The sequence below is a fragment of the Dasypus novemcinctus genome, chromosome 2, assembly GCF_030445035.2.
Source record: "Dasypus novemcinctus isolate mDasNov1 chromosome 2, mDasNov1.1.hap2, whole genome shotgun sequence".
Taxonomy (NCBI): Eukaryota; Metazoa; Chordata; class Mammalia; order Cingulata; family Dasypodidae; genus Dasypus; species Dasypus novemcinctus.
In genome coordinates, this window is record NC_080674.1 from 160915886 (window position 1) to 161052948 (window position 137063).

General features: G+C 42.0%; 2 protein-coding genes across 5 annotated transcripts; both read right to left on the reverse strand.

Annotated features, from left to right (window-relative positions):
• Positions 1 to 14580: 14580 nt before the first annotated feature.
• On the reverse strand, positions 14581 to 58003 carry LOC101445268 (proton-coupled amino acid transporter 3). 2 transcript variants are annotated; one of them, XM_004453465.3, is made up of 10 exons: positions 57526 to 58003; positions 43140 to 43230; positions 42341 to 42429; positions 39732 to 39827; positions 34601 to 34685; positions 33414 to 33632; positions 31457 to 31555; positions 27737 to 27903; positions 25136 to 25305; positions 14581 to 14868 (listed from the first exon to the last, which is right to left on the reverse strand). In XM_004453465.3, exons 1-10 carry the CDS (start codon positions 57720 to 57722, stop codon positions 14600 to 14602), a joined length of 1482 nt encoding a protein of 493 aa, XP_004453522.2. In that variant the 5' UTR covers positions 57723 to 58003; the 3' UTR covers positions 14581 to 14599. The 2 variants fall into 2 exon arrangements, with proteins under 2 accessions (XP_004453522.2, XP_058137043.1); XM_058281060.2 differs by having other exon boundaries at positions 14739 to 14868; positions 25200 to 25305.
• A 10358-nt stretch (positions 58004 to 68361) lies between these two features.
• Positions 68362 to 105765, reverse strand: LOC101443597 (proton-coupled amino acid transporter 2). 3 transcript variants are annotated; one of them, XM_004453460.5, is made up of 11 exons: positions 105685 to 105765; positions 99024 to 99232; positions 96111 to 96201; positions 95439 to 95527; positions 94843 to 94938; positions 91529 to 91613; positions 88444 to 88662; positions 85474 to 85572; positions 76037 to 76203; positions 73911 to 74080; positions 68362 to 69796 (listed from the first exon to the last, which is right to left on the reverse strand). In XM_004453460.5, the coding sequence occupies exons 2-11, from the start codon at positions 99185 to 99187 to the stop codon at positions 69519 to 69521; spliced, it is 1458 nt and encodes a 485-aa protein (XP_004453517.1). In that variant the 5' UTR covers positions 99188 to 99232; positions 105685 to 105765; the 3' UTR covers positions 68362 to 69518. The 3 variants fall into 3 exon arrangements, with proteins under 3 accessions (XP_004453517.1, XP_004453518.1, XP_004453519.1); XM_004453461.5 differs by having other exon boundaries at positions 105692 to 105750; XM_004453462.5 differs by lacking the exon at positions 105685 to 105765 and adding an exon at positions 104983 to 105054.
• Between the last annotated feature and the right edge of the window lie 31298 nt (positions 105766 to 137063).

Consider the following 137063-nt stretch of genomic DNA (forward strand, 5'->3'; position numbering starts at 1 on the left):
AAATAACACTGCCTCTTAAAGCCTCTGTAGGAATAGGCGGAAGAAAAGAAGTTTCAAGTTTCTTTTTCTAGGAAAATTCTTGTGTTCTGGGGGTTTTGGTTGGGGGGTAACTGCTCCCAAAGTCTCCCCCAAATCTGGCTTGGGTGATTTTGTATGAACTCTGGGTTCGGGCTTCTCCCAAGACCTAGTTCAGCCCCAGGATCACCCAGCGGCAAGGGCTCTGTGATTCCTCTTATGGGGGGAACCTGCACAGCCAAATGGCCCCCAAGACTTAAGCCCCTGGGTGTTTCAGTTTGGGTAATAGCGTAGTCAGTCTCCGACCCTGGAATGCCAAGGGTGCCGGGAACCAGAGCAGTCAAGCACCCCCCAAGACTTTAAGTGGCTTGAGTGCTTTGGTTTGGAAGGTAAAATTTTAGTTAGACTTGAACTCTGGGACGCCAGGTCAGCTGACTAATAAAATTGGTTTAGTTGCTTGGTTAATAAAAGTGCTTTTCTCTTAGAAAAATGGGTGTGGCCTCCAGCAGACCAGCTGACTCCACGCAGGGTGTCTTCTTGACACCTGGACATCCCCGCCCTCAGTGGATGAAGGAGACACTGATCTTTAACAACACATGGCGGCAGTAGAGCTTTGAAAACCGCCAAAAATGGCCTGTTAATGGCACTCTAAATTAAGACTTCATTTTGCAGTCAGACTTCCTGTGTAAAAGGGAAAGGAAGCAGTCAGAGAATCCATATGTCCATCCCTTTATGGCTCTATATCAGGACACGAGTTTAAATGGACCTTGCAGGTTGGGTTATGCTCGGGAAGCGAAACCACCCTTGCTTCATACACCCGTAGCTACTTCAGCAGGAGCTGCCAGGAGTGGGGCATCTTTCCACCCTACCAGGGGACCCAAGATCGGCCTCCACCCAGTGTTAGAGGTTTCTCCCTTACGAGGTTTGTAATGATCAACTGATCACAAGGTTTACATGGGTTAACAAACAGCGACTTGCATCCCTGTGACATACAGCAGCTCCCCGTCCACAGCCTACGTGTCCAGATACAGTTCATTTCCTCACAAGAATAGACGAAGAAGCCACATGAAACCACCAGCCCCTCCTATATCCCTAGCCCTCATGTCTTACCCGAGCCTACCCCACTCCCACTGACTAAGCACGTTCCCGCTTATAGGTGTACTGTATAAATTCATGACTGCCTCAGCTAGAGGCGAGCTGAAGTCTCTCTTCAGACCCCACCATGCTGGCAGGGCTGCTGAAGTCTGTTCTTCAGACCCCTCCGTTGGGAGAGCTTCCTAATAAACTTCCTACCTGCAATCATGTCAGTCTGTTTGTCCCAGGACTTGGAGTTGTCTTGAGTTACATTGCAGGGACAAATATGGGTCATTACATATATGGCCATAACCTACAGAATAGAGTGGGAGAGAGTGTAAACTTCTATGTAAATTATAATCCATGATTAGTGGCAGTGCTCCAAAACGTGTTCAATTGCAATGAATGTACTACACTAATGAAAGAAGTTGTTAATGTGGAGAAGGATGGGAGGTGTAGGGAGTGGGGCATATGGGAATACCTTATATTTTTTTATGTAACATTTTATGTAATCTAAGTATCTTTTAAAAATAAAAACTATATTTAAAAAACAGGATACCAGATCACAAGAATAGGAACGTCCAGGTGCCTGCAAAGGCTGTATTTCCCAGAAATTGTTGGGCTTTATCTTCAATGTTTTGAATGCAGTCAAGGACTATTTCAGAGTAATTTACATATAGACAGCATTCCTCTTTAAGGAATAGACATGTTCCTTCCTGTGCTGCTGTGAGCATGTTAAGTGCCCCGTGATTTTGCAGCACCATAGCAGCGAGAAGGTCCATTTGCTGTCCTTGAGCTTCTAAGCTATGGCTAGTTTCTTCTATGCTGTTAGTTAGCTCTAGGGAAAGATTGTGGTAGACAACAGGGTTTAGTATAAATTACCATTCCCAGTTTTCCATGGTGGTGTTATGCCTAAGACAGCTAAGAGAGGGATGAGAAGAGGTATTGTGCTTTTAGTTATTGTATAGGGGGAAACACAGGAAATGAAAAGATTTCTTAAGGATGTCTGGCTTGCCCTCCCCTTAGCAGTAGGCATTTGGGCTAGAGTTAGAGGGGACAGCTGGCTTTGACACAGACACTACTTAGCTTTGTCTCTTGAAGAGGTGTTTCAGGCCAATGACTGGCACTCATGTGTTCCATCAGGTGCTTCTTCTGGTGAGTTGGTACTTCCTTGGGTAGCTGGCTTCACTTGAGGTAAGTACACCCTGTTGGCAATTCATTTAACAGCTGTGGGAGTGATCAGAACCACAGAGTAAGGGCCTTTCTATTTTGGCTCTAGTTGAGAGTGAGACCTGTATTCCTGCCACATTTTGATCAGAACCTGGTTTCCAGGTCCTGGTGAGGGAAGGTTGTCCATTCACCATCTTGAAGGAGCTAAGCGGAAGTGGGTCCTAGCTACCTCATTTGCTGTTTCCCTTCTGGTGGGAAATGCTTAGCCCTGGCAGGATGGCATGTGGGTCTGCCAGTCCACCCCAGAGTATGAGTGGGACGGGTTCTGGAATAAGGGCTAAGAGGGAGATCTGGTGTGGGGTGAAGACTGTGAGGGGTTGCCCCAAGTTAATTTGGTGGCTTGTTCAAATAAAAGGGCTGTTGTCCCCACTTCTCTCAGGCAAGGTAGCACTGTTATCCCGAGGTTGGGAGAAATAAGTTACTGGTTCAGAAATCTCATCCAGTGTCTGGACTAACACTCTTAGATTGGCAGGGGATTAGTATGCTATTCTCCAAGAAGAAATTTTTAACCATGGGCAGGAGGCCTTTAACAGCTTAACAGCTTCCTCTTTGAGGGTGTACTGCTATGAGGGTAGGGCTGGTTGGTATTATAGCAATGGAAACTGGCGGAACCCTTAGAGCCCTTCTGGGAATCCTAGTTTCCCAGACAATAGGATTTACTTTACTGTTGATTTCCTGGAGAATAGCTGTTGGCAAGACACCTAATTCCTTATATAGAGTCATGGTTAGACACAGAGTTCCACATTCTTCCCTTGAGCACTGGGCTACAGGCACCTTAGAGGTTTTATTCATCCCTACAGTTGAATGCTTGCCCCCAGAGTACGAAGTAAATCCTGTCCCACTATGGAGGCGGAATTACGGTTAGGTTTCCTATTTGGCAGAGGAGAGGGTCAGTAAAGGATCTAATTTTAGATTTACCCACAACACCCACTACCTGATGGTTCAGGGTGAGGGAGATTTGGAGTGACAGGTGAGAGCTGAATAGGTGGCTCCCATATCAATTAAAAAATCAATCTCTTTACTTGCCACTTCAAAGGTCACCTGAGGCTCCTCTAGTTTGATGTTCCATGGAGACCTCCAAGAAGCCACTTTTTGCCCCAGGGCCCCTCAGTCCTCCTAGAGGCTGTTGCTATTAGGGCCATGAGCCAAGCTCCACCCCTCTTCAGGATTTGGCACACTCCAGAGACTGATGGCCTGTTTTCCCACATGGGGGCATGGACCAGGCCTCCTTAGGGGCTTGACATGGTTTAGGGCAGTCTTCCTCCAGTGGCCAGGCTCTCCACAGTTGAAGCAGGATCTCCATGCTTGGGAACCCGAGCTGGGGGGACCCTGAGGCAGCATGCCACCGCCCCTGGTGACTGCCACAAGGTGAGCCTTTCCCCTGTCTCTTACCTTCCACTCCTCGATGGCCTCATCATGGTTGTCGAAGACAGAAAAAGCTGCTTCTAAAGGAGAAAATCACTGTTTTTTACATTGGGCTAAATCCACCAGGGAGAAAGGAGCATAGACTCTAATTGTTCCTGCATCTTTGTTACTTTCTTAACAGGGTGTTAGAGAAAAAAGGCGCTCACTGGGACAAACAGACTGACATGATTGCAGGTAGGAAGTTTATTAGGAAGCTCTCCCAACGGAGGGGTCTAAAGAACAGACTTCAGCAGCCCTGCCAGCATGGTGGGGTCTGAAGAGAGACTTCAGCTTGCCTCTAGCTGAGGCAGTCATGAATTTATACAGTACACCTATAAGCGGGAACGTGCTTAGTCAGTGGGAGTGGGGTAGGCTCGGGTAAGACATGAGGGCTAGGGATATAGGAGGGGCTGGTGGTTTCATGTGGCTTCTTCGTCTATTCTTGTGAGGAAATGAACTGTATCTGGACACGTAGGCTGTGGACGGGGAGCTGCTGTATGTCACAGGGATGCAAGTCGCTGTTTGTCCTGGTGGCCAGGAATTGCCCCTCCCCCCCCCATTCTCTCAAATATCTCTATTTGATCAGATTCCAGTTTTTGCCAAAGAAGCACATGGCATCAGATAATTCTTTCTACATTGCCACAATTGAAATGAATCATTTGGGTCCTGTCAGAGATCTCAGCATGCTGACTACCATCAGAAAGTGTTCCCTGTTCCAATCACATGGTGGCCTGAGTTTTCTTATCTGGTAGCTTACATCCCTATTCTGATTTTGCACATTGCTCTATTCTGCATTCAAGCCTTAGTCCCAGGATGGGACCTAGCCACCATCTGCAGATTGTTCAATGCTATGAGAAACAGCAATTCTTGCATTCCTCTTCCCAGAGGTTCTCTGCAACTTAGGATCTAAAAACTTCATGGTGTTTATGCTTGCCCCTGAAATTGTATGCAAGGTTTAGCATGTATGACTACATGTGAATCATATGGAAGGAGGATCCATAACTTACTTTAGAATCTTAAAGAGGTTTATGAGCCCTGCGCCGCCCCCCCCCCAAGTCATAACACTCTGCTTTACCTACATTTTATTGTTCTGTAATCTATGGTAAGGTTTCTATACAATTCCCAAAGCCCCACCACTGGGCTTATGGCCTGAGTCCCAAAAGAGCAAAGATTTTATTTTTGGCCTGTAACTGTCTTATCTTATAGGCCACCTTCCTTTCCTTCATGATACCACAGCCATCTTGCATCTCCTCTGAGAGGTTTTTGTTTGTGGTGGTATATTACAGGATGGGAACTCTACTAATTCCAGCTGGAATTCCTGATATTCAAACCCTAGTACCAATCATCTAACAGAAGGTAGGGTTGAAAAGTAATGTTCCCAATAAATAGTCATTATATTGTAGATTAATAGTCTTCATACTTTCCTGTATGGGTGTTACATTTCATAATAAAAAGTATTTAAAATGTGATGTTTCCTTTAGAATGAAGCAAATTATTTTCTTTTATCCCCTCAAATGAAGTTTCTTTAGTTAGTAAAACCATAATTATTTTTAAAACACACTTATATTCTGTGTATCTTCAGAATTATTTGGCTGTATGCATGATTTTTAAAAAAAACTGAAATGGAATCATGCTTCATGATTGTTTTAAAACCCACTTTATTGAGATATAATTGATATATAGTAAATTGTACAAATTTAAAATGTATAATTTGATGTTTTATTTTATGTTCACACCTGCAAAGTCATTCCCACAATCAGGATAGTGACATATCACTCCCAAAGTTTCCTCATGCCTCTTTGACAGGCCTCCCTCCCACCCCTCTCTCCACCAAGCAACTACTGAAATCAAAGAAAGTCTTCTAACTTTGTTCTTTTTCTAAGATATTTTACCTATGCTAGGTCCTTTGCATTTCCATATGAATTTTAGAACCAGCTTGTCAATTTATTAAAAAAAAAGCCTGCTGGAATTTTGATTGGCATTGACCCTGTAGATCAATTTGGGGAGAATTAATATCTTAATATTGAGCCTTTATTTTTTATTTTTATTTATTTATTTATTTATTTATTTATTTATTTATTTATTTATTTATTTATTTATTTAATTCAACCCCCCCCCCGCCCCGGTTGTCTGTTCTCGGTGTCTATTTGCTGTGTCTTGTTTCTTTGTCCACTTCTGTTGCCATCAGCGGCACGGGAAGTGTGGGTGGCGCCATTCCTGGACAGGCTGCACTTTCCTTCGCACTGGGCGGCTCTCCTTACGGGTGCACTCCTTGCGCGTGGGGCTCCCCTACACGGGGGACACCCTTGCATGGCAGGGCACTCCTTGCGCGCATCAGCGCTGCGCATGGGCCAGCTCCACACGGGTCAAGGAGGCCGGGGGTTTGAACCACGGACCTCCCATGTGGTAGACGGACGCCCTAACCACTGGGCCAAGCCCGCTTCCCAATATTGAGTCTTTTGATCCTTGAATAAGGTTTCTCCATTTATTTAGGTCTTCTTTAATTTCCTTTAGCAATATGTTATAGTTTTCAGGATTCAGGTATTTCACATCTCTTATCAGATGTGTCCTTAATTTTTACATAGTTTGGAGCTTATTGTAAATGGTTAAAAAAATTTTTTTTTTATTTATACCCTCCCTCCCCCAGGTGGTTCTGTTTTCTGTCTGCTCATTGTTTGCTTGCCTTTTCTAGGAGGCACTGGGACCTGAACCCAGGATCTCCCACATGGTAGGTGGGTGCCCAACTGGTTGAACCACATTTGCTTCTCAATGGTTTTGTTTTTAATTTTGATTTCTGATTGTTCTCAGCTAGTATATGGAAATACAATTGCTTTTGTATATTGATTTTGTATCCTGCAGTTTTGTTAAGCTCCTGTATTAGTTCTAGTAGCTATTTTCTAGATTGCATTGGATTTTATACATTGATGATCATGTCATCTTCAAATGCAGTTTTGCTTCTTCCTTTCCAATCTGGAGGCTTTATATTTTTCTTGCCTGATTTCATTGTCTAGGACATCTGGTAAAATATTGAATAGAAGTGGTGGGAATGGACATCCCTGATTGTTTCTGATCTTAGGGGGATAGCATTTAGTCTTTCCCCTTTAAGTATGATGCTCCTAATAGCTACAGGTTTTCTGCAGATATCTTTAATCTGTTGAAGAAGTTGCCTTCTCTTTCTAGTTGCTAGGAGTTTTATATCAAGAATAGATATCAGATTTTGTCAAATGCTTTTCTGTTCTATTGAGATAATCATATGGTTTTTCAATGATTCAGCTCATTAATATGGTGAATTGCATTGACTGACTTTCAATGTTAAACCAACTCTGTGTTCCTGGAGTAAATCCCACTTGGTCATGATGTATTATGCTTTTAATATACTGTGGGATTTTATTGGCTAAAGTTTTTTTTTTTTTAAGATTTTATTCCTTCGCCCACCTCGTTCCCCCCATTGTCTGCTCTCTGTGTCCATTTGTTGCATGTTTTTCTGTGTCTGCTTGTATTCTCATTAGGCAGCTCTGGGAACCAATCCTGGGACCTTCCGGAGTGGGAGAGAGGCAATTACTCTCTTGTGCCTCCTCAACTCCCTGTTCTGCTACATCTTCTTATTTTCTCTTCTCTGTGTCTCTTATTGTGTCATCTTACTGAGCCAGCTCTGTGTCGGCCAGCACTCCTGTGCATAGTGGCTTTCCTGCACTGGGCAACATTCCCACGCAGGGCGGCATTCCTGGGTGGGGCGCATCCCTTGTGGGCCAGCACTTCGTGTGGGCCAGTTCACCACATGGGCCAGCTTGGCTTCACTAGGAGGACCTGGGCTTCGAACCCTGGGCCTCCTATATGGTAGATGGGAGCCCAGTTGGTTGAGCCATCTCCTTTTCCCTTGCTAAAGTTTTGTTTAGAATTTTTATATCTATGTCCATGAAGGGTTTTGGTATGTAGTTTTATTTCCCTGTGTTGCCATTGCCTGGTTTTGATTAACATACTGTTTTTAACACTTTTTACCACTTATAAATCACAAATATCCTTGCACATCAATAGTATAGTTTTGCAGATCAGTAGACCTTGTACACAATGAAATCCCTCCCCACACCCCAAACTGCCTCAGCCCCTTCAATCAAGTCTTAAGAGGCCTTAAAATATCAGAGAAGTTAAAAAAAGAAGCGCTCGTCTAGGAAGGGAACAGTCATGCCATTGAGGTATTAGCAGGGATGTAAGTCTTGCTGAAACATGAAAATGTAATGAAAGATCCCAAGAGATATGTTTTTGTCCCTTACTCTACTTTCTTGTATACCTATATCTTCAGGGTAACCAAGTAACTTGCTGTTGGGAAACCCATCTATTTTCATACATGTGGTGAAAAGATAAATTATTTCTATTTTTGGCTTTCAGAAAGTCAGGGCGGGAAGAACCCTTAAGAATCAATTACGCTAACTCCTGTATTTCCTAGATGGGGAAACTAAGATTGAGAGAGGAGGAGGAGCTTTATCAGGATCCCATAGGAAATCAGTGGCAGAGGCATGGTTGAGCAAGATTACTGTTAAGATTTAAATTTACTGAGTCTACAACTCTTCTACTTAGAACAGTATCTAAATAGAAAACTCCTTTCCTCAACATGCACTTTTTCTAAATCTGATGTTTTAAAGGCAGCTGTCCAAGTATAAGAGAAAGCAATTGCTTTTGCATTTGTATTTATGCGTGGTCTCTGTTTCCAGGGATATCATGAGCAAATGACATCCCTTTTGCCATTAAATGAGGCTGATACTCTGATGGTTGTATGCAATTGGTTCAGTGAACTATGGACTAGAGTGGACTTACTGTGATTCTACCAATGGAAGAAACTGAATCATTGATGTGGAGGCAGTGGCCACTGGAGGTTCTGAGGGAAGGGAGAGGGAAAAACAGGTGTAATATGGGGGTATTTTGGGGACTTGGAAATTGTCTGGAATGTCATTGCAATGACAGATATAGGACATTATATATATCACCATAACTTATAGAATTGTGTACGAGAGAGTGTAAACTACAATGTAAACTATAATCCATGCTAGTGGCAATGCTCCAAAATGTGTTCATCAATTGCAATGAATTTACCACCACAAATGAAGGATGTTATTAATGTGGGAAAATGTGGGAGGTGTGGGGAGTGGGGCATTTGGGAATCCCCTATATTTTAAATTAATTTATTGAAATATATCACCCACACACAAACATACATAAACAATAAGTATATAGTAATAGCTGTGAACTTACAAAACAAGCATATATAACATAAAACAGGACTCTCGTAACTCACCTTACCACCAACACCTTAATTGTTGTTCAACCTTTTTAACTAATGATTAAAGAGCATTGTCAAAATATTACTACTAATCGAAGTATTTTCCCCCAACCAACCCTATTATTATTATCTTTATGTCATTTATACATGAACATACATAAACAATTAAGGGTATAGTAAAAGTTGTGAACTTAGAAAGCAAACATGCATAATATCATATAAGGATACCATACATCAACCTTTCACCAACACCTTGCATTGCCATGAGAGATTTGTTACAAATTATGAAAGAATATTGTCAAAATAATACTACTAAATATAGTCCTCAACTTACATTTCGTGTGTTTCCCCCCAATCCACCCTATTATTATTTTTTAAACATATTTTTTATGACAGAAGTTGTAAGCTTATTAAACAATCATGTACATGTGCAGAATTCCATACAACACCCCTCCATCAACACACCACACTGTGGTGAAACATTTGTTACAGGTAAGATAATATCTGATTGTTACCACATTCATAGTATACATTTGGCTCACATTTTCCATCTGCCCTATTATCAGCACAATACATGTTTGGCATAGATGCAAGAATATTATATTATTACTGCTAACCACAGTCCATAGGTCATTCTAGTTGTATTTTCCCCAAGCATTCCCAACACACTGCAGTAGTGATATACATTTACTCTAGCTCACAAAGGACACTCTTGCATCTGTACCATCAACTACAATTCTCATCCACCTCTTGGTTTACTGTGCTATTCAGTTCCTAGATTATTCTCTGGCATTCTGTCAATTGGCATTTACTTATCTAGACTGACATTTTCAGCCACATCCCCACTTATAAACTAGCTGTTACTCACTATTTGTTACCATCCATTCTATACATTTCCACACTTTTACAGTAAAGCCAATTAAAACATCTACATACATTAACATCAGTAGTCCATCTCAGGCCTTCTCTTATCTCCTGTAAGAATCTACCACCTACCACCAGGTCTTGAAAATATTTTCCTAAAATTTCTTCTAGAGGTTTTATGGTTCTTGCTTTTATTTTTAGGTTTGTGATCCATTTTGAGTTAATTTTTGGATAAGGTGTGAGATAGGGGTCCACTTTCCTTCTTTTGGCTATGGATATCCAGTTCTTTCGGCACCGTTTTGCTGAGTGGACTGTACTGCCTGAGCTGTGTGGGTTTGACAGGTTAGTCAAAAATCACTTGACCATATATATGAGGGTCAGCTCCTGAATCATCAGTCTGGTTCCATTGGTCTGTGTGTCTGTCTGTATGCCAGTACCATGCTCTTTTTATCACTATAGCTAGGTAATATGATTTTAAGTCTGGAGATGAGGGTTCACTTTTCCTTTTTATGATGTTTCTGGCTATTCAAGACCCCTACCCTTCCAAATAAACTTGATCATCGTGTTCTCAATTTTTAAAAAAAGGGCTGGTGGAATTTTTATCAGGGTTGCATTGAATCTGTATATCAATTTGAGTAGAATTGACATCTTAATGATATTTAGTCTTCCAATCCATGAGCATGGAATGTTCTTCCAGTTATTTAGGTCTTTTTTAATTTCTTTTAACATTGGGTTGCAGTTTTCTGAATACAAGTGCTTTAAATTGTTGGTTAAGTTTATTTCTGATTACTTGAGTTTTATCTGTCATATTTTATTTTCACCACTCTTTTGACACTTTTAGTCACTTTAATTGATATGATCTTCATTTCTAGACTCTCTTCCAGGCCTCTCTCTCTCCTGTCTTTTCTTTTCAGGCTCTAGCACACCCTTTAGTATTGCCTGAAAATCTGGTCTCTTGCTTAGAAATTCTCTCAGTTTCTGTTTATCTGTGAATATTCTAAGCTTGCCGTTATTTTTGAAAGAGAGTCTTGTTGGATATAAAATTCTTGGCTGGAAGTTTTTCTCTTGTAGTATCTTAAATATATCAGACCACTGTCTTCTTGCCTCCATGGTTTCTGGTGAGAAATCAGCACTTAATCTTATTGGGTGTCCCTTATATGTGATGCATTGCTTTTTTCTTGCTGTTCTCAGAATTCTCTCTTTGTCTTTGGCATTTGACATTCTGATTAGTATGTGTCTCAAGTTGGCCTATTTGGATTTTTTTGGATGGGAGTACGTTGTGCTTCTTTTGTTTTTTTTTAAGATTTATTTATTATTTTTTTCCGCTTCCCCCTCCTACCCCAGTTGTCTGTTCTCTGTGTCTTTTTGCTGCGTCTTCTTTGTCCACTTCTGTTGTTGTCAGAGGCATGGGAATCTGTGTTTCTTTTTGTTGTGTCAGCTTGTTGCGTCAGCTCTCTGTGTGTGTGGCACCATTCCTGGGCAGGCTGCACTTTCTTTCATGCTGGGCGGCTCTCCTTACGGGCCGCACTCCTTGCGCATGGGGCTCCACTATGTGGGGGACACCCCTGCATGGCAGGGCACTCCTTGTGCGCAGCAACGCTGTGCATGGGCCAGCTCCACACGGGTCAAGGAGGCCCAGGGTTTGAACCGCGGACCTCCCATGTGGTAGATGGATGCCCTAACCACTGGGCCAAGTCTGCTGCCCCATTGTGCTTTTTGGACATAGATATCTATGTCCTTCAATAGGGTTGGGAAATATTCTACCATCATTTCTTCAAATATTCCTTCTGCCCCTTTTCCCTTCTCTTCTCCCTCTGGGATACCCATGACATGTATGTTTGCATGTCTCTTGCTGTCGTTTAGTTCCCTGAGACCTTGTTCAATTTTTTCCATTCTTTTCTTCACCTGTTTTTTTGTATGTTCACTTTCAGAGGCCATTTCTTCAAGCTCACCAATCCTTTCTTCTGCCTCCTCAATCTGCTATTTTAGGATTCCAATGTTTTTTTTTAAGATTTATTTATTTATTTTTCTTCCCTCTCCCCCCCCCCCCGGTTGTCTGTTCTCTGTGTCTGTTTGCTGCGTGTTCTTCTTTGCGCTTCTCTTGTTGTCAGCGGCACGGGAATCTGTTTCTTTTTATTGCATCATCTTGTTGTGTCAGCTTTCTGTGTGTGGCACCATTCCTGGGCAGGCTACACTTTCTTTCGAGCTGGGTGGCTCTCCTTATGGGGCACACTCCTTGAGAGTGGGGCTCCCCTATGCGGGGAAACCCCTGCATGGCAGGGCACTCCTTGTGCGCATCAGCACTGTGCATGGGCCAGCTCCACACGGGTCAAGGAGGCCCGGGGTTTGAACCGTGGACCTCCCATGTGGTAGACGGATGCCCTAACCTCTGGGCCAAGTACGCTTCCCTCAAATTCTTCTTTGTGCTTAACCAATGTCTTCTTGATATCCTTAGTCTCCTTAGCCATCTCATTGAATTTATTAAGGAGATTTGTTTGAATATCTATAATTAGTTGTCTCAATTCCTTTATGTCATCTGGAGGCTTATCTTGTTCCTTTAGCTGGGCCATATCTTGAATTTCTTGGTGTGGATTACAAATTTTTGTTGGTATCTTGGCACCTGACTTACTAGAGTATTTATTCTGGGTATAGTTTTTCTCTTTAGTTTGGTGTTTCCTGTCCTTTCTCCCTCGGTGGTTGTGTAGTAGGAGCCAAGGATGTAATTGGTGCTATAAGCTGTGGAAGCTCAAGCTGTCCTCATTGTCCCAGGGATTGAAGAAGCTTCTCCCAACTTTCTCCTTTGCCAGAGGTAGGGACAGAGTCACAGCTGTGTGAATAATCCAAGTCATGCAGGCCTAGACTGCCCAGAGAGAGTGATGAAGCTTCACATCCCTTTTTCCCTTGCCTGGGGTAGGAATGGAGCTGCAGGTGTGGGAAGGAATCTATGCAGTATGGGTCCAAGATGACTGCAGTTGCCCTGGTGGACTTTTTTTTTTTTTTTTAAGATTTTATTTATTCTTTCTTTCTTTCTTTATTTTATTTTTAAGATTTTATTTATATTATTTCTCTCCCCTTCCCTTCCCGCCTGCCCCCAGCCCCAGTTGTCTGTTCTCTGTGTCTATTTGCTGCGTGTTCTTTGTCCTCTTCTGTTGTTGTCAGTGGCATAGGAATCTGTGTTTCTTTTTGTTGCGTCATCTTGTGTCAGCTCTCCGTGTGTGCAGCGCCATTCCTGGGCAGGCTGTACTTTCTTTTGCGCTGGGTGACTCTCCTTACGGGGCGCACTCCTTGCGCGTGGGGCTCCCCTATGCGGGGACACCCCTGCGTGGCAGGGCACTCCTTGTGCGCATCAGCACTGTGCATGGGCCAGCTCCACACAGGTTAAGGAGGCCCGGGGTTTGAACCTTGGACCTCCCATGTTGTAGATGGATGCCCTAAGCACTGGGCCAAGTCCGCTTCCCCCTGGTAGACTTCTGAATATTCATTTTGTGCCAGCCAAAGGTACCCACGGTTACCTGGATAAGCTGGTGCAGGGCTCGCCATCCTCCTCCCTGCCAGAGGTGGGGCTGAAGCTGAGGCTAGGGCTCCAGGCAGATCTGGGTCAAAGAAACTGGTTTCTACTGTCATTGTGATTTTCGGTCAGCTGGGCTTCCCCCTCAGGCTAGGGGCGGAGTCAAAATGGCAGCCCCTGGCCTCTTTCTGACTTGGACAGATTCACATCCCAGCTGTTCCCAGGGTTATTCCTTAGCCATCTAAGTCTACCAATTAGCAGCTGAATTCGACAGCCAAATGTCTCCTTCTCCCCTGTGTTTGGGAAATGGAGCTTCCAATTCCAGCCACAAAACAGCTCCTGGGGCGGCTCGTGCCACCAGAGTAGGATAATCACCAGCTTCTGCAGCTTGGCCGGTAATTTCCCAGAGAGGCTGGTGCAGTTCCCCGCAGCTTCCTCCCTTCTAGAGGTGGCACTGAGGCCTAGGCTAGAGCTTCAATCTGACCTGGATGGAAAGAAGCCGGACCCCACCAGCACTGGGATTCTCAGTCTGCCCTGCTTCCCCTCATGCCAGGCACAGAGTTAAGATGGCAGCTCCCGGCCTGTTTCTGACTTGGACAGGTTCAAACTTTAGTTATTCTCAGGATTATACTTTAGCCTGTGGAATTTAACCATCAGTAGCTGAAGTTGGTGCCCAACCGTCTCTTCCTCCATTTTTGGGGAAAAGCTCCCGAGGCAGCTTGTGTCTCCAGTGGAGAATGGGCACCTGCCTCTGGGGCATGGAGCACTCTACTTATGAGTCTTCTTTGCAGATGGGCAGTCTCCTCCTTCCATTGCTTCAAGGATGTTGCAGGATGCTCTTCTGACCTCCTGAAGGCCCCAAACAGGTGCTTCAGCTAGCTCCAGAGAGTTCTGGGTGTTTACTAACTGCCCTGTAGCAGGAGCTGACTCTAGGAGCTCCTTACTCTGCTGCCTTCTTGCTGGTTGTCTTCCCCTATATATTTTTTTATGTAACATTTATGTAATTTAGGTTATCTTTAAAAAGAAAAAAATCCTCAAAGAAATCCAAAATGAAAATATGCATGACCTGAGCAGTATCAGTACTAACTTGTATCGCCTACATTTCTCTTGGAAGGATAAAAAAGTTGCTAATTAATATAGATGTTGGGTTGATGACCGTATATGACATCCACAATGAAGTCAAATTGGGGATAGGAAGAAGGGAGAGCTATCAGAATAAAAATAGATAATTATGCATAGGCACCTGTAGAGTTGGCTATGGTATGGTTGATGGGTTGGTTCAGCTCATAGAGGGCTTGGTATGTCCCAAATATACATCCCAAAAGGCCCATGATGCTAATCATGATGTCCTTTGTAATGGTGATGCAGCTCATGTCTTCAGGGTAAAAGGTGAAGATCTCCAGGAAGGGTGGGATGATGAGAGCCAGGGCACTGCTGCTCACGGAGCCCACCAGGGAGATGATCAGGTCAAGGTGGGGGATAAGGATGGCTGAGATGCCTGTGGGGAGAGAGGACATTTAGAATCACTGAATGCCTTGCAAGAAGGGAGCTCTGCCATGCTGCCTCCCCTGGATATGAAAGAACTTGGCACACAGTAGGGGTTCCACGGGTGTTTAACTCACTCAGACACTGAATCAACCTTTTTTAATATCTACAAGATATATAGCCACTGTCTAGGAGTAAAGATGGATACAAAATGAGAGTCAGCTCTTTTGCTATCAGAATCTCGACCACTTGTTTTCCTATTCTTAAATTATCCTGGATATAAAACATGAAGACAGCATTAGATGCTCACCACCACCACCGTCCCTTATCTTCTATAACACTCCTATATCTCCACATCTTATACACATGATGAATATGTATTGTGGATTTTCCAAGAAAGTCCCAATTTCAAGAATGTTTGCTAAGTAAGTACGTAAGTTATATGATTTAATTTTATATAACTAGATGATTTTCCTATAAACTAATTAGGGGGAAACTGTCCTGGAAAGCATAGTGTTACTTCTTTCTGACACTGTTCTAACTCATTTCCAACATATGCAATCAGAGAATGAAAGAGATTCATGGATTGTCAGAGTTGGAAATCCATCACTCTGCTGATTTGGCTCCTCACCCACAGCTTTTCTTTATCAAGTGTTTAATAAGTGGCTTGCCAGGGGAGGTACTGAGAAAAATCATTGTCCTGCAGGAACACTCACAATGAAGGGGGCAGAGATAAGTTCAAATATCCAAATCCCCATGTTTTCCAGGAAGGGTGATCTAAGAGGCTCATAGCTGCTCATGGCTCCCCATTGCCCAAATTCCTTAGCACAAGGCCCTGTAGCACGTGGACACTGCCAAGTGCTCTGGCCTCATCTATCAATCACTCCCTACTGTTTTCAGTTCTCCAAACAGGCCATATGCAAACATTTGCCTCAAATTTGCCTCCCTAAACCTGGAACGTTCTTCACTTCTCCATCGACAATATCACCTCCCTGGAGAGGACTCCCTGATCTGGTGCAGACTGAGTTAAAGGACCTTCCTATGTGCGTTTAGTGTATTCTCTACTTACCTCCATCTTCACATATCACAATATGCTAGAATTATTCCCTTGCATGTATTTCCCACTCAACTGAAAGCCCTGAGAGGGCAGGGGATACATCTTCATCCTTATTCTGCTATTGTATTCCCAGTGCCTAACACAATGCTGGGCACGTGGCAGATGCTCAGCAAAGGTGCATTGAATGAATGGAGGGTAAACGAATTGATAAATGAATAAAGGAGGAGGAAGTGGCCATTCACTGTATACTGAAAATAGGGCATGTCTTTAGAAGGCCAGCCGTCTCTAGTTAGTCCTCTGATCCTGTGGGATCTGGACTACTCAGTCTTTCTCTTCAGCATACACCCTTTGTATTAGAAATCCCAAAACAATATATTAGAATGTTCATCCTGGCCTGGTACAGACTGGGAACCCTCTCAAGGGTTAAATCAAGAAGTGGGTATGCAATTTCTTCTTACAGAACCCAATTGTGGGGAGCTTATGGCCCCATAGCATGTTCTTCTGCTGGACAGCTCCTAGAATTACATAATTTCTCTTTACTCTGAGCCAAGATTTGATTCTCCCAACTTTAAACTCTGACTCCTAGAGCACTGAAGATAAAGCTTGCTCTTGTCCCCGCACAATAATCACACAGGTGTTTTAGGAAAGACATAGAAATGTCACCTGGGTCTTCATTTCCCCAGACAAAACATCCCTAGTTCTTTCACTCATTCCTCATAGGGCACCTTTTCTTATCCAGCTTCTCCGGAATTCTCCAGTTCTGCTTATGATGTCTCCCAAACACCTACAATGGCACCTAACTTAGAATGAACAAACAGAAAGAAGCATGAAGGAAAGAGGACAGGGAGGGAGGAGAAAAGGGTGCACCCAACAATGATCTCCAACACTTTTAACAATTCAGCCCTTTGGGGTTTTGGATTTTTCCCCCTATGGTTAAATACTACTTTATGATATGGTGTGGGGAGCCACCCGCTGTGAGGTCTGTTTACAGCCTCCAACTACATGGCGAATCTCATAACTACTACAGCCCTGCCCCGCCATTCCCTTCTTCTTCTTCTTCCTTGTTTCTTTGTTCTCCCCTTCCTGCCACAACTCTGGTAACCACAGCAGCACGCATGTGCAAGGCACGAAACTCTGCAGACTCGGCACAAACTTTCAGCCAATCCCCTCCTTGGACGTCTGCCATCCGCAAGACCAGCCTACCACCTGTGGACACGTTCCCTCCCCTCAGTATAAATCCCCAATAAACGAGGCTTGATCAGAACCCTGTCTTGCCTCCATTCTTCTCTCGACTCCTGCCCCTACCCCTGCTTCTTCCCACAGGCCCCTGGACTCGCCCCCACCGGTTTCAGGCAAGTGGCACCCAGTGTGGATGGGACCCGGGGAAGAAGCAAGCCGACACAACGGAAAACCTGGCCAGGTGATCTACGCGAACTCGGAAGACCTGAGAATTCTTGGGCGGAAGACCTGAGCCCTTGGCTTGGGCGGAAGACCTGAGCTATCAGCTTGGGTGGTGGAGACCTTCAGAGGACTGCCTATCTTCTGAAGACTGTCTTGGTGAGTGATCGGCAATAATGGGGCAGGGATCCTCTAGTAATAGTTCCCTTTTCCTATCCGGCCTGCAGGCCACGCTTAAGATGAGAGGAGTAAAGGTTAATATTAAAGAACTCTCTAAATTCTTTGCCTTCCTCCAAGAAATTTGTCCCTGGTTCCCCCCCAGGAAGGTACTGTTGATGAAGAATGGTGGCGCCATGTAGGTTACGCCTTACAGGACTTTTACAAAACCTTCGGCCCTAAAAGGGTCCCCGTTATTGCTTTCAATTATTGGTCTATAATTAATGAGCTCCTAGCCACGCGCCATTCCTGTCCCCAAGTGGCTGAAGTGGTAAAACAGGGCGAAAAGCCTCTTAGTCCGCCGCTTTCTCTTTCCCCTCCTATACAAGACAATGAAGCCCTCTGCCCTCAGCCCTCACCTCCTTTTCCTCAGGCCGCGAAATCCTCTAGCCGCCCAGGTTCAGTCTCTATCGCTATAGGAAGTGATAATGAAAGTTTCCCTTCCGAGGATGAAGAAATTAGCTCTAACTCACACCCAAGACCTAAAACTGAGCCCCCAGGAGGCTATCCCCTCGCATCCTAAGCCTTGGCTTCTGCAGATAATCAGATAACTCATTATCCCCCGCCCACTGCACCAACGCCCGTTCCCCGTCTCTTTATCCAGCCCTTCCGCCCTCTCTGCTCCCCGGAGACTATCCTCCCGCACCTCAAGCCCCGCCTCCCCCGCCCCCCGCTTTTCTACCCCTCCTACGTTTCAGCCACCACCTCCTGCCTCCTTTCCTGTCTCTGAACCTCCTGATATTAACGATCAATTGCGCGCCGAAGTTTCCACCCTAACTGCTCAGTTACTGGAAAAGAACCGCTTTTTAGAACAGTGTAACTCCCTTCTCCACCAACTTGCCTTGCGGCCCCTCCCTTTGTAAAGCAACTTGCCTTTGAAAATGCAAATGCGGCTTGTCAGGCCGTGGTTAGACCTTATAGAAAGAAGGAGGACTTGTCTGGTTTCATCAGGCTTTGTTCTGAAATTGGCCCTGCCTATCAACAAGGCCTTGCTATGGCAAAAGCTTTTACAGCCGCAGTAAAAAGGTCGCTGTCAGTCCCAAACCAACATGCAGGGCCAACCTCTCCCTCCCCATCAGGGAAACGGGAGGCAGGGCCAGCCACAGGCCCCGAAATCCTTTCACAACTCTTCGGGCTCCCTGCTGTCTACATGACAATGTAGCTCTAGGCCAGTGAAGGCTAATATAGTTAATCCACTGGAAAGAGAGAGAAACGTGGCAACATTTGTGTTTTGTTTTGTTTCCATTCTAGTTCTGATTGGGCTTGCTTAACCAAGATAATAAAATTGGTACCAAGTTTTTATCAAGGTCTAAAGGAAGTTTTCAGTTTTAAATCAATAGTTTTCTCCAGAACTTCAAGGCTCAGTTTAATCTTACAGTAATAATCCAAAAATGTGTGTTAATGGTCTGTCTAAACTGCAAAATGAAAACTTAACTACATTTATGCTGCTCAAGTTATTTTAACTGATTGCTGATAACTAATAATGTTTCCAAGCACAAGCTTGCATATTACAGGTGACATGAATTCCAGAAGAAATCTTAAGAGGTACAATCTAAGATGTGCTATATAACAGAGGATTTAAAAGCAGCTATACCAAGAAAGTAAGAATTATGAGTCGATTGTAAATAAATTGTATGTTTCTGTTAATGTGTTGTAATTGTTTTGTGTTTGTCTGTTCATTCATTGTCAGTGTATATTGTAATACCTCCGGATGGTAAATATAAATTAGTAGAAATTTTAAAAAGAGCTCTATTCAAATGGCCAAAAATTAAATAAGCACTTATATTAATACTTAAGTTTATTATATTAATACATAAGTTTAAATGTTAATAAGATATCTACAATAATAAAAATTGTAAGTCTTGATTAACAAAATTAACTGTAAGTCTTCATCTTCTTGCCTAGATTAAAATGAATAACTTATTTTTCTTCACAGGATAATATGAAGAATGTAAAACTTAAATGAATATTTGGTTAAAAGTTTGTAACAATGCTAACTGAAATTTAATAAGTTTTGCAAAAAGGCATATTTTGTCCTAAAGTAGGATGGCTAATTTTTCATAAACTCTTGAAACTTAATTTGCATGTGGCAAGTTGTAGGAGTTATTGTGATAACTTTAAGTAAGGGAATGTGTTCTGTAAAGATAAAATTTGTCTTAAAATGATATAATTATAGTCTATATGGTTATAAATAATTATAAAAAGTCTTATGAAGCATTGTTTACATTAAAGTGTTTAAGTGGCTAATTCCAAAAGGTCATTATTAAACAAACCTGAATTAATAATAATAATAATAATAATCAAAGGTAATTTTATAACAGGAAAGATTGACAGCAGCCAGCCTCCCTTCACAACTTGCTTCTAGAAAACTCTTTCTGATATTGCATGCTACTAAGTATTTAAAGAAAAGTTCATTATTTTAACAAGCTTGTTTAGCGTTCATGGTATTATGTTATAAAAGGTTTGCTTGATAACTTTGTATGTAGGCTATATGGAATGTGTTTTTATTATTAAGGAAACAGAAGATGATTTTGTCCTGAGATAAAATGATTGATTATTGGAAAGAGTAGAGTGTGGGACAAAACCTGAGTGAATACTGAAAGTGCAGAAGGTTGGTGGAAAAGGAATTTTTACAGTTAAAGTTAAATAAAATTTAATGGGTCTATCTATAAAATTTTAAAGGCTTTAGTATCAAGTAGTATGCTGATGCAAAGTGAAAAATTTTTATTCTTTCTCAAGGCCTCTCATCATTAATCTGTTTTGGTAAAAGTTCTTATCCTCAATAATCAGTATACAGGGAGGGTCTGTCTTGTCAAGATAGCTTCTTGTGCCTCTTGTGCTTATCGTTTCCTCGGTGTTCCAAGAGGGGAGGGTTTTGTCTCTTTTGAAGGAACATAATGTTCAGGACTGCTTTCTCGAAACCAGATCCTGAACAGTAGCCTTTTGTTCCAGACTAATTGTAGGAGATTTGTTCTTTTGCCTTGAAAGAAAAATTCAAGTGAGGGTTGAGTTCATTTAATATGTTGTGAGTTAAATGAAAGGTGTTTTACAGTGTCACAAAATTAACAAGTTTTTCTTTCCTTTAACCCTCTATTAATTAAAGTTGTATAAATAAAAGGTTTCTATAAATGCTTAAAGGTGTATAAAGTTACCAATATGTCAGCATAATATTAAAGAGAAGTACAGTGTGGTTATTCATGGTTTTAATTATTATAAAAGAGTATGTGTCACAGAAACAACCTCTTATCATAGATTAAAGTAACAACACTAGTATGCAGCAATCCCAAACACTGCTAGTTTGTTGCAAAAGGTTAAAGTCCAGCTGTATTGCTACCACTTTGTTTTAAAACTTGCTAGGACTTTCTTTAGTGTCTTCTTACACAAATCAAGCCAGCTGCATTCCTCTATCTATAAAAAACCTAACAATGAACTTTTGCAGTGCCTTTCAGGACTATGTGCATAGCCCAACCATCTTGTACAGTATTTACTGATAGTAATAGTAATAAAAAAGCAGCATACGTTACTTCTTGAAAAGAACAGGCTTGGCAGACTCCATTCACGTCTGCTCAGCATACTGAACTTGCTGCCATCATTAAGGTGTTAACAATATTTAAGGAACCTTTGAACATTGTCTCTGACTCTGAATATGTATGTCTTACTCTCAAGCATATTGAAACAGCTCATATCTTTGCTACTGATGAGTTATCTCAACTTTTCGCTGACTTGCAACATCTCATTAGGTTAAGACCTATTTACATCACTCATATACGCTCTCATACCTCTTTGCCTAGTCCTATGACAGCAAATAATGCTCAAGCTGATTTATGGGTAGGGTGTTTACAAAGTGCTCGTGATTACCATGCTTTAACTCATATTAATGCTAAAGGCCTGCGAAATAAATATCAAAAGTTAACAAGACTACAGGCACAAGAAATTATTCGCATTTGTCCTACTTGTGGACCACTAACAGCAGTGCCTTTTCAGGCTGAAACTAATCCCAGAGGTCTAACTCCTAATCATTTATGACAGATGGATGTTACTCACATACCATCCTTTAGTAAATTACAATATGTTCATGTTTGTATTGACACTTATTCTCATTTTTTGTGGGCTACTGCTCAAAGTGGGGAATGGTTTCATCATGTTCACTCACACCTCTGGTCTGCTTTTGCTGTAAGGAGATGCCCTCTGAAAATTAAAACTGATAATGGACCTTCTTACATTAGTAAATCCTTTGAATCTTTGTTTAAAATGTGGTATTGAACATGTTACCAGCATTCCTTATAATCCTACATGTCAAGCCATAGTTGAATGCAGCCATCATACCCTAAAAACTATGATTTTAAAACAAAAAGGGGGAGATTATGGTATTATGACACCAAAAGATTAATTAGCAAAAGCTTTATTTACTTTACATTTTCTTAATGTTTATAATTCATTAACACCTGTGGAATGTCACTTAGAAAATGTCAAACATCTACAGTAGACACAGGAAATGAAGATCAACCAATATTCTAGAAAGTTTTTAAGCAATGAATGGAAAAAAGGCAGGATTAAAGTAAGGGGGTGAGGCTATGCTCTTATCATTTCAGAAAATGGAGAACAAATTTAGTTATCTGAGAAAAGGATTAAACCCCAGAATGAAGAGATGGAGTCTTCTACAACTTCTGATGATGGTGATCGTAAGTAATAAGGAAGCTGCCAGTAATTACACTTATTAGGCCTATATACCTAACCCCCCATTACTTAGAGTGTTAACCTGGAAAAATCCATTCTTTCATATATATCTGAATGAAACCCATATATTCCCTATACCAATTGATAATCGATTGCCAATTAAACCCTATAAAGAAAAAGAATCGATAATCTCATATTATCATTTGATTATCAACCCTTAAGCATTAGTAACCATCCTTCCTGTATGTAGGTTAAAAATCGGGCCATAATTATCTTTAAAAATAATAATACTCAGTTTATTGTGACTTTATTTCCCTCTTCTAATTTATTCATAATCAAAAATCCTACTTATGATTGTCTGCAAAAAGACAGTAGGGATAAAGAAGGATGGCAAGAGTGCCATATAGGAAGAGGATCTGACATTTTTTAATGATTCCTATGGAATAGTGTGGGAAAGTGCCCCTATGGGGAGTCCCATTGAATATGATGACAGATTTATTTGGCATGGTCTAAATAGTAAAGGACAACAAAAAATAATTTTTACTAAAAATTATATTTGGAAACAGAAAGGGAAATGGATCCCTTCTCCATGGTGTAATATTACATCTATACATAAACAAAAGAATTTGTGGAAAGTTTTTCTAGGAATAGCTCCTACTATAGAATGGATTGGGAATAATAGTAAGAATGGTCAATATCTGCATTTAAATCAAATTCATCATCTTCAGGCATGTGTAAGAGATCCTTATGTGTTTGTGGTTGGAAAATTAACTATAACCCAAAAATGCTCCATTCTATAAAAATGAGGCTTTGCATCCTAGTAGCCATTACCTTGCAACTAACATACTATGGAGAAGGCAAACTAAAAAATTTTACTATCCCCATCTGTGTCAAAGAGAGCTGCCTTCCTCCCTATATTGGTAAAAAATTAGCCTCACAGGTTCAGCCGCTGCAGCTGCCACAGCACGTGGTGCTCTTCGTCATGGCCTCATCAGCTTGCAATACTTTAAACAACAATGACAAATTAGCCTAGAATCCAGTGCGCAGTCTCTTGACTCTATGCAGCGGCAACTAACATCCCTCGCCCAAGTAGCCTTACAAAACCGTAGGGCCTTAAACTTACTCACAGCTAAAAAGGGGGGATCCTGCCTCTTTCTCCAAGAGGAATGCTGCTACTATATAAATGAATCTGGTATTGTTGAGCAAAATGTTAAGAAATTGCGAGAATTGCGGGAAGGAATACTGCCCTCCCAATCAACCTCCTCCTTGTCTGCCTGGCTCACCTCTCCCCCTGTAACGTGGCTGGGTTCCCTCCTCAGCCCCCTAATTGCTCTCCTTTTAATCTGTGCATTTGCACCTTGCCTTCTTAAATTCCTCCAAGAAAGGATGAAACAAATCTCTGCCCACATGATGTTTCTTGCCGCTGTTCGTCAATACCAGCCTATCTGAACCGAAGAACAAACAACCAACCTTTAAATATGCAAATATCTTGTGTTGCCTCATAGCCAACCTGTACCCTAATGGCGTTTTCTTGCCTGTCCTCTCTGTCCATGGTCACAACATCGCAGCTAACCCTTCTCTGTTTAATTAATATCGCTGAACAGCTTCGGTAAGGAGAACAGCTTCAGTGAGGAGTTTAGTGGCTCAAACGAGCAGCAGGTGCCCTGGCCAAACAAGACCAGGGCGGGTGTGGCCTCACCCACTAATCTCAGTACATCATGCATGTCATGCGCGGTGAAAAGCTCCCCATTATAGCTTGCTATATTTTCAAGGTCATTTGTCGCTGAGGCGCTGGACTGGTTAGCCAATGACGGGCAACTGGGCTGACCCATCAGCCAACCTAAGACAGGGACATGGCCTTTTGCTGCCACGCTTCCCAATGACAGGTAAGACTGGTCACTTAATGGGTGCAGCCCCGTCCTAAGACAGGCACAGCCCCCCCCTCAGTACGGGAGCACCTTGCAGCTGCACGTCACCACTGGGCATAAGCCCTGCCCTAACGTGAGCCAGCGCCAACTGTTCTTTTCTTCAGTTCATAACATATTAAACAGAGAAGGGGTACCTGTGGGGAGCCACCCGCTGTGAGGTCTGTTTACAGCCTCCAACTACATGGCGAATCTCATAACTACTACAGCCCTGCCCCGCCATTCCCTTCTTCTTCTTGTTTCTTTGTTCTCCCCTTCCCGCCACAACTCTGGTAACCACAGCAGCACGCATGTGCAAGGTGTGAAACTCTGCAGACTCGGCACGAACTTTCAGCCAATCCCTTCCTTGGACGTCTGCCACCTGCAAGACCAGCCTACCACCTGTGGACACATTCCCTCCCCTCAGTATAAATCCCCTTGTTCTACCCCTAATAAACGAGGCTTGATCAGAACCCCGTCTTGCCTCCATTCTTCTCTCGACTCCTGCCCCTACCCCTGCTTCTTCCCACAGGCCCCTGAACTCGCCCCCGCTGGTTTCGGGCAATATGGAACTTGGAAGGGGTGTGGTACTGCATGGAAAGACTTGGGTTTTGGTGCTGCTCAGCCTGGGTTCAAATCCCAGCTCTGTTACTTTATCAGCTGTAGGACTTGGTAATATTACATTGCCAGGCTGTCCTGGGTATTAGATAGTGTCAGTTAAGTGCCTGGCATCTAAGAGACATTCTATTGTTACATGAATGGATGACTGAATGAATGAGGTCTCCCTCCCCCATAAACCAGTCAATATATACTTTCTAAGTGTGGGCAGTAGAGATTACTGTAATATTTACTGTATGGTAGCCGTGTTAAGCCCATTTTTCAGGAGGAAAAGTTGAGGTTCAGGGAGGTGAAGTATTTTGCCCAAGGTCACAAAGAAGGCAAATGACTGAGCCAGTAGAGGTGGGGTAGGCACCAGTGTGGCTCCCAGCCACAGCTTTGGGCAAGGAGTGCCCTTTTATCCTACTCACAGGTCAGACAGACCAAGCCTGTGCGGATAGACAGGTCTGCAAACAGTGCCCAGCTCTCAGACACCTGGGAGATGGCGAAGGGGATGATGATCTCAGCCGGGACGTAAAACTGGAGGGCGTAGGTGAAGAAGATGCCAAAAGAATACATCAGCTTGACCGACTGGTACAACCTGCAGACAGATGGCGAGGATGTGAAATCGGACGCGGTTCCCTGGGAAGGGTTGTTAGGACACACTCTTTGCTCTGAAGCTGGCATTTGTCCCTGAGTTATAGAAAGGGCTAACTCAATGATTCAGGCCAGGCTGGCCACCAGAGTCGCCTGGAAAGCTTGCTAAAAATGCACATTCCTGGAGATTCTGATTCAACAGGCCTGGGGCTCAGCAATCTGTGCCTCTTTTACTGTCATATTTGTTTTTAAAGTAGTAACTTCATAGAGTAAAATCCACAGTATAAAAGTCACACAGTGAAAAGCCTCCCTCAAACCCTTGATCCATAAGCAACCACGCATATTTTCCTGTGACCCTTACAGAAGTAACTTGTCTAAATGAAAGCTGACACAGAATGTAGGCACACACGGGTTACACACACACACACACACACACACACACACACACACACACGGCAGCATCCTCTGCACATTCAAGTTTTTTTTCATTAACTATTTCTTGGAGATTGTTCCCTCTCAGTACCCACAGAATTGTCTCTTTTGTTTAAGAGTTGTTTGATATTGCAATCCATGTATTATAATTTATTTAACCAGTCCCTAATTGATGGACATTTAGATTATTCACTGTCTCTTGCCAAGTAAACAATGACACAAAGAACATCCTTGTGTATATATCCATGCAAATATAGGATACAACCTCAGAAATAGAAATGGTTGGGTAAAAGTATATATATGTAATTTTAAATTTTGACAGCTACGGGTATACAGCCCGTTTGCTGTCCTAGTGTGCGAGAGTGCCTTCTTCCCACACCCTTGCCAAAAAGCAGTGCGAACACATGTTGGTCTTTGCCATTGTGTGTTTTTTTAAAACTGGATTTCCGTGATTATGAGGGAGACAAAGCATTTTTTCAAACAGAAAATGGCCATTTAAAAAAAATTTTTCTGTGAACCATTTGTTCATGTCCTTTGCCTATTTTCTCTTTGGAAGGGGTATTTGTTTTGTTTTTTCCTTTTTGGTAAGAAGTATTTGTTTAAGGCTCCCACGGAGATTCTGATGACCAGCCAGATGCAGAGCAGGCTCGAAGCCTTGGAGGGGTGGGAACCCAATCCCCATGTTTTCCAGGCGAAGCCCCGGGAGGAAAGCATTCTGCCCAGGTAGCCAGTGACAGCCTGACTTGCTCAGAAGAAGGAACAGCGTAGTAGGATGCCTTCTTATTTACGTAAAATACTTCACAACTTCAAAGAAATTCCACATCTATTTTCTCATCAAATCATGTGGGTGGGGTCGGTGATACTTTACTCATTTTATAGCTGTGGCCTTGTAATAGCTAACACTCAGAGAGTGCTGACTGTGTCCCAGGCACACTTCTCGGGCTTTTATGCATATTTAACCAATTAATCTTCACAATATCTCCATGAGGTAGTGTAGCAGCCATCTGTGCCATTTGGCAAGTACTCCCAGTTCTTCCTGGCACAGGGTAGAATTGTGGTTCTCTGCCCTTTTGGAGGGAGATATGGCTGTGTGACTTGGTTTGATCAATGAAGTGTGAGCAGAAGAGAGGTGTGTCACTTGCAGGTAAAGATTTTCTGGCTTCATGGTAAAGTGCATGTTCTCTGCATGGTAACAAGCAACCTTTCAGCGAGTGGCTCTTCCATCAGCCTGCACCCTGGAACCCCAGCCATGCCATAAAGCATATGTAGCATGAGCAAGAATTAAGCATCTGTGTGTTCAGCCACTGAGATTTTTGGAGTTGTGTGTTACTGGAACACCACCTAGTCTCTATCATGACTGATAAAGGTAGGCATTAGTATGATTCTAATTTTACAGAAAACGTCAAGATTAGGTAGTTTGTCTAATGTCACATAAGAGCCAGGATGCAAATTCCATTGGTTGGCTTTAGAGCCTGTGCTCTAAAACACATGGCTAATACTGATATCTTGGTCACTATGTGTCCAAACACCAGCTGCCAAAATGTTTGTTGAATGAGTAAATGTATGGTGAAACATAAGGTCTCCTGACCAAGTTCCAAGAGGCCCAATAATGGCAGTCTAGGTCCAGTTTTGGTATTGGGGGTCTAAGTGGAGGTCCTTCTATGAGACCCTCAATCACTACTTTCTGTCCCACAACCATTCCCAGATCATTCTGTTTCATGGCGTTTGCATCTTAAGAGTCAGAGAGATTGGATTCAAGCTTCAGCTTCTCACAGTGTGGGATGGGCAAGCACTCACAGCCTCTCTAAATATCAGCCTCCTTATCTACTAAATGGAGTCACAAATAACAATACTAATTCATAGAACTATTGTGCTTCTATTATCCAAATGAGCTGTTCTTCTAAGTAACACTGATATTCAAGGCTCATAAAGTCACATTCTGTGGCTAAAGCCCAGATCCCACGCCTCTCCCCACCATCACCCCTAGGTAGGCAGGGACATACCAGCAATTGGGCAGGTTGAGGGTGATGCTGGCCTGGGTGTCTGACCCAAACTTCATGTAGCCCAATGTTCCCAGGCATATATAGAGGATGATGACAAGGGACATCCCCAAGTACAGGACAAAGGAAAACTGCTGTGGGTGCTTCATCTGGTTTTTGAGAGGCAGGACCTAGAGGTGAAAGGAGGTGGGAAAAGAAAGGCAGGAAGATGTGGTACGTCGTGATGGCACAGGTTCCCCCAAAGCACAGAACTTCTCTCTGCAGAGCCAGGAAATGGCCTCTCCACATGTTCAACCCCCCTTCATCTCCTCTGTTGCTGGGACTCCCCATCCCTCTTTTGGCTGATGAGTAAATTATCACTCAGTGGTCAAGGCCATGGTCTGATGACCCTCCATTTTGAAACCGTTTTGACCTCGTCTCATGCAGAATGAACCTGCCCTCCTCTGTGCTTTTGCTTATATATCACATGGATCTGTCTTCCAATGTAAACTGTGAATCCCTCAGGACAGCTACCACATCTTATTGTTTTGGTTTTTTTTAAACAGCCTTATTGAAGTATGATTGAGAAAAAATATAAGCTGCATATATTTCAAGTGTACAATATGATAAGTTTTGACACACACACATATGCACACATACCATACCTAGAAAATCATCACCATGCTTAAGGTGTGAACATATTCATCACTCCCTAAAGTCTCCTCAAGCACCCTGGAAATCCCTCCTTCCTGCCCCTCCCTGCTACATCCATATCTCCAGGCAACCACTGATGTGTTTTCTGCCACTCTAGATTAGTTTGCATTTTCTAGAGTTTTTAATAAAAGGATCATCCAGTTTGTACTCTTTTTTTGGTCTGGCTTCTGTCACTTAAATAATTATTTTAAGATTCATCCATGTGGTTGCATACATAAATAGTTTGGCCTTTTTATTGCTGACTAGTATTCCACTGTAAGGCATACCACAGTTTGTTTATCCATTCAGCTTTTGATGGACAGTTCGGTTGTTTTCACCTTTTCGCTGTTACAAATAAAGCTGCTGTGAACATTCATCTAGAAGTCTTTTATGGGCATGTGCTTTCATATCTCTTGGGTAAATACCTACGAGTGGAATGGCTGGAGTAATTGGTAGGTGTGTGTTTAACTTTAAATGTTTTCCGAAGTGTTTTAACCATTTATATGCCTACCCGAAGTGTAGGAAAGTTCCGCTTGCTCTAAATCCTTGTTAACACTTTCTATGATTAGTTTAAATTTGTTATTTATTCATTCTGTTATTTTTCAGAGATTCAGTGCGCATGTCAAAAATTGGTGGGCCAGAGGTTCTGAGGGAAGAGAGAGGGAAAAATAGGTGTAACGTGGGGTATTTTGGGGCATTGGTTGCAGGCAATTACACGTTTTGTAAAAACCTATAAAATTGTGTGATGCAAAGTGCAAACTATAAACTATAGACCATGATAAGTAGCAATGCTTCAATATGTGTTCATTAATTGTAACAAATGTACCACACTAATGAAAGATATTGTTAAAGGGGGAAAGTGGGGGAAGGGTATAGGGTGGGCTTTATGGAAAATCCCTATTTTTTTAAGGATGTACTGGGTATTAATCTCAGGACCTTGTACACAGGAAGCAGGCACTCAACCACTGAGCTACATCTGCTCCCAACCCCTATATTTTTAATGTAACATTTATGTAATCTAATGCTTCTTCTTCTTTTTTTAAATATATTTTTTATTTATTTTTAAAAGATAGATCACAAAAAAATATATAGTAGGTTCCCATATGCCCCATTCCCCATACCCCCCACTTTTCCCACATCAACAACTTCTTTCATTAGTGTGGTACATTCATTGCATCTGATTAATACATTTTGGAGCTCTGCTACACAGCATGGACTATAGTTTATGTCATAGTTTATACTCTATTCCAGTCCACTGAGTGGGTTATTGCAGGGTGTATAATGTCCTGCATCTGTCCCTGCAATATCATTCAGGACAACTCCAAGTCCTGAAAATGCCCCCATATCACACCTCCTTTTCCCTTTTCCTGCTTTCAGCAACTCCAGTGGCCACTGTCTCCACAGCAATGATATAATTTCTTCCATTGCTAGAGTCACAATAATTCTATAGTGGAATACCAGTAAGTCCACTCTGATCCATATTTTATTCCTCCATCCTGGGGACCCTGGGATGGTGATGCCCAGTCCACCTCTCAATTGATAGGGGGCTTTGATCCTACATGGCTGGTGGATGGGACTCTCATGCCTGCAGCTGTAAACACTCTTGGTTCCTTGGTGTGGTGGTTGTTCATCTTTACCTCCCTGTCAGCTGACCAACAAATTGGAGAGTAGGTGCTGCAACACCACTGAGGTCCAGGGCATAGCTGGCACATGGACAGCCCAGAGATTCAAGTCTCCTGGGCATACACCAACCCCAGCACCAACCACAGGTTCAAAAAAAGGGACAGAAGAGGCATGTATAGAGAAGTCATCTCTGAGTCCAACTCCATCACACTCAGGAGCACAAATTCCAAAGTAGGACCCACTGGCAAGGCACGAGACTCTGAAGCCATCCACAGGACTATAGGACCTGGGTGTCTCTGTAGCCTTCAGGAGCACTACTACTTGGGGTTGTACCTACTTTGGCTGCCTATGAGGTCCTGATGAGACGTGCATAAGCGCAACCCCTCTGATGAACTCCCAACTCATTTTGAAGTCTCTTAGTCATATAAACTCATTTGTCTTTATCATTTCCCTCTTTTATTCAAGGTCTTTTTTCAGTTGCATCACAAGTCAGTGCTTGTTAGTAATCCCTTGGCGCCAGGGAGGCTCATCCCTGGGAGTCATGTCCCATGCTATGGGGAAGGTAATGCATTTGTCTTAGAGAGTGGCCACATTTGAGCAACATGGAGGCTCTCAGGAGTTAACTCTTAGGCACCCTGCAACACTAGGCTAAGTTGAAATTTCAAGTACAACAGGCTCATAAGCATAGTCATCAGTATCAAGGGCCCATCATTGGGCCATCCTTCTTCATTGGTCATTGCCCTTGCACTTGGGGGATTGTTGCTGTTCCATTGGGGAATGTGGCAGAACTCCCCAAGGTGGGGACCCAGCACTCCCTCAGTTGTTGTGTGAAACTCTACCCACTATGTCAATACCCAATGAATATCTGAACATATATATATATATATATATACCCTATATGCATGCCCAGGTGAAATCCCTCCCAAGCATCTGGTGGGCTGCAATTTGTTTGGCCTTTATAGTGTTTTTACTTTTTAAAATGAAGTTAAATTTAAAAATCAGGAAAATTTGCATAAAATCCAGTTTCTGGTTTCTTTGGGAAATAAGGAAAGCTGGCAATAAAAGTACTAACAAACCTCCATGGTGATAATTGGCTAGAGCTGAGTAGCACCTACCCTCTTGAGATGAGCATATGTTTTCCAGTTTGCCATAGTCCACACATTTCCCTATTGTATAACTTGTGACTCATTTTACTCACTTGTGTTGCAGGCCTGGACCCTGAAGGCATTTAAGTTTGCAAATGCTGCCCTGGGCTTAGAACAGTGTATGAAGCAGGAGCCACCCTGTGAGTGAACACTGACTTTCTCTTCCACTAGAATATTATACTCTACACTTTTCATAAATATTATTATTTAGGTATCTGGAACAATGACCCATTGCCCTAAAGAACACCAGGGACCATTCACTCAAAGCCCACATCAATCTTACCATACTGATGCCTTCAAATGTGAAGATGGCTGTACCAAAGAACAGCAAGAAAGTCTTCCAGCCTGCCACCAAGGGTAGGTTTCTAGGGTCTGGGATCCCCTGAAAAGAGTAGAAAAGAGCTTTGACTTTGCCATAACATAGACATTATCCCAAATCATTGCCAGGTAGAAAGGTGAGTCATACTTAACTTCTCAATAGAGGCCATGAGTAGAAGAGGCACCCATAAGAATAGAACACTCAGCCAGAACTCTGACCTTGGCGTGTGAGGAAAGAGCAATCCAGGGAGGAGAGGAAATTGCCCAAAGCCCCTCCGAAAGTTAGTGGCACAGCCTGGATGGGGATTCAGATCTCCTGTTTCCCAGCCACTAACCCTCTTTCCCATCACTTCTCTTGGGGCATGCAGTCCACTAGCTGTTGTAGCTATATCAGGGGGGAATGGTTCTTTTTTTTTTTTTTTTTTTAAAGATTTATTTATTTATTTAATTTCCCCCCCTCCCCTGGTTGTCTGTTCTTGGTGTCTATTTGCTGCGTCTTGTTGCTTTGTCCGCTTCTGTTGTCGTCAGCGGCACGGGAAGTGTGGGCGGCGCCATTCCTGGGCAGGCTGCTCTTTCTTTTCACGCTGGGCAGCTCTCCTCACGGGCACACTCCTTGCGCATGGGGCTCCCCCACACGGGGGACACCCTTGTGTGTCACGGCACTCCTTGCGCGCATCAGCGCTGCACATGGCCAGCTCCACAAGGGGTCAAGGAGGCCCGGGGTTTGAACCGCGGACCTCCCATATGGTAGACGGACGCCCTAACCACTGGGCCAAAGTCAGTTTCCCGGTTCTTTTAATAGACACCTGTGCTAGGTAGAATTACAGCCCCCCAAAGAAGCCCACCCCCTAATCCCCAAATCTGCAAATATGTTCCATTACATAGCAAAGGGGAATTAAGTCTGCAGAGGGAATTAAGGTTGCTAATCAGCTGAATTTAAAATAAGATTTTCTGGATTATCCTGCATTATCTGGGTGTGCCCAATGTATTGATGAGAGTCCTTAAAAGAGGAAGAGGGAACTGGAAGAGCGACCTAGAGAGATACCAGCATGAGAGACTCAGCCTGATGTGGCTAGCTTTGAAGATGGAAAGGGGCCTTGCAAAGAACCAAGGCAGCCTCTAGGAGCTGGAAAAGGCAAGAAATTGGATTCTCTCTAGAGACTCCAAAAAGGAGTGCAGCCCTGCTGACACCTTGATTTTAGTTAGCCCAGTGAGAGCTTCACAACTGCAGGGTAAACTTAGGCTATCAACCAGTTTGTAGTAATTTGTCATAGCAGAAATAGGAAACTAATACAACCCAAAAGGCTTTCAGATGCAAAGAAATGAAACAATAATGGTGGAATTTGGGGTCTGTGATCGTGTATCATGGGCTTGGGAAGGAAACTGACTAGAATTAGTGAGAAAATTATTTTCTGTGTAACGTATCATTTTCCTTGCCTGTTAACTGGGGATAAAGACAGTACTTACCAAACAGCATTATTGTGAAGACTCAGTGAGTTAATATATGTAAAGAGCTTGGCACCAAATAAACCAAATTCTTCTGTTACCCATGTAACCCTTGTCAACCTACACTGTTATAATTTTTGTTGGTTACTTAGTGCTTATTTTCCCTAATGAAATGTAACCTCTATGAGAGCAGATACCCTTAAGTTAGGACTGAATGCCCATTCTGTGCAAAATGCCTGCCTCAAAGGAGGTATCAGTAGCTATTTGTTGGATGGCTCATCATTATCCAACGTGACAATGGCGATGACGAAGTTGATGCTGACAATGATTAGTTTCACCGCTTGTGGGGCAGGAGTGTTCACCCACGTCATCTTGGCAGGGGCTGCGCAAAGCAGTTGTCTCCCTCACCTCCACCTGCCCTAATGAGAACAGCCCTCCCCAGGGTGCCCCCTGCTGTGGTGGCTTCAGGCGCGGACCTGCATGATATATTCAAAGATGAGAGCCATGCTCCCCAGGGTGGTGATGTTGGCCAGGGTAGAGAAGAAGGACAGCGCCCTGAGGTTCTGGATGAACACCAGCAGGATGAGGAAGGGCAGGATTGACAGCATGTACAGACGGATGTCCAGGAGGGGGGTCAGCACCGGAATCGTCCTGGGGTGGCAGGTGTTGGAGGTCATGTGGGCTTCTTCCATAACCTGATGAGGCATACAATCAAGGGAAGCATAGTTAGGGTTGCCAGATAACATACAGGACGCCCAGTGCAATCTGAATCTCAGGGGAGCCCATGTAGCTCAGTGGTTGAGCACCTGCTTCCCTCACATGAGGTGCTGGGTTCAATCCCTGTACCTTCTTAACAAAAAATCAGAGAAATCACAAATAATTTCTTAGTATAAGTCTATCCCCAAAATTGCTTAGGATGGACTTCGAGTAAAAATTATTTGTGATTTATCTGAAATTTCAATGGAACTGGGGTCCAGTAATTTTGTCAAGTCTGGCATCCCTAACTGTAGTGCCTGCCAGTGGGTGTGTCATCCAGAAACCCTTAGAATCATAACATCTCAAGGCTTAAGGGACTTTCTGTGATCTAGGCCAACCTCTTCTTCCCTCCCCAATGGTTGTTTTCGTGCATATATCCAGAGAAAGGGAGCTCGTCACAGCACAAGAATATCCTCTTCAGCCTTGGATTGCCCTGAATATGGAACAAAACCAACCTCCTTGGATGTTCCATTCGCTCTACTTGTCATAGTTCTGACTATTTGGGTGCACAAAAACAAGGCCACGAAGCCAAGAAAGAATGCCCTGAATGCAGTGAGGGGAAGGATGCAGCTTATTTGTCTTCTATTTAGTTAGGCAACTTCTTGATGAAAACCCTGAGATACCTCAGGTGAATCTCACCAGTGCTTTTCAGGCTAAAAATACTCAATTATTTTGACAATTTATGATTGGACATGATTACAAGCCTCTCTCTCCATCCTGAGTATATGCCTCGGAAGTTGCTTTACTTTCCTGATGATCCTTCTAAAATATGATTCCCAGGACTGAGAGGACTCCCAAGTGTGGTCTGATCTGGGAGTAGATGCTTAGAACATTATATTTTTGCTAATACAACTCTAGCAGCGGGAGGTCTATTTTGCTCTTACTCTGCCCAGAACAGTCCTGTTACCTGTTGTAAATTGTCTGCCATAAACATAAAATAAACACAGCAGAAGCCCAGCTGGGTGATTATCAATAAGAAGTTGACAGTATACCTGGGAAGAAAAAGGGGCAGACAGAAGGAGAAAACAAACATTAAAAGATTTTTAGCATGCATTTATTTTTAGTTTTTGAAACAAATACTTCTGTTGATTTTATTTTTTATTTTTCCCAACTTTATTATTTTGAAAATCTCAAACCCACAGAAAAAGTTGAAAGAAGAGTACAATTAGCATCCACATCCCCTTTGACTAGTTACACCAATCCTTAACTTTTGGTCACAGTTACTGTGTTCTTTCTTCCTGCCTCCCACAAGACACTTTTTTTTTCAGAAACTTTTGAAAATCAAATTGCATATATCAGTATACTTCAATCTGAAATACTTCAGCATGCCTATCTCAAAAATCTATAATAACCAGAAAATCAACTTCAATATCCTTAAATATATAGTCCATATTCAAAATACCCTGTTTTTTTGCCAAAATATCTTAAAAATTTTTTATTTTTCAAAGGAGGTCCCAGAGATCAAACTCAGAACCTTGTATATGGGAAGCAGTTGCTCAACCACTGAGCTACATCTGTTCTCTCAAAACATCTTTTATAGCTGTTTATATTTACTTTTTATTCAGGATCTCTTTTAGTTTCTTGGCTGCTGAAACAAATATCATTCAATAGTTTGGCTTAAACAACAGGAATTTATTGGTTCACGATTTTGAGGCTGGGAGAACTCCAAGACAGAGGCATTAGCAAGATGGTGCCTTCTAATGTGTCGCTGGCAGCCATTCCGGCATTGGCTGCCATGGACACTTGGTCCTTGGCTTTTCTGTCCCATGGCAGTGCTCATGACTGCCTTTTCCTTTCTCTACTGGGTTCTCTTCTCTTCCAGCTTCTTGCTTTTTTTTCTTCCTCTGTCTAAATTTCATTCTGCTTATAAAGAACTCCAGGATTCCGGATTAAAGCTCAACCTGACTCGGTTGTGCCACACCTTAACTGAAGTAACGTCGTCATGAGGTCCTATCTTCAACGGGGTCACACCCACAGGACCAGGAGTAGCAACCTGAACGTGACTTATGTGGGGGACATGACTCAATCCCTAACAGGCTAAGCAAGATTTGTGCATGCGTCTGGCCATCTCTAGTTTGTCTTCATTCATCTAGAACCCCCCCACAGATATCCACCTTCTTTGCTTTTCATGACATCCACTTTTATGAAGAGTCCAGAATAACCATCTTGTAGAATGTCCCGCATTCTGGGATAGGCTGATTGTTTCCTCATAATTAGAGGAAATGTTACATAGGTGATATACTGTCCTTCTATTTCACCTTATTAGGTGGCATATCATGTCCTATTATTCCACTCAGTGCTGATGGCCAGATCTTTCTATTGTAAATGTGCATTTTCCCCTTTGTAATCTGTGGGGTAAAATTTTGAGATGTTACGAATATCCTACTCCCCAAATCAATGGTTTTAACACTCACTGTTGATCCTTGCCTGAATCAATTATTTCATCAGTGATTGCAAGGTGGCGATTTTTCTAATTTTGTCTCTTCCTTCTTTCAAATTTATTAGCTGGCATTTAAAAGAGAGATATTCTTCCTTTCTCTCACTCTCTTTTGTACCATGATGGACTCATGTTCTTAATTTTTCTATTCAATATATTATAATCCATTATTGTCATTATTCTTTTGGATTCTTAAACTGGCTCAAATTTGGAGACATATTTAATTTTTAAGGGAACAAAATATTTTCCTCTAATTAGATTCTAATGTTTAGTTCAGAGTTTTTCACAATTTGGTTTTGTAGAAACCCTTGCATCACAATCATGTGGGTGGGTCTCATCAGGCCTACTGAATCAGAATCTTGGTGTCACGTGAGACTTTGGGATGGGCTTGTTTTTCATCTTACTATGGAAATATTCAAACATACATGGAGCAAAGAGAATAATATAGTGAATCCTCATGCACCCATCCAAGCTTCAACAATTAACTTTTTGCCAATCCTCTTTCATCTATCCCTTCACCCCATCAACAGATACACTTATTTTGTTAGAGTATTTTATAGCAAATCAGAGTCATCAAGTCATTTTACCTATAAATTATTCAATATGCAGCTCTCATGGACAAGGACTTATAAAAAATATATAACCATCATGCTATTACCATCCCTAACAAATTAAAAACAATCCCTTTATACTCTTTATATCATCAAATACCTAGTCCATATTCAGACTTCTCTAATCACCTTGAAAACATCTACTTTACAGGGTGGCTTTGAATTAGGATCCAAACAAGCCTATATAATGCATTTTGTTATGAGGTCTCTGAAATTTGTTTTAAATAATTATATTTCTCTTTCTATTTTTTTTTCCCTCTTGCTTTGTGGTTGTTGAAGATAGCAGATCACTTGTCCTGAAGTGTGTCCCACTTTTTAGATTTGTTTGATGACTTCCTCACAATGTTATTTACCTTGTCTTTCTATCACCTGTGTTTCCTGTAAACTGATATTAGATATAATGGCTTGCTTAGATTCAGGGTCTTTTTTTTTTTTCTGGCAAGAATATTTCAGAGTTGGTGCACTTTACTCACCATTGCATCCCATTATGAGACACATCATGTCTGGTTGTTCCATGTCTAAACATGGGAAGGAGATGTGGTGATGAATAAGAGGTTCAGTGGTGGCAGTGCAATCTCTCCTTTATAAAGTTTCCTACTGACTTTCCACCAAATCAGAGCATCCATTGATGGTTGTTGCCTAGATGGGATGGGCAGTTTTTTTTAAAACAAATCAGTTCCATTGATACATGTTAATAAAGCATAAATCCATCGAAAGTGTGCAATCAATGGTATTTGGTATAATCACATAGTTGTGCATTCACCACTTTAATCATTATTAGAGCATTTTCATTTGGAAAGGGCAGTTTTAACACAAGCTCTCTGGGTATCTTTTAGCTCACCAAAAATTACAAATCATTGATTCAAACGAAATATTTTCCCAAATCCTTCTGGCCTTTTCTTAGTCACTGGACCTGCAGAAAAATGGTGCAGTATAGTGGATGAGGAGCTGGATTCTCTGGGCTCTAGTCCTTGCTCTACAACTAAGTTCCTACATTTTTATTCAGGGTGTCATTCAGAAATGGGTAAACCTTTATGAGAAAGGAAAGATAACTGTAAGTCTTCCACTATGCCTGGCCTATAACTTCTCCTGGTCAGGAGACTAAAGACCTACCGAGACTCCCAAGAGGGGGCTACAGGAGGGCCCCTGGCCACGGTATTATCTCCTTACCTCTGGAGGGGCTCTGCTGGGAAAGCTGCAGCCTTAGATTCTTGTCAAGTCTGTGCTCCACCCACCCACGTCTGTGTCCTTGGACACATTGTTTTATCTTTATGGGTCTTGGTTAACTCCTATTTCAGGACAATAAAAAACCTTCCTAGGTATTCCATCCATCAGCCATGTGGGATCTAAGCTCTCTCTTGATTCAGAGGTAGAGTGGACTTCGCCATCCCAGAGACCTCAGGATGGAGGAATAAAATTTGGATTAGAGTGGACTTACTGGTACTTTACTATAGAATTATTGTGAATCTAGCAATGGAAGAAATTATATCATTGATGTGGAGACAGTGGCCACAGGAGTTGCTGAAAGCAGGGAGAAGGAAGGAAAGGTGTGATGTGGGGGCAATTTTGGGACTTGGAGTTGTCCTGAACGATATTGCAGGGACAGATGCAGGACATCATATATCCTGCCATAACCCACTGAATGGACTGGGAGGGAGTGTAAACTACAGCATAAACTATCCACTCTGTGTAACAATGCTCCAAAATGTACTCATCAAATGCAATGAAAGTATTTCACTAATGAAAGAAGTTGTTGATGTGGGAGGAGTGGGGTGTACGGGAATCTCTTATATTTTTTAATGTAACATTTTGTGTAATTATGTATCTTTAAATAAAGATAAAAAAATACATATCTAAAAAAACAAAACAAAAAACTCATCCTGCTTTCCTCACAAGATTGTTGAGATGACCAGAGGGGCTAAGACGGAAAATTGTTTTATATACATAGAGTCCTCTTACTAGGAAGGGGACGGCCTAAGTGTTCACCAACAAGGGAATGATGAAATAAAACTATGGATATACCCATACTGGGAACACCAAGAGCTTCAAAAAATAATGTGGTAGATCACTATTCCCAAAATAGAGAGAAATGAGAGGGACATTCTAGATGAAAAAGCAAATTGCTAAACTCACGTAAAAAAAAAACCACAACAAAATACATATTTCCATTCACATACATACCTTCACTTACATGCTGAGAAAAAAGCATCTAGAGGGATAGTTACCAAACAGGTATGGGTAATTCAGACGGGGTAGACTAGGGCCCTAAGGAGAACGGGCAGAAAACCCAATGAGTTAACACACTCCACTTGGAAAGAAAGCCTTCAGCCTTCTAACTCACACAGACAAGTTAACACAAACAAGTGAAAAGGCAGCTAGCAGCTCCCATCCAGCAGCTGCATGATCAGAATGTAACATGCAACTTCCTCACAGGGCAGAAAGAAAAACAGAAAGGGTCCTCCATCACCACCCGCATACTTTCCTAAACACCTCACACCAGCTCAGGGCTCAAGGACAGTAGCCAGAAGCCAATACCACCGGACAGAAACCCCTAGAAACCAAATCACACAGTGAATTTCCCCTCTTGGTCCTAAGTACTCCAATCAGCGTAAACCCTAACCCCCAATGATAGTTCATAAATCCAGAAACCCCTAGAGAGGGGGAGCACGTCTCACCCTGGAGCACAGCCCACACCCGTGTCTCGGGTGTGCCACTATCTCTTTTCTAATTTCCTAATAAACTCTCTACTCTTGCCTATGGTGTGTCCTTAAATTCCTTTCTGCAACATAGCCCAGAACCTGGCCACTGTCTCCAGTAACATAATTGCCTCTAGAGTGAAGAGTGGGATGGCGGAATGGGCTATCAGGGGAATTATACTGCTCGAATGTTTACACTATGCATTTAAAATGGGTGCTATTGCAAATAAAGGAGGACAGGTGAGGGGTATGGCTCCCGCGGCACTCTTATCACCACTACAGCTGTGACAATACCTTCCCCACACCGAGTGGGTCCTCAGCCAGGTGTTGGGGCAGCTTTCGAGGCTGTACATCATGGCTTCTCCATAGCTGACAAAAGTCTTTTGCAGTCTACAGGGGGAAGCAAGCCACATGTAACTTAGTGCATTATTGTTGAAGTTACAATTTCTTACCAAAAGTGAATAATTACTATATATTTTTGTGCTAAGAAGGGGCATTCTGGCAATTTTCTAGCAACGGCATTATTGAGATATTTGATAACAGTAAACTTTTAAAACTTTCGGGAGTTTGACATTTTTTCCTTTTTCTTTTTTTTCATTTATCTTTAGAAACACCAAGATTTAAGTGGGTATTATTGATTTGTGTTTTAAGTAAGCAGTAGGTGGACATTCATTTCATCCTGCACACCACGAAAGAGGGGGTGTGAGAGCAGTGAGGTGGGTCCGCCTCAGCAGGGAGGATGAGAGGTGGCAGGGAGAGGGGGTGTGAAAAGGGACAAGCCAGCAAGTCTGTCTGTTCTTGATTTGCAGTCCCTCCTTGATGCTGCTGAGGGTGCCAGAGCATTTGAGATGTCTGGCCTGGGCCAAAGCCAAGCACCCCCGAAGGAGGACGCCCCAGTTGCAGTCTCATCCTCCTCCCCGGGTGGAGAAAGCCCTGCCCTAAGACTGTCTCTGTCAGGAGCGAAAGCGAGAAACTGCATGAGTTCCAGGTCCCAGATCCCCAGAGTGAATTGCAAGGCCAGAGGCAGAGCAGCTGGGGGAGGGAAGGAACCCCAGACAGGTCAGAAAACGGCTTAACCCCAATGTGCCCCTCAAACAGCTGGGAAGCCTTGAGCAAGTCTCTGAGCCGCTCCCCAGCCCCTTTCATTTCATATAGAGCCTGCTTTTGGGCAGAGCAGACGGTGAGGTAATGGGTATGGAAATGTACTGGAATCACAGCACAATCCTATTTTTAGGACTTCTCACTCTGCTTGATGTTTGGAATGTCAATGAGGTCCCATTGCGGAGGATTAACAAATGCAAAAAAAGAAAAACAAAAACAAAAACAAAACCCCCCACAAACAAATGCTTTGCTCTAATAAATTCAATACTTTCCCAAGGTATAGGGCCCAGGTATCAGTAATAAGGTCACAGATGCTGGGTACAAAACAGAGTAGGCGAGACAACGGCAAACCACAGAGATGTGCCCCATTTGAAAAGAGGTTGGTGGAGCCTCTGTTCCAGGTGCTATATTGGTCTAACTGATAAGGAGAAAGCAGAGATCTTTTTATTTTATTTTATTAAAAATCTCCAGGTTTTTAAACCTTGGCTAAAACAAAACAAACAACCAAAAAACGCTATGCAAATCCCCCCAAACATATCTGAAGGCTGTAGTCAGCCCTTAGGCCATCAGTCTATAAATTTTGGATTAGACATAAAAGAATAATGAGTCATCAGAAAAAACATCAGGAAAGGGCAGGCATGATTGGCACAGACATCAGAAGCCCACGAGGTGATTTAATGATCCCAGCAGGCTCTAGGGAAGGGAAGGTTTCAAATTGGTTTACAGTCTTCAGGCTTTGAATACTGGTTCAGCTGTGTGACTCCGGGTAAGGCATTTAACTCCCCTAAGCCTCAGGTTACTCATCTGTAAAAGGGGAATATTGACAGTCGCCACGGTAGAGGTTTACTTATGTAAGGAGTAAATAAAATAATGCTTGCAAAGCTCTTGTCATGGTACCTGGCATGGTAATTGTGCAATAAATCTAACTGCTGGGCGTAAATGTTCTTATAAGTATTTGTGAGCTGGAGAGTGCTCCATTAAGTACATGTGTCTGGTACACAGTCCAGATATGCCTATTTGAGTTAAGATAATTTCACTTTATGAGGAGTTTCATGTACCATCTCTGTGACTTGTGAGGCCTATCTTCAGCCTCAGGAAGACCTGTTTGGATCCTCTATGCCTTGTGAGGCTATGGATGGCCGGGTTGGCATGGGTCAGTTAAGTGCCCCTCAGAGTACCTGTGGAGTGCTAGTTTATAAAGGTGAAACCCTCAGCACTTTTTTACATTGTTTTCTTGGCATTTGTCTTTTCTTTCTGAAAATTTTTTGCATTCAAATTTCAAATACATGAAAATTGGGTATTGTACGCAGGCTTTGTTAATGAGCGAAGTCATTGTGAACTGGTCAGTTCATTGGTAACTGGTTTTGTTTGTTTGTTTATTTGTTTTTGCTTTTTTTGGTTGTTCTTTCACGAAATGTCCTAAAAGGGGTTTACTGGAACAAATTACCCTTACAAGGTGTGTGTGGGGAGTGGTGAGGGTGGGAGATTAAGAGGGAAAGGAGACCATGTCTAAGTAGTTTTCAGAGCACTGGTGTATCTTTTATCACTTTTAATCATTCCAGGTGAGGAAATCTAGGCTCAGAGAGGTGTAGGACCTTGACAATTTTGTCCAGCCAGTTAGCAGCAGAGTTCAGCCAGGCCTTAAAAGTTTCCAGTTGGGATTCTTTCTCATTCCCTCCCCTGCCCCTGTACAGAATACAGAGCAGCAGAGGGTGGCCTGGAGAAGGGGCCAAGTTCTTTGGGTCAGTGGTCAAATGCAACTCAACATGCCCTCCGTGGGACCTGAGGCCAGGGTGACTCACCTCTGGCTGAGGTGATGGCTACAGTTCAGTAGGATGACCATGCAGTGCACAGTGAGAATCCCGATGGCCAGCAGGCTGAGGGGGCCCACCTGGAGGAGAGGGAGGGAGGAAGGGAGGGGGACGGTGAGCCACCAACTGACCTTGCCATCCCCCACCCTGGAAGCCTGGGTGCTGGGGACCCTCTCATAATAAAGCTGCCCCTGGGATGTTCAGACCTGAACACTTCTTAGCATCACTGTAAAGTGGTTGTCCAACCTCTGCTAGTATCTTGCAGTGACAGAGAGCTCACTACCCCCAGCAACCTATGCCTTTGCTCTTATGCCACGAGTTCTGCTCATGGTAAGTCTAATTCCTTTTCCACACCCTAGCCCTCACCTCCTTCAAGATACTTGAAGACTTTCCAAGTTCCCCCGGATGACTTGGTACTCCTCCGTAGAATAGGACATCTCAACAGGGCACTGTTAGCATTTTGAGCTGGAAAATCCTTTGCTGTGAGGGGCTGTCCCATGCGGTGTAGTATGCATATGGTGGTTCTTTAAGAATCCACCTGTTCCCCTCCAGGGCCAGTTCATTTTGAGCCATAGGTGTGTTATCTTCTTCCCTCTCCCAGCCAGGGTGTGCCTATCTCAGGCCTTGGAGCTTTTGCTCAATGCATTAACTCCAATAAACACATTTTCTATTACAGAGGGTAGCCCCAAATTGCCCATTGATAAACGGTGCAAAGGCCTTAGGGACCCATCACCCCTGACCCCTCCCCAAGAGCCAGACCTAGTACTTCCAGCCACTCCATCCCTCTTACCAGTAAGCCTGCATTTTTCATGGCCAGAGGAAGCCCCAGGAGCCCTGTGCCAATGTTGCATTTCAGCAAGTGGGTCAAGGTTCGCATCATCCTGGGTGAGGGAGGGAAAGACATACTGTTAGTGGGAAGCAAAGGGTGGCCCGAAGTTCTGCCCCCTTCCAGCATCTCCAGTGCCCCTTGTTGGGAAGAGGAAAGTAACCAGCTGAAATGGATGTGGTGCAACTCTCAGTTTCAGGGATATCTCCTGGAACATCAGATCCAGGGCACATGCTAGTTCTGGTGACTCAACACATATTTATTTAACACACACTGGGCTCTAATGAAGAGTTGATACAAATTGCTACCTGAATTAGCATCCTAGTGCTAAAACAAATAGCACACAATAGATTGGCTTAACAACAGGATTTTATTGGCTCACAATTTCAAAGGCTAGAAGGCTTGTTTCCTCCTTAGGTAGGTATCTTCTGGCTGGCCAGCGATCTTTGGGGTTCTTGGAGTTTTCCACCAATGGTAATGAACATGGCAGTGTCTTCTCCTTTCTCTGCCAGGTTCCATTGACTTCTAGATTCTGGCTGTTCCCTGTGGTTTTTCGTTCTGGGTTCAAGTTCCTTTGCTTATAAAGACTTTAACCATATTGGATTAAGACCCACGCTCATTCACTTTGGGCATACCTTAACTAATAACATCTTCAAAGATCCTCTTTATAAATAGGTTACACCCACAGGACCAGGGGTTCAAACCTGAACATGCATTTTATGGGGGACATGATTCATTCCCCAGCATTCTACCTTCTGGAGTCCCAAAAGGGGTGTTCTTGCCACATGCAAAACACATCCATTCCATCACAGCATTCCAAAGTCTTATGTCATTTTAGAACAATGCTAGGTACAAAGTCTGGTGAAAATGAAATGGTAAATAACTTTACTAACCACCTTGATTTGCTTGAGCCTCCATTTTAATCAGGAAGCTATGAAAAAGAGAAGGAGCCAACTGAACCAAGCTGACATACCAACGATCATTTGCAGTAGCAACAAAGATCTCTGCCCCTGCGAGGAAAGAAAACTATAGCAAAGAAGTCAAGGCTGGTGACAGAGAGCCTGCTGACAGTCACCAGATGTCCTGAATCTTGCAGAAACCTCCTGCTCTTGCAGTTTGCTGATTAATCAACCACTGCCCATGAACACTCTGTTCTGATTAATCTATGCACCCCCTCATGAATAACCATGTAAGCTGCATCTACAGCTTAGCCTTTTGAGCAGAAACCCCTGTTAAGTACATGCTACTTTTGCTCAATAAAACTTCCTTCTTGCTTCACAGAAGTCTCCCAATTATTTTTCTTTCATTGACAATTCTAGCGTCAGAAGCAGGATCCAATTGACATCTCCATCATCTGCCACCTGTTATTGCCTTTTAGATAAGCATGGTACCTGCAGAAACCTATTGAGCTCCTTCTTCTCTGGGACCTTCAGTGTGTTGATGCAGAAGTTCCAGTTCAGATCTTAGAATTCCTTTCTCTTTCAGTTGAGGTTGAAGTCTGTTTTGTTGAACAAGTAGCCTAGTAAGGCCTTTGTGGATTCATTACTGAACCGCCAATCTGGAGATTCATTACTGAGCTGTCAAGTAAGAGCTCTTTGTTCTGTTGGTTCTGTTTTGGTCTATTGCTCATAGGAAAATGGGGAATAAATTGTCAACTGAGGCCCCCTTAGGGGAATCTCCTCTATGAACTGTCACTTATTATATTTATAAGAATTCTGGTGTCAACAGTTGTGACTATATTAGTAAATAGTTTAAGCTAATCCTTAATGAATCTAAATTTGCATGACCAAAATGGAGCTGTTTTGATCTAGGCAATTTAATAGTTAAACAAATTACTTAATGTTGCCGCCTTTCTCCACCCCTCCTCCCCTTTCAGCCCCTGCCGCCCTTCCCGCCAGTCCCGCCCATATTACCAACCCACAATCTGCCCTCTTCCCCAGTAACTGCTTACCTCAGGTCTATCCATCAGCTTCAGCTTGTCCACAGCCGCCCCTTAGCCAACCCTCCCTTCATCATGCCCCTCCCTCTACCCAACCCTATATAGCTAAGTGTACTTCCGTAATAAAGCAGACCTGTTCTTGCGCTCAAGCGGTCTCCGTGGTTTTTCCCCAACCGCGCGTCCCCCATGCCTGGAGAACCGGTGCTCCCTCTTGGGGCACCCCCCGCCGGTGGTTCGGCAGGAGCAAGCCCCCCCGACTCTTGGGCCTGAGCGAGGACGAAACCCTCTCGCTCAGCTACAACTTAAACTCCCATTTTTTTTGGAGGTACTGGGAATTGAACCCAGGACCTCGTACATGGGAAGCAGGTGCTCAACCACTGAGCTACATCTGCTCCCCAATGAGTTGGTATTTTTGTTTGTTGGTTTTGTTTTTAGGGGGTACCAGGGATTGAACCCAGGACCTTGTACATGGGAAGCAGGTGCTCAACCACTTGAGCTACAGCCATTCCCCATAACCCCAAGTTTAAAACTAAGTTTGCGAGGATTTCCAGGAATATGAAGGATTAGAGAAAGGGATCACTTATCTCCAAGAAAAAACAACTAGAGGACAGGTGGAAACTGTCTGGTGTGCTACTCTGGGGCCCAGGACACCAGGGGAATGTTAGATACCACCCAGAAATGAGAGGGACAGAGGAAAGGAATCTCAACTGGACGAAAAATCCTGTGAGTACAGTTGCAAAAGTAACAGCGGGTGCCCATTCCTCCACCTTTAGAGCAAACAGCAGTCTATGGACAGCAATAGCTGTGGACTGCAGTGGTCGTGGACTGAGGAGGATGCAGGCATCTTCTTTCCTGAGAAAAGGGAGAGGAGGGACACAGACCACAGCAAATTCAGATTTTAGATGTTAGCCGCGAACTTAGTCTGTCGCATTGGAGGGGTCACACACTTCCAGGCCAAGTGGGGCTGAGACATTGTTTGCACTGAAAGCCAGCAGAGAGTTAAAGAATTACACTGACTGCATTTTCTCATAGCACCTGGGGTCTGAGCTGAGAGGTCTGCCAAGGAGCACCGTCTGCTAGCAGACTAGAAAAGTACATGAAAAGGGAAAAATAATAATAAATAAATGAAAAAGGGGGAAGCAGTTGTGGCTCAACTGATAGAGCATCCACCTACCATATGAAGGGTCCAGGGTTCGATACCCAGGGCCTCCTGGCCCACGCATAGTGCTGTTGCATGCAAGGAGTGCCATGTCACATAGGGGTTTCCCCTACATAGGGGTGCCCCACGCGCAAGGAGTGCACCCTGCAAGGAGAGCTGTCCCATGCGAAAACAGTGCAACCTGCCCAGGAGTGGCTCTGCATACATGGAGAACTGACACAGCAAGATGACACAACAACAACAACAAAAATTGACACAGTTTCCCAGTGCCACATGACAAGAATGCAAGCAGACATAGAACACACAGCAAATGGACAGAGAGCAGACAACAGGGTGGCGGGGGGAGGAGGGGGAAGGGGAGAGAAATAAGTAAAAATAAATCTTTAAAAAAAAAATGAAAAAGGCAAGACAGTGCCTTTACTACCACCTTCTCCAAGGCCCTTGGAAATTGGCCTACACACCATTACTGGGTCCTTAGCACTGGTTTGAGCAGTTAAACAGGGGCAATCCTAAATATCTAGAACAATTTGAACCAAGAGTCAAAGAACAATGATAGCACAGAGTTACTTAATAGTAAATTAAGTAAATATCTTAGAGAGATAAACTGAACACCAAAGTAAACTCAGCATCAGAATCAGATGCCTAGACATCAGCAAAAAGTTACAATCCACACTAAGTTAAAGGAAGATATCACTGAGGCAAAGAAACAAATCAAATCTTCAGATGAGACACAGAACTTGAAACAGTGACTCAGTGAGGTTCATACAAATTTCCTGAATTAAATCATGGAGTTGAAGGACAACATGGCTAAAGAAATAAAATACATTAAAAGAACATTGAGTGAGCACAAAGAAAAATTGAAATCTGGATAGAAAAATAACAGAGCTTTTAGGAAGAAAAGAATAAGTGAGACTTAAAATACAAAAGACGGAAACAATAGCATAATTGAAATCATGGAAAAAAGAATGAGAATGAGTGAAGTAGAGGAAAGAACAACTGAAATTGAAAAGAGAGTAGAACAGAGAGAGACTGAGAATGGAAAAATTTGAGTGGGAGCTCAGGGAGTCGAATGATAGCATAAAGTATACCAACATACGTGTTATAGGAATTCCATAAGGAAATGGAAAGGGAAAAGAGACACTAAGAATAGTTGAGGAGGGAAACGGACTTTGGCCCAGTGGTTAGGGCATCCGTCTACCATATGGGAGGTCCGCGGTTCAAACCCCGGGCCTCCTTGACCCGTGTGGAGCTGGCCATGCGTAGTGCTGATGCGCGCAAGGAGTGCCGTGCCACGCAAGGGTGTCCCCCGCGTGGGGGAGCCCCACGCGCAAGGAGTGCGCCCGTGAGGAAAGCTGCCCAGCGCGAAAAGAAAGAGCAGCCTGCCGAGGAATGGCGCCGCCCACACTTCCCGTGCCGCTGACGACAACAGAAGCGGACAAAGCAACAAGACGCAGCAAATAGACACCAAGAACAGACAACCAGGGGAGGGGGGGGAATTAAATAAATAAATAAATCTTTAAAAAAAAAAAAAAAAAGAATAGTTGAGGAAATAATGGCTGAAAATTTCCCAACTCTCATGAACAACATGAATATATGTGCCCAGGAAGCACAGTGTATTCCAATTAGAATAAATCCAAATAGACCTACCCCATGACACACAATATCCAGAATGCCAAATGCCAAAGATAAAGAGAAAATTCCGAAAGCAGCAAAGGAAAAGAGAAACATCACATAGAAGGGATGTCCAATAAGACTTAGTGTGGATTTCTCTTCAAAAACCATGGAGGTGAGAAGGCAGTGGTGTGATATAATTAAGGTACTGAAAGAGAAAAACTCCAGCCAATAATTCTTTATCTGGCAAAACTGTCCTCCAAATATGATGGTGAGTTTAAAATAGTCACAGATAAACAGAAATTAAGAAAGAGTGCAAATAAGAATCTAGCTCTGTAGGAAATGCTAAAGGGAGTTCTGCAGCCAGAAAAGAAAAGAGAAGAGAGAGAGGCTTAGAGGAGAGTATAGAAGTGAAGACTATTAGAAAGGGTAACCAAAAGGTAAAAAGGTGGACAAAAATTAGATATGGATATGAAATGCAAAGGATAAAATGGCTGAAGTACGTAATGCTTTTAAAGTAATAACATTGAACATGAATGGATTAAATTTCTCAATCAAAAGACTTAGGGTGACAGCATGGAGCCATCCATATGCTGTCTGTAAGAGACTCACCTTAGACCCAAGGAGGCAAATAGATTGAAAGTGAAAGTTTAGAAAGATATATTTCATGCAAATAGTAACCAAAAGAGAGCAGGGGTAGGTTGGTGTTAGACAAAACAGACTTTAAATGCAAAAACTTGATATGAGATGAAAATGACCATTATATATTAATAAAAGGGAAAATCCACTAGGAACGAGTACCAATCACAAATATCTATGCATCAAATGAGGGTACCCCAAAACACATGAGGCAAACTGGCAAAACTGAAAGGAGAAATAGATGTCTCTACAATAACAGAGACTTCAACAAGCCACTTATCAGTAGATATAACAACTAGATAGAAGATCAGCAAGGAAACAGAGGATTTGAACAATATGATAAAAGAGCTGGAACTGACAGACGTATACAGAACATTGCATCCAAACTTAGCAGGTTTCCATTCTTCCCAAGTGCTCATGGAACTTTCTACAGGATAGACCGCATGCGGGGCCACAACACAGTTCTCAATAAATTAAAGAAGATTGAAATTATACACAGCACCTTCTCTGATCATAATGGAATGAAGCTGGAAATCAATAAAAGTTGGGAAAAGGGAAAATTTGCAAATATATGGAGGCTAAACAATACACTCCTAAACAATCAGTGATTCAAAAAGAAATTACAAGAGAAATTAGTAATGGTATAGAGAAGAACACAACATCAAAACTTATGGTATACAGCAAAGGCAGTGTTGAGAGAGAAATTTATAGCCCCAAATGCCTACATTAAAAAAGAAGAAAAGCTAAAATCAAAGATCTAACTGAACAACTGGAGAAACTAGGAAAAGAAGAGCAAACCAATCCAAAAGCAGAAAGAAATAATGAAATTAGAGCAGAAATAAATGAAAATGAGAAAAAAAATACGGAAAATCAGCAAAATCAAAAGCTGGTTCTTTGAGAAAAAAAAATTGACAAACCGTTAGCAAGGCTAACAAAGAAAAAAAGAGAGAAGACGTAAATAAATAAAATCAGGAATGAAAGGGGGGACTTTAGGACTCACCACACAGAAATAAAAAGTGTCTTAAGAGGACATTATGAGAAACTCTATGCCAACAAATTAGATAATCTGGATCAAATTCCTAGAAATGTACAAACAACCTACATTAACCCTGCAAGAAATAAAGGAACTCAACAAACCAATCACAAGTAAACAGAATGAATCAGTCATCAAAAATCTTCCAATAAAAAATGAGATGAACAAATCCAAATGTATTAAATGCAGATTTGTACTTTGTTAAAAAAAGTAAAACTAAGTTTGATGAATGGAATTAAATGACATATGTACAATCTTTTATGGCTTTATATCAGAATAAGGAATTGCAGAAAGGGGTGCAAAATTATGCTTCAGACTAGTAAGTTTTCTATTTCTGTGCTTCTATGGTTTGTGTCTGTTTTCTGTTAAGCATATTTCCTACCTCTGGATGGCAATACTAAATTGACAACAGAAAATTCTTAAGAGAGCTCTTTTCCAATTGCTTAAAGATAAATAAGTACATGTATATAATACAAAATGTTCATATATATAAAAATTAATATCCTAGCATCCAGAAATTGGGCAGACTGAGCTTCCGGTGCTCTTTAAAATCCTGTCTTCGCCCTCTGTGTTCTAACGTAACCTAACTCTCCTTCTACAAAGATAAGGTTTCAGTGGGTCTTGAAAGAATTCAATCTTATCATTCCAATTTATGAGCCTGGATATTCAGACCTTTGCCAATTAATTTACAGGACTGTTGGTAAAAGTCTCGCAAAAATTTGCAAAAACAAATATTTGGAAAGAAAGCAAAAGTCCTTTTCAATGAACTGCATTCTGAGAATCTTACAATACAAATAGAGTATAATCTAAAATAAATATTTTAAATGCTTATTTCTTATGTCCTCATAAATAAAATAACTCATTTAAGGAAAAACTTCTCTTCAAACTTTATATGAATTAATTTGTGCATATACCTAATTATAAAGGATTTAAGGATTTAATAAAACCTGAATGAATATATAAAGTTCATGGAGAAGGAATTTTTGTGGTCAACGTTGGGTAAGATTTAATGGGTCTATCTCTAAAGTTCTAAAAGACATGGAATGAAAAATTTTATACTGATGCAAAACTAAAATTTAGTTCTCTCTCTGTTAAAGTGACAAGAGTTTCTTAAATCATTGGTCTTTTTTAGGAAAAGGTTATAAAGAGTTTTTCTCCTAAATAATCAGTGTAAAAGGTGAAAAGCCTGTGTTTAATCAAAATAATTTCTCATACTTTATGTTAATATTATTTTTTAAAGAAACACAAGTCTTCTTACTTTTGAAAGAGCATAATACTCAAATCTAATAATTTTTCACATTTTGCTTTCTCAAAGTCAAACCTTAAAGAATATATTTTTATTTCAAACTATTGCAAAAATTTTTTTCTTTTGCCTTGTAAAAAGTGAAGTGCTAAAAAAAATTAAAGTTTATTTCATACAAATTGCACAGGAAATTTTTAGAAAGTGTTATAAAAATTAAAAGGGATTTTATAATATTGTTATTAAATTTGTATAGGTAAAATGTTCATATAAATATTTAAAGATTATATAAAATTCCTAGAGATTTGACAATGTTTTCTGCATAATATTAGACAACAGTATATTGTTGTCAATCAAATGATTTTAGTTATTTTAAATATATTATCTCATAAAAGCAACCAACTTTCCTTCTCAGTTATATTTGAAATGAAAAATTTTGTGTGAAACCAAAAAGGAGGAAAGATTAATTTTGTCCAAGAATTTAAACCTTTTAAACATACTATCTGATTTAACCTGTCTATTCAGTGTATATGAACAGCCTAACTCAGTTTTATTTAATAAAGAACTTAAAACAAGGAATGGAATCTTAGTATTCCGTACAAGTCAATTAATAATACCTTGGTGCATTTCAAAATGTTTTGGGCATAAAATGAAAAAGTATTTGTAAAATGCCTTGAAGGACTGAGGGAAAAAGCATAAACTGCAAACTTCCCCACTGGGGGAATTACTGCCATTCTCTCAGGCAATAGAAGCTCCCAGTTCACTGACACTATTATGAAAAGACTAATCCTGATTATAATTAAAGTCTAAGACTCATCCTCAGAAAAACCTCCTTGTTACTCAATATGGCCCTCTCTAAGCCAAACCCTGCAAAGAAATTTAGGGCCTTACCCTCTACGTGGGTCACAGCTTCCAGGAATAAGCTGTCTTAATGCCAAGGGATTAATACCAAATATTAATCAATAATGCTTCTGGAGAAGAATCCTATCCAGATGGATGGGGAAAATATTAGAATAAAGTATGCTCTGGCTAAGCGAGTTCAAATAGAGTCAGCAGGCCATTCTGAAGACTATTCTTATGCACGTTTCAGCCAAATATCATCAATTACAGTACGCAGAGCCTCAGGGGAAAATGGTAGCTTCCCTCAAGGAAAGGATCTTGGTTCTATTTCTTATTACAAGTAAGTCTAATAATATCATTGTCCATCATTATAAACATACTTTAAATTGGTCTCTGCTTTTCATCTCAGCCTTGCCAAACTAGAGTCGCTGAAAAGGCACTGATAGTCCAGTAGAAACCCAAAATCAAGGAAAATGTGCAGTGGGAATCTAAAAAGTTCCATTCTTCCAACCCCTAAGAATATAAGGCCATCGCCCCTTTTCAGCAGGAAGTAGTTAGAAGGATTGATACCCATAAATCCCTCAGGATTAAGGAATTGGTAAAAGAGTGAGGATTTGTTAACAAAAAAATAACAGATGTGTTTTGACTCACTAAATTATACTTTAAGCAATTGTTAACCTTCTAATACTTTACACTGTGGCCAAAAGAAAATACCAGTAACTGTGGCAGTTTACTTAATTATAGCCTTGGTTCATGTTTGTTTTCTGAAGTAGTATATTAGTCAGCCAAAGGGATGCTGATGCAAAGTACCAGAAATCTGTTGGCTTTTATAAAGGGTATTTATTTGGGGTAGAAGCTTACAGTTACCAGGCCATAAAGTATAAGTTACTTCCCTCACCCAAGTCTGTTTCCATGTGTTGGAGCAAGATGGCTGCTGATGTCTGTGAGGGTTCAGGCTTCCTGGGTTCCTCTCTTCTCCAGGCTCAATTTCTCTCCAGGCTCAGCTGCTCTGCTCTCACCACAAGGTCAGCTGTAAACTACCAGGTAAACAGTTCGTCTCTCTGCCCAGGGCCTCTGCCGTGTCTAATGGAGCTTTCTCTCCTTCCTCATGTATCTACTCCTCTGTGCATTTACTTCCCAGGCTCCAGGATCAAAACTCTCTCCTCCCTTCCCCGTGGTGCAGTTTCTCTGTGAGTCCCCATCCACCAAGGGGACAGGAAATCAATGTCCTACTGATGTGGCCCAATCAAACCTTAGTCATTTTTTAATCAAATAAAAGTAAAACCTGAATCCAATATAATTTAATATGCCCAGAGGAACAAACCAGTTTACAAACATAATCCAATATCTATTTTTGAAATTCATAAACAATATCAAACTGCCACAAGCAGCCATAAGCAGATATCTATAACTGTTGTAAAACCCATAAAAAATATACAGATGTGTTTTGATTCACCGAATTATATTTTAAGCAATTTCTAACCTTCTGGTATTTTGCACCATAGCCAAAAGAAAATACCAATAACTATGGTAGTTTACTTAATTATAGCCTTGATGCATATTAGTCTTCTGAAGTAGCCAGAAGCAGGTATCTGTAACTGTTGTAAATCACTGTACCATAAATGAGAGGCCTTGTTTTTCAATGCTAATGTGATGTTTTAAAATTACATAACCTATCATTCAAAACGTCCTATAAATTGTCAATGTGTAAGCTCCCAAGAAAACCTTACTTGGTCTTTAGGGAGTCAAAAGACTCCCTTGACTAAAAGGAGGGAATGTCAAAATGAAATTGTAAATACCTTTACTAACCACCTTGATTTGCTTGAGCTTCCATTTTATGCAGGAAACTATGAAGTGGAGAGGAGGCCAAGCAAGCTAGACTGACACATCAATGATTCTTTGAGGTAGCAACAAAGACCCCCGCCCCTGTGAAGAAAGTAAACTAGCAAATAAGTCGAGGCTGGTGACAGTCTGCTGACAGTCTCCAGATGTCCTGAATCTTGCAGAAACCTCCTGCTCCTGCAGTTCGCTGATTAACCAACCACTGCCCATGGACACTCTGCTCTGATTAACCCAGGCACCCCCTCACTCAGGCTCAGGGAACAGTCAGTCTCCAAATTCTGAGCCCCGTTTTTCAGTTTTCATAGGTTTATATAGGATTTTATGTGGGATCAGCATAACTTTTGCTCATTGGCTAACGCGTTTCTAGGCAAAATTTTGCAAGTGGGGTTACAGAAGGAGAATGCAGGTGCAAGGCCATGCTTTTGCCGGCTGATTTACAGAAGTGGTGGGTGGGAGTGGTTTGTTAGATTACAGAAGTGGGGGCCAGGACTCCTGTGAAAGCCATGCGCTCACAGGCTGATTTACAGAAGTGGGGGCAGGAGTGGCTCGTTAGATATTTTTGCAAGGTTATGCTTTTTATTTCTCAACACGATCTAGGTCTGAGAGCCATCTGTAGCTTGATTCTTTGTCTTCTGGGCCCAATGGAGCTGCAGCCCCACCCCTTCCAAGGACCTGCAAAGCAGCCATGCTCTTCTTGAACACTGGGGTGTAGGCCCCGCCCTCTCTGAGCACTGAGATGGTGGCAAGGCTCTCTGAACACTGGGACAGGTCCCATCATCTCTGAGCACTGGGATGGTGGCACTCCTCCTGAAAGACAGGGCGCAAGGCCTGCTCCCTCCAAGTGCCATTGTAGATGGACTGCTCCCTCCAAGGGCAGGGGCAGACTTGCCCTTTCTGCACAATCAGGTGGGCTTGCTCTCTTGGTCCCAGGAGATCTCTTCTGTCAAAACCTTGGCTTCCGTGTTTCTACTCTTGAAGCCATTCTTCCTTCAATTTGTCCCTTCTCTGTCCCTTTTGGGAACTGCTTCTGTTCATACAATTTTTGCAAAAATGTTGTTGGCTTTGTGTGTAGTTCCAGGGGGTCCAGACCATCAGACAATAACATTTTCCATAGATCCTTTCTGGTAACTGCGTTTCCACCCTGACTTCCTCTGAAATGGCTGACTGGACCCGTGTCCAGTCAAACCTTCTTTAGCAAAGGGTGTTCAGTTAAACTCTCACATGGAACCTGTTCCCTGGGGAGTTACTTCCTGAAAGCGCAGGGAGATCCTTGATAGAGCCACCTCTGGCCCTAGTCTCGGAGCACGTTATATGGGGAGACTGAGAATTTTCGAAATCAGTTGTTGATTTCTTTGTGCTTAAGAGTTTAATTCTCAGCTTATTCCTTTCCTCTCACATTTTGCTAGAAGTTGCAAGGAGAAGCCAGGCTGCACCTTCCACACTTAGCTTGGAAATCTCAGTTAAATATTCAGGTTCATTTTATAGAAGTTCCACTTTCAATCTGATATCAGAACACAATTTTACTAAGTTCTCTGCCACTTCATAACAAGAATTGCCTTTCTTCCAATTCCCAATAATGCACTCATCATTCCTTCTAAGGCCTCATTAGAAGTTCCTTTAGGGAAGCGGGTTTGGTTCAATGGATAGAGCGTCTGCCTACCACATGAGAGGTTCAGGGTTCAAACCCAGGGCCTCCTGACCCATGTGATGAGCTGGCCCACGTGCAGTGCTGATGCACGCAAGGAGTGCTGTGCCACACAGGGGTGTCCCCTGTGTAGGGTGCACCCTGTAAGGAGAGCTGCCCTGCACAAAAAAAAGTTCAACCTGCCCAGAAGTGGCACCGCACACACGGAGAGCTGATGCAGCAAGATGACGCAACAAAAAAAAGAGACACAGATTCCTGGTGCTGCTGACAAGAATACAAGTGGACACAGAAGAACACATAGAAAATGGGCACAGAGAGCTGACAACCTGGGGGGTGGTGGGAGGAGGATGGTAAAGAAATAAATAAAAATAAACCTTTGGAAAAAAAAATTTTCCTTTAACATCCATATTTCTACCAAGCAGGCAGAGATGCTCCCTCTTCCTGGAACAAAAGGCGACCTTGATGAGGCCATTGGACATAGTGCTGAGGCAGAGACACTGTTTGAAAGCAGCTGGGAGGGCAGAAACGAACTGCCCAAGGGGACATAGCAAGTCTGACAAAAACTGTGCTGACCTGTGAACTCCAGTCTTCAGGGCTCTTTTCCCCACTGATAAGGGAGTTGGGCTAAGGTGCTGTGAGAAGGCTGTGCCTGATGTTTATATCTCAATACAGACCTGGGAGAGTGCTGGGGTCGGGAGGATGGGGTGGGCCATTGGGGACCTCTGTGACATCCTGCCTCTCCATTAGATAAATATATTCACCTAAGGATGGGGTGGTGGCAGTAGAAAATGCCCACTGCCCTTCACTTCTGAGAGATAACTTTTCTTTTTTAATAACTGCAGTTATTTGAAAACATATCAAAGTGAAAACAAAACAAAAAAATCTCCCACACACAAAAAGAACAAACCTCAAAACCTTTCCCCCCCCCCTTTTGTCAATTCCCATTCTCTCTCCCCACTATCTATCCCTTCTCTCTCCTTCACTTCTTTCCAACAACTGCTTGCTGCCCCACTTGGATCAGATCTCTTAGGAAAGGAAAGACAAAGTTTTGGAGAAACAGTTGTGCCCTAACTAACAATGTTATAGTGCAGAACCTTGGAGAGTCAGGCACATAGTACAGCTCCCCAGGGTCTTTGTAAAGAAATTAGCTTTACATTTTTTCCTTGAAAAACAGTGCATTACTGTGATACCAGGAAATGTCAGTACTCAACCAGCTGGCGATAACTCCTTTAACACTAACGTTTTGGGCATCCCAATTTGCTCCTAAATGCATGTAATTTTATACAAAGAGAACCATTATATGTACTGTGCCCTAACCTGATTTTCTGTATGAATAATATGTATGAATAACAATAGTATGAATAACATTTTTCAATGGCTGGAGATTTCCTTTGTCAGTTGTAGTGGGTGTACTGTTTTCCGTTGTATGGTTTTACTATACTTTATTTAACCAGTTTCTTATTGTCTCCAAATTTTCAATATCATAGTCAGGGCTTCAATAAAAATGATGGTGCTTATCTGTGCCGTTATGCCATCAGGAAAAATTTCTGTGAAAGGTATTATTGATCAAAAGATTTATTTATTTATAATTAACCATACTTAAAAAGATAACCCTAGGTAGTGACACTCACAGTACAAAATTCAAAAGGTAAAACAAAAACAACCAAAAACCTTATAAAGTATATATAAATTGCCTACTTCTCTCTCGGCCTTCCAATTTTCCTCCCCAGAGACAGCCACTGTCTCTGTGTGGACTTTCAAAGATAGCACATGCCAAATAAGTGTTTGCATGTTTGATATGATTAATATTTTAGGGTTTGTTGTACTTGCAATATGCCCTCTAGAAAGTCCCTGGTTTAATTCTTCCTAAAAGGACATAAGAGAGGCCATTACCTGTTATCTTATCAACACTGGGTATTGTCATTTATAATCTCATTAATGACTGTGCTGTTATCTAATCTGATTTTCAGGTAATAGTCTGATTGGCAATAAAGTCGGAAGAGAAAAAGCTCCATGTATCTTTGGAGCAGTAAAGTCAGGCACACAGGGCTAGGAGGGACCTTCCTTGTGTTTCCTGGATGCGCTTCTAGAGGAGAGAGAGAGAAAGGTAGTGGCAGTCGTGCAACGAAGGGAAAGTAGCCTGGAGCTGTGGAAGAAAGAAAGAACAGCGAGTGTAGGACAGAAACCAAGAGCTCCTGCGTCCAGCTGGCTACTTTAGGATCTGAGCTTTTTGTACCCAGAGCTGCAGGGATTGACCTTCTCAGTTGCAGAAGGTCTCGTCTTATATCCATGTATCTCCCTTCCTGAGATTTGCCTTCTCTCCAACAGGGACAAGAGTGTTAAGAAGAGGGATGTAGGAGAGCACGGTCCAGAGCTGTATTAAGGACAGTGCAGCCACTTACGATAACTGGTCTGCTTCCCTGGCAGGATGGACACTCTCCGAGGATGACGTAGACCCATTTTCCGAGTTCAGGTCATTGCTGTAGTCCCTTCCAAGCAATGAGGTCTTGAATGAGGCACAGAGGTGGCGACAACTCAGGGCTAAGGTCTGTAGCAGCCTTGAGGAAGTCTCCTGTGGGTTTTTCTCTGGAGAAGCCATGGCTGCAGACCTGAGATGCTGGCTCCTCTTTCCCGAGGGTGCCTGGCGTTAGCTGAAGCCCAAAGTGCGTGAATCAGAGATGCACTGGTGGTGGGAGAAGCTGATGTTGATTGTGCCTCGACTGGCTCTTGGGAATCTTACAAGAGTCTCCTCTCAAGATGATCCTCGGTTTCCCACATGATCTCTCAGCCACACTCCAGGACTCGGCCGGGCTTTCAGCCTCTCCCAGTTGAGCCCTTACTGCGGTAAGGCACAGTGGATGGTGGACCTGGGAGGAAGAAGGCACCATTGGACTGGAGATCCTGGATGTGGGGCCAGGCTCAGTGCTCATCTGCCTCTGGCCAAGTGGGCCCCCGAGCTACCTCACAATGCCCCAGCCAATAAGGTGCTGCAGAATCCAGGACCAAGGTGTGGCCAAAACAGGAACTCCAGTCACCTCCTTCCCTGGCAGGGCAAAGAGTGCCTCTTAAGGCCCAGTTCAAATGCCATCTGCTCAGGATTTCTGTACAGGAGAGGCTCATGGACTGCCACCTATTCGGAAGTCAGTGCAATTAAACTTAAAAAAAAAAAAAAAATAGCTATTTCCAAGCACTTAATATATGGTAGGCACCGTTCTCCATGCTGGGGATACATTGGGATAGGTAGAAAACCTCTTAAAATTCTCTGGTGCTTTCATTGAACTGACAATCTAGTGAGGCTGAGGAAAACAGACAACAAAGAAAACAAGTATGTTAGTTGGTAAAAAGTGCTGTAGAAAAAAAAAATAGTGCAGAAATGGGGAGTGGGGGGTACCAGCTAGGGGGTAGGGCTGCAATTTTAAGTTGGGTGGTCAGAGAGGGCCTCACTGAGAAAGTGACATTTGGGTAAAGAGTTGAATATGAGGGAGACTTCAAGCAGAGGAAACAATAAGTGCAAAGGTCCTGGGGCAGAAGGGTATCTGGGGTACTTTAAGAATGGCAATTAATGAGGTCAGTATGGAGCAAATAAAAGAGATGGAAGGTCAGTAGAGTGGACATATGTCTGGTTTGCCTAGGATTCTCCTGGTTTGTGCCTGTTGTCCTGGAATAATTATTAATCGTGCCCCCCTTCATTATCAAAAGTATCCTAGACGGATGATAAAGCACATGGTCACCCCAGAGAAGGCAAATTAAAGAGGCAATGGGAGAGGGTTGGAATGGAGTGGGCAGGTCTTGTAGGCCATTGTAATGCTTTAGTTTTTATGTGGAGAAAGATGAGAAATCATGGAGGGTGCTGAGTGGAGAAGTGATATGTCATTTTTCCTCCCTTGTACTATTTAAAAAAAAAATAGGTAAAAGTATATCCAAGGGTCATCCAGAGACTTTACAGGTAAAGAGTTTACCTTTTTGTTTAAATTCATTCAAGTGCTCTATAAACTAACATTTCCAGGGCTCGGTTTACAAATTTGTGTATATTAATGATTTTTTCTTGTTATATCAATTACTACTTGGAGCTGATGATCATTTATTGCCTCCTTGAGTGAAGCCAAAATTAATACTATGCAGAGCTCTAAAACATTTTCTGTATGGAGAAAAAAACCAGAGGTGTTATGTGGAAAAATATAAACCTTATTCTAGAATATACTCAGAGCCACAAAACATACCAATTTCAAATACCATCTCACAAATTCAGCAAGATGCATAAAATGCCAAAAGTTCATTTGGTGATGAAGCTCAAAGAGTGTGATATTGAGTCCCATGTGTGGGTGACCATCTATCAAGGTAGAGAAAGTACGGCAAGTTCTGTAGGGTTTACAACGAAGTCAAGAGCAATTTTTATAATAGATTCCCTTTTACTGAATATAATTCAAAAGTTAAATATAAAGTTAATACAAAGCTACTCCACAGTGTAGTCATATATTTTAATATAGAGTAAAGGATAGGACATTTGGAATCCCAGGACTGAAATATGCACAATTGTATGCTCCTAAGAATAATGACTTTTACATAAAGAGGTCCTGTTGAGGAATAAAAACCATAACCTTGCAAAATATCTAACAAGTCACTCCTGCCCCCACTTCTGAGGATCAGCCTGTGAGGGCACAGCCTTGCAGAATATCAAATAACTCCTACCCCTATTTCTGTAAATCAGCCTGTGAAAACATGGCCTAGTAGAAAGATACCAAACAAGTGACTTCACCCCCCGCTTCTGTAAATCAGCCCACAACCTTGCAGCTGCATTCTGCCTCTGTAACCTGCCTGCTTGCAAAATTTCACCTAGCAACACGTTAGCCAATGAACAAAAGTTATGCTGATCCCACCCGAAATCCTATATAAACCTGTGAAAACTGAAAAACGGGGCTCAGAATTTGGAGATCGACTCTCCTCTGGGCCCGCGCATAATAAAACTGTTCATCCACCTTTCTGGAGTGCTGGTTGTGAGTTTCTACGGTTCAGAACTCCTGGCTTTGCTGTAACAGTCCACCACCTTCTTCCCCCTCCCCCATTTAAATCACTTAAGGTAACCACACTCAAGAGTATGTCATCACAACTACCCATGAGTTATGTAAGCAATGTTGAGTGTTTGGGTGTTTTATAAGAAGAAAAACGGTATATTATTAGGTTTTAATAAAACAAAAACCAAGATTTTGGTTCTGGGCTATAATCCCAAATTCACTGAAAAACAACAGTGCCGCTACTGGCATTAGAAAGTGCCAACTGCTTTGAAAACCAACAACTTTGAAAGGAAGCACCTCCAAGGTAGTGACATGATATTTAGCAGGAGTGCTCTAGCCATTTTGTTGGGAACAGACTGAAGGGGGACAAGGGCAAATCAGGGAGATGGATTAGGAGACGATGCAATCATCTAGGTGGCCATTGCATTGACCAGGGGACAGTTGGTGGTTTAGAGCAGGGAGGCAGCAGAAGAGATGGTAAGAAGTGAATTCTGGATTGTGGTAAGTTGGATCATGTACCCCAGAAAAATGTGTTTTTTTTTCTTTTTCTTTTAGTGTGGTACATTCATTGCATTTGTTGAATACATTTTGGAGCACTGCTGCACCGCATGGATTATCGTTTACATTGTAATTTACACTCTCCCCCAGCACATTCAGTGGGTTATGGCAGGATATATAGTAAATCAGACCTTTCTCATTTAAGTTGTGACCCTTTATCCTTTCACTGGACATGTTATGAAGAGAATGCCAGATGGAGGGAAAGAAGCTGAAAGTCAACAGAACCTGAAAGAGAGAGGAGAAGACATTGCCCTGGGATGGAGAACCAAGGAACCCCAAGATTGCCAGCCAGCCGGAGGATACAGACCCCAGTAGGAATCCAGCTTTCTAGCCTCTGAAACCGAGAGCCAATAAATTCCTGTTGTTATGCCAACTCATTGTATGGTATTTGGGATCACAGCCAGGAAGCTAAGATTTGCGTATATTTTTAAGATAAAGCCTAGAGGATGTGCTGATGGACTCGCTGTGGAGTCGAGGGTGACTCTGCTATGTTGCCCCGAGCAACAGGCATCAGCAGTCTGGTCTTGAAGCTGTCTCTGCACAGCGAGCTGAGCCTGCTGCCTGTGTGGGTTTATGTGGGATAGTCTGGATGGGTTGCGTATGAAGACTAAGGGGAGGGGGGTGGCAAAGTGCTCCCCACGTCAACCTTTATCACTGCTACTACATAAATGTTAGTCTGTCCCTTCCTCTGACTATCAAAGGAAACCTCTCCCTCCTCTGATCTCTAAAGATGAAGAGAATTTCCTCTCACCCGTTTCATTCAGTCATTGTTCCAGTCCTTACGCAGTGAGCGGCTGAGTGCCTGCTCCGGGTTAGGCATGCAGACTGAGCAACGTACAGGACGAACCGCTTTCATGGAGTCTACATTTTGAGGAGGCAAACAATAACAAGTAAACAAGCGAATAAACAAGACAGCAATAGATTATAAATGCTATGCTTATTGTCAAATAAAGCGAAACAAAATTCAAAACCACAAAAAGGGATAAAGAAGAAAATGAATCACTGCCATGCAGAGAGAACAGTTTGATATTGCATTGTTCCAAGACACACACACGATCACTTGCACATGTCCCATTTATGCCACCACCAACATAATGTAACACGTGCAGCATTCCCACCTAATATGTCCTGTGCATATTTTCATTTCACTGAACATAAATCAGAATAATTATTTTTAATGGTGTCTTTTTTTTGAAGTACCAGGCCTGGGGATTGAACCTGGGGCCTCATATGCAGGAACCACATCTCCTCCCCTGAATTGGTGTTTTCATTTATTTGTTGTTCGTTTTTAGGAGGCACCGGGGACTGAACCTGGGGCCTCCAAAGTGGGAGACAGGCCCTCAACGGCTTAAGCCACATTTGCTCCCTGGTGTCTTATTTTTAAAGTCAGGTTTATTGACATATAATTTACATGCAGAAAAGCTCACCTTTTGGAAGTATACAGGACCAATGAGACTTGACAAATGCTTTTATATAGTCTTGTAATTAATGCCACAATCTATACAGTGTTTCCATCACACTAAAGAAATCCCCCGTACCCCTTTGGAGTCAATTCTCTTCCACAACACTCAGCCCCTGGCAGCCATTGTTGTATTCTGTCCTCACAGTTTCCTCCTTTCCAGAATATTAGAAGAATGCAACCATACTGCACGTAGATGTTTACGCCTGGCATCTTTCCCTCCGCATAATGCTGTTGAGTGCATCAGTAGTTCATTCCTTTTTGAAGCCGTGTTCAATGTCTGCATTGCTATGGATGAGTCCAAACAATATTCCGTTGTACGGATGTACTGCAATATATTCATTCCTTGACTCGTGATGGACAGTTGGATTATTCGTAGTTTTGGGTGATTAGAAATAAAGCAGCTATATTTAGGGGATTTGAATCTCTGGACTGACAATGTGATAGCCAGATCCTGAGCCTCAACAGACTCCAGCACCTACAATCTGATTTATTGGACTTACCACACTCAGCTAAGATGGAGTTGAAGAAGGACAACCACCACATCATGGAGCCTAGAGTGATTACAACTGAAAATGGGAGGATTGCATCCAGCATCCAGGTGGATTCTGAGCCTCCTCTTGACATAGAGGTGCAATGGACACAACCAATCCAATGTCCACATAGAAGAGGTGGCATTGGATTGGGAAAAGTGGACATAATGGACAAAGGGTATGGGGAAAGGCAGGAAGAGATGAGAGGTGGAGGCGTCTTCGGGACATGGAGCTGCCCTGGATGGTGCTTCAGAGGTAATCACCGGACATTGTAAATCCTCACAGGGCCCACTGGATGGAATGGGGGAGAGTATGGGCTATGATGTGAACCAATGTATATGAGGTGCAGAGGTGCCCAAAGATGTACTTACCAAATCCAATGGATGTGTCATGATGATGGGAACGAGTGTTGTTGGGGGGGGGGGGGGAGAGGGGGGGGTGGGGGGGTGGGGTTGAATGGGACCTCACATATATATTTTTAATGTAATATTATTACAAAGTCAATAAAAAATAAAAAAATTAAAAAAAAAAAAAAAGAAATAAAGCAGCTATGAACATTCAAGTGTAGAACTTTGTATGGTTACACGTTTTTATTTTTCTGCTAAAAACAGGAGTAGGACTACCTGGTCATTTGGTAAATTTAACTTTAGAAGACACTGCCATGCTGTTTTCCAAAGTGTCTGTGCCATTTTGCATTCCCATCAGCAACTTTTGTAGTTTCAATTGCTTCCTTAGATAGTTTTTCTTGTTTCTTATTTATTTCATGAAGTCTTTACTAGTGGATAAGTAGGCCATTTCTAATTTTTCAATTTTATAAACAACACTGGGATAAGCAGTCTTATATAAATATGCCTTTGAGCATGCATCTGATTATTGCTTTAGGAAAATGTCTTAGAAGTAGAATTGTTGGGTCAAATAATATGCTTATTTTCAATTTCCATTCGTATTGCCCCCCCAGAAAAGTTCTGCCAAATATACAACCACCAAAAATAATGGAATGTCAACTTCCCCAAATCTGTAAAACCAGTTTTTATTAATCTTTGAAATGTTAGCAATGTGTTAAATAAAAAGAACCAATAGTTGCTTTAATTTCTAATTCTTTGGTTACTACTGAAGATGAACATCTTATATAATGTGGTCATTTGTATTTGTTCTTTTTGTCAATTGCCTGTTCGTGTATTGTCCATTTTTCTATTGGACTTCTTATTGGGGGCAGGGAGTTATTGAGGTGTGTGTGCCTCTGTGTGTGTGTGTGTGTATCTGTATTTGCATATACTCCTTGCCTTCCTATAGTTTGTAAGCATTTACTCGCAGTTGAAATCATTATTTACTTTTGTTAATTATTTATGCAAAATTTTTGATGTATTTAAGAGTTAGATTTCTCAATTGTTTTCACTTTGTTTTTGGGTTCATATAGAAAGGCCTGGGAGGTGGATGTGGCTCAACTGACAGAGCATCCGCCTACCATATGGGAGGTCCAGGGTTCGAGACTCAGGGACTCCTCAGTGGTGTGGTGAGCTGGCCCACACGTAGAGCTGCCGGGCCCAAGGAGTGCTGTGCAAGGAGTGCTGTGCAAGGAGTGTGCCCTGCAAGGAGAGCTGCCCCCGCCCAGGAGTGGAGCTGCACACTCGGAGAGATGATGCAGCTAGATGATGCAACAAAAAAGAGACGCAGTTTCCCTGTGCTGCCTAGGGTGCAAGCAGACACAGAAGAACAGCAAATGGACACAGAGAGCAGACAATGGGGGGGAAGGAAGGGGAGAGAAATTAATAAAAATAAATCTTTAAAAAAAGGCCTTTACTGCCTCAATATTATAAAATATTTAATTTATGTTTTATTTTTTTAATGGTTATTTAAAAAAAATTTTGCCCATAATATTGAATTTTTTGTTCTTAATAGAATCCTGGTTCTGCCCCTTTGTAACTGTATGGTTTGGCCAAATTACTCACGTTTCTGTGCCTTATTTTCCTCATCTGTCAAACGGGTATAATAGTAACACCAATATCAGAGGATTGTTAGGAAGATTAAGTTAATATATGGACAGTGTTTTGAACAACTCTCAGCATTTTGTAAAAACCCAACAAGTGCTATTATTGTTGTTAATCCATTTTCCAAATGGCTAGGCAGTTTTCCCAACATCATTTATCAAATAATCCATCTGTTTTCCATTTTATTTGAAAGGTTCCTTTTATCATACAATGAACACCTCTCTTCACTGGGTCTGTTTTTGTATTCCTCTTTCCATTGATTAGCCTCTTCTTGTGCCGGCACCTAACTTTTAATTACTGGAGCTATGTAATATATTTAATGTCTGATAGGGAGGATTCATTCTCCTTATATTTTTCATAAAGTTTTCTTTTTTCCTCCTATATTAATTTTTTTAGATGAACTCAAGAATCTGCCAAGTTCCTATCCCCTCAATCTGGTTGGCTATTTTATTGAGATTAAATTGAACTGATAGATTAAATTGGGCAAATAAACATATTAACCTTACCGAGTTTTCCCAGCTACAGTACCATGTGACTATTAGACGCTTATGCAAGTCTTGATTTATGCCCCTCACTAGTTTTACTCTCTTCATATAGAAAGAGCACGTCTTTAAATTTGTTCCTAGGTACTTTTTTTTTCTTCTAGTGCTATTGTGTATGGTATTTCTTCCCTCCTCATTTTATTTTATATTATTAGTATATAAGAAAGATAATGATTTGCATATTTCTTGACTGCCCTTTTTACTGACTCCTTCTGTATCTAATACCATGCAGTGGATTCTCTTGATCTTTTCAGGTGATAATAGCTGTAAATAATATTTCTTCTTTCCAAAATTTGTATTTCACATTACTTTTTTAGCGTTAATAACGTAGTGATATCAAACATCCTTTTCTAATTTCACAATTTTTCTTAAACTGCTTGCTGTTAGCATTTCACTCGTACTCTGAGGTTACCTTGCTCCTCCCCTTCAAGTCATGTGAAAGAAGGTTTCTGGTACTTTTAATAAAACTGGGAGTTTCTTTGACAAGTAGGACTGTATGATGAAATTTCTATCAGTGCTTTCCCAGAATCTGTCAAGAACCAGTTTTTCTTCCTTGATTTCAAATGTCGTCTATGGTAATGGATTTATTTGTTAATGCTGAATCAATTTTGCATTCACAGGGAACTCTCTAGGAGTGCTATTCTTTTACTATGCTGCCAGATTCTATTTGTTATTGTTTTATTTAAGATTTTTTTGTATTTATATTTCTCTTTTTGTGTGTGCTTTGTCTGGTTTTGTTATCAGAATCAGGATACCTTGGTATGAAAAAAAGGAAAGATCTCCTTATTTTTTTTCTATGCCTGAAAGGATTTAAATAGCTTCAGGCACTATTGCTTTGCTCTTGATCAACCCGATATACTTCAGAAAGCCCCTCCTCATTTCATAGCTGACTTCTTATTTATAAAGACAGAATGTTGGGTTTCTTTTTTAAATTCTTTATCCACTGGACGCACTTTCTTTCCCTCACTTTGACCACCTCCATCCACCGGTCTCTCTTGGGCTCAGCAGTACACTGAGGGGCTTCGGTCCACAATTGTTTGAGTTCTGGACCCATCTGTCCCTGCAGCTGTGATCTTGAGCAAGTTACTTAATATCTCTGAGCTTGTTCCCTCATCTGAAAATGGGGACAATGACAGCACCTACCCTACATGATCACTGTAAGGACTAAATTAGATCATGCAAAACACTTTATAACTGCTCGTTGAGGGAGGGCGTTTCTATGATCCTTGACTCAATAATAAGCTTTAAAGTTAAAGAAAGAAAGAAACAAACAAAAAATGCAAACACAAAAAGGGAGCCGGTATAGCTCAGTGTTGTGCACCTGCTTCCCATGTACAAGGTTCCGGGTTCAATTTTTGGTACCTCCTAAAAAAAAAAGGTTAAAGAAACAATAAGTTAAATGGGATAAAAGCCTCATGTGTGTGTGAAAGAATCCAGTACTATATAATGAAAAAATTAAAAAATACCTCCATCGCTCAAACAGAACTCTAACAGTAACCTCTAGTGTTGCTACAATTACTAGCACGTTTCCTTATCTTGCTTTTATCAGTTATATCAGTGTAGCTAAATTTATTTTTTCTTTCCAAGATTTAATATGAACCCTATCATCTCACCCAGTAGGGGCTTGTCATTGGTGAATAAGTAGAACCATTTTTAAACAGAGAAGAAAATCTTAAATTTAGCGAGATGGCTGGAGTCGTAGTAGAGCAGAGTGGAAGAGAAAAATACAAAGAGAGAGAAGACCACTTTGGCAAGGGCTGTGGAACAACCAGTGGAAGTCCTTCAGGTCAAGTGACAAAACTGAGAGGTTCAATGGGGAAATGAGGAGGACTGTGGACCACTGCTTAGGCTACGACAGTCCCAGCACACAAGAGGGACTCAGAAGTCTCTGGGATCTGCGTTGTGAATGGCCAGCTCTTCCCCAGTCTAAGAAGAACCTGTGCTCATGAAGCGCCTTGTGGAAGTCCAGCAGGTAGACTGTGACATCCGAAAGAGTAGGCTGCCTTACGATCAGTTTGGAAAGTAACACTCCAGAGTATACCAGGTCTTGGGAATTGGGGCAGTCTCACCACTCCCATCCCCCATCTTCCCTAGATGTCCCAGGCTGCACAGGGAGCATGAGTGGGTGTGTACAAGCAGGAGGGTTTTTTTCAAATATCCCCTTAAAAACGAGGTGGAAACAAGCATGGACCACTCCTATAAACCACAGGAAGTATGATGAGAAACTTTCCTCCCCTGGACACAATAAAACTTCTTTCAATATCTACTCAGTTATCTAGGCACACTTTCCCAATTTCTGTAATTTTGGGGGAGGGAGAGAGCAGTCACTAGCAGGAAGGTTGAGGTAGTGTGATGGTTAGGCTCATATGTCAACTTGGCCAAGGAACGGTGCCCAGTTGTTTGGTCAGCAAGCACTGGCCAAATTGTACAGTGAAGGCATTTCATAGACTTTAATCATAAGTGAGTCGATAGCATCTATGGCTGGTTACATCTACTATCCGTTGAGGAGATTGCCTTCAGCAAAGAGTGATGTCTCATCCAATCAGTTGAAGGCTTTAAAAGGAGAGGTGATTTTAGCATTCAGAGAGAGAATTCCCATCTCTACTCCAGCCAGTCAGTGTCTCCTAGGGAACTCATGAGGAACCTTCATCAGAGCTCCTGGCTTGCAGCCTGCCCTATGGAATTTGGATGCGTGCATCCCTATGGTCATGTGAGACAATTTTATAAAATCTCATACTATTTACAGATCTCTACCATCGTTTCTGTTTCCCTAGGGAACCCTGGAATACAGGTGGTGTCTGCAGTTGACTGGCCCCTTGCCACCAGCAAAGGTTAGACAAGATACTGGGATGTCAAAGTAGCAGGGCAGAGTAGAAGACGGGCCAGATTCAGTGGTGGGAGATCTAGTTCTACTCAAAGTCCAGCTCAAATGGCCTCACATGTAGGAAGCCTGCTCTGGTTCTCCAGAGCAGTGAGTGTCCTTATAAGGGACCTACGATGGTATTTTATTTAATCAATTACCTGTCATTCTTTCCCAATGGACAGTGGATTAGGTCCCTTAGGGCAGGAAACATTTTCTCTTTCATCAGTCTATCAACTTCAGAGATGTAGCAGTTAGTTTTTGCTGCATAAAAAAAGCCCACACCTGATGGCTCAAAACCACAGAAATTTATTATTTCCCACAATTCTGTGGGCCATCTGGGCAACTCTTACTGTCCGGATCAGCCTGGCTGGGGCTGGATGGTATTGGATAGCCTCATGAGTCTAGAAGTTGGCAGGCTGGTCGATCTCTGGGATGGGCTCAGCTGGGAGGACTCATCTCTGCTCTCCACGGTCTCTCTCCTCCACAGAGTAGCCAGGGCTTCTTCACTTAGTGGTTTCAACTCCACAGAACAGCAATAGATGCAAGTGCTGATGCACAAGCCATTTCTAAACCACTGCTTGCAACACATTTGCTAATGTCTCCTTGGCCTAAATGAGTTACCTGGCCAGACTCACATTCAAGGAGTAGAGTCTTAGAGAAGACACTTCTCTGATAGGAGGGACTGCAAAGTCACATTATCAAGGGGAATTTGTGGCTGATTTGCAATCTTTCACAAGAGCTTTGGACTCTTCTTGGCACAAAGTAGGTAATCGAAGAGCTAAGAGGTAAAGTCCATTTGGGTAATGTCAGTACGCTCTCCCCACTACCCCCCATTGGCACACCTACTTCCATGCCTCCTGTCCATTGGTGGGATCTTTGAGCTGGTACTAAACTTGATGAGTGGCTTCCAAAGTTATTGTTGTTGGCTTAAATGTGGAAGGCTCCTTCCGTCTGTTTGAGAGTGAAATCTCACACTGGACCTCTAGACACTGGAGTTGTGCATACCTTGTTGGGTTGTAGATAGTCCCCACTCCTATCTTTGCTCTTTAAATAGGCCTGGAAGAGGGTTTGTTTACCCACACCTGCCCTGCCCTAGCAGGTGACCTCTCCCTCTGCTAGCTGCTGCCACTTGGGTGCCCCCTACTGGCTTCTTCTTTCACAGCCTCACTCCAGATGTGAAATTTGCCTTTTGAATTGCCAAAAAGTTGGACAGAATGGTGAGTCTTCCATGGGAGAGCTATCAATGTAGTGGAAGCTAGAGATGAAAAGAAAAGGAATAAACAACAAAAAAATTGCCATTTAGACCCTGTAACTGGTGAGTGCTTGCTTGTTTCACTGCAACTTGGTCCAAAGAAAAGGTAAAGCAGTAAAATAAAGTAAATGCATAGAAAAGAGAGCCATAACACTAAAAAGTCAGGGGCTGGTGGCTCGGGCATGGTGCTATACTCTCTGAATAAAAATGGTGGAGTTGGGAAAGGTGAGAGAGTGTTCTGGCTGGCTGAGCTCATGGAGGGCCTGGTAGGTCCCCACCACAAAGCCCGCAAAGCCCAGGATGCTGATCAGAGCGTCCTTCGCGACGGTGAGGGGGCTCAGGCCCTCCGAGTAGTAGGTGGTGATCTCCAGCAGGGGCGGGATGATGAGGGCCAGGGCACTGCTGCTCACGGAGCCCACCAGGGAGAGGACCAGGTCCAGGCGGGGGATGAGGATGGCCAAGATGCCTACGAGAGACAAGAGAGATAATAAACCCAATCCTACGTGTAAGCCTAGAAGTGATCTCATGCTTAGCCAAGATTTTGAAGTTTTTGTTTTAATACATTTTCTTTAAAAAATTCATTTTTTATACCTTTAAATGGTATAGGCACAAAGCAAAAGTTAAAAGTCCTCTAAAACCCCAATCACACTCCCTAGAGGACACATCAAAAATTTAGTGTATCTCCTTCCAGTCATTTTCCAAATATATGCATTAATATAAACTTATACCTACACTTGCGGCATTTTAAAAAACAAAAAATAATTATAGGATACTCTTATAATACTTGCTTTCTCTTCCTTTCTACAATGTCAATATATATGTCTACTAATACACCTTTAAACAGATACATGATATTCTTTAACAGGGAACTCTCATGATTTACTAAATCAATCCCCTTTGATGGACATTTAGGTTGTTACCAATTCTTGATGATTATAAACAATTATGCATTATCACTAAGCACATGAGGGATTCTAGCTCTAGATCAAGTCCTACAGGTAAAATTGCTGAGAGAGTATATGTATTTTTAAAGTTGAATAAAAAATGGACAAAATGGGCCTTTTTCTCTTTAAAAGAAGGAAGCAGAGCTAGACAATCCTTTGTACAAGATCAAAGAGCTTCTCCTTTTTCACTAGCTATCCCCTGCAATTTAAACATAAGACACAGTAGTCATTCAATAAATATTTGCTGGACAAATTAACTAAAGATATCAGAATATTGTTACAGTTTCTAAAGCAGCCAGGTGTTCTCTATAAAATGGGGACAAGGCAGTTTGGATGAAATTTATGTAACTACACCCCATGTAAGGGTAGTGTTTTCTATTATTAAAAGCCAGATCCATTCTTTGAACAACTATGTATTAAGCAGAACTGTTCAATTGTTTGGGATACATCAAAGTACAAAACAGACAAAAAACAAAACAAACAAACAAGCAAACAAATACAAAAAACCCTGCCTTTGGAGCGCTAACATTTTAGTGAATAATTAAATAAATACAATAATTAACTCAATATAATTTCTTTCTTGAAATTAAAAGTGAAATTTATGACACAAAGGCATCATTGGTTGGAGCCCCTTAAAAGAGTATCTTCTCCAGTTTTGAATATATGTCAGAAAGCACCTAACAAAGAATCACTAAAAGTGAAAGATTTTGAAGTGCTGGAGAAGTTTCCTCGGAACCAGGAAATCCCAGTAGTTTCCCCTAGGCCTCCTTTTGAGGAGGAGTGGTATAACAGAAAGAAAACATGCCTGCAAGTTGGGATTCTGGCTTCTCCCAAAATGGGGATAAATGATACCTATCTTTTTAGGTATTATGGTTCATATCACATATGGTGTTAAAGTACAAAACTAGTTTGTTAACATAGTAAAGCATTCATAAAAATCATCTTCATTGTTGTGTGTTAATCTTTGGAAAAGAATAGAAAAGCTGAAAGCACAACATAATGTTTGTAACTAGCAGTGCTGTTCAAAGGGTATGACAGGGAAGTGGATTTGGCCCAATGGATAGGGCATTTGCCTACCACATGGGAGGTCCAAGGCTCAAACCCAGGGCCTCCTGACCCGTGTATTGAGCTGGCCCATGTGCAGTACTGATGAGTGCAAGGAGTGCCGTGCCACGCAGGAGTGTCCCTCACGTAGGGAAGCCCCACACGCAAGGAGTGCACCCTGTAAGGAGAGCTGCACAGCTTGAAAAAAGCACAGCCTGCTGCACACACGGAGAACTGACGTAGCAAGATGACGCAACAAAAAAAGAGATGCAGGTTCCCAGTACCGCTGACAAGAATACAAGCGGGCACAGAAGAGTACAGAGCGAATGGACACAGAGAGCAGACAACTTGGGGGTTGGAGGGAAGGGGAGAGAAGTAAATAAAAAATAAATATTTTCTTTAAAAAAAGGGTATGACTGATTGAGAGGGAAAGTCTAAGGTCATGTATATTACTAAAAGGAAAGCTAAAAAATGTAACGGGACTGTATGGCATAGTAAAACCTCACGTGAAATAGGAATATGGGGAATATTGTATATATAAGACTTTTTCTTTGAAATTGAACAAATGTTATGAATGTTAATGTTACAGGATGTTAATATCAGGCAAAAACAAAACAATACAAAAACAAACAAACCCATTATGCTACGTGAAAGAAACCAGACACAAAGTACTATATATTGTATGATTCCATTTGTATAAAATGTAAATATAAATCAATTTATAAAGATGAAATTAGATTAGTGGTTATGTAGGGTTGGGGAAGGATAGAGGGATTGAGAGGTGACTGCTAAGGGGTGTGGAGTTTTTCTTTTTGGAGTAATGAAATTTTTCTAAAAATTTTTGTGGTAAATGCACAACACTGTGATTATACTAAAAGCCAGTGATTGTACACTTTAGATAGATTGTATGGTATGTGAATATATCTCAATAAAACTGATTTAAAAAAAGAAAAAAGTATTTCAAAATAAGTAAAAAAAATTATCTTTATTAACACTTTATGTTCTCATGTACTGAGAGAGGCAATGCATACAGGGGCCATGGTTTAGACTTAGGGAATTATCTTCACACTTTGGGGGAAACTCCTTGATCTTTCTGGAGTCTCTAGTATTTCAAATGTTTAGTGTCCCTGCCTCCTAAGACAAATTGGAAGTTAACCTCCCCGAAGGAAGAAATTCAGTGTCTGATTAATGCTATGGATGGGACTAGTACAGCAAGAATCAAGAATCTCTCTGGGTAAATGGATGTGGCTCAAACAATTGGGCTCCCATCTAACATACAGAAGGTCCAGGGTTTGATGCCCAGGGCCTCCTGGTGAGGGCAAGCTGGCCCACGTGGAGTGCCAGCCAACATGGGAATGCCACCCTGTACAGGAGTGCTGCCCTGTCTGGGAATGCCGCCCAGCATGGGAAAGCCGCCCCACACAGGAGTGCCAGTCGATGTGGAGAGCTGGCACAGCAAGATGATGCAACAAGAGACACACAGGAGAGAAAATAAGAAGATGTAGCAGAACAGGCAGTTGAGGTGGTACAAGAGAGTAATCGCCTCTCTCCCACTCTGGAAGGTCCCAGGATTGGTTCTTAGAGCCACCTAACGAGAATACAAGCAGACGCAGAAGAACACACAGCGAATGGGCACAGAGAGCAGACAATGGGGGGAATGAGGGGAGGGGGGAGAAATAAATAAAATAAATCTTAAAAAAAAAAAAAGTCTCTCTGGGAGAGTTTTAGAATTATAACCAAAAGGAGCCCCAGGGACAGCTGGGCTACCTCACACTCAAAACAGGAATCTCAGTCATCTCCTTCTGCCTCTGCTGAGGTACATGAAGAGAGCCTGGGGTGAGTGGGGCCTGCTCAGCTGCCAGGAGAGCACAGGCCCAGAGGGCAAGGAGCTCCAGGTGATGGCTGTCAACAAAGAATGTGAGCCCAGGCTCCTTAAATAGTTTCATTCTTATTTTCCCCACAAAAAAACATTAGAAATTTGGATTTGGAGTTGGGTTCACCCAAAATTTTAATGTTGCCCCAAACCATTGTTGGGGCAAACAAAATACATCTCTTGCCTTCTTGGACTGACTGGCTGTCCATTTTCAAATTCTATCCTGGAAGGGAGGATGCTGGCTCTAGATGCACATGGCTTGGGTTCAAATCCCACCTACAGCACTTCCTGGCCAATCACTTACTCTCTCCCTGCCTTGGTTCCATTTGTAAAGTAGGGTTTATGAAATTCTACCTTATAAGAGTGCCTGTGAAGCCTGAATAAATTGTTATACATATGGAGTAGAAAAATTTCCACACAGCGCCTGGAAATTTCCACACAGTAGGTCGTCAATAAATGTCAGTTCTTATTATGATGATTCTTACTTTACAAACTGTGCACTCCCTCAGGCTGGACACAATAACATCTGTCTAATTAGGCACATGTAAGAAGGGGCTGCTGAGTTTAAATAGTTAACACTTGCAAAGCCTCTGCACAGTCCCTGGAAATACACTAAGCCCTTCATCAATGTTGGTTATCGGAACTATCTGTCATCTGGCCGATTCCTGATAGCCCTCAGCCAAAAGACAAAGAAACTTTGCACCCAGCCTTCTACTCACATGTCAGGCAGACCATGGTGAGGCGGATGGACAAGTCCAGAGCCAGCGCCCAGCGCGGTGACACCCAAGAGACAATGACGGGGATGATGATTTCTGCAGGGACGTAGAACTGCAGGGAGTAGGTGCACAGGATGCCCACCAGGTAGAGGAGCTTGACTGACTGATACAACCTGCAGGACAGACCACAGCCACGCTGAAGCCACTGCTCTGGGACACTGGGCCCCATGGTCCATTAGCCTCTGACTCGAGCCAATCCCATGGTCCTCTCTTTGTCTGAAAATGATGAGGAGGGGCCCCTAAGACTCACGAAGTCACTCCAGGGCCAGCAGTGACAACAGAGTGAAGTGTCATGGATTCAAACAGAAACATTTGAAAGGGGCACCACTAAACAAAATAAAAAGAATGCTGAGCATGGATATTCACAGCAGCGTCACGACCTGTCTCAGCTGAAGCTCAGCCTTAGACTCCAGGAAAGAGAGGCTCGGCTCAGGTACTTTTTCCAGGAAGACAGAGGTGATCAGTGACGAAGACAAAAACCTTGGGTCCATAAGACTCTGGTCCTTTGTGATACCTGTCAGTCCTTGGAGATTCTCTGGGTCCCCCAAAGCTCTTGGGATGTAACAGGTCCTCAACAATTGCTCCTTGTTGGTTGAGAGAGAGAACGGCAGAATGCCAAATCGTTTGGTGGAAAGGCAGTCTGTAATTAAGGTGTGTGTGTGGGGTGTGTTAGAGTGCGAAGAAGAGACAGAGGGTTGCTTGTGGGCCTTGAGTAGGGGCAGAGAGAACGTGTGAGGACTTAGGGGATGTTTGCTTTCATCAGAGGCTTTTTGACCCCTGAAGATATGACTTTTTCCTTTCAGTCCATTAGTTTGGTGGATGCATCTCGTATGTTTAGTAAACCTGTGTGTGTTTGTGTTGGCCATTCCTTAAAAAGCCTAAATTCCCTATTTCTGTGTTTTATTGCTCATACTAGGCCTGCTGCCTGGAGCACCATATACTACATTTCCATCTGTCCAACATCCCTCTTACCCAATGAAAAAAATTCCCATTTTGAGTGAATACTGCATGCCAGGGGCTTATAGACACTCCCCACGTAATCCTCACGACAACTCTGCTTTATAGATGAGGGAAGTGAGGCTCAGAGAGGTTAAGTGTGCAAATGGGGCTTAGGCCCACGAGTACCAGAGCCTGAAGCCTGAAACCTCATTCGTATGCTGCTTCCTTGTCCCATTAGGATGGGCTTTCTTCCCTTGGAAATCCCCGAGGCCTGTTTTAGCTCCTCCGGAGGGCCCCCTTTTCTGCCCTGTGCTATAGTTTGTGTACGCACACTATCTGCCCCTCCTATGCCACAGGCCACACACAGCTGGTGAAGGTGATGAAGAGCCATGATGGCAGTCTGCTTACCTGGGCACCCTTCCACCTGTGTGTCTAGAATGACACCTGCATATGACTGGCATGCAGTAAATGCTTGATCCATTACATTTATTGACTTGAGAAAAGGACTCCATTTAGGCAAATTAGGCATCCCCATAAAAAGACAGGGGCATCCTATAATTAACCACATTCCCCAGGTAGGAGAAAAGGCCCTACCATACAATGTGGGTTCATGTGCTTCCTTGAATACGGTGGTGGTGTAGTCTGTCAGCTAACTATTTGTTGCATGAATTGGGAACATTTGAGTGTAAAATTTTTACAGATGTCAATTGTGTCCCCAAATTTCTTGTTCCACTGCCTTTTCATCCTTGCTACTGTGACTTGGAGCATGTGCTCCATTGGCCGTGGTGAGCAAAGCTTGGTAATGCAGTCTTATTAAATGTATTGGAAGTGATGCCACCCACCTACTCCTCTTTCTACTTCTTGCTCTCCCCCAGTGTCCCTTCCCTCTCTCACTTCTTCCCTCTCTTCTTAATCATGCTCTTTTCATACTAAGGTATCAAAGTCTAACACAACTTGGGAGGCTGTTGTTGAAGGAAGAGCTCCCTAGACTGAGAACTCAGAGCCCAGGTTTGCAGTGAGAACTCTGCTTCTCTCCATGGAGGTCTCCTGTCTGTGGAAGGGAGGCAGCAGTGACATACATGATCCCACTTAGCCCTGAATCCCCACTGCCCGAGAGCCTGTGAAGGTACCAGCAGCTGGGCAGGTTAAGAGTTATGCTGGCCTTGATGTCGTCTCCAAACCGCAGGTAGCCCAGGGTCCCGACGGTGATGTACAAGGAGGTGATGATGGACATTCCCAGAGACAGGACAGTTGGGAAGCGGCGGGCATCCTTCATCTTGTTCTCCAGGGGCAGAACCTACAGAAATACCACAGTGTAGGAAGAGTGAGAGGAAAAGAGAAACCTGAACATAAAGAAGGATGGCATGGAGTCACAAGATGAGCCGTGGACTATTCAGAGCTGGAAGGGTCCCTCAGGTTATCCAGACCAAAGATCACATCCTGGTAGCCCTTAGTGATCCAACCAGCGGATGCCTTTTTTTTTTTTTTTTGCCGGCATAGCCTTTTAGACAGTTGATTATGGATGCCTTCACGCACAACATTCTTCTCCATTCACCAGGCCCACTTCTCCCTCTCACATTGACTCATCCTTGCCTCTTCTCCCACATTACCTTCCCCAAGGTATTTGAGTTTGAGATTCCCAATTCTAGTGCACTCCTCTAGATGCAGATGGGGAGGCTGAGACCCAGAGAAGGGAAGGGCTCCCCCGAGGTTTGCTCAGTGGGCTGGTGACAGAACTGGTACTGGAGCCCGGCTTCCCGGTTTCCCCAGCAGTCCATTTTCTCACATATCATGTTCTCAGTCTTTTGTCTCAGGACACCTTTTTCCCCAATTGAGTCCCAAGTTGAGAACAGCCTGCTTCTTCTAGTCCTGTCTTCAGAACCAACCCTCCAATCCTTCATCCCATACATTTCTCTTCAGGCTACTATTGGACTTATTGGCTGAGAGATGGCCCCATCTTCTCCTTTATCAGGCACTTTACCTGCATAGTCTCATTTAACTGTTCTGTACCTTAATTTCCTTATGTGAAAATGGGCACAAGACTAAATCTTACCTTTTGGATTTTTTTTTTTTTTTTGGTAATTACATGAGCAATGACCCCTTAATGGCACATAATAGGGGCATAGTAAATGTTAACTGTTATTATTTTTAATACTGGGAAGGCCACAACTCTAGGAGGTTGTTATTTGTATTATTTTTATTTTACTGTCTAGGAAATCAAGGCTCTGAAGATGAAGTAACTTGTCTAGTTTACACAGCTTGAAAGTGGCCGATCCAGGATGCAGACCAGGGCTGTCTTGCAAAGTCCAAGAGCCTATAGCCCCATAGTATTATATATGTTTACTACTAAGTAGAAACTGAGCGTATAGTCCTTTGTACTATGGAAGATGCTTGAGTGCCATGTCATGTCATCGCTGTGCCTCTCCACTTTCCTCTGAGCTGGGTATAGGTTTCTATCTCTGGCAGGTAGTCAGGAAAATGTTTGGGGGTATTATGTGTAGAGCAGAAAATCCAACCTGAGCCCTCCCACCCTGCAACACATTTTTGCTGCATAATTATCCAGCCCTAAATGCTGGCTCTCTCTCACCATAATCAAAGAGATAAATGGCCATTGACATAAAGTGGAAGGGCCTCTGGATTGGAGTCAGAAGTACTCGGTTTTGGTCACAGCTGCAGCAGTTCCTAGCTGTGACGTAGTCCAGCTCACCTTGCCTGCCTTGGGCTTAGATGGCCTTCTGTAGAATGGGATACTGGGCTAGGAGATTTCTGAAGGTAATATCAACTAAGAATCATTAGCACCTAATGGGTACTCCATAAACACATTTTGAACAAATATTTTATAGTTGGAAAATTGGAGTTCAGAGAATAGCATTGGCCAAAATAATTTTCAAACTAATTCTACCACCAAAGTCATTCCTTTAAATTCTGCACTCTGCTTTTGGCCATGAGTGTCTAGGATTCTAAAAACAAAGTGTTTCCAATGCCATCTAAGATAGTGTAGCACAGTCCACTGTATCTCTCTTCCTGATTACAAATAAAAACCCTGGACAGAGTAAACAAAGCAACAACATATGGAATCTGAAAAGTAAATAATAGCAGGTAGATTGCGAAAGGAAATCAAAATCAGGGAAATGATGATTATGGCAAAAAATTTCCTCATAGTTTCCCTGTATCTCCCAGTTGAGACAACTGATCAGGAAAAGGGACCTCTCCAAGTTGGATAAAGGGAAACCCTAAATCTGTGCTTGAAGTCCTGGGCTCAGCCCTGAGCTGTGCATCAAAGCAAAGGCTGTGACACCTGAACTATCATGTTGACTGCCATCCACTTCCCAGTCTGGTTCCTGGGAGTACACATGCAGGTTGGGCCTGAACAGCACTGTGTGGATGTAGAAAACTAACCTGATATTGGAGCCACAGCCCACAGAAAGTGGGTCAGGACTTGTGATCTGAATCGAATCAGTTCTTTTGCCGGGTTAGACATTCTCTTGAGGACTTCAATAGATCCCAGAGTCTCATAAAATAATATTAAAAGTGTGCAGAATACATGTACACTGATGTTCATAGCAGCGTTATTCACAATTGCCAAAAGATGGAAACAACCCATGTGTCCATCAACCAATGAATAGATAAACAAAATGTGGTATATACATACAATGAAATACTATGCTGCAGTAAGAAGAAATGAAATTGGGACATATATGATAAGATGGATGAATCTTGAAAACATTATGCTAAGCATAGTAAACCAGACACAAAAGGACAGACATTGCATGGTCTCATTAATATGAACTAAATTATAAGAATAAATGCATGGAGTTAAAACCTAGAGTATAAGTTATTAGGAGATAAGAGGAGGGCTGAGAAGGACTACAGATGCTTATTGTATGTAGAAGTTTTAATTTGACTATAAAAGTGTGGAAATGGATAGAATTGATGGTAATGCATTATAGTGAGTATCAGCTGGTTTATAAATGGGATTATGGCTGAAAAGGGTAGTCTGGGGTGCAAATGTCAATTGAGAGAAAGCTAGAGAATAATCTAGGGATTGAATAACACAGTGAACCCAGAGGTGGATGAGAATTGTGGTTGATGGTACAGATGCAAGAGTGTCCTTCTGTGAGCTAAGGCAGATGTATGTCACTATTGCAGGATGGTGGGGATGTGGAGATGCATGGGAAAAATACAGTTGGTGTAACCTATGGACTGTGGTTAACAGAAATATTGTAATATTCTTGTATCAATACCAAAGATGTACTGTGTTGATAATGGGAGGATATGGAAAAAGTGTGCCAAATGTACACTATGGATGATGTTTGGTGGTAATAGTCTGATATTATCTCATAAACTGTAACAAATATTCCATCACATTGTGGTATGTTGGTGAAGGGGTGTTGAATGGGATTCTACACATGTACATGATTAATTTGTAATTTCACAACCTCTGTAATCAAAATATATTTAAACAATAGGGAGTTTGGGGGAAAAATACACCAAATGTAAGATATGGGTTATAGTTAGCAGAAATATTTTGTCAATGCTCTTGCATAGTTTATAATAAATGTTTCACAACAATGCAAGGTGTTGGTGGTGGAGTGATGTATGATGTTATTCATGTTTATTTTGTAAGTTCACAACTTTTACCATACACTTATTGCTTATGTATGTTCACATATGAGTGATATACTTCAGTAACATTTTTAAAATGTGCAAAATACAGTCCAAAACTATTGGACATACAAAAAACTAGGAAAATCTCAACAACACCCATGGAAAAAGACAATAGATGCCAACCCTGAGATGACTCAAATGCTGAAAATATCAGACAAAGTCTTTGTAATCATGCTCCAGGAGTCAAGAAAAAACACTATTGAAATGAATGGAAAGATAAATTCTCATAAAAAAGTAGGTGTAATCTAAAAGAACCAAATAGAAATTTTAGAAGAGAGAAGTACAATGACAGAAACAAAAAATCAACTGGATGGGCCCAATAGCAGAATGGAAATGATAAAACACAGTCAGTGAACTTGAAGATAGAGCAATAGACGTGATCATATCTGAACAACAGAGAGGAAAAAAGGTTGAAAGAAATTATTACAGCTTCAGAAACCTGTGGGGTATACATCAAAAAGTCCAACACTTATGTCACTGGAATCCCAGAAGGAGAAGAGAAATAGGAAGAAAAAAAAACTTGAAAAAAATAAAGGCTGAAAACTTCCCAAATTAAAAGACAGACTTTTACAGATTCAAGAAATTAAGTGAACACAAACAGGACAAAATAAAACTGTACTAGGCACATCACAATCAAAGTGCTGGAAACCAAAGATAAGGAAAAAAATATTGAAAATAAACAGAAAAAAACAACAACATTACATATAAGGGAAAGTTATTCAAATGACTGCAGATTTATCATCAAAAATTATGAAGGAAAAAGGAAGGAAAACCATATTTTCAAAGAGCTGTAAAAAATGAATGCCAACCAAGAATTCTATACAAGCAATAATGTTCTTCAGGAATAAAGGCAAAATAAATACATTCCCAGATGAAGAAAACCAAGAGAATTCATTTCCATAAAACCTGCTCTAAGGGAAGTGGACTTGGCCCAGTGGTTAGGGCGTCCATCTACCACATGGGAGATCTGCAGTTCAAACCCCGGGCCTCCTTGACCTGTGTGGAGCTGGCCCATGTGCAGTACTGATGCCCATGTGCAGTACTGTGCCACGCAGGGGTGTCCCCCGCGTAGGGGAGCCCCATGTGCAAGTTGTGTGCCCCATAAGGAGAGCTGCCCAGTGCGAAAGAAAGTGCAGCCTGCCTAAAAATGGCGCCGCCCGCACAGAGAGCTGACACAACAAGATGATGCAACAAAAAGAAACACAGATTCCTGTGCTGCTGACAACAACAGAAATGGACAAAGAAGAAGACACAGCAAACAGACACAGAGAACAGATGACTGGGGCAGGGGGGTCGGGGGAAGGGGAGAGAAATAAATAAATAAATCTTTTAAAAAAAAACCTGCTCTAAAATAAATGCTAATGGAGCATCTTCATGTGAGGGAAACTTAGTATTTCAGGGACAAAGAAAGAGCAACAGAAGTGGTAAATATTTGGGTAAACATAATAGACTGTTTTTCTCTAGGAACTTTATTAAAAGGATTATGTAAATCTGTTTTTTTCTGATTAAAAAAAAGATCCTACTTACAATAGGTTTATATCCATATCAATGGATTAGACTAAAGAACATGTTTTTCTGGGGTACACACAGCTTCAAAAACACAACACTCCACCTTCAGGACACCCAAAGATACGTTCTTTCTATATGCAAAATACAACCATTCCACCAAAATATCCCAAAAGCCTTAAGTTATTTCAGTAACAATGCTAAGTACAAATCAGTTATAGCTGCTAAACAAACCAACAAACCAACAAACCAACAAACAAATAATTGTGCAAGAATAGCCAGAAATAACAGCTTTGTACAGCAGGGGAAGCATGGAGAGATTGAGGGGGGAAGAATTTTCTTGTTAGTTTTTTTTGTTTATTAGTACTATTATTATTGTTGAAATAATTAAAATTGTCTAATGATGATTGAGGTGATGAATGCACAAGTGATTATACCAAATATCATTGATTGTACACTTAGGATGAATTGTATACTTTATTAATATGTATCAATAAAATTGATATTTTTTTTTAAAAAAAGGACTATATAAGTCTGTTGAAAGCAAAAAAATATAATGTCCTATGGTGTTTTAATGTATTTAGATATAATACATATGGCAATACAATGTAAAGTGGGGGGGAGGAGTAAAGAACATATATGATTATTAGATTTGTACATTTTACTTGAAGTGATAAAATATTAACTCTAAGTAGACTGAAAAGTCATATGTTTATTGTAATCCATATAGCACCACTAAAAATATTATAGAAAGAGATATAATAAAAAAGTCAATAGGTATATTAAAATGGAATACTAAAAAGTATTGAAATAATACAAAAGAAAGCAGGAAAGGGAGAACAGATAAAATAAAAGAAGGATAAAACAGAAAACAAATATTATAATGTAGACCTAAATCCAATGATAATAATTATATTAACTATAAATGGTCTAATCACACCAAATAAAGGACAGAGATTGACAGATTGGATAAAAAACAGGACCCAACTACATCCTATCTATAAGAAATGTACTTTTATTACAATGCTATAAATAGGTTAAAATGAAAAGAATGGTACATCACATGAAAACTACAGATCAATAACCCTTATGAATACGGATAAAAAATCCTCAACAAAAATACTAGCAAACTGAATCCAGTGGTATATTAAAAGGATTATAAAACGTGAACAACCGGGATTTATTCAAGGAATGCAAGTGTGGTTTAACATATGAAAATTAATCAATATACCAAATTAATAGAATGAAAGAAAAACCGTACATGATTAACTCAACTGATGTAGAAAAAGCATTTGACAAAAAACAATACCCTTATTTTTTTTCTACTTAGTTGCTTCATCGTATTTTTGGTATGTCACTTTGCTGTGTGGAGGCCTGTGCCTCACCATGCAGGCCTGGGACACCTTTTTTCTTTTTTGGGGGATTGAACCTGGGTCCTCCATATAGTAAATGAGAGCTCAATTGCTTGAGCCACAGCTGCTTCCCATAATATCCTTTTGTGATTAAAAGAAAACAAACAAACAGGAATAGAAGGGGACTTCTTCAGCCTGATAAAGGACATCTATGAAAAACCCAATGTAACATCATACTTATTAGTGGATAAGTGGATATTTTCCCCTTAAGATTGAGCTCAGGGACAAGATAAGGATGTCTGCTTTTGTCACTTCTATTCAACATTGTATTGGAAGTCCTAGCAAGGACAATTAGATTAAAAAAAGAGATAGAATGCATACAAATGGGAAAAGAGGAGGAAAAACTATCTCTATTCACAGATTTTATGATTCTAAATATAGAAAATTTTAAAGAACCCACCCCAAAAAAAAAAAAGCATTGAAACTAATAAATGCCTTCAACGAAATTGTGGGATGAAGATCAACATATACAAATCAGCTGTATTTCTAAACATTAGCAATGAACAATACAAAAGAGTAATTACATAATCATCAAAAATAATAAAATAAACAGGAATAAAATTATTCAAGGAGCTGTAAGACTTGCACACTGAACACTATAAAGCATTGTTGAAAGAAAGCAAAGAAAACCTAAATAAATGGAAAGACGTCCTATGTGTTCCTGGATTGGAAGTTGTAATACTGTTAAAATGGAAATATTCCCCCAATTGATCTACAGATTCATAGCAATCCCTCTTAAAAATCCAACTCCCCTCCATTATTTTTTTTCTAAAAAGAATGTGCTGATCATAAAATTCATGAGGAATTGTCAGGGACCCTGGATAGTCAAAACAATCCTGAAAAAGAAGAGCAAATTTGGAAGACTCATATTTCCCAATTTCAAAACTTACTACAAAGCTACAGTAATCAAAACAGTATGGGGGAGCTGATGTGGCTCAAGTGGTTGAGTGCCTGCTGCCCACATGGGAGGTCCTAGATTCTCTTCCCAGTGCCTCCTAAAATCAAAAGAACAAACAACAAGCAAACAAATGAAGAAACTAACTTAAGGAAGCTGATGTGGCTCAGTAGTTGAGTGCCTGCTTCCTACATACTAGGTACTGGGTTCCATCCCAGGCCTGGTACCTCAAAAAAAAGGTGGGGGGGATCATTATGACCTTGAGTTAAGCAGTGTTTTTAGATACAACACCAAAAGCATGATCCATAAAAGAAAAATCTTGATAAATTGGACTTTATCAAAATTAAAAATGTTTGCTCTGTGAAAGACACTAAAAGGATGAAAAGACAAGCTACAGATTGAAGAAAATATTTCAAATTACATAATTAACAAAGGACTTGAGTCTAGAATATGTAAAGAACTTTAAAAAATTCAACAATAGGGAAGCAGACTTGGCCCAATGGATAGGGCGTCCACCTACCACATGGGAGGGCCAAGGTTCAAACGCAGGGCCTCCTGACCCTTGTGATGAGCTGGCCCATGCACAGTGCTGATGCACACAAGGAGTGCTATGCCACGCAGGGGTGTCCCCCACGTAGGAGAGCCCCACGTGCAAGGAGTGTGCTCCTAAGGAAAGCCACCCAGGAATGGCGCCACACACAAGGAGAGCTGACACAGCAAGATGATGCAACAAAAAAAGAGACACAGATTCCTGGAGCTGTCAAGAATGCAAACGGACACAGAAGAACACACAACAAATGGAAACGGAGAGCAGACAATGGGGGGGGGGGTGGTGAGGAAGGGGAGAGAAATAAATTTTAAAAATTTAACTATAAAAAAACAACTCAATTTAATATATATTGCAGAAGATTTGAATAGACATTTCATCAAAGAAGATATGTCAAGCAAACACATAAAAAGATGTTCAAAACTATTGGCCTTTAGTAAAAGTGGCTATTAGTAAGTCACAATGAAATGCCACTACACAGCTATTAGAATGGCTAAAATTGAAAATATCATGTTAGCAAAGATACAGAGAAAACTGACAGGGCTGCAAAATGGGACAGCCATTCTGAAAAACTGTTTGACACATTCTTATAAAGTTAAACATACATTATTCTGTGACCTAGCACTCTACCTCCTAGAGAAATGAAAATTTATGTTCACACAAAACCCTGTACATATAAGATTATAGCAGCATTACTCATAATTGCCAAAAGTTAGAAACAACTGCCCTTAAACAGATGACTAGATAAGCGTACTGTGGTACAGTCCATACAGTGGGTGCTCAGCAATGGAAATCAAGAAGCTACTGATACATGCAACAGCATCGAGGAATCTTAAATGCATCAGGCTAAGTGAAAGATCCAAGTCTCAAAAGGTTACACACTGCGTGATTCCATATAAACAGAAACAGAACAGGTTGCTGGTTGCTGGGGGTTAGTGGGAGGTGGGGAAGTTACCATAACAGGGCAATATGAGACAGTTTTTTGTGGTGAGAGAATTGTTCTGTATCCTAATTATGGTAATGGCTACATGACACATTTCTAATATATCACATAAATGTATACCATAAAAGTACCTTTTATTGTATGTAAGTAAATAAATAAATTTTATTAAAAAATATAAATGGCCTTACCCTCCCTCAAATGTGAGAGTAGAGACTATAAAATAACCCATTTAAAATATACAGTACTTTCCACTTTAAAATCGATTTACATTTAATTAAATTCTTTAATTTAAATTGTACACCTCCTAAGTCTTGACTTTTTAAGAGATTAGGAAATTGATGTCTAAGAAGGTTAAATGATGTGGAGAGAAATATTTGATAGATGTATGGGAATGAAAATAAAACTCTCTCCTGACTGTCTCTCTGCTGTAAACTACTTTTCTTCTGCTGGTGACAACTGGCCCAAGTGAGACGAGAGGTCACTTTCTCCCACGTGCATTTTCTAGGAGTCCAACACAATGGCAAGAGGACACAGACACCCAGAGCCCTTAGCTCCTTTTCAGAGGGCCATGCAGTCCATGCCAAGTCAAACCTTACCACACCAATGCTTTCAAATGAAAAAACAGCCGTTCCAAAGAAGAGCGGGTAGGTCTTCCAACTTGCTACCAGTGGCAACCTGCTGGGGTGTGGAATTCCCTACAGGAGAGAAAAATAGCATGAGGATAGGACATTCACTCTCAAAACACACTTGACTCCCTTAAGAAATGGATACTCTGAGAGTAGACCTGAATCTTTTTAGTAGAATATCAAAAAGTTCAGAAAACTTCAAAGGGAATTATACAAGGATCAAAGTTGATTTTAACACTGCATAAAACCAAAAAGCCTGCACATAGCAACATTGAGAATATGTATGTCACTTCTAGACATATACCCAAAGATAGTGAAAACAGGGTTGCAAACAGATACTTGTACACAAATGTTTATAGCAGCATTATTCATGATAGCCAAAAGCTGGGAACAACATAAATTATCATCAAAAAACGAATGGATAAGCAAAATGTAGTACATACATATAATTGAATATTATTTGGCCATAAGAAAAAATGGAGTTATGAGTCATGCTACAACATGCAAGAACCTTGAAAAAGTCATGCTCAGTGGAACAAGCAAGACACATATAAAAATTGTATATCACTTATAAGAGAAAACTTGAAATTGCAAATTTCCAGAGATAGAATGCAGATTAGAGATTATGGGGGAAAGAATATGGGGAGGGGAGAAAGGAAGACAGTTTGTTTGTGAAAAAATAATAAAAAGTAAAGCAGCAGTAGAATTAAATTCAGATCACCTCCAAAAAAATCTCTAAAAGAAAATCTTACACACACAGATTAGTCCCAGCCTCAAGCATGGAAGGAAACATCTTTTAATGATCAGTGGTCAAGGGTGTTGGAAATCACTGTGACAGTTTTAGTGAGGTTCTAGGAGTCCAAAGCAACTACTTAAGTATGAAAGCCCATTTTACTTCTTCAAGGAGCTAAAAATTGAAAGGGAGAAAAGTGTCTGGAAAAATGTTTTGTATTTCCTATGCCTTGAAGGCACAAATAATTACAAAACCATTTCTTTAATCGCTTTCTCTGGAAGAGTTAAAAATGTGATTAGTAATGGAAGAAAATATAGCATTAATGTGGAGAAAGTGGCCATGGTGGCTGCTGAGGGTAGGGAGAGGGAAGAAGAGGTATGTTGTGGGGTCATTTTTAGGACTTGGAGTTGTCCAGGGTGATACAGCAGGGACAGTTGCTGGACATTGTATGTCCTGCCATGGCCCACTGGGTGGACTGGGGGAGAGTGTAAACTACAATGTAAATCACTATCCATGTGGTACAGCAGTGCTCCAAAATGTATTCACCAAATGCAATGAATGTGCCACAATGATGAAAGAGGTTGTTGATGTGGGAGGGGGTTGGGGGCTATATGGGGACCTTATATTTTTTTAATGTAACATTAAAAAAAAAAAAGACAAAAAATAAAAATAAAAAAAAAGAAAAGAGAAAAGAAAAAAAAATGCCAAAAAAAAAAAAAAGAAAAAAAGAAAAAAAAAGAGTGGTTGTGGCTCAAGCAGTTGAGCACTTGCTTCCCACATGGGAGGTCCCGGGTTCAGTCTCTAGTGTCTCCTAAAAACAAATAAATAAACAAGCAAGCAAATGGAAAAAACAACTCAGGGGAGTTAATGTGGCTCAGTGGTTGAGTGCCAGCTTCCCACCCACATAAAATGTCCGAGATCCCAGGCTCATTCCCCTGCCCCAGTACCACACACACAAAAAAGAATCAGAGGTAGCTATCTAATTAGGAAATTCAGTTTTGCAGAAGTCATCTATACTGTCTAAGGAGTACATAACTGATATATAGATATCTAAAATACCTAATTCATAATCTTGACCAAATCTCACAGACAATGATACTTTTCCCCTTCAGGCTTCTGAAAGAGAAAAACATCTGAAAGGTAATGGGTATGCCAAAGGGTTTCTAGGATTTAAATTTCTATGTAATTTTGTCCTTTATAAGGAGAAAAACTAGAAAAGATAGAAAAGTAGGAAATTGAGGGGAAATCAATATCCATAACTCAGCCTCAAAGATGTTTTAGTTAACATTATGATAGATTTGCTTGTGGCCTTTTGAGACTCTATTTACCTCTGTGATTAAAATATTAGCTTTATTCCCTTGAATTCCTTAGTGTAATTTTAGGTGCCTGTAGACTAGAGTATATACAACTATAGCTAACTCAATAAATTTAATCTGTGTTAGAAGAACCTGCTTTTCATTTGCTTTTGGCTACTATCCAACCATTACACAAATGGTGTATAGTTCTCCAAAGCAGGTGTTGGAGAAATAATATAAGAGGAGGTATCCAGAAGGATGAGATGGCATAGTGACATCCTTATGGAGGAATGCCTATCCTGAGTTGGTTGAAGAGTATTGGACACATTTAACCACTGTTGGGGATTGAATCATGCCCCCCAAAAGACATGTTCAAGTCTTAACCTGTGCTCTCATGGGTGTGAACCCATTTGCAAATTGGACTTTGAAGATGCTATTATTAGTTAAGGTGTAGCCTCATTCATGAATGGGAGCTTTGAAGATCCTATTTAGATGAGGCCAACTTGAATCAGGATGGACTTTAATTCATATGATGAAGTTCTCAAAAGGAGGTGAAATCTGGACAGAGACACAGATGACCTAGCAGGAGAATTAGAAGCAAGAAGAGACGCCATGTGATGGAAGCAAAGATGCAAGCCAAGGAATTCTGAGGCAAACCAGGACCAGAACCCTATAGACTCCAGGGGAAACCACAGCCAGGTGAGACCTTGATTTTGGACACCTAGTCTCCAAAATCCTGAGATAATAAACTTCTGTTGTTTAAGCCAATCCATCATGTGGTATTTGTCATAGCAGCCCTGGCAAACTAAGATACTCACTCTCAGGGTTTGCCCCAGGTATCTGAAGGCTCGGTCTAGGATTGGAACAATGACCCCGGCCCGTGGAGGAGTGTGGTATGTGATGCATACTGACCCAGGCAATGTACTGGGTGATGATGACCAGGCTGACCAGCATGCTGATGTTGGCCAGCATGGAGAAGATGGACAGGACCCTGAGGTTGCGGATGAGGGCCAGCAGCACCAGGAGGGGTAGGAAGGCAAGCATGTAGAGTCGTGAGTCCACGGTGGGGGTCAGCAGCACCGTCTCATTGTGATGGCAGTTGTTGGTTGTAACATTAACGGCTTCTACTACCTGAGGAAAGAATGGGAAAAGCTCTGGCCACACAGCTAGGCAGTGCCTTCACCACAATCAGACTCCCTCACAGAGAGCTGGAGTGTCGCCGAGCGCCGAGGTCTCATGGGGAATTACAGTAAATTTAGGGCTTCTCATTCTGAACTCTCTGCCCCTGTACTTCCTCAAAAGAGGTTGCATGAACAACTTTAAGAAAAAAAGAAATAACTGGATTTGCAGTGGGCTATTTGCTGGCTTTTGGCAACCCAACATTCATTCCTCCTGATTTTGATTTATTTTTGGTGATTATCTCTCACCACTAAATATAGCCTTGGAGGACAGCAAAGCACAATCATATGACAGAGCTTAAGGATGGACCTTGGACTCAAGCTAGGACATTCAGAATCTCTTGCAGGAATCTAAATCTCAAGCAAAGTGACACAAGGATAGAACTAGAGGAGCGTAAAAATAAAATCTGATATTGCATCCCTGAAGAAACTGTGCATCAGTTTCACTAAATAGATACCCCTAGCTGCTCTGGTTCCTATTTTTTTCCTGAGACCTGTTATTCCCTGTCATTTTGTAAGTTAGCCTATGTCCTTCCACTGAACTTAAGGTCTATATAAGTCCCCAGAGTCTTTTTTGTACTACTAATAAAAAAAACTCAGTATTATTCTCAACTGGTATACTAGAGGCATTTTGCAGGCCGGAAGTCTTCCTCAGGTGGACTGCACCATTCATTGCAGGATATTTAACATCCCTTGACTCCACCCAACAAGTTATTAGCTTCCCCAGTCATTGTGAAAACAATAAACATTCTACCCACGTTTTCAAACACCCCCTGTCAAAGTGGAAGGTGGTGGTACCACCTTTGTTTTAGGATCAGCATAATTGATTTATTCTTATTATGGGAGCAAAACAATTCACTGCAAAACATTGAGAAATGATAGGTAAGCAAGAAGAAAATGTAAAAGTATCAATAATGTCAGTGTCCCTACTAGCCATGGTAATACCTTGGGATATATTCAGCTCTACATTTTACACAATACCACAAATTACATGCTTTACACACATCTTTTTAATATTACAAAACTGGAATCATAGCTTATAGTCTTCTATTGTGAAAGCCTCTTCACTTCATGACACACCACAGATATGTAAATGAAACAGTAAATCTTGTTTTTATCTGATTCCTCCCTACAGTAGGAAAAATACCCAGAACATTAGCCAGGCATTCAGAGCCCTCCATAAATGACCCCCTCCAACCTTAAGGCTCTTCCTTTTCCAAAGCCCACAACTTCTTCTCCAACCAAACCAGTCTGCTGCTTCTGAGCAAGTCCTATACATTCTGCTTCCATGTTATTCACTCACTCTCTTCTCCTGCCTTAGCTGCCACCACTTCTCCTCCAACCTGCCTTTCAATGCCCAGCTTAGAGCCACCTTCCTTGAGGTAGCCTTTGCTTGCTCCAGGGATCTTTCCTGTCCCTGCACATTTGGACAACTATGACATCTCCCATTTAGTTCAGAATTAAGCATCCATGCCCTAGGGCTGCTGTTAGCTGTGTCCTGATCTGCTTCTAAATATTGTATTGATATTTCACTTTTTATATATTTTATAACCCACTTAGCCTGAAAATTTCTCAAGACAGTGCTTGTCTTGTCTCTTAGCAGGTGATGAATAAAGGTTTGCAGATACCACCTTTCAGAAGAGCAGTCTGATAAAGTGTTTTAAGAGCTTTTAAAACAATCAGATGCTTTGACCCGGTAGTTGCACTTGAAGAAATAAATATTAAGAAATAAAGGCATGCACAAAGATTTTTATGCCACTGAAACAGATTCTAGTAGAAAAACAAAGGGAAATAAAGGAAATATCCAATAAGAGGAACTTGATTAAGCTATGGTCAATTTGCGTGATACGGTATTACGGTATTATGGAACTATTATGTTAAAAACTTTAAGGAAATTGCAAAATGCTAACCCGTGATTGCTGAGTTAGAATGATGATCAAGATGGTGTATTACTAAATTTGTGTGTGTTGAGAAGCAATATAGCATAGTGTTTAAGAACTTGAGCTCTGGTGTCAGCTCTGGTTTTAAACCCTAGCTCTGCAAATTTATATGCATTACAAAGCTCAGTTTTCTCATCTGCAAAATGGGAATAACAATAGTGCCTGCCCTGATAAGGTTGTGGAGAGAATTAAATGAAGGGCAGCATGTAAACTTGCTCTACTGCACTGTACATGACACAAAAAGAAGCTAATTCTGCATTCTTACTATTTCTTTTCCTTCTTTTTAACTTTTCTAAATTTCCTAACTTCTGCTATCACTTTTATAATGAGATAAAAAGCCGAAGGAATAGTTTTTTAAAAAAATTGTATTATTGACTAAGGATCATTTCCGTTACTTTACTTTATTTAGTTTGTTCAAATTGCTGCAAGATAACTATGAGATTAAATCAGAAGAAATTCCTGGGGACAACTGTTAGGCCATTGATAAGTAACTAAAGGTTGGTAATGATGACCCAAAGGAGTGATAAAAAAATGCCTCATGTAAATTTTAGAAGAGTTAAAGACAATTACCTTCCAAGGTAGGAGGACTGATAAAATCAAGGGCCCTTAGAGCTCAGGGTTTCAGAGACTAACCTTGAAGACAGGTTCCAAGACATTGGACAAAGGATACTGTGGCCAAATTAACCATTTATAGAAATCCACAGGTAAGTGGACTGGGAGAGAATTTAAGTTCTTTGATACCATCAAGTTTAATGTCCTTTGTTTTAATGATGGCAACAGTAGGACCCAAAGAGATGAAGCAATTATTTGTTAAACAGCTAGCAGAGGATTCTTCTTTTCCATATTCTCTTCCCTCCCACCTTTTCTAGAATACTCTACCTGCTTTAAATTATCTGCCAGAAACACAATGTACACACAGCAGAAGCCCAGCTGGGTGACTATAAGGAAGAAGCTCACAATATGCCTAGAGGGGAGGAAAGAGAGAGAGAGAAAGAAAACTTGTTATAAAAGAAGTTGGCTTGCCAGTCCTATTTCTTGCCATTCTATCCCTCTGTCCCCAGGGGTTGGTGGCTCTGTACCAGCACACTCGGTTCTGCCACCGCAATCAACAATGTGGCAGTAGAAAACAAGGCAACAATAGTTCTTTTAAAGAAACGTTTTTCAACCACCCTCAAACTCTCAGCTCAGCAAATGGTAAAATTCCTCATAGTCAGAAACCTCTGCTCAGAAACTTACTCTTGGGCATTTCTCATAGCTGAAGCTAATTGATATAGGACAAGAGATCAAAAATTTTTTAGCAATCATTAGCTTAAAAATGATTTTTACCATGTACCAGACATTGGAAGACAGTGAGGCACACAGACAAATAAGATATGGTCCTTTCCTGTAGAGTTTGTACACTAGTGGGTGAGATGGACAAAAATATAACATGGCATGGAGGCATGCACATATAAAAGGCATTTTACCCAAATTATGGAGCAGACAGAAAGTCCTCCTAAAAAATGGATACCTGAGCAGGAGTTTTAAAGGATAAGGAAGAATTGGAAGGGGAAGAATGAGGAGGGCAAAGACAGGGGCAGGGAAGGAGATGGAAGAGGAAGAGGAGAGGAAGAAGTAGAAGGAAGAGGATGAGAGGAGGAGAAGGAGGAGGAAAGGAGGAGGAGAAGGAGGTGGAAGAGAGGAGGAAGATGAATAAAAGAAGGTGATGAAGATGATGGAGAGAGAGAGGACAAAGTGAGGTATTTCAGCGGCGGGAACAGGGAGATTCTCTGGCTGTCACTCGGCAAGTCCATTGGAGGAGGGAAGACTAAGGATGGGGAGACAGGACAACGAGCTAATAAAGGGGCTGAAGACAGCAGCAGGCTGGACCAAGACATGACCATTAGAATAGACAGAATTAAAGCATTTTACGAGATACTAAGTGGCTAGAACTTATAAAACCTGGTGAAACTCCCACCCCATCCCCACATCTGAGGGGAAAGCGAAAGGAAAGAATCTGAAGTGATTTACAGGTTTGTGGTTTGAACAACAAAATGAACTAGGAAACTTGGAAGGAAGAACAGGCTTTAGGGACAGGGACAGGGATCTGAACTGTGGAGCTGAGGTTCCTATAGGAAATGTCTTGGAGGGACTATATATTAGTGTCTGGAACACTTAATCTGTAGGTAATGGATAAAGCTTTGAGAAGACAGGAGAGCACTACTGGAGATTGTGCAGAGCAAGAAGAAGAGAAGGCAGAATTCCAAACGATAGAGAACATCATTTAAAGGGAAGATGGAAACAAAGAACCTTATAATGAATGCCAAGGAGTGACTAGAAAAGTAGAAGAGAATCCAGGAAAAAATGGATTATAGAAGCCAGGTGGAGAGAGAATGATTCAAGAAGAGAATAGTCAATTGTACCCACTGCTGCTGAGAGGTTCTCTTGGGTACAAAAGGTACAACCTGGAGGTCTTTGAGGACATTGGTAGAAAGGACGTCAATAGAATTATAAGGATGGAAAAGCCAGATGACCTGTGAAAGAGATGTGAATGGGATAGGAGGAAGTAAAGTCAGTGGGTTGACTTTTCTTTTAAGAAGCTGAAGCATAAGCTCCAGTCTCAATGGTGCTTATTTTGTTCATCATTGTAAGCCCGTTGCCTGACACACTTTCTGACACATTGTAGGTATTTAGGAAACATTTTTTTCAGCAACCATATATTCAATATGAGATAGGACAGAGGTTAGAGGATGGTGTAAGGTCCAGGGAGCACTATACATTTATTTTATTATTTTTAAGATGGAGATACGTGAACACATTTAAATGTGGAGGTGAAGAGCCCATAGGCTGAATTAATAGACTGTGGGCTTTGGGCCGCGGTAGGGGGTTGTGGTAGACCTAAGGTGCCATTTCAGATTGCATCACTTGGGAGGGCACACTTGCAGTCCTGCGGTGCTTTGAGGTGTTTCAGGAGAGCTATCGGCAATCCAGATAGTGCTCAGAAAAGAGGAAGGCAGACAGGACTGAAAATAAAGACAAAGGGAAGATTTACATGATATACTCTGTCCCTAAGTGAACTTTGCTCCCTGGCCTCACGGCTGATGACTTCAATTCTGTATGTGAAGACAGGCTCAAACCTGTACGTACAACTGCCTACTGGACATCTCCACATCCACTTGGATGTCTCTCAAGCACCTCATACCCAAGTTGTCCAAAGCAGAGGTTGTCACAAATTGGAGTCATCCTTGATTCCTCCTTTGCCCTCAATCCTGGTGAGCCATTCATGACTAAGTTCACTTTCTTCCATCCCACTGCCACCAGCTTAGCTCACGCCACCACTGCCACCTGCCTGGAACTTGTTAACAGCCTCCTCAGTGGTCTGACCAAATTTACTCTTGCTAAGCCAAATGAATCTTAAAACAATTTAATATATCACTTCCCCGCTAAAAAACCCTCCCAAGTTTTCTTGGTTGCTTTTAAGAATAGAACAAATCTTTAAGAGGTTCTAAAATGTCCAGCCTGATCTGGCACCTGGTCTAGACATTTTAGGTCCTTCTTCAGTTTCCCCACTCTGACCCTGCCTTCAAGCCACCTATTCTTTTTCTACTTGGACCTGCCACATGCTCCTTCCTGCTTGGGGGCCTTCACACATGGGCTTCCGTCTTCCTGGAAGGCCTGCAGGCCTCCCCACCTTCCCCTAGGTAGTTCCTCAGCATTCAGAACCCCTTCCTTCAGACTCCTCTCCACTGTTCCATCCCAGCAAGACCTCACTGCAGCCCACACAGGTCTCCTTACCTGCTCAGTAGCAACCAATCCTTCTGTCCTTCCTATGACTTATCTCAGTGTTTTTTAAATAACTGTGGTCTAAATTGTCTATCTTTCCCACTGGACTATAATTTCTGTGAGGGCAAGCCCGTATTGCTTTCTTTTCCCCCACAGTATTTCTAGTGCCTGGTAGATAGTAGCAACAGGATAAATACTGTTGAATAAAAGTGCGAGTAATATTAAAACTGAATAACAAAAGAATGAGTATCTTGCCACCGGAAGTATACAAGGAGGGGCTGGGTCAGGGGTGTTGCCAATGGATCTCTTCCATTTGGCAGGTCTAACATTCTGTGCTACACGAACCACCTTTCCAGGGAAGAAGGATCCCTGACACCAGCGTGCCCTCCCCTGCCTCCTACCCCACTGCGGGCAAAGCAAGAACAAGGTACCTTCCCCAGTGGGCGTGGCTCCGGAGCCAGGTTCTGGGGCTGGCTTCTAGCGCATGCATTACCGTGTCCCCATAGTCCATAAAGGGTTTGTTAAACCTGCGGGAGAGACAGCATTCGTAGTTGACAATTTATATTTTAAATTATCATCACATACTCAAAGGTCAGCAGACACAGAGCAAGGTGGGACACAGCTGGAGAGTGGAACGAACGCAGAGACCTAAATTCTGAGACAAGCTTTGAGAGCTGGGGGCATTTCCTTGGTGGCTTCCTTTCCTCACCTATTAGATGACATGGGTACTAGAGAAAAAGAGAAATAGCACCTCCCTGGATGGGAACAGTAGCTTTCCTAGCCGTGATCCCACTGGCTCCTCATGACAATTTTCTTGGGCAGGGTTGGGTGTGGATTATTTAAGCCTGATTTACAGACAAGCATTATGGACTGAGATCAACTAATGAGTAACGTGGCAGAGGCCACCTTAAGCCCCTGCCCCAAGTGCTTTTCTCTTTTTCTCGGCCTTGTTGGAGAAAATGAAAAATTAAACTCTTGTGATGTATGGGATACCAAAGGGGCTGACAAGGGGAGCTGTTTTCCTCACCTGTGACAGAAGTGGCGGGCACACTTGACCAGCATGTGCATACAGTGGCAGGCGACGATGCCCATTGCCAGCAAACTGAGCGGGCCGAGCTGGAGGAAGGGGAAAGCAAGGGGCAAGGAGAGAGGGGAGAAAATGGATCCGTGAAGAGAGCAGTCAGGAGTGATTTGGTAGCTGCAGCTATCACAAAGAACTCAAAGGATTTTCTAGCAAACTGGTTTGCAATTCCTTTTTAGCAGCAAAAGGACTTTTTCAAATGTATTCTCTGGTGGAACTCTGATATGGTAGAGTAAGCGGTGACAGCGGGGCGTTGTGGGCGCGGTAGGGGACCCAGGATCCTGACCACGTGACCCTGCGGTGGCCTCTGAGGCATCCTGGAGAGATGCAGGGCTCCACAGAGAGCAAGTGGAACACGCCATAGTCCAACCTGCACTCTCCCAGGGAGGAAACCGAAGGCCCCAGAGTGGACAAACGACTCGTGAAGGCCACTTGAAGCCCATGGCAGAGCCAGAACCCAAACCCAGGCCAGATGTTTTCATACCAAGTTGGGACCCTGCTGCCTCCCAGTTTTCTCATGGCAGGTTATAAACCATGAAGCCCTCTCCCATCTCCTCTCCTGCAAGCCACATCACCATACTCACCCTCTCCCCTCCCCAAAGTGGCAGCCCCTCTTACCAGGAGGCCCGAGTTCTTCAAAGCCAGAGGGAGCCCCAGGATTCCTGTGCCCATGTTGCCTTTCACCAAATGAATCAAAGTCTGCAACCATCTAAAAGAGAGGAAGCAGGTGTAAGGATGTGGGTGGGCATGCGGCAGTTAGCACCACACAGCCCGCCAGCAGCTGAGTCCAGTGGAGTAGTGGCTCCTGGACTCTCTCAGTGCTCTTATGCTGGCCAGGCAGCTCTAGGTCTCCTGTAGTGTCCTGGTTTGCTTGGAACTGTGCTGGCTTTAGCGGCTAACATGCATTATGTGCCATTATCATACCTGTCATATGCCAGGCACTGTACTAAGTACTTTATGTAACTTATCTTGCTTCACCCTCTTTTAAGACAATGAAGTAGGTGCTCTTATTTTCCCTATTTTGCAAATGAGAAAACTGAGATACAGATAGTGACTTGTCCAAGGTTATATTGGGAGGCAGGATTTGAATCCAGGGCTGCTTCAGTTCTAGTTCTTTATCCCCATCTCCACTGGACCATTCCCCAGAAAGAACCTGAGACAGAAAGAGTAACGGGCCAAGCCCATTTCATAACTGAGGAAACTGAGGCTTGGAGGAGGGGCAGGGACCAGTCCAAGGCCACAAAATTAGCAGCAGAGACTGGATTAAACTCAGAGAAAAGGGAAAAGGGCAGACAGAAAAAAACAAAACAAAACAACACCCCATGATTTCTGCATAAATAGGTCAGATGACTTGGATTCCTGGGTGGTATCAGGTGGGACAGGATTGTTTGGGGATTGGGCTCCAGAAGTGCTTATTTTCCAGTGCAGGACACCAGGGCTGGGCAATGGCATAGGTTCACCACGAGAAAACTCAGGCTCTTTCTTTAAAGCAGATGTAAAGGTGAGTCCTTGGACAAGGTCTAAGCCATCAGGGAAAGAAATTCCAGCGAGTTACCCTCTCTGTTGGGGAGTTACAAAACAAGCCTGTTTCTACACCTCTTCGTACCTGGGTCAAGTTAGACTGAGGTGGGCACTGGGTTTATATCCATGACTTTAGAAACCTTAGAGACTTGCTCTGAATAGCAGCAGAGGTATTTTGGAAGGAGCTTGGTCTCAGGGTTTGGACAAACCGGGGATTTAAAAGTTCAAGGTCACTACTTAACAAGCTATGTCATCTTGGGCAACGTGGCCAGCTTTGCGAAGCCTCTGTAAATGTTAGGAGCAATGATATTTTGAAAGAACTGCCTCAAATACTAAGTCCCTAATCCTCTAACTTCTTGAGGCTCTGCCATTCAATTTTTTAAGAGTTAAAGAGAACAACTGGAGGGAAAAGGGGGGTAGGAGTCTCTGCATGCCTTTCTCTCTCCCAGTGGGTGTCAGCTTCGCTGACAAAGCACTGCACCCTACAGTGGGCCAGTAATGGGTTTGTTTTGGGAGTAGGAAAGGGTGAATGGGTCCCTTTGAAATTTCTAGCTAAAGGGCTTAGGAAATCAGAATTTAACTGTGGGCCACTCAGCCAGCTTAAAATCAGTGTGGTTAGTTGTGCAAAACCCTGGACTGGGAGTCAGGGGGCCTGGGTTCTGCACCTAACTCCCTTGGGACTGTGGACCTGTCCCCACCTAAGTCACAGCAGCCACTGCCCCCCGGGGGCTTTATGTGCAAATCACCTTTAGGGTCACTCTGGCAGGTGCAAACTCTCAGTTGTTTTCCATGAAGACAGGGGGCACAGAGAAGTGACATCGCTTGCCCAAGCTGGTAAGCAGCGAAGTGGGAAGTTCAACCCAGGGATCTGACTGCAGGCGCCATGCTCACCCAGTCTGTCTCACTCCTTCCCTTAACCAGCTGAAAGGGCCACCAAAACCCTGTGTCAGCTCAGGACACAGGAGCTCAGGTTCCTCAAGGCCTCTGATTGAGAAATACCTACACTGGGCAGTGGATAGAGCCAAGCCCGGAGGAGAGCTGGCCCTGTCCCTGACTCTCGGCAGGCCTCGGGGCTCACCCTGGGGCAGGCCAACCCGGGGCAGTGCCAGGCCTGGGGTCATTCCCTAAACTGTCCCATCTGCCTCCCGCTTTACTGTGATGTCCCCCTCCCTGTTCCCCCCTCCCCCACAGCTTCAGATCTAGTTTCGCATGTGGCAAAACAGGCTTAGAGCAGGGCAGGAGCAGGGTCGCAACTTGAACTCAGGCTGTCTCATTCTCTGTGCTGTGCTGCTTCTTCTCTGCCAGCGGTGTTCAAAACTTTCTTTGTAAGGCTGCACCATTTGTCTACTCCATTGAAGGAGGACAAGCAGCTTGGTCTCCCAGCTCGTTCTCTTTCAAGACACTCCCTCATTGTTACCTTTTGGAAGCCTGCCCAAGGGGAAATGGAAGAAACCAGAAGCTTCCACATACTGTGCTTTTTGGTGTCATCATTGGAATTCCTATCTAAGGTAGTGGGTCTGGGGTTCCTGCAATATACCCCAGAGGAAAGAAAATATGGGAATAAAAAGCTTTGGTTGTCAGGGAGGCCACTATAGTTCTAAGCTTAGGTCTCACCTTTTCCTCCAGTAAGTTTGGGATTCTGCCCCCTCCTCCCAATAGCAGCTGGGTTAGTCAGGGGCAAAACTGACTTTAGAGCTCGCACTGGAGTCTATCCCTTATCCTGCCAGTGACTCAGGGCATGGCCGGGGTAATTAGGCATTAGTCTTCTCACTGCGTACATTGGGGGTTGCATCACCACTTCTCTTGGGCTTTTACGACCTTCTCCACTCCTGCACCTTTTAGCTCTCATCTTGATTTGGCCTGACTCCACCTTTTGCCACCTTGGCTTCCCTATCTGTATAATGGGTTGGGGTCAGATACACCCTCCCCAGGGACTTTGCCAGTCAATGCAAGCTTCCAGGCCACAAGGCAGAGAGGGCAGAAAGGGGGATGGCAGAAAACAGCACTCACGTTATGCCCTTGGTCTTCTCTGAGCAACGCAACTCTGAAGAATGTTCTTCCACATAAGTGGAGTCTTTGTTCTGCAGCTTCTTGGCATTTTCTGGTGAGGACATAAGATTCAGTTTGAGGGCACCCGTTCCTGGGGGACTCTCCACACTCTTTGTCACAGGCATGACGACTTTGGAAAGGGAAGGATGGAGGCGATGAGCAGGTCCACGCTGGAAGGAGGCGAGTAGGAAGATGTTTACTGCAGGTGCAAATCGCAGCACAGTGGCCTGTATCTTAGTAGGCTCTGGCCAAGCAGGAATGAGGCCCCACCCACCTCCCCCACAGGGCACCTCCTCCTCCTCTGGGCCTAAAGAAGTTCCCTGGAAGAGGAGCCTCTCCAGGGAAGACTGGGGGAGCGGGGGAAGGGAGGGACTGGGGAAGGGCATGTCTCACCCTCACCAGTATTACCTAATGACAATGACCATGATACTGATAATTTTAGTAACTATTATTTATTAGGCATGTTACTAAGGGATAGACATTCTTCCAAGTGCTTTACCTATATTTTCTCATTAATCCCATTAATTAGGGAAGCAGACTTGGCCCAGTGGTTAGGGCATTCATCTACCACATGGGAGGTCGGCGGTTCAAACCCCGGGCCTCCTTGACCCGTGTGGAGCTGGTCCATGCGCAGTGTTGATGTGTGCAAGGAGTGCCATGCCACGCAGGAGTGTCCCCGTGTAGGGGAGCCCCACGTGCAAGGAGTGTACCCCATAAGGAGAGCGGCCCAGCACGAAAGAAAGTTCAGCCTGCCCAGGAATGGAGCCGCACACACAGAGAGTTGACACAACAAGATGACGTAACAAAAAGAAACACAGATTCCCGTGCTGCTGACAACAACAGAAGCGGACAAAGAAGAACACACAGCAAATAGACACAGAGAACAGACAACTGAGGGGGGGGGGGAAGGGGAGAGAAATAAATAAATCTTAAAAAAAAATCCCATTAATTAAATAATGAAGAACCTGAGCATCTTTTAAGTAAAAAAAAAACAAAACAACAGCCTGAGTTCACAGAAAGTGAGAGTTTGGACCTGAGCCCAAAAGGTCAGTTTTTCACCAATATCCGAATGCAGCCTCCAAGAGTATTCTACACAGCCCGAGCTCAGGGTGGTGGTTTCCACTTCTCATTGCTGTGCAATCTGGAATAAGAGGTCACTTCTGAGAACTCCCCTTTCTTGGAAAAAAGGGAATAATTGCTCACCCTTAACTACTTCTTAGCTCTGTGTCACACTGCAGGGAAAGCAGAAGGTGTTGCTTTGGACAGCCTGTTTTACCCGGAGGACCCCTAGCTGGGCCTAGATGGGGTGTGATTAGCTTAAGGCATTCAAGATAGAAGGTTTCGGGGGTTTCTCTAGCATCCCATTCTCTGTTGTTATTTCCGCTTCAGTGACAGACAAATGCGTAGAACTTTTTCCTCCTTAAAAATGTCAACATTTCACTCAAGACATGGCACTGTTCCTACCATTATTTCATCACAACAATTAGCCTTTATTGAGTGCTTACTATGTGTTAAGAGTGTTACATAAATTTACATAAATTTCTAAGTGGTAGCATAGAGAACTATTTGTTAGGCCCTTCCCTTGCATGGATGGGGCCCTTTCAAACGTCCTGTGTATAAATGTAATTATGTTTCTCTTTTCTTAAAAAGTACCTTCTCTACTCCCACTGCGGCCCCCCACCCCACCCCACGGAATAAGCTTCAGGCCCCACAAGCCTGGCTAATTCTTTGGGGACCATTGCTATTTGTTTTTTCAGAATTGGAAACTGAGGCTCAGAGATGTAGAGTGGCTTGCCCAAGATCCCAGCCAGTGCTTGGCCAAGCAGAACTCTATCCTAGTCAGGTCTTTCCACCCCTGAAGCCCGCAGGGTTGACAGAATGCTGCCTCCCTCAAGTTTCTTGTTCAGAATCAACTGGAAAACTTATATATGTAGTCAGAGCAACATTGTCTATTCATTTGCATGGCAGAAGCTGTAACAGCCTGAGCCAGTATTCCTGCACCCTGCAACCTATTCATTCGCAATTCCCAGATTCCATAATTCAATTCTAATCCCAAATCTCTGCTCAGGCAACAAGATCATTAAATAACATTGTCAAGGAGCTTAAGCTAATATAGCCTGTGCATAAATCAAACTTAATTTACATGCAAATATGCCTAGAAAGCCAAATGAGGAGTGTAAATTCTATAGGCTTTGGCTTTTCAGGGAGGATGCAAGCCAGATGTGTCAAGCCCACCTGGAATGTGGGGGGATTGAGCTAAAGCCTACCTGGAACGTGGGGGATATATGTTAAGTCAAGCTTACCTGGAGGAAATAACTGACCTAATACTCAGGTAAAACACTCGAAGAAACTAACAAAAAGTCCTTTTATATACAAGCACTATTTGACTCCCCACTCTTATTTCCTCTGTATAAAAGGGACCCAAAAATTCTATTCGGGAGTCTGTTTTTATTAGGACAGGAGTCCGCCAAGTCTGGCTGGTTGAAATAAACCATCTTCCTTCTCAGAATTCTTGCGTCCTGGCCTTTGATACTGTGTAAACCCGACTTCTCTGCTACTACACTTCTGGGGGCTTGTCCGGGATTACACTGAGAAGGTCAGAGGTGGCAACGGTTGTTTCCCCTCCTGGACGTCTCCGAGGAGGCAGGGAGGGCCCGGGGGAAACCTAGCCCTGGGCGCCCCTGGACACCCCATTTGAGTCCAGAAAAAGGTTGCGGACCTCGCTGGAGCCCTCCCGGATGAACTGGAGGCACTGGAGGGTTTGAGAGACCCTGAGAACAAAGCAAAGAGCTCTGCATGTCAGACAGGTAAGACCCCTTGGGGCATAGCACAGGAAAAGCCTAATTCTAAAATTAGAAGGGAGCCTGATCCACTCTCTAAAGGAGGAGGCCCCAGTACTCCTGAAAATATGGGAGGAAGCCAACTCCTCTCTAGGTCCAAGAAAAGGAAAGGGGGTGGTTGTGTGCATATGATGATGGCGACTGAATGAAACATAGAAAGTCATTTCTGTGGGGCGAGTGCGGAGTCCTGATCCTCGGTTCTGTGGCGACCTCATATGGTCAAGGGCGATCTGGAGGGTCTCCCTGCAAAGGGACCCTCTTCTGAGGTGGGGGCTTATACCGACCTGGTAAGGTCAAGAGGCGCTGAAAGCTCCCATGAGGGATGTGGCCAGAGACGGATGAAGCGGATGAAGTGTAAGGCTTGAATGAGGGTTGTGCACCATTGGCACAGGGCGGAAAGATGGGAGACACACACAGTAGAACCCCGTCAGGTTGTATGCTGAAAAACTTCCCCCGTGCATTCCATGAAGATGTATACGGCATAAGGTTCCAGCCAGGAAAGCTTAGGATGCTTTGTGAATTAGAACGGCCAACTTTTGGCATGGGCTGGCCCCAGGAGGGCACTTTAGATCCCTGGATCTTCTGCAAAGTCCATGATGCAGTAGCTGAAAATCCAGGGCACCCAGACCAACAGTTCCCCTACATCGATGCTTGGGAAAATGCTGTGAGTCAAAGTCCATCCTAGTTAGGGAAGTACTTGACTAAGGAAGCCAGGATTTGCCAGATACAGAAACTGAGGAATGCTGTCCCAGGGACCAGATCACACAATCACCATGTAAAGGGCCCAGAGAAAGTGCACCCCAAGTCCAGTGCCAATCCACCCATTTGAGAAGGGCCAAATGAAAATGACTTTTCACCGCCTTATGAGATTGCTCCTACCCCAGCAGTACTAAGGAATGAAAATGAGCTAGTGTCCCTAAGCAGTGCCCCGTTGTCATCATCTGCATGGGAAAGTGTGAGGCCCACACCATCCCTGCCGCTGCTTTTATCACCATCTGCACCAGAGACAGTACCTACACTGTCCCCACAGTGGTCTTTGGCACCTTCCACAACAGAAAATGCAGACCAGCTGCTTTTATAGCCGGTTGCCCCTGGCAACGCAGCTGAAGCGCTGCCGATCAGTCAGGAGGGAGACACTGAGAGGCAGCAAATCAAACCACAGGGAGCTCTGGGGGCAGAGGGGGAAGAGAGAAAGGCTGCTTTCCAGTTATCTCTCCGTGAAGTCCGGGCCTTCTGCTTTTTATGAAGCAGATGGCTAGGTTCAGGGGGGGACCAGACATTCATCTACCAGCCCTTTATGACAACGGGCCTCTTTAACTGGAAAAGCCACACCCCGCCATTCTCGGAGAAGCCTCCAGCCGTGACGGACCTTTTCCAGTCCATCACACAGAACCACAAACCCACCTGGGCTGATTGTAAACAACTTATAATGATTTTTATTAAACTTTGAAGAAAGAATGGGTGTCATGCAGGGGGCTCTAACCTGGCTTAGGGAGCACCCACCTGAGGGAACTCTGGACAGTGACCAATATGCCCACTCACAGTTCCCAGACGAAGATCCCCAATGGGATCCAAATAACACAACTGGGCTCAACCGACTAAAACCCTTTCATAGCGCCTTAGTTGAAGGATTCAGGGTGGGGAGCCAGAAAGCAGCAAACATGGAAAAAACCACCCAAATCCTACAGGTTTTCAATGAGAATCCAGCTCAATTCTACGAGACTGTGTGAAGTGTTTCGTGTATACATGCCCTTTAACCCAGACTCTCCCAAGAGACAAACAATGGCCAATGCAGCATTCGCTGCCCAATCACAGGCTGACATCTGAAGAAAACCGCAGAAGTTGGATGGGTTTGCTGGAATGAATATCCCTCAGCTCATGGAAATAGCTACTAAGGTCTATGTCAACCGTGATGTAGAAACAAGGAGCAAAGGAAATCAGAAGATGAAAAAGAAGGCAGATCTTCTAGCAGCGGCAATAGTAGAAAAATCCAATCCTGTGTCAAAGAGAGTAAACTGGAAAGCCTCTGCCCCAGGGAGAGTGAAGGGCCCACCTCTAGGGCAAAAATCAGTGTGCTTACTGCTGGGAAGAGGGGAACTGGAAGCAAGAGTGTCCCAGCCGACCACTCGACCTCGTCACTGCAATGTAAGCAGCCAAAACATTAGCCAGGAAAGCTAGCGGGGCATCACAGACCAAACCCTGGCTTCATAAAAGTTCAGGAAAAAACCTGCAAATCAGATCATTAGGCTGGCAGGAATAGAGGACTCTGATATAGATTATTAGGACAGACTACGGAGCCTATGGCTGGAATCCAATTTGGGGGCTGCACCATACAGATGATGGTTGACACTGGGGCTCAACATTCTGTAATGATCAAGCTAGTTGGGCCTCTATCAAAAAGACAAGCCATTATCATAGGGGCAACTGGCAAAAGTGCCCAACGGCCCTTCCTCCAAGCCAGGACCTGTAGCACTGGGGGGAAGGAGGTCACTCACAAATTCCTTTATCTTCCAGAGTGCCCAGTCCCACTCCTGGGTCGAGATCTGCTGTCTAAACTGCAGGCTCAAATTACTTTTAATGCCACAGGGCAATCCACACTGACACTGGAACCACAGGACCCTCCAAAAATAGCCTAACCCTTCCTCTGCAGGAGGAATGGAAACTGTTTTGCCTCAGTGAAACTGGCCAGTCCATGCCCACGCAGCTCCCCTTTAAAGATGTGCCTGAAGTATGAGCAGAGGGTAACCCAACAGGGATGGCACATGACATTTCAACAATTATTATTGAAATAAAGTCCACAGCCAGTCCAGTAAGCATAAGGCAATATCTAGTTCCATGTGAAGCACAAGAAAAGGTCCGGCTACATATCCAGAGATGACTGAATGAAGGCATATTGAGGCCACGCCTGTCTCCACGGAATACCCCACTCTTTCTAGTTAAAAAAGCTGATGGGGCTTACCGCCCGGTCTAGGACTTATAAGCAGTTAATTCGGCAGTAATAACTCTCCAGTCTGCGGTTTCTAATCCATATACTCTTCTCAGCTTAATACCCTCATCAGCAATCTACTTTTCATGCTTACATCGTAAGGATGCCTTTTTCTGCTTTCAGGTAGCACCCCGGAGCCAGCCAATTTTCGCCTTTACGTGGGACAATCCAAACTCTGGTGAAAAGCAGCAGCTAACATGGACGCAATTGCCTCAGAGATTTAAAAATGCACCCACTATTTTTAGACAAGCCCTGGCCAGTGATCTCAAATCCTTTAAACCAGAAAGTCATAACTGTTTTTTCCTCCATATGTAGATGACCTCATTCTCAGATGTCCCACCTACCAGGACTGCGCTGATGGAACCCATGCCCTTTTAATGCATCTACAGCAAAAAGGCTATCAGACTTCTAAGAAAAAAGCCCAAATTTGCCTACCTCAGGCTAAAAAGCTTGGTTATAAAATAACACAGGGGCACCGTGTGTTGGGACTTGAAAGAATAAAAGCAATTTGTGGTCTTCCTGAGCCCAACACCCGTGGGAAGCTGCGAGAGTTCCCCAGAGCGGCTGGATCCTGCCGCAATTGGATCCCGAGTTTTGGGGTCCTCACGCGCCCTTTATATGTAGCCACAAAGGGGGCAAATCGTGATTCCCTGCTCTAGGAAAGCCCACAGAAAAATGCTTTCACTGCTCTCAAACAAGCTCTAATGGAAGCACCGTGCCTCGGACTTCCAGACCTAACTAAGCCATTCTACCTCTATGTTCACAACCGCCAAAGCATCGCAGTAGGAGTACTCACTCAATACCTTGGTTCCCGGTAAAGACCTGTAGCTTATCTCTCCAAACAACTGGACACTGTAGCCCAGGGATGGCCCTCATGCCTGCAAGCTGTATCAATTGCAGCAATGGTAACACTAGAAGCCTTAAAATTAACTCTTGGGCGACCTATAATTGTCCAGATTCCGCATGCAGTGATCACAATCTTAGAAGCCAAAGGAACACGCTGGCTAACTATCAGCCGCCCGGTTAAATATCAAACCCTATTATGTGAAAATCCATCTGACTGGAACTTGTAAAAACCCTAAATCCTGCCACCCTGCTACCTGTGGAGTCAGGGGTTCTAGCCCATAACTGCCTGAAAACGTTGCAAGAAGTATTTTCCAGCTGGCCAGACTTCTAAGACCAGCCACTGGCAAATCCCAACTTGGAGTTCTTCACGGATGTGTGTAGTGTTAGGCAGGGCAGCAATCGGCAAGCAGGATACGCTGTAGTAACATCCGAGACCACAGTAGAGGCCCAGTGCCTCCTGGATAACACATCAGCAGAGAAAACTGAACTCATTGCCCTCACCTGAGCCCTGCAACTTGCAGCTAGAGCCAAGGTTAACATCTACACAGACTCCTGCATGCGCATGGAGCCTTATACAAACAAAAAGGGCTCATTAACTTGGGAGGAAAGAACATTAAATATGGCACACAGATTCTGGAAGCAGTTTGGGAATCTATCAAAGTGGCTGTAATGCACTGCAAGGGATACCAGACAAGCCACAGCCCCGTCGCCCAAGGAAATTGGGCTGAAGCAAAAAGGGTGGTATGGGAAGGATCTCTATCTGAAAACCTGGCTGCGTTCTCATTCCTCAACGTCTTAATTATCAGAAACCCTAGTATTCACTGCCTGCTCTTGTTCTGCAGCCTCTGAATCACTGAGAGCCCCAATATACTCAAGCCAAAAGAGAGTGGATACTCTCTGAGAGCAGGACACAAGGAGCAAATGGGTGGTGGACATTGCCCGATCACAGAATAGTTGTGCCACAAATATTAGCTGCAACTGTAGTTCAAGACTACCGTGAGAACACACATTTGGGAAAAACCCATCTTAAAGAAGTGTTAGAAAGATTCTTCTGCATCCCAAGTCTAGCCGCTATCACCCATGCTGTATGCCAGCAGTGCATAACATGTGCAAAAAAATAACCCTCGCTAGGGGCCCACGGGAGCCCCAGGAGTCCAAAGAATAGGCAGTATGCCTCTCAAAGATCTAGTCATTGATTTCACTGAAATGCCATGATCCGGAAACTATAAATATCTCCTAGTCCTTGTCTGCACCTTTTCTGGCTGGGTGGAAGTCTTTCCCACTTGAACAGAAAAAGTTGAAGAAGTGGTCAAAGTTCTCCTCAGGGAAATCATTCCTTAATATGGGCTACCGCTCTCAATTGGCTCTGACAACCGACCCACCTTCATCTCCGAAATCACTCAGAAGATTGCCAAAGCACTGTGCACCCAAAGGAAACTGCACACCGCTTACCATCCTCAAAGCTCAGGGAAAGTAAAGTGAATGAACTGCACAATAAAAACTTATATTGCCAAGATTTGTCAAGAAACTGGGCTAACATGGGTGCAAGTACCCCTGAGTGGTCTTCTCCAAGTTCAGGCCAGCCCAAGTCAAAAGCTAAGCCTAACCTCTTATGAAATCCTCTTTGGGAGGACCCCCCCTCCCTTCATCAGAAATGTAGAAGGGATCTCAGAGAAAGAGAAAATTTATCAATAGCTCAGCAAATGATCAGCTTAGGAAAAACCCTACAAAACCTGCATCACTGGGTCCAAGAAAGGGCCCCCATTAGCTTAAGCAGCTCCATATACCTGTACAAGTGGGAGATGCAGTCTGGGTCAAAGACTGGAAATCAGCTCCACTAACCCCTCGATGGCAAAGACCCTCTCTTACATTTTTTCCACCCCCAGGGCAGTTAAAGCAGCTGAAATCACCCCATGGATACATCATAGCCAGGTCAAGCCAGCTGCCCCAGAGTCCTGGGCCTGTATTCCAGACCTACAACGCAACCAAACTCATCTTGCAAAAGAACAAAACACCAAGCCATGCTCTAGTCACACCCTGGAAGCTGATTGTTCTATGCATGGCCAATGGTTGAGGATTGAACACCAAGCTCTGCTCCAATCACATCCCGGAAGCTGATTGGTCTACGCACAGCCAAAGAATAGGAATTTGATTTAATCCCAGTTACAATGCCCCTTTTGTTATTTTCCCAACTCCTAGTCCTGACCCTCCCCTGGTCCCAGGTCAGCACCACAGAATGTGAGTCACGTATCCAAAAGGTGCGAACCGGGGCCCAGGCCAATACCACATTACTATATCATAGCCATTACACCTGCAAGGGCCATATAGCTACCTGCCAGTTTCAAGGAATCTCCTTTAGTGTCTGTAATGTATCTTACCAAATAACCTGCTATGACCCCAAGCCCCCAACAGTCTCCCATTAATGGGAAATAAGAGTGCTTAATCAAAATGGGGAGCTACTTAACTCTACTGCAGTCACTAGCCAGAATCAATGAGTGTTATTCCTATTTGACGCATGTCAAGTTATAGATAGACTCTGGGATACCATGGAACACCAATTGTGGAGGGCTCAGCTAAGAGGAGAAATATACTCATAAAAATAAGTATATGTGTGCACCAGAAATGAAAAGTGCAGCCCAAGGGGCGGGGGGAGGACTTCTGGTGCAAATACATAGGTTCATACTACTGCCCCTACTGGTCTTGTGTCACATGGGCCACCTGGAACACAGATACCACTAAATAAACAGCCATCCTCACCAAAGGTATGGCCCTGGCTAACTGTCCATGTGGTCAATGTAACCCCTTAAACCTCACCATCCTTAAACCTGAATCCTGGCAGACTCAAGAAGTCTAAATGGGCCTCCACATTGATGGTAGAGTAATCGACCCAGGAGCCTACATCTGGGTTGGGTATTGGAAACACCCACTCTCAAATAAAGCCCACTGTGTGTTCCACTCCTCCTATGAAGAAATGGAGAAGCCCTTTTTCTATTCCACAAGCAGCAAAAACTAAGCGTAAACTTAGCTGAAGTAGTAGGGGCAACCTTAAATGTCTCCTTGTGCTACGTATGCGGAGGTACTAATATGGGAGACCAATGGACCTGGGAAACTACAGAACACAATTACAGCCAACCGTATAATGAAACTGGCCTCCTGGCTATTCCCCGAAATAGTATTTGGCCCTTGCAAACTTCTGTCATAGGAAAGTATTGTCTTCAAGGGCCTGCCTAAACTGCTCTGTATCTGTTGGAAACCTAACATGTACAGGAGGAAAATTCCAAAATTCCACCACCAATACAGCAGAGCCTTGGGGAACACGGAATGAATCTAACCTCGTTCTCATAAATCATGCTTTCCCCAAATTAATCACAGTGTGGAACTCCACTGCAAAGGGCCCCTTTACAGCTCCAAATGGTCTGTTCTGGATTTGTGGAAAGGTTGCATTCTGAGAACTTCCCTGAAACTGGTGTGGTATGTGTATGCTCAGTACAATAAAACCCTCCTTCTTCCTCATTCTCTTAACGGAAGGGAAAGAGCTAAGCCAGCCAGTGTATCAAAACATAAGAGAAAAAAGGCTGCATTACCTGGGGAGGTGAGGAATTGTCCCCTGAGCATATAATCCAATACTATGGGCCAGCAACTTGGGCAGAGGTTGGCATGTGGGGTTATCAAACCCCATCTATATGCTAAACCGAATCATTTGCTTACAAGCCATGGTAGAAATAACAACTAATGAAACTGTCCATGCTCTAAACTTACTAGCCCAACAGCAAACCAAATTCAGAAATGCTATCTATCAAAACCATCTCGCCCTAGACTATCTCCTGGCAGCTGAAGGGGGAGTTTGCCTTGAACTAGGCAGCACTGGAAAGGTTATTGATGAAATTACAAGCAAAATGGTAAAAATTGCTCATGTTCCAGCGCAGACCTGGAATGGTTGGAATTTAAGTAAGCTGGAAGCTGGCAGTCAATAGTAAACAATTTCAAGCTTCTACTGGGGATAATTGCCTCCCTCATAGGAGGATGCACCATACTTCCTTGCCTCCTCCCTTTCATCGTAAACAGAATGCGCACCTAATAAATGGTATAGTAAAAACGCAGACAGCTGCCCATCTCATGGCTTTATATACGTACCAGTCAGTCCAGGGAGACTCTGACAATAGTGATCCTGAAGCTTAATAACCTTAAGCAGACATCAAAGGGGGGAAGTAATATAGCTTGTGCATAAATTCAAACTTATTTTATACCCAAATATGCCTAGAAAGCCAATTGAGAAGTATAATCTCTACAGACTTTGGAAATTCAAGGAGGATGCAAGCTAGATGTGTCAAGCTTACCTAGAATGTGGGGGGTTCATGCTAAAAGCTTATCTGGAATGTGGGGGATATGTGTTAACTCAAGCTTACCTGGAGGAAATAACCTTTCTAATACTCAGATAAAACACTTGAAGAAATTAACAAAAGTCCTTTTGCATACAAGCACCATTTGTCTCCCCACTCTTATATCCTCTGTATGAAAGGGACCCAGAAATTCTATTCAGGGCTCAATTTTTATCAGGACAAGAGTCTGCTGAGTCTGACTGATCAAAATAAATCATCTTCCTTCTCAGAATTCTCATGTCCTGGCCTTTGATACCACATACACTCAGCTTCTCTCTACTACTACAACACCATTCAGTAAACAAATTTAACTTATTTATTAATAGACCAGCTACTTCATCTCAAGACAAATTTCACCTTTAAATAAGCTTATTGAATTACACTTAGCCATAAGCAAGAGTAACTTCCACTAACTCTTCTACAACTTTCCATGAGCATTCAAGTCTTGTCCTACATATGTCCACCCTGATTTTATAAAAACCAGCTATCTTATTTTAAGACAAAACCCACTCCCTTATACAAGTTTTCACAAATCCTGTACCTTTTTCATATCACTTTAAGTTTTGTCTTCTATCCCTTCTGTTCTGTGAAAAACTAGTTATTTTTCATATATCACTTTAAGTCTTGTCTTATAGCCCATTCTGTTCTGTGAAAAACTAGTTATTTCAATTTTAGGCAAAACAATTATTTTTTAAAAAGAAATTTGTAACAATTTCATTAACCAAAAACTGACAACGTCCATCATCTTAAAGATTTAATATACTTAACTCTACCACATTTTATTAGTATCCATTTAAACCTAGGGAGATTACACCCAAGAAGAATAAAATCAAAATAGTGATAGTTTATGTAAGAAATGCTTTCTTTCTTTTCTTTTTTTCTTTTCCTCCACAGGCTAAAACTTCTTTGCTTTCATAATACCTTAAAATTGTGAACAATCTCAAAAGCATACTGACTAGCAGGCTCTGGAGAATATATTATACAGTAATTGTTTTATTTATATTTAGAAAAACCTTTTCATAGCTTTCACAATCTTTTTCTTCATTTCCAATTTGACAATTGGATTATTAATTACTCTTATCCCAAGGCTCTTAAAAAAATCTAAATGGGAATTACAGGACAAACTATGCAAACCAAGGATTATTCTGTAACATTTCCTTTGTTCCTACCATTCTTTTTTTAAAATAAAATTTTACTGAAATATATCATACATGAACATATATAAACAGTAAGTGTATAGTAAAAGTCGTGAACTTACAAAACAAACATACATATCATCATATAGGGCTCTCATACATCACTCCACCACCAACAGTTTGCATTGTTGTGAAACATTTGTCACAAACTATGAAAGAGCATTGACAAAATATTACAGCTAACTATAGCACATATCATACATTTGGTGTATTTTCCCCCCAACCCACCTGAACTTTAACACCCTATATTATATATTTGTTCATGAGAGAACATTCTCATATTTGTTCTGTTAACCACTGTCCATCTTCCACCACTGGATTCCCTGTGTTATACAGTTTCATGTTTTGTATAGTCCATTGAATATGTATACTCAATGGCACTCATTGTTATCAGAGTTGTGCTGTCATCACTTCAGTCAATTTTAGAATGTTTTCATTACTCTAAAAGGAAAAATCCTATACCCTTTCATACCCCCTGATAGATTTCTCTTAGAATCGATGTAATATCTTCTTTGACATTGCTGCAAAAATTTTACAATGTTACTGTTAATTATAAAAACTTGCTTTTAAACTGTATTAATATTTGTGGGTTTTTTTAGCAAATCAATTTTATTGATACATATTAATAAGGCATAAATCCATCCAAAGTGTACAATCAATGGCATTTGGTAAAACCACATAGTTGTACATTCATTACTTCAATCATTTTTAGAGAATTTCATCATTCCAATTATAATAAACAGCAAACAAACAAAAACTCATCACCTCTCAATCTCTCTATGCTTCCCCTGCCATACACAGTTGATATTCTGTTTCCAGTATGCTAGTTTATCTGTATTTATATTTTGTAAAAACAGTCTTATATATGCAACATAACCCATATTTGTATTTTACATGAGGTTTCACTAGGTTATACAGTCCCATGTTAAATTTTTTAGCTTTCCTTCTGGTAATATACATGACAAACTTAACCTTTCAACCACTGTGTACCCATATAATAGCTCTGCTAGTTACAAGCACTATGATGTGCTTTTACCATGTCTCAATCATTCTTAATTTGCAGGCCTAGTAGAAAGAGTTCTAAGCTAAACTCACATCTCCCCTATCTTTTCACATCCAGCCCATTCCCCATAGTTTTCTAAACTTCTTTTATTCAACTAATCAGTTTTATTGATGCATATTAATAAAGCATAAATTCACCCAAAATGTGCAATCAATGGTAATCCGTATAGTCACATAATTGTGCGTTCATTACATTATTAATTTTTAAGCATTTTCATTATTCTAGTAACACTGGTTTTAATGAATTCAGTTAAATATGAGAAAACCCTGGGGGTAGTATAGGCTATAGAAAATTATGGAAGAATTCAGGACAAACTTTTTAGTTTCTTTCCTTTAAATAGTTTCTTTAGTGATTTTATATGACTTTTTATCCTGTTTGGCTTTTCTTATTTGTGCTCCAGGAGTATTAATTTACCTATATAAGTGCCTATTTAATTTTTAGCAATTTGGATAAAGTTGTTTTAAGAATTTTCATGTGTTAATTTGATATTACAATTCAGAGGTATGAAAATATACACCGAACAAACAGACAAACATAAGAAGATTTAGACACACCAACAGAACATAAACTCACTAATTTGACTCCTAATTTTCACTCCTTTGGTATGGCTGTTTCCAAGCTTTCCATCATTTCACAGCTCTGGTTTTTACTGCTTTTAAGATTTCCTCTGGAGATGCTTCCCTACATTGTCTTCCAGGGTCTTTATGGTCTTGGCTCTTATATTTAAATCTTTGATCCATCTTGAGTTGATTTTTGTAGTGTGAGATGGTATTCCTCTCTCATTCTATCACATTTGGATATCCAGTTCTCCAAGCACCATATGTTAAAGAGGCCATTATCTCCCTGTTGAATGGGCTTGGTGGCCTTGTCAAATATCAGATGACTGTATATGCAAGGATCTATATCAGAACTTTCAATTCAGTTCCATTGGTCAGTATGTCTATTCTTGTGCCTATACCATGCTGTTTTGACCATTATGGCTTTGTAGTATGTTTTAAAGTCAGGTAGTGTGGTTCCTCTGATTTCATTTTTCTTTTTCAATATGTCTTTAGCTATCTAGGGTCTCTTTCCCTTCCAAATAAAATGTAGGGAAGCATCTATAGGACATTTTAATAGGAAATGGCTTCATGAACTTCACACCCAAAGCATGAGCAATGAAAGAAAAAATAGATAAAGGGTACCTCATCAAAATAAAAGTCTTTTGCATGTCAAAGGAGTTTATGAAGAAAGTGAAAAGATAGCCTACCCAATGGGAGAAAACATTTGGTAACCATATATCTGATAGGAGCCTAGTACCCCGCATATATAAAGAAATCCTATACTTAGAAAATAAAAGATAAACAACCCATTTAAACAATAGGCAAGAGATTTGAACAGATGCTTCTCCAAAGAAGAAATACAAATGGTTAAAAAGCACATGAAAAGATCCTCAACATCACTAGCTATTAGGGAAATGCAAATCAAAACCACAATGAGATACCATCTTACACCCCAAAAACAAACAAACAAAAACAACAACAACAAAAAAACAGAGGACTACAAATGTTGGAGAGGATGTGGAGGAATGGGAACCCTCATCCACTGCTGGTGGGAATGTAGAAAGATCCAGCCATTCTGGAGGACAGTTTGGTGGTGCCTCCAAAAACTAGCTATGGATTTGCCATAAGACCAGCAATTCCACTGCTGGGTATATACCCAGAAGAACTGAAAACAAGGACACGAACTGATAAATGCACACCAATGTTCATAGCAGCATTATTCACTATTGCCAAAAGTTGGAATCAACCTAAATGCCCATCAACAGATGAATGGATAAACAAAATGTGGTATATACATACAATGGAATACTACTCAGCTGTAAGAAGGAATACAGTACTAACACATGGGATAACATGGATGAATCTTGAGGACCTTATGTGGAGTGAAGAAAGGCAGGCATTGAAGGACAAATACTACGTGACCTCTCTAATATGAATTAGGCAAATCAAGCTGTCTCAGAAAGCTAGAGACTGCAAGATAGGCTTACAGGAAATAGCAGGGGGAGAGGAAGGTTGTGAACCAATGCCCACATAGGCAAAATCTGTGATAAAGTGGAGGTAAGTAGTTGTGCAGTGAAGGATAAGATAGGGGCATAGGGATACTATTGGGTTGGGCTTTGCAGGCTTGAGGGGGGCTAGGGTTGGGAGAATGAGTCAGATGGTCGATGGAATTGGGGGGAGGATTTGGGGGGGAACAGGTGAACATGTGAGATTGTCAGGTACGTGGTTGAAACTATAATGCTGAGAAAATTCTTTAGAAAATATAATATGGAAGGGTTACTTATTTAAGGTGTTTGATGGGGGGCATCTGGCACAGGGTTCACCTGGGGCAGGCTTCTAGGGAGTGTGTGAGGGCTCATCTTGTCATAGTGTGTTATATCAGTGGGTGGAGATCCATACAATGAGCAGAAGGTGTTATACTCCCCTAAGACAGAGGGGAGGGTGTCTCTTGAGAGCATGGGTGGCCCCCAATGGGGGAGGACAGACTAGTGTGTCAAACCCTCAGCATTGCTGAAAGTACCTATGAACCTTGCCCTTCAAGCAGTGAAGCTTGGTTGTCACTGTGAGCCCTAAAGGGAGAGGGAAAGAGGAATAGAATAGATGAAAGAGGGAGTAACTGGCAGGCAATGGAAGTGTTATGTATGATTGTGCAGTGATGGATACAGACCATGTTAAATTTCACCAAAAATTTATAAAAGCATACAGTTTAAAATGTAAACCATAATGGAACCATGGTTAGTAGCTATGTTTCAATATCTGTACATCGGTTGTAGCAAATGTAACATCCACATGTAAAAAGATCACTGCTGGGGAAGAAGGAAAAGGGTTTGATGTTGGGTATATGGGAGTCCCCTATAGTCTATATGTGACTTTACTGTGACCTAAAACTTTTTTGAAGACATAATAAAAAAAAAAGGATGTAGACACCAGGAAGAAATGGAAGAGATTGCCTTGCCACTGTATGTACAGGGCAACACCTTTTATAGTGATGAAAGGCAAAACATCAAAAAAATCTTTTATGATATTTTTCATTTTTTAATGCCCCAATTTATTTTTTACTTTATTTTAGTTTTTAAATTATTATGTATTTTATTTTTAATCTTTAAAGCTATCATTACTATTTCATTTTCCTCTTATTGAATTTGGTAATAAACTAGGTTTTATTTTTGAAAAAGTTTTGGATCACAGAGGGGTTTAACTATGGCAGGGGAAGAGCATTGGTGTGGGGTGTCATTGATGGGGGATGCAAGGCAGGGAGTTTGTCTGGGCATGCATATACTGTATATGATGTGTTTGGATGTTCACTGGGTATTGACATAGTGGGTAGAGTTTCACATGACAACTGAGGGAGTGCTGAGTTCCCATCCTGGGGAGCTCTGTCGCTTTCCCCAGTGGAACAGCAACAATCCCCCAAGTGCAAGGGCAAAGTCCAGTGAAGAAGGATGGTCCAACAATGGGTCCTTGACACTGATGCCTATGCTTATGAGGCTGTGTCTTAAAATTTCAACTAGGCCTACACCTGCAGAGTGCCTAAGAGTTACCTCCTGAGAGCCTCCATGTTGCTCAAATTTGGTCACTCTCTAAGCCAAACTCAGCATATAAATGCATTACCTTCCCCCCAGCATGAGACATAACTCCCAGGAATTAGCCTCTCTTGCGTTGGGGGATTACTACCACGCACCAACTAGAAAAAGCACTAGAAAAAGACCTTGAATAAAAGGGGGAAATGGTAAAGACAAATGAGTTTATATGGCTAAAAGACTTCAAAATGAATCAGGAGGTCAGCAGAGGGGTCATGGTTATGCACATCTCAGCAGGATCTCAGAGACAACCAAAGTAGATACAACCCCAGGTAGTGGTTCTCCTGAGGGCTATGGAGACACCCAGGTCCTACAGTCATGGCAGATGGCTCTGGAGTTCAGTGCCTTGCCAGTGGGCCCTACTTTGGAATTTGTGCTCCTGAGTAAGATGAAGTTGGATTCACATGTGATTTCTCTACACATGCCTCTTCTGTAACTTTTACTGAAATTATGGTTGACACTGGGGTTGGTGTATGCTCAGGGGACTTGAATCTATGGATAGTCCATATGCCAGCTGGGCCATGAGCCACAGCAGAGTTGCAACACCTACTCTCCAGTTTGTTGGACTTATCCAGGTTAACCAGCAAGGAGGTGATGGTGATCAACCACCACACCAAAGAACCTAGAGAGTCTACATCTGCAAGCAGGAGAATCCCATCCAACAGCCATGTGGGATCTAAGACCCTCTCAATTAAGAGGTGAAGTGGGCATCACTCCACCCCATCCTGAGGATGGAGGAATAAAATATGGATTAGAGCAGACTTACTAGTACTCTACTATAGAATTATTGTGACTCTAGCTATGGAAGAAATTACATCACTGATATGGAGACAGTGGTCATGGGAATTGCTGAAGGCAGGGAAAGGGAAAAGGAGGTGTATTGGGGCATTTTCGGGACTTGGAGTTGTACTGAATGATATTGCAGGGACAGATGCAGGACATTTATATATCCTGTCATAACCCACTGAATAGGCTGAGAGAGAGAGTAAACTACAATATAAACTATAATCCATGCTGTGTAGCAGTACTCCAATATGTACTCATCAAATTCAATGAATGTACCACACTAATGAAATAAGTTGTTGATGTGGGAGGAGTGGGGGTGTGGGGAGTGGGGTATATGGGTACATCTTATATTTCTTAAAGTAACATTTTGTGTGCTCTATGTATCTTAAAAGAAAAGACATTTAAAAAAATGAAAAAAAAAAAAAAGATTTCCTCTGGGATCAGTATTGCCTGGAATATGCAATCTTATTCTTGGAAATACTTTTATTAGTAACTAGCAACCAGTTGGTAACTCTTGAGCAGTACAAAGGTAGTTAAACACTAATTTAGCAGTTTAAACAGACAACCATTTAATATGTATGTATTCTGTATTACTCTTCAGGAATACAAGTGACAGACAGACTCAAAGTTCAGGAGTAAGCTACTGATTCAAAACTGAAAGTTGTTTCTAATACCTTGATAAAAAATCTGATCAAAATAAAATGTGATGAAAATTTAAAACATTGTCACAATAAACCCCTTTAAACATTTCACAGTGTACACAAGTATGAGCTTTCAGTTTTGTATATCTTTTTTGTTTTTTTAATTTTTTGTTTTTATCTTTTTTCTTTTTTTGTTTTGTAATAAATTTTTCCATTGTGAATTAAAATATGAATATATTGATAACATTAATTTTCATAAATGTATATATTTTACAGTGCCCTTTGCCTTTGAAGCCCTTTTTTCCCCTCAACTTAGCCTTTAAGGAAAGCTGAGGGATTTTTCTTTATAGAACCATATTCCAGCTATTTTCCTCCTTCTTGATAACTAGTTATTTTATCTTAAGACAAAGTTACTTTCTTCTTCCTTAATAAAGAAAAACATTCTATATACCTTACATAATTAAGTTACCAAACTGATTTTGGTACCTGTCTCTAAGCAAACTTCTTACAACATACAATTACCATCAAGATTTAAAAAACTTATCAGAATAATGACTTGATTTGGTTATATGCAAACATAACTTTTCTTCATTTTAAATACCCAGTAGCATGCAATACCAGAACACTTTTAGCTCATAGGTATCTTTTGTTTACTATTTTATCAGTATTTCGGTGAGATGTATTATGAAACATTTACAAGGACATATTTCTGAAGAGTTTTCTGGAGGCAAGTTGGCAGGGGTTCTGATTGCTATCAGGGCTAAGCCATGATTAAATTGCAGGCTTACAAAAGTCATTACCATTTTTCTATTTTTTCCCCTCTTTTTCTTCCGTAGAGTTGCCCAATTCAAAACTTTAGCAGCACCAATTTTTTTTTAAATGTGGTTATCCAGATCCAATTAGAATTAACATGGAAACAAAACAAAGAATATTAATGTTACTAGGTTTTCCCACTTCTCCACTAGTTAAACTAGTTTCATTTTTGAGTTACTTTACAAAACAAATCCAATTGCAAGATAGTATTGAAATCTAAAGACTCATTTTTAGGTTTGCTTTTCCCTGTCATCCAATTTATACTGTGGCCAGGCAACGTGGCAATGGAAAATCATTTTCTTTTTCTTAAGGGGTTCCCTCTGGATTTAGATCAGTTTTCCAGTATACAACCCAAAAGAGACATAGTTGGCACATTCTGAGAATTCCTCATGGCTAGGCAACACCAACAGAAGTCATAAACAGGAGCTCCTTGAAATCAACAGGTTCTCCCAGCTTTAAATTAAAAAAATGTGATTCCAAAATCAGCAGTGGAACCCCAAATCTGAGATCATGGATAATGGAACTCAAACCCACCAGGTCCATATTCACGAGCTCAGATCAACTCAAAATTCAACAGTCCCCTCAGGACAAGTAGACAAACAAAGCTAATGCAACAGCCTCCTCTGAACAAACAAACTGACAAAGAGAACAGAAGAGAAACTTTTGCACACTTATCTAATATAGGGAAAGACTCAGCTTCAGAATTACCTTCACACAAAGCACCCAATGTCTGCCCACTGCAGACTTCCAGCGTAAGTCCTCCAAGGAAATCCCTGGGCAGTTGCTAGGCATGGAGCTGAGGGATCCAGGGAAGCTCTGCAGCTGACAAGGGGCTGTGTCCCAGAGCATGCATGATTCCTGGCTGGCTCGCCAAGGTTTGTTACCACAGGCATGTTGTCCCACAGGATGCATGGCTCCATTGGCTTGCCAAGATTTGTTACCATAAGCATAGTTATTCCCAATAGAAAGGCCTGCCCAATCTGGTGTTACAAAGGAGAAACACTGCACTACAAAGGAGAAACATGTCTCTCAGGGAGAAGGTGATTTATTGCAAGTGCACAAGCAAGGAACAGGGGGATCTTGCCCCAAACGAGTTCAAAGTGAGAAGGGGGTATAAGGTTTTTATAGGGGGAATAGGGGTTGAAAATCAAGTGATGTGCGTGTGATGCATTCCTGCCATGTGGGTGATTACTCTGGAATTTTTTTACACGGTTTCCTGAAGAAGATGTGGGCAAATTTCTTAATCCTGTATTATCTCCTGTATGCAAAACTTCTGCTTCATGGCCACGTTCACAGCCTTTGGTCCCTGAGGGAAGTTACAGATTTCCTGGGCTGTAAGGTACTCCTGGCACCGTTCTGTGGTTTTGCTGAGATGTTATCTCATTCCTGATTTTCCTGGGAGTAGAACTGCTTATTGTCCTTGTAGGAACTAAGAACAGAGAGTGAACTACTAAGATTAGGTTAATAGAAAACGAGTTCAACTAGATCTTGGGAAGGTATTTGAATTTTTCAGAGTTGCTTAAGAAAAGAAAATTTTAATAAGCACATGGTAGAAATGTCAAAATAATTAAAAACTCTTTCTTTTTTTTTTTTTTAAATTTTTTTATTTTTTATTGACTTTGTAATAATATTACATTAAAAATATATATGTGAGGTCCCATTCAACCCCACCCCCCCACCCCCCCTCTCCCCCCCCCAACAACACTCGTTCCCATCATCATGACACATCCATTGGATTTGGTAAGTACATCTTTGGGCACCTCTGCACCTCATATACATTGGTTCACATCATGGCCCATACTCTCCTCTATTCCATCAAGTGGGCCCTGTGAGGATTTACAATGTCCGGTGATTACCTCTGAAGCACCATCCAGGGCAGCTCCTTGTCCCGAAGACGCCTCCACCTCTCATCTCTTCCTGCCTTTCCCCATACCCTTTGTCCATTATGTCCACTTTTCCCAATCCAATGCCACCTCTTCTAAAAAACTCTTTCATATACTATACATAGTTTATGTGTTTCCAAGACTTTAGGGTTTTTTGTTTTGTTTTTTTAAAGATTTATTTTTAATTTTTCCCCTTCCCTTCCTCCCACACTGCTGGTTTTGCTCTCTGTGTTGTCTTCTCTTCTCGTCTTTCTCCTCTAGGGTTCACTGGTATTCGATCCTGGGGACCTCTGATGTGGAGAGAAGTTCCCTGTCAATTGTGCCACCTCAGTTCCTGGTCTCTGCTGCGCTTCACCTCGACTCTCCCCTTGTCTCTCTTGTGATGCATCATTATCTTGCTGCGTGACTCACTTGTACAGGCACTGACTCACCATGTGGGCACTCACGTGGGCCCTGGCTCACCACACCATCACTGGCTTGCCATGTGGGCATGCTTTCTCTTCTTCTTTTTAACCAGGAGGCCCCAGGGATCAAACCCCAGTCCTCCCATATAGTAGGCAGAAGCTCTATCACTTGAGCCACATCTGCCTTCTGACTTTAGGGTTTTATGCATCAGTAAAATTACAAATAAATTTGGCAACTGCTCTCAGAATTTTCTCTTTATGTTTGGCATTTGGCAGTCTGTATACAATGACTTGTGGGGTAGGTATATTTGGATTTATTCTAATTGGAGTGTAATGTGCTCCTTGCACACGTTTGTTCTCGTCTTTCATGAGAGTTAGTGAATTCTTGGCCATTATTTCTTCAAATACTCTTTCTACCCCTTTCCCTTCTTGTCTCCTTCTGGATCTCCCATAACATGTATGTTGGTGCACTTTGGGGCATCATTCAACTCACTGAGCCCCTGCTCAACTTTTTTCATTCTTTTCTCTCTTTGTCATCAGCCCAGTTCTCCCAATACAACCCTGCTGCTTCCACTGCTACCCAACTACCTTGACATGAAGTATAAATGCAAGATTCATTCTTTCTTTCAACATATTTACAATATCTGCCACTTGCCAGGTATTAAGCCAGAACTCAGAAGATGGTGCAAAAACCAAACAAGTACCTGCCAGACTGTTCATAAGCTAAAAGTGGAGACAGACAAGAAGCCAGAAAAGAAATAAATAATTACAAATGGTGACAAATGCCATGAGGGAAAGGAACAGGAGGATGAACAGTCAAGGAGGATGAAGGCAGTGGGCAGGTAAAGAGGCAATTTAGTTAAACTGGTCAGGGAAGGAGTTTGGGAAAGTGGTATCTGAGACAAAAACCAAAAAGAAGAAAAGGAACCAGCTGCAGTAAATTGGAGCTGGAGTGGGAGGTGAGCAGTTGGGCCTGGACTGGGAGAGGCAAAGAGTTCCTGGAGGTGAAAGGAAGCCAAGGAGGCTGGAATCCTGAGTGCCAGAGACAGAGCTGCAGAGGAGGGCAGAGGCAGGTGGGACTGCAGGCCATGGCAAAGAGTTTGCACTTTATTCTGAATGTGCTGGGAAGCCACTGAAGGGGTCGGGACTGAAGCTCAGTGCTGAGAATGGATGGCAGCAGAGCAAGAGAGGAGGTGGGTGGGGGAGCGCGGAGCAGGGAGGTCAGATTGCTGACCATGCTAGAGACCATGGTGGCTCGGACAGCGAGGTGCTGGTGGAGATGAAGAGAAGTGTGTGTGTGTGTGCATGTGTGTGTGTGTGTGTGAGAGAGAGAGAACACCCTAGTTAATGATATCCTGAGCAATTTTCTTGCAAATAGTAGGTCAGATTTCTGAAGGATTATGTCTAATCTTTAAAGGTCCATCTGATTTGCCAAGTCATTTGTAAAATTAAGAGATATCCCCCCAAACCACAAATGGCCTATTTATGTACATGTGCATAGGTTCATATATATTTCTAGGTTTCCAAACTTGTGAGTGGAGTCACTTGGGGAGGGGGAAAGGGTCAGTGGCTTCAGCAAGTGGTCTTTCCTGCTGAATGGAAATGAGGACACAATGGGGACTTTCTTACCTGTTGTAGGTGTCAGCTCTGCTCATACTACCCAGTAGTGTTCCCTTCAGCCAAGCTTATGCTTTCAGCAGAGGCAAATAATAATAACAATGATATTGATAATAATAATAACTGCCTTAATGAGATTTACCCTTTATCGAGCATTTCCCATGTGCCAGGTACTTAACACTCATTACATTACTTAATATTCATAGCCATCCTTCATCCTCACCAGCTCCACCCTCCTCAAAACCATTTGAAGATAGCAAAAGAATCCTGCCTGGTTTCCTTGCGTCCCCTCTTCCTTGCCTACAATCTATTTCCTCATAGTAGCCAGTGATGACTCCACTCACCTTCCTAAAATCTCCTCCTGCTCCAAACTGTAGGTCACTCCATTAGTCAAGAGGGTCCTACACAGATCTTTTCTGGATAATTCCATCTCTATTCCTGGCTTCTGATGGTTGAGGAGATCCATGAGTCACATGCCTAAATCTCTTCAAAGAGCCTTCAGTGTGATTGACTAGTCTGATCTTCAAACACTTTCAAAGTACTAGTGTAGTGAATCTCCTAATTTTACTGTCTTTTGCAGTCTGGATAGCCTGAGAATTTTCACCAAGTGGTGGTTCCTTTTTGGCTAAACATTCTTTTCTCATTTTGCCTCTTTCCTCTTGCATTGCACTGTAAGTATGGAAAAGAAACCAGGCTGGACCCTCAAAACTGCTTGGAAATTTCTTCAGCTAAATATTAAAGTTCATTGCTTAAAAATTATGCTTTTCACAGGACTCAATTCAGCTAAACTTTTTTTCAAGATTTATTTTTTATTTATTTCTCTCCCCTTCCCCGCCCCCCCAGTTGTATGCTCTCTGTGTCCATTCGCTGTGTGTTCTGTGTCTGCTTGTATTCTTGTCAGTGGCACCAGGAATCTGTGTCTCCTTTCATTGCATTATCTCGCTGCATCAGTTCTCCGTGTGCATGGTGCCACTCCTGGGCAGGTTGCACTTTTTTCGCTTGGGGCAGCTCTCCTTACAGGGCGCACTCCTTGCTCATGGGGCTCCCCTATGCAGGGACACCTCTGCGTGGCACGGCACTCCTTGCTCACATCAGTACTTTTCATGGGCCAGCTCACCACATGGGTCAGGAGGCCCTGGGTTTGAACCCTGGACCTCCTATGTGGTAGGTGGATGCCCTATCAGTTGAGCCAAATCCGCTTCCCTCAGCTGAACTTTTGACCCTATATAACAAGGATCAGCTTTCTTCCAGTTTCCAACGACATATGCCTCATTTCTTTCTTTAAAAGTTAAAATAAAAATTTATTGGGGTTACATATATATAACACAATAGTTGCCATTTTAACCCTCTCAAGTATATAATTCAGTGGTGTTAATTACATTCACAATGCTGTGCTACCATCACCACCACTCATTACCAAAATTTTCCATCACCCAAACAGAAACTCTGTATTCCTTAAGCATTATCTACCCTTTCTCTACCCCACACTTTCCCCTAGTACCCTGTAAACTATTTTCTGCCTGTATGAATTTGCATATTCTAATTATTTCATATAAGTGAGATAATACAGTATTTGCCTTTTTGTGTCTGGCTTATTTTACTCAATATGATGTCTTCAAGGTTCTTTCATGTTGTAGCATATATCAAACTCCATTCCACTTTATGGCTGAATATATTCCATTGAATAATATCCACCCACCTGTTGATGGACAATTGGTTTCTTCCACCTTTTGGCAATTGTGAATAATACCACTATGAACACTGGTGTGCAAATATCTGTTCAAGTCTCTGCTTTCAGTTCTTTCAGACATTACCAAGAAGTGGTATTGTTGGTCATAAGGTAATTCTATACTTAGCTTTCTGAGAAACCTGAGCCAAACTGTTTTTCACAGTGGCTCAACCATCAACAATGCATGAAGGTTCTTAATTCTCCGTATCCTCAAGACTTGTTATTTTCTGCTTTTTAGTAATAGTCATTCTAGTGGGTGTGAGGTGGCATCTCATTGTGGTTTTGATTTGCATTTCCTTAATTGCTAATGATTTTGAGCATCTTTTCATATGCTTCTCCCCCTCCCCCCTTTTTTTTTTGAGGAAGTACCAGGGATTGAACCTTGCATGTGGGAAGCAGGTGCTCAACCACTGAGCTATCACCTGCTCCCTCATATCCTTTTTTTTTTAAGGTTTATTTTATTTATTTCTCCCCACCTCCTTGTTGTTTGCACCTGCTGTGTCTGTTTGCCTTCCTTGTTTCTTTGGGCACCAGAAACTGGACAAGGGATGTCCCATGTGGTAGGCAGGTGTGCAATCGCTTGAGCCAGATTCACTTCCCTACTTTTTTTTTTGAGCTACCAGGGGCCAGGGACTGAATCTGGGACATTGTATGTGGGAAGCCGGCACTCAACATGAACCACATCAGCTTCCCTGAGTTGTTTTTTTCACTTGTTTTCCTTGTTGTTCCATTTTGTTTTTTCAGAAGGCACTGGGAACTGAACCCAGGACCTCCCATGTGGGAGATGGGAGCTCAACCATTAGAGCCACATCCATTCCCCCTCATATACTTTTTGACCATTTCTGTATCTTCTTTGGAGAAAGGTCTATTCAGATCCTTAGTCCATTTTTCAATTGGGTGTTTTGTTGTTGAGTTATAAGAATTCTTTATATATTGTGGATATTAAACTCTCATCAGATATTTGGTTTCTAAATATTTTCTCCCATTATATCTTTTTTCTTGATAATATCCTTTGATGCACAAAGTTTTAAATTATGATGAGGTCCAATTTATCTATTTTTTTCTTTTATTGTTCATATATTCAGTATAAAGTCTAAGAGTCCATTGCATAATACAAGGTTCTGAAGATATCCCTCTGTATTTTCTTCTATGAGTTTTAGTTTTAGTTCTTATATTTAGGCCTTTGATCCATTTTGAGATAATTTTTATATATGATTTGAGGTAGGGGTCCACTTTCATTCTTTTGCATGCGGATATCCAGTATTATCAGCACCATTTGCTGAAGAGACTATTCTTTCCCAATTGAGTGGCTTTTGCTACTTGTTAATTATGCTGACCATAAACGTGAGGGTTGATTTCTAAGCTCTCAATTCTATTCCATTGGTCTATATGTCTGTTCTTGTGCCAGTACCATGCTGCTTTGATTACAGTGGCTTTGTAATAATTTAAGATTGGGAACTATGAGTACTCCAACTTCATTCTTTTTTTTCAAGATGGCTTTTGCTACGTGGAACCCCTTACCATTCCATATAAATTTGATGATTGGCTTTTCCATTTCTGCGAGGACAACGTTGGAATTTTCATTGGGATTGAATTAAATCTATAAATTGTTTTGGTCAGTATTGACATTTTCATGATATTTAGTCTTCCAATCCATGAACAAAGAGTAGCCTCCCATTTATTTAGGTCTTCTTTAATTTCTTTTAACAATGTTTTATAGTTTTCTATGCATAAGCCCTTTACGTTTTTGGTTAGATTTATTCCTAGATATTTGATTATTTAAGTTGGCTATTGTGGTTGGAATTTTTTTCTTAGTTTCTTCTTCTGATGGTTTGTTGCTTATGTATAGAAACACTACTGATTTTCGGGTGTTGATCTTGTACACTGCCACTTTGCTGAATTCATTTATTAGCTCTAGTAGCTTTGTTGTGGATTTTTCAGGATTTTCTTTATGTAGAATCATATCATCTGCAAATAGGGAAAATTTTACTTCTTCCTTTCCAATTTGGCTGCCTTTTATTTCTTTTTCTTGCCTAATTGTGCTGGTAAGAACTTTTAATATAATGTTGAATAACAGTGGTGAGAGTGGGCATCCTTGTCTCATTCCTGATAATAGAGGGCCAGCTTTCATTCTTTCACCATTAAGTAGGATGTTAGTTGTGGGCTTTTCATATATGCCCTTTGTCATGTTGGGGGAGCATCCATCTATTCCCAGGGTTCTAAGTTTTGTTTTTTTAAAATCAAGAATGGGTGCTATATTTTGTCAAATGCCTTTTTCTGCATTGATTGAGATGATTATGTGGTTTCTTTCCTTCATTTTGTTAATGTGGTATATTACATTAATTGATTTTCTTATGTTGAACCATCCTTGCACACTTGGTATAAATCTTAAATCCCACTTGATCATAGTGTAAAAGTCTTTTAAAATGCTGATAGATTCAGTTTGCTAGTATTTTGTTGAGGATTTTTGCATCTGTAGTCATAAGATATATTGGTCTCTAGTTTCTTTTCTTATGGTATCTTTATCTGGCTTTGGTATGAGGGTGATGTTGGCTTTATAGAATGAGTTAAAGTGAGTTTTAGAACGTTTAATAGAATATCCCTGTGAAGCCATTTGTCCTGGGTCTTTTTTTGTTGGCAGGTTTTTGATGACTGATTCAATCTCTTTACTAATAATTCATTTGTTGAGTGCTTCTATTTCTTCTAGAGTCAATGTAGGCAGTTTGTATGTTTCTGAGGATTTTTCCATTTCATCTAGGTTATCTAATTTATTGGCATACAGTTGTTCATAGTAATCACTTACAGTCCTTTTTGTTTCAACAGGGTCAGTAGTAATGCTCCCCTATTTGTTTCTAATTTTTGTTATTCATAGCCTCTCTTTTTCTTTGTCAGGTAAGCTAAAGGTTTGACAATTTTATTGATCTTTTCAAAGAATCACCTTTGGATTTTGTTGATTCCATTTTGTTTTCTATTTCATTTATCTCCACTTTAATCTTGCTATTTGCTTCCTTCTGCTTGGTTTGTAGTTTGCTCTTCTTTTTCTAGTTCTTCCAGTTTTGAGGTTAGGTTGCATTTGAAATCTTTCTTCTTTTTAAATGTAGGCATTTAGAGTTCTAAATTTCCCTTTCAGCACTGCCTTTGCTGTATCTCATAAGTTTTGGTATGCTGTATTTTCATTTTTCTTCACCTCAAGATATTTTCTAATTTCGCTTCTGATTTTGTCTTTAACCCATTGGATGCTTAAGAGTATGTTATTTAATTTCCATATATTTGTGAATTTTCCCTTTCTCCCTCTGTTATTGATTTCTATCTTTATTCCATTGTGAATGGAGAATTTACATTGTTTTATTTCAATATTTTAAAATTTACTGAGACTTGTTTCGTGGCCCAAAATACAGTCTACTCTGGAGAGTGATCCATGCACACTCAAGAAGAATGTGTATTCTATTTTCATTGGGTGAAGTGCTCTATGTATGTTTATTAGGTCTAGTCGGTTTAGTGTATTATTAAGTCCTGTACTTCCTTACTGATCTTCTGACTAGATGTTCTATCCATTATTGAGAATGGTGTACTAAATTCTCCTACTAGTAATGTAGAATTGTCAATTTCTCCCCTTCAAATCTTTCAATATTTGCTTCATTTATTTTCAGGGCTCTGCTGTTAGGCTTATATATATTTGTAATGGTTACATATTCCTGTTGAAATGCCCTCTTTATCAGTATGTAATGATCATCTTTGTCCCTTGTATCTGTTTTTCTCTTTCTTTTTTTTTTTTCCTATCTGGTTGTGTCATTGTCTTTTTGGTGCATCGTTTCGCCATGCGGGGGCCTGCACCTCCCTCTGTGCTGCACAGGGACCTGCACCTCACCATGTAGGGCTGGGATACTTTAGGTCCCAGGGATTGAACCTGGCTCCTCCATGTGGTAAACGGGAGCTCAATTGCTTGAGCCACAGCCACTTCCCCCTTGTATCTGTTTTTGGCTTAAAGTTTATTTTATTTGATATTAGAATAGCTACCCCATATCTCTTTTGGTTACTACTTGCATGGTATATATTTTTCTATCCTTTCACCATCAACCTACTTGTATCTTTGACTTTAAAGTGAGTGATATAGGTGGGTTTTTTTTTTACCGCCCCCCCCCCCACCAGATGGCTGCCTCATCTTTCTTCTCATTGTCTACTCAACTTCTTTTTTAAAAGGCACTGGGAACTTAACCTGGGACAACCCACATGGGACGTGGGTGCCCAATTGCTTGAACCACATCTCCTGATATAGGCTTTTTATACCATGTGCTTCACTTCTCCTGGGCTCTCACTGTCAGTGTCTTGAACATCCACATTTCTTTCAATACCTGTTCAAGGCAATCACAAAAGGGAAAGAGTGGGAAGGAGGGAGGGAAAGAAGGGAAGGCGGAAGGAGGAAGAAAGAAAAGGAAAGGAAAGAGAAAGAAAGAGAGAGGGAAGGAAGGAAGAATGAGGAAGTGGACATGGCTCAACTGTTTGAGCATCCGTCTACCATATGGAGGATCCAGGGTTCAATCCCCAGGGCCTCCTGGACCATGTGGTGAGCTGGCCCACACGTAGGGCTGCCACACGCAAGGAGTGCCATGCCACAAAGGGAGTGTGCCCCACAAGGCGAGCCACCCCACGTGAAAAAAGCACAGCCCGCCCAGGAGTGGTGTCCCCCCCACACAGAGAGCTGATGCAGCAAGATGACCCAATAAAAAAGAGATGCAGTTTCCCAGTGCCATTGGATAATACAAGCAGATGCAGAAGAACACACAGCAAATGGACACAGAACAGACAATTGGGGGGGGGGGGGGAGGGATGGGAAGGGAAATAAAATAATTTTTTTTTTTTAAAAAAGAAAGAGTGAATTAGTTCTTAGAGGCATAGAGTAGTCCCTTCATTTTATAGATTGTAAATCAGAGGCCCACAAAAGGAGATACGCTGTGTTTAGGACAGAGCCAGGAATAGAATATAAAAAAATGGTTCCTAGTGTAAGACTTGCCTATCAAAACCTGATGTAATTTAATTAGGTCAGGCTTGCAGGAAAACCACTCCCAAGGAAATGTTATACCTAGATAAATGTGTACACTTCAACAAGCCTCTATGTGTCTCTGAGTCTCATTCATGTACAACCATGAGCTAAAATGACTTTAGAGACCATAGAATCTAACCTCCTCATTTTATTAATGGAGGAATGGAGGCCCAGAAAGATCCAACATGCCCTGTCCCTGGGATACCTCAGCTGGTGTGAGGAGTCATTTGGATTGGATTCTGACTTGGCAGGAGGACAAGAAAGACAGACCCTTCCATGATTGCGCTCTGTCTTTCCCAGGACCTCCGTAAATAGTACTAGCACTAACTCTTGTTGCTGAGATTGGGGCACATTCAAGTACCTGAACCAACCTTGTGACTAATGGTCCAGGTATTGACCATATCCTCACCCCTAGATTTGAAGGGCAGAGTAAACTTCACCAGAACTATATAGCTGGGGAGTAGGGAGACGTTGTTTCCCAAAGGAAAATCAGGGAATAATTACCAGAGAAGGAAGAATGGATGTTGGGCAGCAGAAATAGATGATCACAACATAGGGGAAATAAAACTTGAATATTAGGGTCTGTAATGCAAGGAGAAGCATGGTAGCAAGACTGCTCCATTGACCACAGAAAACCACATTAAAATAACAATGACGTACCACGGGAGTTAATGTGAAAATATCTACCAAAAGTTTAAAACACACATTCCATTTAACTCAGCAGTTCCATTCCTAGGATCTATCCCATAGAAATACTTGCACACCTGTACATCAGGCTGTTATCTGTAATAGCAAAACACATGCGCATCAAGAACTGTACACAAAGTGTGCAGATACATCCTTGCATCTACATTAAGGGAATAATGGTTAAATAAATGTAATTTATTACATTTGTAATTCTACTGAATAAAATGTTGCTATAGGTATTAAAAAGATTAAAGTACATCTGTATGTACTGATGTGGAAGGATGTCCAGGATGTATTATTGTGTTATATTAAATGCTTGTCACACTCAGTATAATTCCATTTTTCTAAAAATAAACAAACACCTATACATACAAAACACATGTATAATACATACCCACATATTATATACATATCTGGAAAAAGCTACGGTAATTCATCCTATAGAGTAGGAGTATAAGTGGAGGCTTAGGGATGAAAGTAGAGGTAGGAATCTCATGTTTTAATTTCAACACTTTTGATTTTTAAAGGCACTTATGCTATTTATGTAATAAAAAAAATTTTTTTAAAGGTGTATCTTCAAAATACAGGAGGGTTTTATAAAGTGCTAGAAGAAAGAGACGGGTCAGAATTAGATCTATTATGCATGTGTGATGCCAGTAGGTGACAGTAAACTCTAGGAGGAGAGGGGCTGTGTGTTGGTCCTTTTCCTTGTTAGCGCCATGCTGGGCACATAATAGGTTCCTATAATGTATAATGCATAGGCCCACATAGCCAAGGTGTGCTTGCTTTGTGAGCCTGAGTTTAGCCTTGTGTGAAGGAGGATAATAGGTAAAAGGTATTGGTGAGACTAATATGTAAATGAGAGCTTTGAGCACATCCTCAATGATAAACTAGACAAAACAAAACAAAAAACCCTGAATCATCTGCAGTAGACAGTGAGCGAAAGGTGGTTGACTGCCAGTATCAGCATGACAAACCCCACCTCTCTCCTTGGTTCTAAAAGGAGCCATTCTGACACCAGCCAAGTGAGGTGGCTCCTCTGACAAGAAAGAGGTGGGCTTCCATTGCTGTTTTTGGAGAGTAAGAGACTTTGTCTACTTCTACTTTCTTGCAAAAAGAGTGGGATACCTTACTGGTCAAGCATGGATACTGACTTATTCCCTTTCTCCCTTCTTTGGGAAAACCTAAGGCAGAGATTGGTATAATATGCCTTTTGGCAAAATCTATCTTGCCACTTCTTTTTGTAAATAAACTTTTGGGGAACACTGCCAAGCCCCTCTATTTATTGTCAATGGCTATTTTCCTGCTACAATAGCACAGCTGAGCAATTGAAACTGTATGATTTGTAAAAGGCTAAAATATTTACTGTCTGACCTTTTATAGAAAAAGTTTGCAAGCCTCTTACCTAAGTCAATAAATCTTTTCTGAACATGAACCCCATGCCTACACACTTCTCCACTGCCAAAAATCTACCGGTATTCTATTCTACAGGATCAAACCTGGATCTTTTTTTTTTTTAAAGATTTATTTTATTTATTTCTCTCCCCTCCCCGCCCCATTGCCTGCTCTCTGTGCCCATTCGCTGTGTGTTCTTCTGTGTCCGTTTGAATTCTTGTCATGCGGCACTGGGAAACAGCGTTGCTTTTTTGCTGTGTTTTCTTCTGTGTCTACTTGCATTCTTGTCGTGCGGCACTGGCAAACAGTGTCGCTTTTCTGTTGCATCATCTTGCTGTGTCAGCTCTCCATGTGTGTGGTGTTACTCCTGGGGCAGGCTGCGCCTTTTTCGTGTGGGGCAGGGTGCACTACTTGTGTGTGGGGTACCCCTATGCAGGGGACACTCCAGCGTGGCACAGCACTCCTTGCGCGTGGCAGCACTGTGCATGGGCCAGCTCCGTATGGGTCAGGAGGCCCTGGGTATCAAACCCTTGGAACCTCCATATGGTAGGCAGACATTCTTACCAGTTGAACCACAACTGCTTCCCAAAAACCTGAATCTTGAGACTTGTAGCTGGTGCTTGCTCTCCATTATTACAAATGCCTCAGTAGTTTGAAAGGAATCATGTCAGAGACCATGTATGGCAAATTAGTTTTGAAGCCAGGAAACAGAATGTGTTGAGCTGATGGTTTTCTTTCTCCAGAGCAAAGATAGGAAACTGTTACAACCACCATTTCTCTAGCTTCTAATATCTCTATGCTTTCTGAGTCAGCCAAATTTGGCACAACATCCACGAGCGTTTAGAACTCTCCTGGTCACCCTACCCAACGCTGCATCACTGTCTTCTGACACAAAATGAAACGGCAAGAAAACCATTATAAACTCTTAGTTAAAAAGAACATTTAAGAGGCAATTTTCTGGAGGAAGCATCTTTCTTTCTTCTTTTTCCCTTCTATTCTAATCCTCCTAAAAGACTCTAAGCAAGCAAATATGAGGGTAAGAGAAGATTACATATTTTAACAGCTTTATTGAGTTATAATTTATATACCAAAAATTCACCCATTGAAAACTGTAAAATTACATGATTTTAATAAATTTATAAATCTGCAACCACCACAATTCAGTTTTAGAACATTTCAACCACACCAAAATTGTCCCTCAAGACCATTTTCTGTTAATCCCCACTTCTACCTCCCACCCTAGGCAACAAATGATCTGCTCTTAGTCTCTATAAATTTGCCTTTCCTAAACATTTCACATAAATGGAATCACCCAACATGCAGTCTTTGTATCTGGCTTCTTTTATTTATTTATTTTATTTTATTTTTAATTTAATTTTTAAAAATTCATTTTTAAAAAAAATTACATTAAAAAAATATGAGGTCCCCATTCACCCCCACAGCCCCTACTCCACCACTCCCCCCACAGTAACACTCTCCCCCATCATCATGACACATCCATTGCATTTGGTGAGAACATCTCTGGGCATTACTGCACCTCATGATCAATGTCCACATCATAGCCCATACTCTCCCACGTTCCATCCAGTGGGCCATGGGAGGATCTATAATGTCCGGTAATTGTCCCTGCAGCACCACCCAGGACAACTCCAAGTTCCGAAAATGCCTCCACATCTCATCTCTTCCTCCCACTCCCTGCACCCAGCAGCCACCATGGCCACTTTTTCCACACCAATGCCACATTTTCTCGATTACTAACCACAATAGTTCATGAATAGAATATCAGTAAGTCCACTCTAATCCTTACTGTATTCCTCCATCCTGTGGACCTTGGATTGGTTGTGTCCATTCCACATCTATGTCAAGAGGGGGCTTAGATTCCACATGGATACTGGATGCAATCCTCCTGCTTTCAGTTGTAGGCACTCTTGGCTCCATGGTGTGGTGGTTGACATTCTTCAACTCCATGTTAGCTGAGTGGGGTAAGTCCAATAAACCAGAGTGTAGGAGCTGAAGTCTGTTGAGGCTCAGGGCCTGGCTATCATATTGTCAGTCCAGAGATTCAGATCCCTTAGATATATCTTAAACCCCAGCACCAACTACAATTCTGGTAAAGTAAAGGAAAGGCTTGTGAAAAGAGATCACATCTGAGTCCAGCTCCATCACGCAGAAACACCAACTCCAAAGAAGGGCCAACTGACATGGCACTGAACTCCATCTGCCATGACCATAAAACCTGTGGGTCTCTTGAGCCCTCAGAAGAACCAATACCTGGGGTTGTATCTACTTTATCTGTCTCTGAGACTCTGCTCAGGTGTGCATAAGGGCAATCCTTCTGATAACCTCCAGACTCCTTTTTAGAGACTCATAGCCATATAAACTCATTTGTCCTTTCCATTTCCCCCTTAATTTAGGTCAAAAAGCATTTTTAACTCCTGTTATTATATGTAGACAGGGATATTCTGCTGATCCGAGTTGAACCTTTTATTCAAGGTCATTTTCTAGGTACGTCATCAGCTGGTACTTGGTAGTGATCCCTCGGCGCCAGAGAGGCTCATCCCTGGGTGTCATGTCCCACGATGGGGGGAGGGCAGTGCATTTACATGCTGAGTTTGGCTTCGAGATTGGCCACATTTGAGTAACACAGAGGCTGTCAGGAGGGAACTCTTAGGCACAGTGCTGCTCTAGGCCTCGTTCTTATTTCAGGTGTATAGGCTCACAAGCATAGTCATTAGTATCAGGGGCTCACTATTGGACCCTCATTCCTTCCTGGTCCTTGCCGTCGCACCCGGGGGACTGCCGCTGCTCCCCTAGGGACCACGACAGAGCCCCCCCCAGCCAGGAACCCAGTACCCCCCCAGCTGTTGTTTTTAATTGTTTCCACTATGAGTATATCCAAACATTTCCATGCAGCCTGGACACATGCCCTGTATAACTCCCGGTCAACCATATGTCCCCTGTCAATAACATCCCATACCAGTATTCCTCTGCTGCCATTGTTGAACCACTCTGTGATCCAAAACTTCCTGAAAAGTGAAGCCCAATATAATGTCAGGTTCCCTTAATAGTAAAATGGAATATAGCAAGGAGTTTAAAGGTTATAGAATACATATTAATTTGGAAAAATTCTACATCCTATCTTTTTCTTTTCTTTTTTCCTAATTAAGCTTCTCTTCACAAGAGTTATAGATCACAGTAACTCATATATACAATATACAGTACTCCCACATATTCAATATAAAACCTTTTCCCTTCCACAGCAATAATCTTTTAACATATTCATACCATATTTACTGAAACTGATGTACAGATATTGAGACAATAGCTTTCAAACAAGGTAACATATTTGTTTACATTGTGGTTTATACTTTACACTATACAGTTTTCTAAATTTTTAGTTATCCTATGTTTTACATTATGATTTACATTATTAGTCTGTCGGCCCCTATATGTTTTTGGTGTAATATTACATGTTTTATATCCATCCTTGCATACTCTTGTGAAACACTTCTATTGCCCTCACAGTTACATTGGTTCCATCTATTCAATATCTATTTCCCCCTCCCCTTGGGGCCCACAGTGACAGTCAGTCTTCATTTCTTGAGGAGCCATGTTCAGAGATACTTGCAACAGTGTTGAGGGTTTGACATGCTCAACTGCCCTAATGCCCTGGGAGCCACCATTTCTCTTGAGAGATACAGTGCCCTCTATTAGTCCTCCTCAGGATGTGGGTATACCTTCAGTCTCATTATATGGGTCTCTACCCAATAGTATAACCCACGCTGGCAAAATGAGCATTCACATATTCCCTAGGAGTCTGTCCTACATCAGATTAACCCCTTTGAGTATCTTAAACAGGTAACTTTCCTAATTATATTTTGAAAAGGTTTTCTCAGCATTATACTCTCAACCAACACCTGACAATCTCCTATGTTCATATGTTGCCCCACCCTCCCCCCAATTTCTTGGGCAATATTACCCATCTGACCATCCCTAACCCCCCTCAAGCCCACAAAGCCCCACCCAAAGGTAACCCTATGCCCCCATTTTATCCCTTCCTTGTACACATACTTACCTCCAGCTTATCATAGATTTCACCCATGTAGATGTCAGCTTACATCCTTCCTCTACCCCCCGATTTCCTGTAAGCCTATCATCCAGTTTCTAGCTCTCTGAGGCAACTTGGTTTACTTATTTCATATCATTGAGGTCATGTAGTATTTGTCCTTCAATGCCTGGGTTGCTTCACTCAACATAAGGTTCTCAAAATTCATCCATGTTGCATCTGGCTTCTTTTGCTTAGCATGTTTTTGAGGTTCCTCCATGCTGCAGTATTATCAATAGTTTGTCTCTTTTAATTGCTGAATAATATTTCATTATATGGATATAGCACATTTTGTTTATTTGAGCCTATTGCAAACAATGCTTTTATGAACACTTATATGCATGTTTTTGTGTGGGCACATGTTTATGTTTTTACTTCTCTTGGGTAAATAACTAGCAGTGGAATGGCTGGATCATACAGTAAATATGTTTCATTTTCTACGAAACTACCAAATTTTTTCAAAGTGATGGCACCATTTTACATCCCCACCGGCAGTGCATGAGGATTTCAGTTTCTCCACATCCTTGTCAATTCTTAGTATTTCCCTTCTTTTTGACTATGGTCATTCTAATCTAGTGGGTATGTAGTGAGACTCATTTTAATTATAATACAGATTATAGAGTCTTGGTATTATTAAAGATCTTGGAGTTTCAATTCTCATCTTCACATAAGGAAATTGGCCCCAAGAGAAGTGAATGAACTTGTTCAATGTCACTGAGAGGTTTAGTTAGGGTTCTTTCAGTTGCGAACGTTAGAAATACAACCTAAAGTGGCTTAAGCAAAAGAAAATTGGCCCGTGTGATTGGAAAGTACAAGATGGACCTGGTGTCACAAACCTTCGGAAGCAGGGGATTTTCTCCACCTCTTGGCCTCATTTTCTCCTGCTTGAGCTGTGCTTCTATTTTGCAGCCTGACAATCTGCTAACTCCAGCTCTAGGTTAGTTCATCTCAGCTTAGCAAACCCAGCATAAAGATTACCCACTTCCTGATATCATCTATCAAAGTCCAAGGGCTCATAAGCCCTAGTTTCACATGCCCATTGCAGAACAAAATACTACGGCTAGGGGGATTGAATGCACTGATTCTCCAAGCCCGGGTCATGTGCCCACTCCTGGAGTCTGCTCCTCTGAAATCATATAGACTGGGAGTGGAGGAAGGGTGATTCCCAAGGAAACAATCAGGACTTTGTTTCCAGCAAGGGACCTATGCTGGGAAGGCGAATTTACCACATGTCCATTCCCCCCCAGCTAGCCAGGGAAAGTTCAGGACTAAAATCTAGTTCTAGAAGAACCCCTGCTCAGTGCTGTTCTGACTGAATCAAGATGCTGCCCGTGTAGTTCAGTTGCTGTTAGTACTCACACAGCATCTTCATCTGGTGAAGGTGCCCAGTAATCACATTCCACTCCCCACTTGACAGGTTCTAGAAAAGCAACCAGCTCAAGGGGCTACAGAAGGCTGAAGGCAAAGTGGCAACTGGCTTCACAAACCAGTGGGGAGGCAGCCTCCTGCTAAGAAGCCTCTGACTGGGAGAGCCAAGATGGATTCGAAAGGGTCTTCAGAGGTGATCTAGTCAAACCTCTCATTTGAGAGATGGGAAATCTGAGGCCCAGAGAGGAGAAGCCATGTGTGTGAACTCATGTCACTGAGCCTGTGATAGTGTTTAATGGTTAGGAACACAGGCTTCAGCTCCTAGAAGACCGTCAGATCTTAGCTCTGCCACTTCCTGACTCTATCACTTAGATTGAGTCCCTCACCTCTTGGAGCCTAAGTGTCCTTCCCTGTAAAATGGAGAAGATACTGCTTATCTTACAGGGTTCTGGGGGTGGTTTAATGGCATAGTATATTGAGGCTCTTTGTACATTGCCTGTCCCATAGTGAGCATTTAAACAATGGGAGCTATTGCTGTGTTGCTGTAACCAGGTCTCCCGGCTCCCAGATCAGTGTCTTCACAGCTCCCAAGCTTTTGGGGTA

Excerpts from the sequence above, each read along its gene's own strand:
- LOC101443597 (XM_004453460.5), bottom strand. The coding sequence starts at position 99,187 with ATGCCTGTGACAAAGAGTGTGGAGAGTCCCCCAGGAACGGGTGCCCTC. Across the intron at positions 76,204-85,473 it reads CATTTGAAAGCATTGGTGTG|GTTCTGCCCCTGGAGAACAA; the intron begins GTAAGGTTTGAC and ends GTATTTCTGTAG. Across the intron at positions 69,797-73,910 it reads CACCATGGTCTGCCTGACAT|GCATCTTGGCCATCCTCATC; the intron begins GTGAGTAGAAGG and ends TGTCTCTCGTAG.
- LOC101445268 (XM_004453465.3), bottom strand. The coding sequence starts at position 57,722 with ATGGCTTCTCCAGAGAAAAACCCACAGGAGACTTCCTCAAGGCTGCTA. Across the intron at positions 42,430-43,139 it reads TGAAAAATGCAGGCTTACTG|GTGGGCCCCCTCAGCCTGCT; the intron begins GTAAGAGGGATG and ends CCTCTCCTCCAG. Across the intron at positions 33,633-34,600 it reads TGGCAGACAATTTACAACAG|GTTATGGAAGAAGCCCACAT; the intron begins GTAACAGGACTG and ends ATGCCTCATCAG.